This window comes from Carettochelys insculpta, chromosome 27 (assembly GCF_033958435.1).
Source record: "Carettochelys insculpta isolate YL-2023 chromosome 27, ASM3395843v1, whole genome shotgun sequence".
Classification (NCBI taxonomy): domain Eukaryota; kingdom Metazoa; phylum Chordata; order Testudines; family Carettochelyidae; genus Carettochelys; species Carettochelys insculpta.
The window spans coordinates 14,467,819-14,579,115 of NC_134163.1; the positions used below are offsets into that span (position 1 = coordinate 14,467,819).

Sequence of the window (111,297 nt, forward strand, 5' to 3'; positions counted from 1 at the left end):
CTGGGTTTGAGTCCCTGTCCCTGAGGTGGCCAATGACACTGCCAGACAGGACACCTGGCTCGGAGCCCTCCCTGTCATGCCGGGGCTGGACCCAGGGGTCAGAGTTGTGCCATGCAGGGAGCTCAGGCCTGATCCCTCCTGCGCTGGCTGAGCTCGGGGATGCTGCTCCTGGGCTGGGTCTGCCTTCTGGGCACAGCATGGGCCTGGCTGCTCTGCCCTACGGCTCCCCATCAGGGCCTGGAAGCCTGGACAGCCTCAGTGATGGGTACCAGGTTCCATCCCTGCTGGCTTTGTGGGGGGAGCTGCTGTCAGTGCCCCTTGCTGGGTCTCTGGGGCAGCAAAGAGGGGGGCCAGATGCCCTGAGGTGCTGGTGGGGCTCCATGTGCTGATAGCTCCCTGGAGAAAGGGGCTTTTGCCTGGCCTGAAGGCAGAACAGGAGCTGTGGGGGCAGAAATCTGGGGCACTGCCACCTTGACCCCCGCAGGCCCTCCTGCCAGCCCCAGCTGGTGCTGAAGAGCCCCCTCCAAGCAGTGCCCTGGGGGGTTGCTGGGTCTGGGACCCCTCTGGGGCTCCTGGGGGTTATTTTAAGCCACGTTCCAGTCTGCTTCTGCCTCCGGATAAAGTGATGGCCGGTCGTTGTCAATGGATAAGGTGCTGCCCCTCCACACCAGTCCCACCCTGATTTCACCCCCCCTGCCCATCCTGGGGACAGGAGAGCTTTGCCCCTGCTTCACGTAGTGGGGGTTGTCTCTGGCACATAGAGGCCCTGGCTGTTCCCTGGCCAGGGCAGCTCAGCACGGCAGGGGAGGGGGGAACTGCCCCCAACAGCCCACGGCACCCCTCCCCCAGCCCCTGCTGACAACTACAAGTGGGAGATCACATCAGTGTGTCTACCTGCTCCTCCCCAGAGCCAGAGCCCAGCCCCTGCCTCTGGCTCTGAGCACCACTCCCTGGGCAGGCTGCAGCCAGGAGCTGCTTTGGATTGCAGGGGAGCTGGTTCAGCAGGGGAGGTGCCAGGGCCGGGGGTTACTTACTGTGCTGGGGGGAGGGGCACATAAAATCCATTTTCTCTGAACTAGCCAAAACGGGGGCCAAAAGGCTTGGAGCTGCAGGTAAAGCAGCCCCTCTCCCAGCCCTGCCTGGGCCCCCACCTCTCTGACTCCCTCCTCACCACCCCAGCCTGCTTGCCCTGGGCAGCTGCTTCTGCAGAGAAGTGAAACCCGGCCGTTTTCTGCGTGCGCATGTTTGTGAGAAACGACGCTGACGAGCTGCAGTTGGAGCAGCCCATCCTGCCAGGTCGGCCTAGCCCGAAGGCGGGTTTCCCAATTTCATTTGGCTATGGAATCTTTTTAACTCAAAAGAATTTTGTGGAACCCCATTCCCAGGCTCTGCCTTCGTTGGCCCCCAAACCCGCCACCCCATCACCAGGCTTTACCCCCCAACCCCCAGCTTAACCCCTCTCAGCCCCAAAACCTGCCCCCCATCACCAGGATTAACCCACCTCAGTCCCAAACTGTCCCCCCCCCGAGAACTAACCCATCTGTGGCACTGGCTGGGGAGCCTGTGCCAGGCAGCCAAATGCGCCCAGCGGAAGGAAGGCTGGCTTGGAGGTGTTCTGCTGGTGCAGGTGAGCCGAGCCCCTGCCCACCGGAGGGGTGTAGCTGTTCAAGTAGCAGGGTGAGCAAGGGGATCTCTGCGGGTTCCCGACCTGCCACCGCTGGAATTATGGAACTAAATTCAGTTGGTTTAGGGGCTGGCAGTGTGGTGGGAGGGATCCAGCCGTTAAGCAATTAAATTTAGTTCTGCTGTTTCAGCAGCGGCAGGGCAGGGAGCCCCAGAGGAATTTTCTCATGGAACCCTTATTTTCACTTTGTGGAACCCCATTTGGGAAACACTGCCCTACGGAGGCACATTGGCCAGAGAGAAGCTCCTGTACCCATACCTTTATTCGCTGGAATGAGCCGTGCTTTTTTAACCGTGGGGATGATGAACCACTGGGGCTATGGATACTCTATCACAGCCCGGTTTTCTAAAAGATCTTCTCTGGGAATATTTTGGGGGCAGTTCTCCCTCTTCGTCCCACAGCCTCACTTCCCCGACCCCCATCTCCTCTCCTTCTGGACAAAGGGTGGGTAGCTGGGGTCGGGCAGTGGTGGGTACATCCACCTCTCAGTATCAGCTGGTCCAGACCGGCTGCCTTCCTCGCAGATGCTTTAGTCAAACACCACTGGGAGGGAGTCAGGGGAAATGAGCTAAGCAAGTGATCAGACGAGATGATCAAATGTTCCCTTCTGGATTAAAGCTCTAATCGCCTGTGGGTTAAAGTGCCAGGACACCTGGGTTCCACTCCCAGCTTTGGATGTGTGGGGGATTCTGCCAGGCTGAGGACTTTGAGGCAGGAAAGTTCTTGTACAATCACGCATACTCAGCATAGTTCAGCAAGACCACACCAAAGGGGTCAGGAGTAAACCGGCCCATTGTCTTACTGACAAGCAAAAGTAGCTGCAGCCCTAAAACTGAACCATATGTAACCCACACACTTACTGGGTGAGGTTCACAGTCCCATGCAATGGCAGGGACTTCTGTCATCCTGAGCAGCAGGGTGTACCCCAAATAATGACATGCTAGGTGTCTTACACAATAGGTAATCTACCACTGCTATTGTCATAGCGACCAAGTCACATCTAAATATGTAACAAAACAAAAAAGCACTAAAGTAGCACTTTAAAGACTAACAAAATAATTTATTAGGTGATGATCTTTCGTGGGACAGACGCACTTCTTCAGACCATAGCCAGACCAGAACAGCCTCAATATTTAAGGCACAGAGAACCAAAAATAGTAATCAAGGCTGACAAATCAGAAAAAAAATGATCAAGGTGAGCAAATCAGAGAGTAGAGGGGCAGAAGGAGGGGAGAGAGTCAAGAATTAGATTAAGCCATGTATGCAAAAGAGCCCCTATAATGACCCAGAAAATTCCCATCCCAGCTCAAACCATGTGTTAATGTGCTGAATTTGAATATAAAAGAGAGTTCAGCAGCCTCTCTTTCAAGAGTGTTGTGAAAATTCCCCTTCAGTAAAACGCAAACTTTTAAGTCATTAACAGAATGGCCCACTCCATTAAAATGTTGGCTGACCGGTTTGTGCATCAGGAGCGTTTTTATGTCTGTTTTGTGCCCAATATCTAAATACAAGTGTAGAAAGGGTGGTCGGGGGAGGGACTGGACAAGGTATCCCCACATATCTTGCTCACATCAATTAGCAGCAGAACCATTCATTCCAGCCAAGGCATTGTGAGCTGTGGGGAGAGACTGAGGCTACGCCCTCCTGTCAGCAATCATAAGACTGCGTACGGTTAATGGTGTGTGATTAAGGGGGTGTCTACTCTAGGAAATGAAATCGAATTTATTAAAGTCGACTTTTTAGCGCTAGCATTTATGAAGTCAATGGGGAACATCCACACTTGCTCGCAACGTCCGTTTAATGTGTCCCCATTAAATTTGCTAAGTTGGACTGTGTCAGCCGTGCCTTGAATACCTTGTGTGTTGTCCTGGGTGTAGGTGTTCCTGCACTGGCTGTGCTAACTCCCCCCTTGAGGCTGTAGGGTTTCTTTTGGCTGTTTTAGGTAGAGGGAAATTAGAGGCAGAGCTTGTCTTTGGCGTCTTGTGGCTCCTTTTGGATCTGAAATCTCAAACACAGGCCAGCACTGCTGGCCCTTGGGCATGTCCCTTCCCCTGTCTGCTATGCTCTCCCTCCCCATAGGATCAGGCTACAGGCTCTGATTACCCAGGAGGGCAGCAACATTTGGTTCCCTGGAGAAGAGAAAAGTTTGTTCTGCAGAAACCCCAGTTGCAGGGGCAGCTCCCCTGACCCCCAGAGTAACTGCTGCAGGCTCCCAGTATGTGCAGGCTGGGATCATTGCATTGGTCTCAGTCTCCTTAGCTCTGCCCATTCAGACCAATGGACGCAAGCTCTCTGCAGACTCAGACAGTGTCGCTGCACCGGTTACACTTGGGTCAGCTGTACGTGGCATCCTTGAGGATCAGGAACTGACACATATGAAAGCCCTGGGTCTGATGCCATCCTCTGGCTCCCAGAGCAGGGCCCTCAGCCAGGGCCTATAGCACTGTGCCCTAAGAACACCCTGTCCAGAGCATTTCATCCCAGGCCCAGGCAGGAAGAGGGATTTGTCCCCTGCTCCCACCTAGCAGCAATGGTACCAGCTGTCCCATCCCCACTCTCCAAAGGCAGGTCAGGCATGTGACGGCCGTGAGAATGGCTCTGGAGCTGCTCGTGCGCACTCCCTGCCCCGTGTCTCTGATGGCGCAGGATGAGGGAGGACAAATGACACCACAAGCCTTTGGGGTTGGCAAAACCTTATTAGAAAAACAGAAGCCAGCAACTAATACCCCAGTTGGGGCTTGGCCCCACTCAGGACACCCTTCACCTGGGGTGATCTGCGTCAGAGAACCCCCAGGGTGCCTGCTTTGGGGTGAAGTAGCTCTGTCCTCCCTATGCCTTTCACCCACAGCATCGTCTTCACCCATTCCCCAGCATGGGCCAGTGCTGGGCAGGAGTCAAACAGGTCCTTCCTCCAGGGACTGGCAGGCTGGCGCACGCCTCCATGCACAACACAGGCACAGCCAAGGTCGTAGCAAAGTAGTGGTTCAGACCAGCTCTGGTGAGGGTTTCGTGGAGCTTCCAGAGATCTGTGTTCCTCTGGGGAGGTTCCTCTATCCCACCAGCTGGGCAGCCCTGGAACACAAATCTCAAGGGATTGAAAGGGCATTGGGAGGGGACAATGGAAATAAACAGACACCACACCTCAGTCCCGTCACACGTCCCTAGCCCCAGCCTGGTGCCATGAGGAACAAACAGCAGAGGGGGGGAGAACTGGAGAAGCAGCCTGGCCTTAGGGGTACACACAGGTGCTCTAGAGAGCTGAGTTCAAGCCCTGCCTCTGCCATGGGCTCCTGAGGATCACATGCTAATCTCATGCCTCCGTCCCCCACCATAACAAGGAGCTCATGATCTTTTCTTTATTCATACGCTACTGTTTGTCCCGTGCGTGTTTCCGGTTGGGTCTAAGTCTCTGTGCCTGGCACAAGGTGAAGTGCGGGGAGGGCGGAAACTGACTTCAGCTGGGGCCTGCCAGTGCTTCTGGACTTGGAATCTGATGGAAAGTTCACTGAAGCCAGGCTCGACTCCAGGAGCTGCATGGGATCAGGGTCACCCGCCTGCCGCCAGGAGAGAGGTCAGTCAGCAAGCCCAGAGAGGAGTGGCTGGTTGAAGGCTGGAGCTGTCTTTGGTGGAGGTGACGGAGCAAGACCCTCTGCCTGGGAGGGTGGGGGCTCAGACAGAAGGCGAGGGGGGTCTTCTGGACAAGACTGTACGCAGACTCCTCAATACCCGCACAAAGCGGCTGCTCTCAAAGGAGAAGAGTCCCGGAGAGGGAGAGAATCAGCAGCAGGTAGAGAGACACCCTGGAGCTGTGACTCCCCCGGCTTTGGAGCTGCACTTTCAGCCAGTGGATCCTTGCTTGGAGTTGATCTCTGTGGGGACAAGCAAAGGGGAAATGTCCTTTAACTCAGAGATCTGGGGGAGCCCCCCCCCACACCCAGCCCCATGGGGTTAGGACTGGTGGGTCTCACCTTTCCTCCTGGAATTTTTGCTGGGAAGCCCACAGCTTCTGGGACCAGCTGGAGAGCTCCTCTCTGAGCCTGCCTGTTTCCTCTGGAAAAGGAGGGGGAACCGGTCAGGGCCCATGTGTTACCCAGCCTGCGTTTACCCCCCAACCTCTAGCACCAAGCAACCCTCTCTAACTGGACCCCCTAGTCTTTCCCAGCAACTTGTGGATTTTTCCAGCCATGTGCAGAATAATTTTTATGTGCACAAGAGCCTGTGTGAATGTGCACCACCCATAGAAACAAATTTGATAAAATACCCTAGTGGAGGGTACCCTGCTAATCAGCTGGGCGACATTTGAATTTCTCCCGAGGGCCGCACAAGCACATGGCACAGTCCTCTCCCTCTGTCTTCACCCCTAGCTGTCATCCTGTCTGTCTCCATCCCTCTCTGACATAAGGGATCTCTGCCAAGCCTGCAAGCTCCATGGCCATAGCTGGCACCTCACCTTGTAATCGTTGTTCCTTGGCTTCCCACTCAGAGTCTCTGCTTTCCAGCTGGGTGTTTGTGTTCTGGAGGGCAGTGAGGTTGCTTTGCAGGTCATGCTGAGCCAAAAGAGAAAGGAAAGGGGACAAAGGCATCATCATTCCTGACTCTACAAGTCAGCCAGAAAGCCTTTACTTACCCATGTGTGAAATGGACTGTCTCTGGCCACGCACCCTTTAAGAGTTAAGCACTCTTTCCCTTGCATGTCCTTTGCCTGCTTTTTCAACTCCCAGCAGTTTTCTCAACTTGAATGAACTAGTCTCAGGGTCTGTAGCATCACAGAAAAATCCAGGCAGTACTGTAGCACCTTAAAGACTAACAATTTTATTTCTGAGGTAATGAGCTTTTGTGGGTTTTACTCATGATAAATAAAATTGTTAGTCTTTAAGGTGTGATAGGACTGCTTGGGTGTTTTGGAATGAACTAGTCCTTGAACTGAACTAGGGGAACAGGAGAAAATATTTTCTCTGAACGTCCAGAAATGGCTGCTAATTTCAATGGCTGCACCAGCATTTCAGCCAATTCTGGGCCAAGTGACTTCCCCCAGCTCAGTGAGTGGCTTTCGTTCAAATGGGATGGAAAACACACCCTGCTTGCCTTTCTATTATCCAAGTAAAGGATTTGAACTGACTACAGGCTGTCACAATCTCACATGTAATTTGCAATAGCTTCATGTTTGAAAAGAAAACTTCATTCAATGTCCAGCCTAAAAAGACGTGTAAAACAAATATTTTAAAGCTCCACTTTTTAGGCCCCTGGCCGACCACTAAAACCACAGGGTGCACAGAGAAGAGCTAATGGAGATGGATTTCTGGCCTTAGAAAGGGGCCCTGGGTGCATCCGTGTGACCCGAACAGCAGCACAGCAGGTACTAGGACACCAGCTGTATCTGGAGTCCAGGGGAACAGAGCCGTTTCTGAGTTCCCAACCTCAGGGCCATGCAGATATGGAGAATTCATTGACTGATGTTGGTCAATACTGCACAGTCGATGGCAGGACAGAGTTACAAACCTGGAAGTCCTGGACAGAGCAGGAACCAAGAGCATGGAAGCCATGATTCTGAAAGCCCAGCTTCGCTGGACAGGGCACGTCATACGAATGGAGGAGTCAAGAATCCCTAAGCAACTCCTCTACGGTGAACTCTCCCAGGGCAAAAGGAATCAAGGTAGGCCTCGCAAGAGGTATAAACTGCGTGAAGGCCAACATTGCTCATGCTGGTTTAAAACCAGATCAGCTAGAGCAGCGTGCAAAAGAAAGAACAGGCTGGCGTGCTCTCGTACGACACGCGTATAACAGCTTTGAAGAGCAGCGACGCGTACACCTCATTGATGCTTGCGAGAGGAAGAAAGCAACAGCAGCAGCCGCACCAACAGAGCCAGGACAATTCCCTTGCCCCCACTGCGAACACCCAGGCCGTTCAAAGCTTGGACTCCTCAGCCACATGCGAGTCCACAACCAATGAGCCTGTGCAAGCTCAAGGCATCATTGTCGGACACAACGGACTACCTACCATTGGTCACAACAGGCCAGACTGGGTGCTGAAGCCCCCAGGGTCCATGCAACTGCCTTGAACCCCTGCACTGCTGGATGCATATTCCAGTTAGGAGGAAGTGACACAAGCCACTGCCTGGACTGGTGCCCCTGGCTGCAGCCCACCCCTCAGAGCCACTGATTAGGAGAGTCATGAAGGGACCAATGCAAGGTGGAGGTGATGCATGTCTGTGTGTGGGGAGCCCAGGGCTGGAATGGCTGTGGGGGTGAGGGGTAATGACCGAGGGGCAGAGCACCAGTGGCAGAGCCTGAGAAAGAAGCAGTGTGAACCGTGCCGGTGGGGAGGGCACAGGAGGGGGCAAAGGGAGATGGATTGGACAAGTGCTGCCCTCACCCACCAGCAGCCTGGAAAGGTCCCTAGCCTGGGAGCATCCAGGGGCAGGGCTTGGCACCAGGGTTCCTGCTAACTTTTTTCCATGCATGGGTGGAATACATTTTGTTCTGTGCACTGAGGTGTGTGTGGATGCGCACCACCCATATACACACACTGCTGGCTGCGGGCGCTGTGCTAACCAGCTGGGCAGCTCCTGAACCTCTCCTGGGCGGTTGCTCACACACTTAGCTTACAGGGAACCCTGCCTGGTGCTGGTGCCTTTGCACAGCACCCAGCACTGCTCCCCCCAATCCCAGACAGGTCCCCCCCCGGGACATGAGCCTATCCCAATATAACACAGCGACAAGGTTCAAAGCACCCACCGTCAGGCTCCTGCAGGACTCCCAGTGCCCACGCGTCTCCCAGAGGGTCTGATTGGTACCAGCCAGCTCTGCCCACAGCTCCCTGACCTCAGCCCTCGCCCCGTCCCGCTGCTCTTCCAGGGCCTGGTTCTCCTTTTGCAGGCTGGCGAGCTTCTCCTCCACCCCCAAGGTGTCCCCCATCGCCGGCCCCTGGCACTGGACTACGCAGGAGAAGAGGAAGTTCCCTACAGCAGCTGATACGCAGAGGGAGGCACCTGCCAGGCAGATACAAAGCTTCTTCCACTTCTTGCCCATGCGATGGCTCCCTGGACAGATGGTCCTGGGCATGAGCCCACCAGCTCTCGCTGAAGGCTCCCGGGGGAGGGGCTTGGATGGCATATCACACCCCCCTCCACGCACTGGTTTATTGCTCTCCGGACCCTGTGTCTCTGGATACAGCTCAGTGCCAGCCCCTGTCCGGCTGGTCCTCCCTGCGAGAGTTTCTCTGGCCCTCTGGTGTTCAGCACTGGGCGCCGTTAGCTGGGAGCTGCAGTACCAGACTGCCTGGGTCGGAGAGGCTGGACTCCCCCCAGCGTGGCGCTTCCCAGGAAATCACATGCTTCCTGTGGTAGGGGCTGCTGAGGACAGATGCCTTTGGGGGCGCTGCAGAACCGGGGCATGGTGGCTAGTGCTTTGGCTACCTCACAGGACAGCGGGCTCTGTTTCCTGGCCAGGCTCTGGGCTGGGATTGGACCTCCCGTGTGCTGCAAGTCCCGGGGCTGCTCTGTGACCCAGCTGGCCTTTCCCTGCCCTGGCTGAGTCTGGGAGCCAGTCGCCAGCCCCGGTGCTTAGCACCAGATTCCATCCTGCTGCCCACCCCCACGTGGCCACCCTTGGTCCCACTGGGGGCTGTGCCGTGGTCTGTTCGCAGCAGCAGGGCCAGAGGAGGGAGCCCTGCCCAGGGTGGGATGCCCTGAGGGGCTCTGTCTGCTGTGCTCCCCCCGAGGAGGGGGCTGCAGTCAGAGGAGCAGCTGGTGGGACATGGGGCAGAGCCACACTGGGACCTGTGCCAGTCCCAGCTGGTACTGCATGGGCTGGGGTCCCTGTGCCCTGTACTCCCAGGCTGGCTTAGGCAGGCAGCTCCTGCTTTGGGCAGGGGGCTGGACTCAACGACCTCCGGAGGTCCCTTCCGGCCCCGGGATGCTATGATTCTATGGCTGCTGGGGTTTATCGTGAGCCCCACGTTATCTGAACTGGTCACCTCATGGGCTAAGCCCATCCCACCCCTCAGGAAGTGGGACAAGCGAGGTCATCCCCGCTTCACTTGGGAGGTAAACCGAGGCACTGAGCAGCTGTGGCTACCAGCCAGAGCCCTCAAGAAACACACGCTCCCGGCCCCAGCACGGGGTCACTCAGCAGGGCAGGGCTGGTCCCACCAGCCCCATATGCCCCCCCCAGGAGCTGCAGTGCCCTACCCCTGCTTCCATCCGCTGGCAGTGGCCCTGACTCAGCAGTTTCGTTTCCCCCCCCCACCAGCTTAGGTTTCGTTTCTCGGCAGCAGTTGCATTCACTGCTTTGGGTGGCTGAGCCGGGGGCGGGGAGAGACGAGAGCAAGGCAGGGGACACCGGAGACTGATGGAGTCACAGCTCTTTGCTGAGCTCCAGAAAGTTTTCTTCCTGAAGTACAATCTCCACGCCCCACCCCCATATTCCCAGGGCCCCCCACAGCCACAGACAATAGCCCCTGGACCATTCCTCCTCCCCTGCTGCGCCAGACCCTACTCAGGCCCTTTCCCCATCCAAACCACCCCCCAACCCTCCCCCCGGCTGCAGCCTGGCCTGGTGAGGGTGCTCAGAGCCAGAGACAGGGCTGGCCTTGCGGGATGGGCAGGGCAGATACACTAGGCTCCACAGTCCCTAGAAGTGGTCCCCCCGAGTTGTGGAGGGACCAGGGTGTAGTTCCTGGGTCTGCTGGCAGGAGCTGGGAGCAGCAGGGGGTGTTCGGCAGGTAATGGGCTCTGCATTAATGACTATTACTGTGACAAAGGGGGTGGTGATGGGGAGGGTTTTAGTCCCTGGCTGGGTTGCATGTGTTTCTGTCCTATAGTAACACCAGGTGAGTGCCTCAGTTTCCCCAGGCCTAGCGTCGTGGTTAGTTGGTGATTGGAGTTTCAGTGTGATGGATTCTCACACGTAGGCAATGGGCCTCCATGGCCTTTGTAACCCCGGCCATCAGGTGACCCCTTTCACCCCTGGGAAATGGACAAAGGGCGGGAGGAGGGGCCTGGCTGGTTGGAATTGGAACTGGGCAGTTGGGTGGGGCACTCTGGTCTGGCTAGAGAGGGAGGAAGGGGGGCCAGGGCCCAGCTGGGAACCCCTCGGGGCCCCTCTCCCCAGGGTGGATGGTACTGATGGTGTCTGGTTCCTGTGCTGACAGGTCTGTTCTGTGCTGTGTCCCCGTCACCCAGTGACCCATCTGTTCTCCCTGCTGAGCGAGAGTCACATCCGACTGTGGGAGCAGGGCCTGGGGACCCCCACACTCCATGACAATGGTCATGTACAGCTCCTGACACAGTAGGTTCCCAGCTCATTGCTGGGGCTCTTTGGCTCTACCACTAGACAACTAATAAGAGGCCTGTCATGGGGTGTGTCATGATCCTGAGGGATAGCCAGCAGCCTGGGAGTAAAAGGGGATAACCTCCTTAGCCAGGTGGGGTTGGCCTACAGGAATATAGGTAAGAATTGAGTTTTTTGGCTTCTCCCTTTTTCTGTCCTCTGTTGTTTCTTTCTTTTTCCCAGCCATGAGGGAGACAGACACAGAATATCTCCCTCCAAGAGCAGGCCCTCCAATCTTCTGTAAGCAGGGTAAAGTTTAGATAAGTCCCTTAGGCTTTATTGTTTTATGGTTTGGGCAGTGGGATCTGATGTCTGTGCACTTCTTAGAAAAGTTCTTTTACTCTCCTTGTAACTAAGTTCTAGGCCCATGGTGGAGACTCCCCATGTGTTTTACTTTGTGACTCTTCCATCTCGTCATGAGGCTTGCAACATGAATATTGTTGTAATAATAAAAGTTCTCTCTTTTTCTTTTTATTAACCTGGTATTGGTTAATGTTCGTGTCCTGGTTTTTTACTTTTGGGGCTGAGATTTCCCAAGTAGTCTCTCCCTGGTTTCCTTATTATTACTTGGGTGCTGGCAGCCAATTTTAACCCCAAAATCGAAGGTTTTTAGGATTTTGGGGGGGAAGTTTATACCAAAACCTGGCACAGAAGGTTTTGGAGGTACTTTTGCTGGCTCCCGCTTCTGCATTTGTCTTGCTAGAGTGGGGAAGGAGCCATGACAGGGTGGCTGCCCCTTTAAGTGCAGCACCCCACCCAAGGGGGCCAGGTGTGAGAGGAAGGGGTTAATGGGAGCAACTGGGCCCCATTAGATCCACTTTGCTCTACGTGGGGGGAGTTCCAGGCAGGGTGGGGTTGCAAGGGAGAAAGCTCAGAGGTGCTAGGGCAGATGGTTCACTAGGACTGGCCACCTGCTCAGGGAAGCTGGCTGGGGCTGTAGGTGGCCAGGCAGCCCCTGTAGAAGGCACCAGGGAGAGAAGTAGAAAGAGAGACCCGGCAACAAGAACCAGCCGGGGTTTGGAACAGCTGGCCCATGCAGAGAAGTGACAAAGACCGGGACCCCTCAGCTTAGAAAAGAGCAGACGAAGGGGGTTATGATAGAAGTCTGTAACCGTGTTTCTCAACTAGAGGTACAAGCGCCCTGATGGGATACCGTGGTCTTCCGGGGGTACAGCAACTCATTTAGCTATTGGCCTCGTTTTACAACAGGCTACGTAAAAACACGGGTTAAGTCCATACAAGCTAACAGTTCATTCAGACCATGGCTTGTTTCTGCTGCTTCGTGTGCCTTGCGCTGAAGTGTAAGTACAATAGTTCTGTTCCAGCTCCTTTATTTGATTATAAGATGGTAGAAAGGCTGCTGGGATGTTTTTGTAAGTAAGTAGTTTTTCAGTGAGGTGTAACTCAGTGGGACGCAAAACAAATCTGACTCCTGCAAAGGGAAAAGTAATCTGCAAAGGTTGGCTGGCCCTTGTTTCAAGGCCTCAGATTGCTTTGAGACAATGTTTCTCAACAGGTGGTATGTATACCCTTAGGGGTACACCAGAGAAGTCTGGGGGTACTTATAATTTTTGTAAAAATGGGCATTTTATTTAAAAAAAAGTTGAGAAACACTGGCCCATAAAATCATGACTTGTGTGGAGAAACTAAATAAAGAAAAGTTCACTTGATCCCATAACGCAAGAACTAAGGGTCACCAAATGGAATCAACAGGCAGCAGGTTTAAAACCAAGCAAAGGGAAGTGTTTCTTCATGCAGCGCACAGTCGGCCTGTGGAAGTCCTCGCCAGAGGACTTTGTGAGGTCCAGGACTTTAACAGGGTTGAAGAAAGAACTAGATACCCTTCCTGCCCATCCAGATGGACCCGTCCTCCAGGAGGTTGTCCCTAGCCTGTGCTCGTCAGAGGGTGGAGATGGGTGGTGGGAGAGGGATTGCTTGGGGGTTACCTGTTCTGTTCATTCTTTTGGGGAGGAGCAGGGGGGTTGAAATTTTGTTAAGTGGGGGCACAGCACGATCAGCTGCTGGGTCTCAGGCTCATCCATCTCATTACAAGTGTTGAAATCTGTGACTGTTTTTAGGTCTGCGTATTCACGTTCACCCCCACCCGGGTCATAGAGACTTTACATTCTTACAGGTGTCAAAAGGGACCTTTTTTTCATATAAGCATAATGGAAATTTCCGTCGGCTTGGCTGACATTAGACAGGTTGAGGCTGAGGCTGAGGCTGAGGTGGGGGTGGGTAGTTCTAATTTCAGGGACGAAAAGTGGAGCCCGACGTAAGAAGTTTGCTCACCCCCGCTGTAGGGTGGCCTGTTACCTGGCTCACCTTGTGCTGGGGGCACGGTTAGCCCGCTTGCCTGGCCTTCACGTTTCACTGTTGGTAGGTTTGATAACCCACCGGCGTTGGGCACCTTCATGCTCTCATCGGGTTTCTAGAGGGAAGGACGAACTCGGACCCCGACAGCAGATGTGGCGATGAATCTCCTGCCTAGTCAGCGTCATCCCACAGCCCCTGCGGGAGGCGCTGGAGCAGGGCAGCTGTTGTTCTGCTGGTGCCGCAGCTGCGGAGCTTCGGCCCTCGAAGGGCTGGGAACTGGAGCACCAGGGGCCTTTCTCCCTGGAGGTGGCCTTGCTGCACAAGCTGCATGTAGGCTCGAGGAGCAAAACACCACCGCAGGGCTGGGCTGGATCTACCCCTGCACTCCTGCAGGCTTTGGGCAGGGGATGGGGCATCCTCCCACCCCTGCACACGGCTTTGAGAGCAAGGAAGAGCTGGTGTCTCCAAGCCCTGCAGTGCTGCACGAGGCCAGCAGAGGTCCGTGCAGGCCAGCGGTGGGGTGGAAGGAGCAGGGCAGAGCTGCCAGGCAGGTGCAGAGCAAATGCTTCCCTGCCATTTCTTCCCATGCTGGGTCACTGTCCCAGAGCCAGCGCAAGCTGCGTGCAGCAGCCCCAGCCGGGGACGCACAAGGAGGGAGGTTCAGGGTTAAAATCTGTAGCGGCAAGAACACTGGGCTCTGCATGTGCTTCCTCTACCTGGCTCTGGCCTGCAGCACGTCCCTGTTCTGGGACCCCCACTTCCAGTTCTGGTACTGCCCCCCAGTCCTGACCCACAGCTCTCAGTCTGGGCTCCCTCCAGCTCTGCTCATGCATCTGGAGCCTGCTCCTGCAGTCTGGGGCTTTCCAAGAAGCAGGCGTAGCTGTGCTGAGTCATCAGTGTGTCGAATTGAGCCTGTTCTCTCTGTTCCTGTTGGCTGGGCAGTGAGTTGTGGTGACTGGCTGGGTGAAATACAGGGCGCTTTGGCCCCTGTCTTGGTACCCCCAAATCCCACACATTGTCAGTACCCCAGGGCCATTTGCGGATGGAGCTGATGGAGCTGTGTGGCGGAATGGGGAGCCCCTCGCTGCAGCCGTCCAAGAGTTTCATGGGTAGAGGATTCCCCTCTTTGGTCAATGTCTGGCTGCAGCCAGAGCAGTTCACCTGCAGTGGGCACAGGGGAGCCCCAGGCGTACCACAGTCTTGCTGCTACCCCCTCTGGCTGGGCAGGAAGCAGCACATAGGACAGCTCCCCAAGACACCCCATCACACTCCCCTTGTCTCCCAGCTCCATTGCAGGGTGTACCCTGCAAACACCAGCACATCCATGACACACACGTGCACGCACGCCCCCAGACAGGCTGGCACAGACCTGCACGTCCACTCACACAATACATCAGCCCCTGCCTTTGAGACAGGGGTATTTTCTCCTGGCTATTCGGGTGGTAACTGGACACTGGGCTGGACCACGCTGGCCAGCCACCTGGCCTGTGTTTGCTTTGGCAGCTCCGTCAGCCTAGCCGCTGCTGCGTTTCAACAATGCAAGGTGACCATGCAGCTGTCCCTGACCCAGAAAGTGCGTGTGACCCAGGGGGCACTCCAGGCTTTCCCGTGGAGGAGAGAGGCGTGAGGCCCCCACTGTTTTCCACCACTCTGGGAGCTTTGTGACTCCCCACAATGCACCAGGCTGGTACTAGGCTGAGGACAGGGACCAGTGTTCCCTGTGAGCTGAGTGTTTGGGGCGGCCCCCTAGGGGAGTTTCAGCTGCTGCCCAGCTGATTAGCAGAGCGCCCCCAGCTGGCAGCCTGTGGGTCTAGTGGTGGTGCACAGAACAAAATTCATTCTACACATGAATGGAAAAATGTAGAGGCAACCTTGGTGCTGGGACTAGGGTGCTGCTGCCTCCTTGGCTTGAAGAGGATCCCATCAGATATAGGGTTACAAACAACCTGTATTTCCCAGGTATTCGCAGCTCTGAAGCGCCAGTGGGTCATATGTATCCTCTCAGTAGGCCTGTGAGGCAGGGCAGGCTGTTATCCCCATGCCCAGTGGAGAACTGGGTCCCAGAGTAGCTCAGTGGCTCGGCAAAAAGCTCCAAAGGGGTCTGGGACGGGGTAGGGGACTAATAAGATGTCCCCCAAGCCACCACATTGGGAATCTGCTACCAGCCACTCAGTCATCCCCCAAGGGAAACCCCCCCTGCTGCACAAGGCCCCTTTCAGAAAGACTTCCATAAGGAAATATTTAAAGGGGGCTGTGGAGCACAGGCGGAGGTTACTGCAAGGAATGTGCTTTGAGTCCTTCACTGGGGGCTGCCGTAAGCCACATCCCTTCGAAGGGCAAAAAAATTCCACCTCCGCTCGAGGTCCCACAAACCCAGCTGTATAAAACAAACGGTGTTTTCTTTAGCTGGCTATAAATAGCCAACATTCCTGCCCTGTGCCGGTGAGTGACACCGTCCGGAATTTCACTTAATGTTTACTTCAGTTGTGGTGAAATTGAAACACCCCCCACCCCCGCCTTTTCTTTTTTTCATCGTACGTGTGCTGAAGTCCTGTTTTCTGGTCTTAAAATATTTTCCTGCAGACAGTTTTTAATGCACAATGGAGGGGAAGGGGGAGCAGCCTGACCAGAGTCCATAATAATTGTTCCATCCTGCAAAAGATTTCAAAATATTGTGGTTGGAGAAGCTGGAGAGCTCTAATTTCTGAGTCAAATTAAATATATTTTGAAAAGAAGGGAGACTGGCTGGCCTAGAGGAGATCAGGAATGAGATGCTGGCTGGTGGGTGGCGTTAGTTACTGCTGATAGGGCATAAAGGTGATCAGGTCTGAGTTTTGTCCCGACACAAAGCTGCATCAGGTTAATGGAAAGCAAAGTTTTAAGCCCATTTAACTAAACTGCAGGCTTTGTGGATGATCTTGTTTCATTTTAAATCAGGCTCATTTCAGTTCCGCTTTGGGTGGTAAGGAACGGAAATGAGCTGCTTTCATACTGAAATGTGGGTGCCTGCAAAAGGGGGTGAAACCCACTTGACCAAAGTGGAGTAAGTCTGCGTGAACCCAAAGTTTGAATCTGCTCCCTGTTATCTTTATTCAATAGGTTCGGTTCACACGCCACTAATAGAAACCTGGGTTGCCAGGTGTGGATGGCGGCGGGCGCTCTGCTAATCAGCTGTGCGGCACCTGGATTTCTCCTGGTCGACCGCCCAAGGGCTCAGCTCACAGGGAGCACTGCTGGGGCCAGAGTGCTGCAGTGAGAGGGCCTGCTTTACGGTGGAAAAAAGCAAACTAAGTCTGGAGCCCTGACGCTTGCAGGCGTGAGCAGAGAGCATCCCCAGGGAATCAGAAAGATGGAGGCCAGTAAAAGGAGTCCCAGGCTTATGATGGTTGTTTAAAATGTCGTAGGTTTTAAACACTTGAGGTTGCAATAGTGGTCCCACTTTGTTCTGCCAGAAAGAATCTGACCTCCTGTTGCTATGACGATAGTAACCATGGAACCAGATGCCCAGAAGAGCTGTGGGAACCTCAACTCTGAGCTCCAAGGGCTGGTAATCAGCTACTGGGGGCAATGGGAACCAGCCAATCAAACAGGGTCAGACGCACCGTGAGCTCCCTGCTTCTTTGATTAAACTGCAGAGCTCATCCCAGGGGAGACCTAATCAGCATTCAGAGCCCAGCTGCTCAACTCTGCCAGGGCCCTGCCGGCTCACAGCATGCCTCGCACAAAGCAATAACTGACTCGTGGAACTCACTGCTGCAGGATGCTTTAAAGGCAAAACTCAACAAAGGGGGAGGCTGAGCGTGACTGTAATCTCTACAGGGCCACTGGCTGCATTGACTATTACAAGGGCTCTCAGTCTTCAAGTTGCCAGGTCTGTGCCGGCTTAGGAAGAAATGTCTCCATAGTGCATTGCTGTGCGGTGGTCTGGGAGTGTCCCCTTCTGTAACAGGGGTCAGTAACATTTCCGATGCAGCGTTTCAAAATTTGACCTTTTGACCTCTCAGTATGGTCTGAGTGGTGGTGGTACTTTTAAAAGTCTCTATTAGTACTTCTTACAGCAGCTTCATTCATAAATAAATGAAGCAGCCGAGCTTTATCATTTAGGTGGTGGTTAGTAGCATTAGCTGGTCTTTTGTTAATCCGTGGGCAGCCTGGCTTTGAGCAAGCTCCCAGCTGTACGGGGGAGGAGGGATGGGGCAGAGCTTCCGCCTCACAGGCTGATGAAAATCGGCTCACGTGCCACTCTTGGTACTGGGGGATTGCTGACCCCTGTTCTGTAAGGAGGAGGGATGACCAGGTCCCTATCTTTATGAATGAATGAAAAGAGAAGGGGCTGGGGAAGAGCTCAGTGGCTTAGTCTGCACAACAGAGTCTGTTGTCAGCTGGGAGCTTGAAAAACTCTCACACTGACTCCCCACGGCCAACCCTAGGCTGGCAAAAGCCCTGTTTTTGTTGGTGTACTGCCGTGCCATTCAGGGAGGAAGCTTAACTATCCTGGCAAAACAACTCCTGTTTCTGGCATAAGCTGTGGCGTGTAGCAAATCCTTAGGAGTCAGAGTTGGGCTGGGAAAGCCAGAGATGCTCTAACCAAGCCCTGCCCTAGGGCATCTCAGGGTCTGTGCTTCCAGGAATAGCAGCAATGTAGTTCAGCACACTTGAAAGTTACAATGCTGCCATCATTAGGTTTCAGAATTAACGCCCCTGTTGAGTTGACTAATGTTAGCTTACTTCTGCCTCTCAAAGCAATTGTTCCAAGCTGCCTGGTTGGAGACTCATGCTCACAGCCTGCATCTGCAGGAGTTCTTTCCAGCAACTAGAGCTTGAAATTATTTATTTAGATGAAAGTTTCATTTCCACTGGAATGGGTTGAAGTGTCAAAGTAGCCACGCATGAATCCAGGCTCACCTTCACCCTCCTCATAACCACTAGACCAGCCTCTGCTGTGATGATAATAATTAATAACAGGTTGCATTAAATGCCTCAACTGGTGTCTCGCCTGCAGGGCATAATGTTCTGGGGTCGCAATTTCAACAAAAAAATCATGTTACTGTCTGTCATGAATTTTTTTTAAGGCTCCTTAAAAATAGCCGTGTTAGAGTGTTTTTAAGTTCGTTGTTGTGCCATCTTCTGCAATCAAAGGAAGTGTGGCTGTGAAACTGACACCTCCCCATAATATTTACTCAATGGCAAGTTGTGAGCCAGATTTTCAACATCTGGAAAATTTAAGAAACCTCCTGGCAAAACGTCCGGCTTGTCATCATGAGGGTGGTTTTTTCATGTAATTACTGATATTTATTATCTCAATATGGGGGATGATTTAGGGTGGAGGGCTCTCAAAAATAAATTGGCAACTTGGGATGGATTTTTGGTAACCAGTCTCGCATCATCATATCCTTTGGGATGCAAAGATATTAAACCGTAATGTGATTTAACTCCAACTGAAGAGTACATCTAAAAAGCAACTGGGAGAGGAACGTGCTCTGTGAAGTCTTGCACCTAGAGTTAGTCTTAATATTTTGGTGGAGTAAAACATTAGAGAAGCAGCTTTTGGTAAACAGAATCATGTTCCGCTTATGCACTTTACCCCCCAAAACTCATTATTTTCCCTTTCTGCTCTGGTTCAGTGTAGTGGCCAAGAACCAGAGTTTGGAAAGCCTTTAGGTGCCTCAAGATCTGTACTGATCTGGCACTAATCAGCTTCTCAGCACCGTGCAGACAGGAAGTGGGGGGATGGAGCTCTGGATTGGGAGACCTGGGTTTTACTCCTGCCACTGAATTGCTTGGTGGCCTCAGTTCCCCGCAATGCCCCATGCAAGGGCAGTAATGATTCTGACCACCTTTATGAACCCTGTTGAGGTCTAGAGATAAGAGGAGCTGTGTTTTATTGAATGGCTGCTCGAGAGAGTTTAAAGTCTAAGGCTTGGTTTGTGCTAGGAAAAGAATCTGATTTTAGACACGGGGTAGCTAGAATCCACTTAGATGAAATTGACTTACCTGGCCACCCTCACTGAGGAAGGTCAATGGGAGAGTTTCTCCCTTCAACCTCCTTTGCTCCTCGCAGTAGCAAGAAGTACAGGGGTCAACCGCTGGCCCCAGGTAGGTCGATTTTGCACCTCCTTACCAGGTGCATGAAACTGAACCCTAGAAGATCAACCCTGAGCCGGTCGCTATTCCAGGTAATGTAGATATGGCCTAAGGACCCCTATCAAAGCCCATTCTATCCACTAGGTACACTTCATTAAAGGAAACCCCCACGTTGCTTGTTGGACAGCGATTAATAACTTTATTGGAAGAGATTTAATTTAAAAATAATAATGGATTGTCACTTGGCAATTTATTTAAAACTCTTCTGTGATCTCTCTCAAGGAGCCCTTGCAAACTCCCAGAGATCTACAGACCCCAGGTTGGGAACCTCTGCTCTAGGAATTGTTGAATTCGTTGTAAGAATTTGGCCATATATTTAGGTGCTTACAGGGACATGTAAACCAGGCTGAGCACAAACTGGCTACGTATACACGTGCAGCCAACATCGAAATAGCTTATTTCGATGTTGCGACATCGAAATAGGCTATTTCGATGAATAACGTCTACACGTCCTCCAGGGCCGGCAACGTTGATGTTCAACTTCGACGTTGCTCAGCCCAACATCGAAATAGGTGCAGCGAGGGAACGTCTACACGTCAAAGTAGCACACATCGAAATAGGGATGCCAGGCACAGCTGCAGACAGGGTCACAGGGCGGACTCAACAGCAAGCCGCTCCCTTAAAGGGCCCCTCCCAGACACAATTGCACTAAACAACACAAGATACACAGAGCTGACAACTGGTTGCAGACCCTGTGCCTGCAGCATAGATCCCCAGCTGCCGCAGAAGCAGCCAGAAGCCCTGGGCTAAGGGCTGCTGCCCACGGTGACCATACAGCCCCGCAGGGGCTGGAGAGAGAGCATCTCTCAACCCCCCAGCTGATGGCCGCCATGGAGGACCCAGCAATTTCGACGTTGCGGGACGCGGATCGTCTACACTGTCCCTACTTCGACGTTGAACGTCGAAGTAGGGCACTATTCCTATCGCCTCATGAGGTTAGCGGCTTCGACGTCTCGCTGCCTAACGTCGAAGTTAACTTCGAAATAGCGCCCGACGCGTGTAGACGTGACGGGCGCTATTTCGAAGTTGGTGCCGCTACTTCGAAGTAGCGTGCACGTGTAGACGCAGCCACTGTGACCTGTTAGTGGTGGAGAGCTCCCGAGAGCTGTCTCTTCTAACTGTAGCACAGTCTTAGTGCTACACCACTAGTGAGATTTCTAATGGGCAGGATTGCGGGGCAGTGGGGCGGGGGACTGTCCATCTCAGCGCTGCATTCCTTTACCAAGCACAAGGCCTGACAAAAATAGCATCGGTGTGCTCTCTCCTGCAGCTACGAGTGAACATCCGGTTGCAGAATTCCTCTCCGTCTGGCCAAGGGGTATGGCCCGGCTCCCCTCGCTTGATCTGGGCAAAGAGTTAAGGAGGAAAACAAACACTTCCTAGAACATTGTCGAGTTGGGAGACTGGCGACGCCTTAACCTGATCCTCTGGCTTCCTTGGCCAGAAGCAAAGAGCTCTTGGTTTTAGCATTGGTCGACATTTTACGGTCTTAGGCGCCATCCTCCGCCCACCAGCTGTGTCACAGGGTGAGGCTGTCATGGCTTATGAGTCTTGTTGGGGCAAATCTCTAGGGCAAGCTGGACAGAGATAAGACACTGACCATCCATGGCCTCAGCAGAAGATTGGCCTCAGTTTCCCCATTTGTGCAACAGGGCTATTGCTCTGCCCCACAGGTGTGTTGTATGGAATAAAAGCATTACAGGCAGCGTTCCCTGTAAGTTGAGCACTGGGAGGGCTACAGATGCTGCCCAGCCCATTAGCAGAGCGCCCACAGTGAGCACTGTATTTCCACAGGTGGTGCACATTCCTTGGTGCATATAACACTTATTCCACACACAGAGGGAAAAATTAGAGGGAGCCTGCGTGCTGGGGCTGTGAAGATAGTGATGGGTAACAAGAAAGCTCTTGGAAGAGCACCGAGGTGTCTGACAGAGGCAGCAGAAAGTCCAGGCCAGATGCTGCATTGCCAAGTTGTGACAGCTTGGGAAAATCCCTCCGTGCCCTGAGCAGGACTTGATAGAAGCCAAGTAAACACTGCCAGACCTCACACACCCACACCCACCACCCAACTGTCCCTCCCTGGATTCTAGATAGTCAATAAGCTGACCTTGGGCCATTTCCAGCCATGGGCATCACCTTTCAAGAAAGATGTGAAGAAACTGGAGAAGACCCAGAGAAGAGCAACAAGAATGATGAAAAGTGGAGAGAACATGAGCTGTGAGGGAAGACTGAAAGAACTGGGTTTGTTTAGTTTGTAAAAGGGAAGACTGAGAGGGGACGTGACAGCGGTAAATGGTTGTTACAAGGAAGGGGCGGGGGGGAAATTGTTCTTGGTCTCTGGTGCTAGGACAAGGAGCAATGGGCTTAAATTGTAGCAAAGGAGTTTAGGTCTGACATTAGGAAAAACTTTTAAACCATCAGGGTGGTTATGCAGTCGAATAAATTGCTTAGGGAGGTTGTGGAATCTCCAGCACTGGAGATATTTAAGAGCAGGTCAGACAGACTCCTATCGGCGATGGTGGAGAGGGTGCTTGGTCCTGCCGTGATGGCAGGAGGCTGGACTCGATGGCCTCTCGAGGTCCCTTCCAGTTCTAGTGTTCTGGGATTCTAATTCTGGGCTACCAGAAGTTTATGAATGAATCCTGCAACCTTTTTCTTTGTTGGAATGGATTTTTTTTTTTAAATTCTTTTCAGGAGTCTGGATCTTGACTCTACCTTGACCAAGAAATTTGGACCTTGACAAAACGTAATTGACTCCCTGGCATAGGCCATGGCCCAGAGCTACCTGCTTCTGACCAGCCCTGTGCTTGGAGAGCATTGTGACGTCCTGCTCGGTGGCTGTGCTGGGGGTGGCGTATGCACGGCGGCTGTCGTAGCATCTTGCAGGGTGTGTTTGGGTGGAGACGTGTCCAAGGGGGCAAAGAGGGTGGCTGGCACACAGCCCTGGGCCCTTTGGGGGTGAGTCCTGTAGGACGGTAAGAGATTCTGGCACGAGGTGGGCACAGGCGGGAGGAGCAGGTGCTCTGGGATTTTAGGAGACATGGCCACAGGCAGGGCGTGGTGTGTGAGCTCCCAGGGGCAGCAAAAGAAAGGGGGGACCTGGGAGCTTTCTAATGCTCAGGAGTGGGAAAATGCCACAGGGCACAAATGCTGGACGGGTGGGCAGTTGGCAGGCAGCCTGCTCTCCAACCAAGAAACCTCACCTGCCTTTTGTCCATCGCTTGACTCCAGACAGACCCTGCAAAACCCATCAGCACGAGCAGTCTTTGGCCTGGCCACTCGGCTGTCACAGGGCGTGGAGACCCAGCGTGGGTAGGACGCAGTGCCCCCTACTCTATCCACCGGCGCGTGGCACTGGGAGCTCTCGGAGGCGTGAGTAGCTCTCTTCTGGCAGAGACCGGCCTGGTAATAACACAGGTAATGGTTCTGGATCTGCAGCTAACGGCATCCAGGGCAGACCTCCTGCTACAGTGGAGACAGGATCACAGAATGCTAGACATGGAAGGGACTGAGAAAGGTCATTAAGTCCTGGTCCCTGCCCTCCTGGCAGGACCAAGCACCATCTAGATCATCCCAGACAGATATTTAGATAACCTGCTCTTAAATATCTCCATCGATGGAGATTTCACAGCCTCCCCGGGCCATTTATTCCAGCATTTAACTGTCCTGGCAGGTAGGAAGATTTTCCTAATGTCCAACCTAAATCTCCCGGGCTGCAATTTAAGCCCTTTGCTCCTTGTCCTGCTCTCAGGGGTGAAGAAGAACAATTTTTCTTTCTCCTCTTTGTAACACCCTTTTAGGTACTTGAACGCTGTGATTGTGTCCCCTCTCCGTAGGGCGCCCACGTCTCCCTATCCCAAATACGGACAGGGCAGGAGGGGCGGCTTCTCCTGCTCCCCCACTTTCCCGAGGCTCGGGGAAGTGACTCCCACCAGCTGCTGCACCTGCGCAGCTGCTGGTGGAAAAGGTCAGCAGGGGAGGGCTCACGTAGGGCGCAGTTTGTCCCTTTTAAAAAATAAGTTGGGACACCCTTTTGGCATCCCCCGCACAGGACTGTCCTGCCTAACACAGGACGGCTGCTCACCCGACCTCTGTCTCCTCTTTTCCAAACTAAACACACCCAGTTCTTCCAATTCTCCCTCAGAGGTGAAGTTTTCTAGACTCACTTGTTTGGGCTGCTCTTCTCTGGCCCTTCTCCAGCTTCTCACGCCTTTCTTAAAACGCGGGGCCCAGAACTGGACACAATACTGCAGCCAAGGCCTAATCAGTGCACAGGAAAGCAGAAAAATGACTTCTTCTGTCTTGTTCATGAAGCTCCTGCCAGTGCATCCGCATGGTGGAGGTTGGAAGCCCAGAGAGTTGTCTTTGAGGTATTGCCATGGGGTTTGAAAGGGGAACAGACCTGCAATGCACCAGGAGTACCAGAGATCCCCACAGCTTCCCCTAGGTCCTGGGATATCAGCCTGGGTGGAGCAAACAGGAGGGAGTGGGTCTGTGCTGCTGGGTGGGAGGCTGGCCAGCTGGGGCAGGACAGCCTGGTACAGCTATGGGGTGCCCGGCGGGCGAGTGATGCTGCTGTAGGTGATGCCAGGAGTGGAAGGTGACTTCTGGCAAGGTGAATCTGCCCCCTGAGTGACTGGAGAGCATGAGTGTCCCAGGTAAAATGGGCCCCAGTGCCAGAATCATTCCCCCTCCCTCCCAGCTTGTGGGTGCAGAGGGTCTTTGCTTACAGGCCAGCGCGTGCTTGTTGTGGGGGGATGGACAGGTGGCTCAGACTCAGAACTGTAGGACTGGAAGGGACCTCACTAGGGCTCCCTCTAATTTTTAACATCCATGAGCAGAATACATTTTGTTCTGTGCACCCAGGCCTGTGTGGATGTGCACCACCCATAGAAACACAGGCTGCTGGCTGTGGGTGCTCTGCTTATCAGCTGGGCAGCACCTGGTTCTCCCTGGGGGGCCGACCAAGCGCTCAGCTTCCAGGGAACGCTGGATCTCAAGGTTGTCTTGTCCGGCCCCTGCACCCAGGGTAGGACCGAGTATTATCTAAGTCCTGCTGAGCAAGAAGAGATCTTTGGACTGCGTTTGCCCTCACCTGAGTCAGGAGGCTCCTACTGCTTCCGGCGGAGCAGTGCGCCCTTTAGCTCCAGGCGTAGCTGCTTGTGTTATTCTTTACCAGGCCTGGGCTCAAATCCCCCGGCTGCCTGAGACCAGTTGGGCTACAGAAGCGAAAAGATGCTGGCTGGACACAGGGGGCTGTAAACTGCCACAGGAGCCTGCTCTGGTGAGGTTTCCTGGCCGGTGACTCCCTGCAAGCCAGAGCCACAGAAGCTGGGGGGAGTCTGGCGCAAGCCAGCCCTGCTGTGGAAGGGCTGCCAGGAAGCGCTGAGTGATTGAAAGTAGGTGCTCCTGGTCTGAGAGTCTCTGACCAGAAGCAATCACTCTCCGTCCCTGATCACAGAGAGGGCCTGGTGCTGGGGTTAGCCGAGGTGCTGCCAGCCCTGCCGGACTCTGCCATGCGGCCTGGCGGGTGCTGTGTTAAGAGCTGTGCTGTTTGTTCAGGGCCTCTCGGAGGGCTGCAAATGGGGCTCTGTGGCCGTCTCCTCCCCGTTGGTCAGGCGATGAGTTACATGAGGTTTAGCCCCGAGCAAGAAGGAAACCAGGAGGCCGGGGCTGGAGTCGGCAGCGTGGATTTCCATTTCATCTTGTGCCTGGGCCCTGCTCTCGGTCCGCGCTAACCGCCGGGAGCTGCTGTTCTGAGCGGGTTTTAATTTTATTTCAGCTCTGCCATTCTGTTTTCCGTTAGCAACGAAAGAGCAGGCGTTGACGCCTCCTGCGGCCGTTCCAGCTCCATCCTGCCTCTGGGGCCAAGGGGCTCGAAGAGACTGGCCAGAGAGAACGGCGCCTGTGTACTGCGCTTCTCCCCACAGCTACTCCTCTGGCCCCAGCCCCAGCCCCACAGCAGCTGAGCCCCTGTGGTTTTCTGCACCAGCTTTATCCTCCTGGCCCTGTGAGGCCGGGCCGGGCTACTTCCCGCTGTGCCCAGAGGCCTCCAGTGATGCTGGGGCAGAGCTGGGTTTGTGTCATATCTGCCACGCACCAGCCTCTCTCTTGGGCCCAGCGTGGGCTCCGGGAGCTGCCTGTTCGTCTCATGCAGCAGTGCTGGGGAGCTGCCCACAGTCCTTGCAGGGCCAGGGCATGGGTTCCCCTGCCTGGGTCTCTGTTCCTCTCCAAGCAGCTGCATGGCCCTGAGCTCAGCCGTGGGGATGGGGGCACAGGCAGGGGGTGGGGGTGGGCAGCTGAAAGGAAAGCCCAGGAGAAGCAGAGGGGGAGGAGGGGCTCTAGCCCAGCTATAAATCAGACTGGTGGGTGACAGGTCTCTTGGGCACCTCCTGCACCCCTGGGGGCTGTTCTTACCCACCCGGGGCTGGGCCCTGAAAGGCACAAGGCCGGAGCCGGCAGGACCCTCCCAGCTCTGGGTGTTAGCACAGTCCCTCGCTGGCCTGGCCTGTGCATGCGTGACCGGCGCCAGTCTGTGGCATTGTGCCCCAGGCCTGGGTGTTACCCTGCGGGCCGTCGGAGAGCCTCATGGCGCAGGGGAGGGGCAAGGCCTACCGTGGGCTGATTTCCCCCACCTGAGAGCGTGAGCGGGGAGCCTGCAGCCCTGCAGCAGCGGGGGCAGGTGGGGTAACGAAATAAATCAGCTGGGAGAGGAACGCATGTGAGCTGCCAGGCAGGCATCTAGGGTTACAGCCCCATGTGCTGGCGCGGGAGGGGTGAGCAGCTCCTGGCCCAACCCAGCTCTGTGGCTTTCCCACTCCATGCTGGGGACCCGTCTGAACCCCGCGACACCTCCCTGCCCAGGCTGACTTCCTTGCAAACCTGCCTTCCCTGCGGGGGCGGCCAGGTATTTCCTCCGCTTCCTGTCGCAGCAGCAGAGGCTTCATGTCTCTGGAAATGCAGGACGGGGCCTCGGAGGGGAGAAAACAGAGCAGGAGCTGAGCAGGGGGCTGGAGCCAGGAGGGGGGCACTGAGAGCAGGATGGGGCAACAGGTCACCCCCCTTGTGGGGAGGGGACCAGGGCACCAGCTTCTCTGGGGCCCCAGAGAGGCTGCACCGGCAGAGCTAATTTCCCAAGACTGAAGGACCAGGTGGGCCAGGGAAGCCCGACAGCCCTCACTTGGCCCTGTTGCACTCATTCGGATCTGGACCCTGCAGCGGTGGGTTTGAGGCTCACGTCCAGCTTGGCCTCTTCCCCCATCATTTCATCCTACATTAGAGGGGATCAAAGAACTGGAAGGGCTCAAAGCTTCCTTGCTGCAGCGTGTGAGTGGGGGCCTAAGAAGGGGGTGAGGCACAAACTTTGCCTCTGGGCAAGATATTCCAGGGGCTGGTGGCTCTTCAGGGCCCTGCTCAGACAGGAATGGGGGGTGGATCCCATGCTGGGTGGTGCCTGTGGAGCTACCCAGCAGGAGCCTTTCAACAGAGCCAGGTTGTAGTCAGGCAGTTGGGGTGGGGTCCCACTCACCCCTCCTAGGGCGGCTGAGGCTCTGCTGAGCACAGAGCGATTGCTGGGTTGGCAGGTGTCGTTGGTCTGTCTGTCGAGGCTCAGCATCCCGCCACAGGCTCTCGGGTGCCCCCGCACTCGGAACCCTCTTCTCTGCCGTAGGACTGTGAACCAGGCCCCTCTCCCCTGGCTCTCGGGTGCCCCCGTGCTCGGAACTCTCTTCTCCGGCTTGGGACCATGAGCCAGGCTCTTCTCCCCCCAGCTCTCGGGTGCCCCCGTGCTCGAGACCCTCTTCTCCGGCGTGAGACTGTGAGCGAGGCCCTTCTCCCCTGGCTCTCGGGTGCCCCCATGCTCGGAACCCTCTTCTCCGCCATAGGACTGTGAGCCAGGCCCCTCTCCCCCGGCTCTTGGGTGCCCCTGTGCTCGGAACCCTCTTCTCCAGCGTAGGACCATGAGCCAGGCCCCTCTCCCCCAGCTCTCGTGTGCCCCCGTGCTCGGAACCCTCTTCTCTGGCATGGGACCATGAGTCAGGCCCTTCTCCCCCGGCTCTTGGGTGCCCCTGCGCTTGGAAGCCTCTTCTCCGGCGTGGTACTGTGAGCCAGGCCCCTCTCCCCTGGCTCTTGGTGAAAATATATAATGGCGCTTCTTGGGTCCTGCTCTGTGAGGTGGGTTTTGCAGCCCATGAATCATTCTCATTTCTCTTCTCGGGGCTGAGTCCATTCCTGCTCTGTGATGGCAGCTTTTGGGCTGCTGGGGCTTGGCACTGGCCTTGCTCCCAGCCCAGGGGGCAAGGCCAGAATGCACTGGGCTTGCATTCCTGATGCCTGCGAGGAGCCAGGGGACTGGAGTGTACTTAGAGCACCCCTGAGGCTGCTCTAACTCACAGCAGGCACTAGGTAGAATGGGGGAGCCCCCAGGTGACTCAAGGCCCCTTACTGCTCCCCTCCCTCCCACAAGCACAAGAATGGGGTCACTGAGGATTTGTCTACCCTGGGCAGTTAGCGCACAGGAAGCGAGGGTGCGACTGTAACGGGCCGGCCGATACTGCAGTAACTCCGGGTGGACCTTGTACTGTGCTGGATGTGCTCTGGCAGTTTAGCTTTGTGCACTCCCAAAGGCCCGGCTCATGCCCACACTGAGGGGGCAGCAAGAGCATCCACGCGGGCCGTTCACACAGAGTAACCCAGGGCACTGGCTCCTGCTGGCTTTTCCCCAGGCTGAGCACTGAGAACTCAGCACAGCGCTGGTGTGGGCACTGGGTCTGACTCCAAAGGAGCTAAGGGTCGCCACTGGAATGGGCAGCCTGGTAGCCTGAGTTCAAATCTCAGTGGGTCACCAGGCTACTGGTCTGGGTGGCTGGAAAGCTGCGTCACCCTGGGAGCAGGGGGCCTTGTAGCCCAGGGGTTGTGAGTTCAGCCCTGGCTGGGGCCTCCAATGAATTTCATGATGACAGCTTTCAAGTAGGGAGGGGCACATTAGATCAACAGCCACTGGAGCTGCTGCCAAAGGTGAGGGGCTCTGCTGTGAGTTTAGGGGACTGGACTCGAGGTCCCCTCCAGTTCTGTGATTCCATTTGATGAGTCCTGCCCCAGCCCAGAAGGGGAAATGGTACCGGCAGAGCCCTCTGCAGGCGGGAGCAGCCTCAGGGGCCCTGGCTGCACAGATCAGTGCCAGACCCAGGAATCCTGAACCCCTCTCAGGACTGGCCCTGCCCTTTTCGAGCTACAAGCAGGGCACAGGAGAACTAATGGCCAAGCTCCTTTGCAGAGCCAGGCACAGAACCCAGGCGTCCTGAGTCCCGGTGCTGGGGAGGAAGAGGGCAAGTTCCCAGCTGTAACCGCCGCCAGGCAGGATGGAATCTGGGACCACAGGAGTTTAGTGCATGAGCCTCCTAGCCAAGGCTGCAGCGGAGATTGATTCTTTCTCTCTGAGGGGCCTTAGTGCCGCTCCTTGGGACAGTGACCTGCGCCCCGTAAGTGTGGGGGTTACACAGACTCTTGGCCAGGGTGGAGCCGCCTGCAAGCCAGGTCAAGGTAGCCACACGGGGCCGACAAAGTGGCCTCGGTGGCATTCAAGGCCGGGATGGGGGAGTCGCTGCAACAGGCGGCGATCAGCTCCTCAACGTGCCTTGGCTCCAGCCCCTCCCATTGCCGGGGGCCGGGCTGGTTTCTCTCTCGCTCTGCCCCCCCTTTCTCTGCCTTATTGTTCTGGTTTGGACATGCCTGACGGTAACGAGAAGCAGCTGAGCCCGCCCGCGCCCCCCGCTTCCAGACCGGCCTGCGTTTCTCATCAAGGCCTCCCCAGAGCAGCCCTGGCCCGCGATGGGTAAACAGGGCAGGGGCCGCAGCCAGGCCCGCATCACCGCGGCACAGAGAGGCCTCGTAAAGGCCGTCCCTGGCGCTGCCCCGTTGGGCACGTCCCGACCGCAGCAGGCGGGGCCCCTGGCCGGGTTTGGCGAGCGGGCTCCAGCCTTCATTCCTCCCCGGCTGCGTAAGGCTGAGCACCAAACGCCTCCGGGGTTCGGGGGAGGGCGCCTCAGCCTCGGCCACGTGAGGGGGAGCCAGGACGTGGGCAGGCGACTGCAGGTAGCAGCCCGGCCAAGGAGGCAGCAGCCGAGCTCTGCTAGACGTCTGTTCCCCTCGAGCGCAGCTGGGCGACGCGCTGAGCCCGCGTCTGCCGGGGCTCCTGTGCACCCAGCCCCTGGGACGGGGGCCTGGCTGAGCCCCCCCCCAGCAAAAACAGCCCCTGGCTGTACTGGCCACTCAGTGCTTAGCAGGGCCCACCCGGAGGGCAGCCGGGGGCAAGGGCCCTGGTCGCGTTTGGAAAGTCCTCGCTGAATGGTGTACGAGGGGAGCGTCACTGCTGTCGCCAGCGTCCTCTCCCGCACGCGGGGTCCAGAGCGTCCCCCCGGCTCAGTGGCTACGCGCCCTGTGCAAGTCGCTCTCCAAGGGGAGATGTGGTGAAGTGGGCTGGGGCGGGGGGGGCTTATTTCCCAGGTTGGGCTCTGTGTGTTTCCTGCTGTCCTGTAGTAACAGGTGGGGCGGGGGGGCTCAGTTTCTGTAGGTGGTGATGGGCGTTTCGGTGTGGTGACTTCTCCCCCGTACACAACGGCTCCCCCGGCTCTTTGTAACCCCGGCCACCAGGTGCCACCTTCTTCCCCGGGAAACAGGACGAAGGTGGGAGGAGGGGGCCTGGCTGGTTGGAATTGGAACTGGGCAGTGGGCTGGGGCAGTCTGGGCTGGCTGCAGAGGGCGGAAGGGGGCCAGGGCCAGGCTGGGGGACCCCTCTGGGCCCCTCTCCCCAGGACGGATGGTGCTGACAGCTCCTGGTTCCCATGTTGATGAGTCTGTTCTGTGCTGTGTCCCCGTCGCCCGATAACCCGTCTGAGCTCCCTGCGGAATGAGAGTCACATCTGCCTGTGGGGGTTGGGGGGTAGGGCCTGGGGACCCCCCCACCCCTTTGTGCTGGCTGCTGCCTGAGGCTGCTGAAGGGCTCCACTGAGGGCTCCCCAAGGTGGGCGGGGGGGGGGCAGGTCCCTGGGCTGGCCTTGTGGGATGACGGGCAACACCTCCATGGGTTGGGAGAGCCAAGGCAGAGATGGCCAGTGATGAAAGCAGGGGGGGCAAATCCCCCCGACCAGACCCCTCCTGCCGAGGGTGAAGCCGGGTGTCCCCTTGGGCTGGGAGTCGATGTACAGACACAGGAGCCGGTTGGGGGAGGAGTGCGTGTGCTGCAGCACAGAGTGGTGCGCTCTGCCAGCTGAGTGCCTCGCAGGGTGCCTGAGTGCAGAAAGATGGTTAAGAACACTGGAGGGACCTGAGGTTGGTCCCCACTCTGCCACAGCCCTCCTGCATGGCCTTGGGTGTGTCATCCAGCCCCTCTGGACCTCTGTTCTCCTCCATGGAATGCGGCTCATCCCCTGCCCTGTATCCCCAGGAGGAGACACACATTGCAGCGTGGAGGTGCTTAGCTCCCCTGGTAATGGGGGGCCCAAGACTGCACCATCCAGCCCCAAGCGGCACACCCTGCACATCACACTCTGGGTGTACCTAGTCCTGAATCTCTCGTGCAGAGAGGGCCAGCAGCAGCGCTGCAGGGGGAGGGGAGGTGCTTTTCCTTCCTGACCTCCGCAGGGATCCTTCAGGGCCTGAAGCATGAGGGTGGCTTGGCCTTCGCCATGCTCACCTGCCAGCATTGCTACTGAGCTAGTCCGACGCCAGCCCCCTTCTGAATGCAGGCAGACGGTTTGAATCCAGGACCAACCCCCCACTTTGCAGGCGGGGGCTGCTGGATTTCATGGCTGGACCATGTAACTCAGAGACGAACTCAGCTGAGTAGGAGGAAGGAGCTGGTCTGCAGAGACACCCTGCAGGGCTGAGCAGGCTGTTTTCGCTCTGCCGGTGAGAAATTGTCAGCAGCCCCAGCTCCCCTGCATGCCCAGTTCTACGTATCCCCACTCTCCGCGCCTACCGCCTCCTCTCCCTCTGGAGCAAGCGAAGCCAACCACTGTCCCCATCCCCAGCCTTGTCAGCTCCCTCATTAGCTCTTCTCCCTCCTCTAAAGCACTCACGGGCTTTTCCTGAATAGCTGCTTCACCTTCCACCCTTGACACCGCAGCCACCCTGTCCAGCCTGCAGCACCCAGGGCCTGTCCCTGGCTCTGCAGTGTATGGGAGGAAACAGCCTTCTTCAGCAGCATCTCTGGAACAGCCACCAGTTCCGCTCCAGCTGTTTGCGGGGCCTGGCAGCAACTCTGCAGCTTAGAGACAAAGCTGTCCCAGCTGGTGGCTTGGAAGGCCAGCCCTGTAATCAGAGCAGGAGGCCTTGCATCTCCCAGAGAGCTACACCCACGGGTGGGGGAGTTATTTTTGTACCTGATGAGGGTTCCTTAGCATGACACCAGAGCTTCAGCTTGCAGTGGGATGTGTGTCGGGCTGGTTCCAAGCCACAGCGGCTATGAGGCCCAATTGGCGGGCATGGAGGTGGCTTGTGGGCTTGGAACAGCCAAGCGATGGGCAGGCCCATCTCCAGGAGTGTCACTGGGATGCAGGGGAAGGGTAACTAATGCATGAGGACAGAACAGCATTCCCGGTAAACTGTGCACTTGGGCAGCTGCTCAGGAGAGAGTCAAATGCCACCGAGCTGCTTAGCAGCACGCTCATGGGTGGTGCGCATTGGTGCATGACCTGGTGCACGTAAAATTTATTACACACGAGTGGAGAAAATCTATACCTAGATGGAAAAGATAAGAGAGCACACTGAGGATGAGCCAAACACAGCGTGCAGCCCCCCCACCCTCCGACCCTGGGGACGCTGCCCTGGAGCTGCAAGCAGTGACCAGAGAGAGCGTCCCGAGCAAAATCAGATGCACTGTATTGCCCCCCAGACATTACCACAGAAAAGCTTCTCCCACGTTCTGCTCCCTGGGCCTTCGCCCATCCTGGCATGGCGAGATGGGTGCAGCTTCTCTGTGTTACTGACTGCACCCCCCCCCCACCCCCGGCCATGGGCAAACATTGCCCACACCATCACCATAGCCTCTGGTGGAGGCCAGTCTCCAGGTGGGCTCAGCTCAGCCCTTTACCTTGCTCCATGCTAGGGCTTTTCCTCCTGCGCCCCCCCCCAGGCCTGTGCGTCCTACAGCTGTGATGTGTGCGCAGGCTGGTGCATCTGTGTGACGCTCATGGAGTAACATTGCAGCTTTCCTAGAGCAGGGGGGTCTCGAACCTCACTGCACAGTGACCCCCCCCCACCCCCCGAAGGCAAAAAACCACGACGTGATCGGGGGCGGGGGGGGGGGGGGGGGGGGGCTAACCTTGTGCTTACTTGTGCTCCACCTGGAAAAGCCCAAACCCCACCGCCCAGGGCAAGGCAGCCAAAAGGAGAGGCCAAGGCCAACAGCCCCAGGCAAGTGCCTGTAACCTGTCCCCACCACCCCGGCCCTCAGCCCCAGGCAGTGGTTGGAGTGCGGGGGGGGGGGGGGGGGGGGTGTTTCAGCTTTGGCCCCAGACAGGCTTCCCACTAATTATTTTTTTCATCCGTGTGCAGAATAATTTTTTTCTGTGCACCCAGGGATGTGCTGACGTGCACCACCCATAGACAAACACACTGCCACCTCTGGGCGGGGCGGGGGGGGCACGCTGCTAATCACCTGGATGGCACCTTAATTCAGTGGTGGAAAAAGTACTGCAACAGTTACTTGAGTATAAGTCCAGTTGCTTTCACGACTTGTGAACAACAAAGATGTGACCTGTGTGTGTCTTCATGCATTTGTGTGTGCACTTTTACTTAAGTAGTTTTTTTTTTTGGGGGGGGGGGCTGTACTTTTACTCAAATAACTTTTGGGGTACTTTTTCCACCCCTGCCATTACCTTTCCTGGGTGTCCACCCAAGTGCTCAGCTTGCAGGGAACCCTGGCCTTGGGCCATAGAAAATCTAAGCTGCCCCAACCACCCCATTAAAACAGTTTAAGAACTGGGGGTGTAAACACACCCAAGTTAGCTTTCACCCAACTCACTCTGGGCCCAGCATCATCACAGGCTGCATGACTCTGCCAGGAGCATGGGAGCATTCCCATCACAGCCTTTGGTGCATTACTCCTAGGGACCAGATGGCCTTTATGGTTGGCCCTAGCTCACCTAGTGGCAGCCAACCAGCTAATGGCCCCAGTTTGGTGAGAAGTGCTGGGTGGGGTGGGGTGGGGTGGGGTAATGGCATGGCCATGTGATTAGAGCTGGGGCATGGATTCCTCGTACGATCTGGGCCTTCCTTGGCAGGGCAGTGGCCTCTTTTCTGCCACTGAAGGGCAGTGTTGCCTAGTGGGCAGGACAGTGAGCTAATAGTGGGGCAAGCTGGAGTCAGTTCCTGACTTTGCTACTCACCCCTTGGGCAAGTCACTTGCCCTCCGCCTTGTTTCAGCCCTATAAGCTCTTTGGCGGAGGGGCTGGCTCTCACAGCTGAGCTGTACATGGCGTTACTCAGGCACGACGCTGTGTGCGTGCACTCTTATTCCACACCACGTGTGCCTGGTTCCTGGGGTCAGCTGACCCTCCCCCCCTCCCCCCGGTCACAGTGTTTACGCAGGGCCTAACACAAGCAGGCTCCCATCATGGCAGTTGTTAGCGCTGGGCTGGACTCAGGCATTTCTCTTTTTGGATATGTGCACTGCAATTTTTTTAAACATAAAGGAGTTCAGCATAATCGTGGAATGCGTGTGCGTAACAGAGGGTAATGAAAACTGTGAGTGGAAACAATGATTGGCACAGAGATTTTGTTATAACCTACCAAAAACGCGTCCAGTAATAAAGGGTTTTATAGAAATTGCCTTCTGGGAACTTGCTGTACTGTCCTAAGTCAAAAACAGTATTCCCTCCTTCCCCTCCCTTTCCTACTGGTAGCAGCCAAAGGCATGCTGGGAAGCGTAGTCCTTCCCCTGCTCCAGCACCAGCTCTCTAGGCAGGCAGCTAGCTGAGGAACTACAGCTCCCAAGCTGCCTCGGGTTCCCCCATCATGCCCTGCAGGCAGCCTTTGCAGCAAGGAGGAAGGGAGAGAAACCGGCTATGGGCTGGGGGGTGCGTTCGGCCCATCCTGTAACCCTATACGTGGTACTCCCAGCACTGCATACAACCGAGCACACGTGTGTCCTTGGGCCAAGTTCAGCCCTGGACTGCAGGGCTGGGAGTTCAGGACTTTGACTGCTTCTGCCAACCTAACGCAAACACCCTTTGCCCACCGGCCTCACTGCAGCCCAGGGAATAACCAGCCCGCCGAGCCCGTGTGCCTCTGCTGATGGCAACGTGCAGCAGAGACACTGCAGGGAAGGGCTAAATAAATAGCTTTGTTGGCACAAATGGTCCTTGGTGTGATGCTTCCCCTTTAAGGTTTGACTGTCCCCAGCCCCCTCTGGGGAGTCGCCTGGTCTCTGAGCTCCCTGCAGCTCATGCCTTGCTGTCTCTGTCCCCATCCCACTGCCTGGCTCACCCGACCCTCCCTGCCTGTGGTCCCCCCAACCCTTCTGAGCATGGGCCTTTGCTTGTCTCACCAGCCCCACAATCCCTCGATACCCGCCCCTTCCCTCAGCCCCTCCCAGACTGACCCTGCCTTGCTCCTTGGCTCCGAGCTACTGTCCCCTGCAATGTGCTCCGGCGCCAGCACTCATCCGGTACTGCAGAGCCTCTGCCTTGCTGTCACAGGACATGGCAGGGCTGTCACACCCTGGGTGCTGCACTGGGACATGTCCAGTTGGCACCAGTGTCCATCCAGATCCACTCACCCTGGAGCGAGAGGTGGGGAGGGTGGGAACCAACGAGGAAGGCGAAGACTGGGTACAGCTGTGAGGCCAATGGCCTTTGGCTTCCATCTGGAGCAGACCACCAGGAGCAGGGGCGTGGTAGCCAGATTCCTGGGCCCTGCCTATGGCTCTAGGAGGTGGGGTCTAGTGGTTAGAGCAGGGAACATGCAAACCTGAACTGTTGAGTTCTGTCTCTGGCAGAGCAGTGTCGTCCAGGGATGCAGAGCACAGGACTGGGATCCAGGATTCCTGGTGCTCCTGCAGAGCTTTTCTCCCTTTGTTTCTAGTGTGTTAAAGTAAATAGCCCCAAAGCTGCAGCAGCTTCTGCCTCGAGCTGCCCATTTTTGTAAGAGCCTTGGAGAAATGCAGTCCCAAGTGCGAAGCTTCCCAACACCAGCCCTCGCCAGCCCTGCGGGTTCTGAGGTCAGTGATGCAGGCTCCAAACTATTCAGCCACCGTTCTGCAAACACCTCCACCCCTCTGCAGGCAGAGCCGGGTCCAGCCAGGCTGCAGCCCTGCTCACGCTGGCAGGACGTGCCTTTGTGTCTGGGCACTGCTCAGAGGCTTGCCTGGGGTGCCAGACAGCCCCTTACCTGCAGGGCTGCCCCAGGGGACTGGCGGAGAAGGGCAGGTCTCTGCAGAGGTCCCCGGAGAGAACAGCCTGAGTAACACCATGACCAGCATCTCTGCTCAGCACTACTTTGCCCCCAACCCACCCCATCCAGGGAAACAAGCACCCACAGAGCAGCAAAGTCACCGCTCTGAGGTCACACAGCACCACAGCTTCCCAGTCCAGGCATCCCAGGCCTCCTGATGGGAGCACAGACCCACCCACAGCCAGCATAGGACCCAGGAGTCCTGTCTCCCGTGAGCTGGGCATTAACTGCCGCTCGCACTCAGAACCAGGCCAGAGCCTAGGAGTCCTGGCTCCTAATGCCCCAGCTGTTACACTCTCATGACACCAGGCTAACCCAAGGAGTCCTGGGCTCCAGCCCTCAGCTCTGACTGCTGGAGTGAGCACCCTGCCGCTCAAGGAGCAGAGGCGATGCTGCACACCCATCACCCATGTCCCCGAAGAAGGGACCGGCTCCCGGTACCCCAGCACTAGGGAACAGGTCTGCAGCCCATGGCCCGTTCATGGGTCTGTTGCAGCCAGTTCATGGGCACAGGGAGAGCCTCTCCAGCACCCCCAGGCAACTGACCTGTAAAGCGACCCTTGTTCACAGGCCCAGCGCACTCACGCAGAGCGGCTGCTCCTGGGGGCAGAGGCTGGTACCAGTGGCTGGAGTCGGTATGTGCCAGCGAGAGGCTGGGCGAACGCAGCTCCAGGGTGGACAAGAAGGCACCTAGCAGGATTGGAGCTGCCTGGCAGGAAACACCTCATGGGGATGTGCCTGGATACGGACGGGGATGGCTAGACAGCCTGGTGGTGCAAGGGCTCAGTGGGTGAGCAGCTGGATGGGTTACCAGCCAGCCGGGTGGCTTGGGTGTGGCATTGCAGAGCCGGTCTGGGGAGGCCAGGGGACCAGCTGGATGGCTTGATGACTGAACGGCTGGCTCACTAGCTACGTGGTAGGGTCAGTGAATGAACAGGTCTCACCCCTGAGCTGGGTGGGTGACCGGGGTGATTGCTGGGGTAGGTGATGCTTGCAGGAGGTGGGCACTTTGCAAGGCTGAATAAGTTGAGCTGATGTGGTGGAAGGCTCCTGGGCCCAGCCACACAGGTTGAGATGCCCTAGTGTCACTGCTTGCAGCCTACCCGAAGCTGTGGCTAGATGGCCATGGGACCCAGTGTCCTTCACCCTGAGATGCTCCTGCCCATGTTGGTTGCTGGTGACTGCGTGGGAGGTCAGACTGCTGGTGAATGGGTGAACATTTGGTTTGCTGGTGAATGGGTGGGAAGTTGGAGGATTAGCGAATGGGTGAGCAGTTGTTTTGCTGATGAATGGTTGGTTTGCTGGTGAATGGGTAGGAAGCTGGAGTGTTACTGAATGGGTGAGGAGTTGCTTTGCTGGTGAATGAGCGGGAAGTTGCAGTGTTAGTGAATGGGTGAGCAGTTGCTTTGCTGGTGAATAGTGCGTTTGCTGGTGAATGAGCAGGAAGTTGCAGTGTTAGTGAATGGGTGAGCAGTTGCTTTGCTGGTGACTGGTGCGTTTGCTGGTGAATGAGTGGGACGTTGCAGTGTTAGTGAATGGGTGAGCAGCTGGTTTGCTGGTGAATGGGTGAGCAGCTGGTTTGCTGGTGAATGAGTGAGTGGTTGCTTTGCTGGTGGCTCTGTGGAGCCCAAGGGGATGGCTTCTACAGCATAATCAGCCCTCCAACAACCTTACCACAATTGCTGCCTCGAGCCAGCCTAGTTGTGGGGCTTACAGTTTTATGCAACATGGGCACCGGGCTTCCTTCTGTTCAGGCTGGGCAGAACCATGGGCTGGGCCCCGTGAGCAGATAGAGGGAGCCCACACAGTGGCCATGGCCGATACCTGTGTTCCAATCCCAGCCCCAGGCCGGACTGGGCTGATCCCACACACACAAATGGACACCTCAGCCAGCTGATGAAAACACAACCGTGTACTTTAGAATAAATAATGTACAACTCTGCATGATTTATCCACATGCCTTAGCAAACCAGCCTGTCTTGTGCAGACAGTTATTCCTAGCAGAGCCCTGTCTCTGCCTCTCTACACCAGTAGCAGTCAGGCTGATAGACAGGCACGTGTGCTAATTCAGGACAATTTGCTGACATGTTCCAGGGACCAGCTCAGGCCTGGCTCCAGCCAAGCAGAACGGCCAGCACTGCCATGGGCCGGTCACTGGCTGGGGAGCAGCTACGGACGCAAGGCAGGAGATTTGCAAATCACTGTGCACAAAGGTGGTCTGGTGCTGCAGGTATGTGCCGTCTCTGGCTCTGGCCTGGGAACCGGCTCCCCGTCTGGTTGGCAAGTGAGATTTTTCCACCTATGTACATTTTCTTAATTTCCCTGCTTTCCCGGGGAGGGGAAGGAACGTCAGGGCCAAGTGCTGGGAGGACGTATTTTTGCCCAGCTGGACCATACGAAAATAGGAAAGAAAATCATTTTTGTGCCACCCAGCGCAAAAAAGAGGACGAGAAAAACGTGTGTGTGTGTGTGTCTGTGTCTGTGTGTGTGTGAAAAATGACATTTGCTACCCTCCCAATGCCCATTCTCTCTGCCCCCACTCTTGGGGCTGTCACTCCAGCGAGGGTGGGCTCTGCAGGCTGGGCCATGTACAAGTGCTGACTGGTATTCAGAGCACAGACACTCCTGCTGAGCCTGGACAGCATCCCCCCTTTTTCCATGGGCCACCCTTCACTAGCTGGTGCCAGCCCATGCTCCAGTTTGCTCAGGCAGATTGAATCAGCTGAAGCCCTTAAGTTCCCAGGTCAGTTTGCTTCCCTCTAGAATGCTGCTGTTTTTGCTAACTTGGCGGCATGGTGGGGACAACACCATTAACCAAATGCCATAGGCTTCACTCTCCTCCTGGCCCTTTAGCACTGTGCTTCCTAACCGGTGTTCTGCGGTGCATGGGTGCGCCATGAACAACTCGCAGGCGTGCCGCCAGTGTCTGGAAAAATACACAGAGGGTGTCGGTTGTCTGTTATTAAAACCAGGCACAAGGTCACTTTTTCATGGCTGAGAGACCTGATGGAATGCGTTCAGTTTGGTTTTGCTGTGTGTGTGTGTGTGTGTTGCTGTTTTTGTTTGTTTAACAAAAGCTTCGTGTGTTCCACATTAAAAAAAGAAATATTATTGTTTGGTGGGCCGAGGGCTCAAAAAGTTTAAGAAACACCAGACAGGTTCCATTTCCGGCCTGTCTGCACTGGCCCAAATAAAAGCATGTCACTTGCAGAGGTGGTTGCCCTTCCCTTACCTGCAGCACTAACCACCCTTCCGACCGTTCACATTCACCCAGGCAGGATATGACAATAGCTATGTGGCTCCCCCCACCCACCCACACTTTGAAAGCAGGAGCCGGTCAGTTTCACATGCGTCTCTAGTCAGTTTCAGAGGTGGCTCTTGGGGCAGGGAGCAGCCAGGTGTGGGTTTGCCCACATGGAAGGACAATGTGATTCCTGGTGACTTCACTGGTTGCTGTTTAAAAATTACCCCGGGGGCTGTGTCTGCAGGTGGGTCTGATGGCCTTGCTCGGCCAGAAGCAAGTCAGGGCAGGGTCACAGTGGCTAAGAGTAACAAACCCTCTCCTGACTCCCTGCTGGACCAGGTGCTTGGTGCTAACTGGAGGGAGTGGGCGCAGGCATAGTTTGGGGGATCCTTGGGGGGTTGTCCCCCCATGCTGAAAGTCTCAGGCAGGTAAAGAATTTGTCCCTCCCCATGCAGCCCCATTGGCCTGACTGGAGCTGTCCATCCAAATTTAGATGTCAAGCTACTCTCACCTTGGTGCCAGGGGAAAGCCCCGGGTGTGGGAGCTGAGAGAACAGCAAGCGCTCAGCTTGCAGGGAACGCTGGCAGTCGGCAACGCCAAGCCCCAGCCCTCCGCTGCAGACACTAGCTCAGGCCCCAGAGAGAACAGAGCAGGGAGAAGTCAGTTTGGAGAGACCAGTGATGGCTGATCTGGGCTCCCCCCACCTCACTGCCTCACCTCCCTCCCCATGGCAACGAGGAACCTCTCAGGGCTGTCCCCCACCACCCCCAAGAGCTGAGTTTAGGCAGAATGGGGCATGGGGACGGGGGGAGGTGTCAGAGACCCAAGGGAATGTCATGAGCCGGTGGGGGGCGAGGGGAAAGAGTCAGGGCAGCAGCAAGGTCACTGCTCATTGCCGAGCCCGGGTCAGGCCCATCCTTCTCCAGCTGCTGGGGGTCCGTCTGGCCGGGGCGGAGGAGCCATCCCTGAGGCCGGTGGGATAGGCCACCACCCGGGAGGGGGCCCGCAGCTGCTCGTTGCCTCCCATCTCGCGGCGGATCTCCGTCAGGGCGCTGCCAGGTGAGGTGAGCAGGCGTTGGAACAGGCTCTGCCGGGTGACGGGCTTTTCTTGGCAGTGGAAGCTCAGGGCTGTGCCCACGTCGGACTTCATCTCTCGGGAGAAGCCGTCTGAGGTGCCATCGAAACACCGGCCGATGGCGATCTCCTTCGCCAGCCGGGGGTTCTGGTCAGTGACTGTGTAGATGCCATAATTGTGGCCCAACGGGTCGACAGGCGCCAGCATGGTGAAGACCGACGTGTCGTTGTTCTCCAAGCCCGGGGGGTGGCGGCCCAGGTATTCCCGCAGCAGGCTGTTGACGGCCGTACGGCGGCAGCTGCCCTGAGGGACGATGGAGACCAAGGTGCGGTCCATGAGTCTCTGGTCGAAGAGCATCCCGCTGCACTTGAACTCCACGCAGGCAGCCGAGCTGTTGTGGATCTCCGTGTCCCGGACGCTGCGGGTGTCCCGGAGGCCATACAGCTGGCCACGCGTCCGGGGGTGGCTGCCGCCCATGCTGCGGGCCCGCACCATGTACTCCTGGGGTCCATCAATCCTCACCTTGATGTAGCAGGCCCGGAACTCCTGGGGGTTGGGCCACCAGGACAGGTAGTCCCCCGCCCAGGAGGCCAAGTCGCTTTCCTTGAAGGGCACCACGTTGTACTCGTACTTGTCCACTTCTACCCGGTAGAAGCGGAAGTGGTTGGCGGAGACGGGTGCCGCCTCGCATTCCTGCAGGCTGCGGTAGGGGTAGATGGGCCCATTGGCCTCCTCTAGGTTGTTGGGGTTGGGCTTGGCCAGGTTGACCTGGAAGGCCGTTTTCTTGAGGCTGGGGTCGTCATGGTCCGTCCGACGGTAGCCCAGCTTGTTCAGGTAGGGCTGGGACACCCCCACAGCATTGGGGTTTAGCTTGGGGCCAGACGGCACGGCCTCCAGCTCCTCCCCACCCATGGTGGCAGTGATGTAGGCAGTGTAGGCATTGGCCCGCTGTCCGTCGCAGAAGGCAGGCAGGCAGGCCCCGTTGGGACCCGTGATGACACTGTCAAAGCGCCCCCAGGCTCGTGGGTTGGAGGGGTAGCCAGGCTGGGGCTCCAGGTTGATGAGCGTGATCACCACCCCTTCCAACTGCTCGCTGGGGTTGAACTTCTCGTTGACGTAGGCCCGGACCTTGACAAAGCAGCGGCGGCTCTCGGGCACGTCCAGGTTGAAGAGCCGCCTCTCCCGGATCTCCACGTTGCCGATCAGGAAGGCCCTCTCCTCCCGCTTGCCTCGCCTCTCCGTGGCCTGGCGGAAGGCACCTTCCTCCTCCCACAGGCCCGTGTCAGGATTCAGGGACCACAGTTTCATCTTGTGGAGGTGCTCGGGCATCCTGACCTGCTCCGCGTCCACCCGCACCTCCACCCGGCCCGTCCACAGCACCTCGTTGGACTCGCTGGCCCGGAAGTCCACCGAGAACATGCCGTAGGTCCTCAGCGGGGAGAGATCCCCCTCAGCGTTGATGAAGTTGAGGTCGCTGGAGGCAGCGGCTGCCGTGGTGACATCCCGGGGGTCTAGGAAGGTCACACTGGCTTTGACAGTGCCGTTGTACACCTCCCTATTGGGCCGAAGGAAGGAGCCAGCCGGGATAACCATCTCCCCGATCGGCGCCTGGCCCTCCAGCTCTCCCAGCAGGATGGTATTAGCCTGTGTGGGGTCCAGGTCCACCGGCTTTTTCTTCCTCATTACCTTGATGTCCTGATAGACAGCACCACCCCGGGGGTCAAAAGGCAGGACCTTGACCGTGTCCACGAACGCCTGCAGCTGGTCCACGAAGCGGACCACCAGCCTCTGCGCGCCCGGGGGCACCTCGATGGCGAAGGTGCCCTGGTAGCCGGTGAAGCCGATTTTCTCCTTGCCCAGGAAGATCTGGCCGAAGCGCAGGGGCTCCCCGTTGTCGGCTGCCGTCACCCGGCCGTGCACCAGGATCTTGGGCTGGGTGCAGCGCTCACAGCCGCACTCAGCCACCGCCATGACGGGCAGGAGGCCGCCGGCGCAGGGGATCTGCCGCACCTCCAGGCGCCGCACCCGGCAGCAGCGCCCCACCCTGTCCCGGCACTGCAGCTCCTTCCCCGGGCTCCCGGCACAGCGGGCATCAGGGCAGCGGCCCACATTGTAGTAAGGGGAGCGCCCGGCCTCCCGCAAGCACTCGTGGGGCAGCTGGATGAGGTATTCCTCCGGCTCGGCCTTGCAGCCCGTCTGTCCCTTGACTGGGCCGCGGGGAGAAGAGAAGAGCCACATCAGGGGCTGGGAGAGGAAATCTCTCCCCCACACTCACTGTCACCCGAGGTGCCACACGCAGCAGCCTGCCCTTATCGCCAGACGCCGCCTCCCTGGTCCAGGAGCACCCAGCGCCCCCCACCCCTGAGTGAGGGTCCTACAGCCTGCCCCTGCCCCAGCCCAGCCAGGCAGCCCCTCGTGCCCGCTGCATGTCGGACCTGCGACCCAGGGGAGGCAGTGAAGCACCCGACAACAGTAAGCCAGGCCGGGTGGGGGACCTTGGCAGCATCAGGCAGGCGGAAGCAGCCGTGGGGCCAAGTCCCAGTCTCAGAGGCTGGGGAGTGTAGGGACCAGCCCCCCTCCATCCATGCTGACCACCCAGAGGACAGGAGTGTGTCACAGCCCAGCCAGCTCCCGATCCTGCCTCTGCCAGGGCTGGGTTCAGGTCCCAGGGCATCAGCCTGGGGGCTCCCCACAGCTTCTCTCCACTGCCTGGGGGGCAGCAGGGCTCTGATCCTGCCTCCTTTGGCACCACTGGAAAACCTCCAGCCAGAGTCATCGGCCCTTTGGCCTGTGGCATTCGCCTCCTTCCCGTGGCCAGAGCGAGGGCAGGAGATCCTTCCCCGGCTGTCACTGGCCAGCCGGGGTGAGCTGGGGGCAGCGCTCCCCTGTCTCCTGCCCATCTCCCCAGCACTCACCAATCACGCTCAGGAAGGCGGGGGCGGATTTGGCGGAGCCCACGTCCGTGCTGGCTTTGCAGTGATAGAAGCCGGCCTGGGGCAGCTGGAGGTCGCGCAGCACCAAGCTGCTGTTGTACTTGTGGACTTTCCTGTCCAGGAGCGTCCCATTGTGGTACCTGCAGGAGACCAGCAAGCGGAGAGTGTCAGCAATGGGGGGGTGGCGCATCGGGGCCTGCCTGCTGCCTGGCCCACCCATTGGCACAGCTCCTGGAGGTTACACACAGCCCCAGCCCTTCCATGCACACCCCCACACACACCACCGTCAGCGTCCCTGCTAAGCTGAGCGCTTGGGCGGCCAGGAGACAGGCAGGTGCAGCCCAGCTGATCAGCAGAGCTCCCACAGCCACAGCCTGTGTTGCTATGGGTGGTGCACATCCACTCAGGCTTCAGTGCACAGAACAAAATTTATTCTGCAGACAGCTGAGAAAAATTAGAGGAAACACTGTCCCCCACACAACACCCCTCCCCACCCCGGCCCCAATACACAAAAAGCCACTGTAATGGGGTTCAGGGGTCCCCTGCACTGCACCCCCTCCGCAGGCAGGAGCAACTCTCACTCAGCAGGTAGAACAGGAAGTTTATCAGGCGACAGAGGCCCAGCTCAGCACAGAGGTGTTGGTACAGCCGGCAGAGCCAGTCCTTTCAGCCCAGCCTGGGGAGAGGAGCCCGAGGGGGCCCCAGCTGGGGTCTAACCTCCCATTAGCCAGGCCAGCTGCCATCCAGCTCCCTCTCCCCCATTTCTAACTGCCGCCTCCGATTCAAACCCAGCTGGACTCCTCCCTGCTCTGTGTTCAGGTCAGAGGTGTCACCTGCCAGCTCAGGTTACAGCCCCAGGGGTTCATCCCTAGTGCTGGGAGTTGCTCTGCCTGTCACACACACATGCAGCCTGAGTCTCTTACATGCACCCCCCCCACTCCATCACAGCCCCCCCCCCACACACAGAGTTGCTGGTGCTGCTCACCCCCCCCACAACCCACAGCCTCTTCCTCTGCTATTTCCACCCTACAACACACACACACACACACACACACACACACACACACAGAGCCTGGGAGGCCTGACTAACCCCACCCCCCGACCCCGTGGCATTTGCCAAGGGCCAGCCCCTGCCACTCACCAGTAATATTTTGTGGGCATGGGGGAGCCGGAGGCAGTGCAGCAGAGAGTCACACGCTGGCCGGTCACCCGCACCTTGGACTCAGGGTGCTGCAGCATGTAGGGCTTCTCTGCAGGACACAGAGGGAGTAGAAGCAGCAACGAGGCCCCAGTGATAGCCACGGTCCCCGTCCCCCAGCATGGAGCCCCCTCCCCCAGCACGACCCCCCCCACGTGGGTCACCAGCTGGGCTTGACCCCAGAGCCCTGGGCCCTGCAGCACAGGCCTTCATGGGCGGCACCAGCAGGCTGCTCTCTGGGCGGAGCGCCCCCAGAGGTGGTATGGAACCCCCCACCCCCACCAGGCAGGGCCCTCACCCGGCCTCTGGAGCGTGACCTGCACCCACGAGGAGCTGGAGCCGTTGGAGATGATCGGCGCCTCGCCGGGGGCGAAGGGCTCCAGCTGGACGCTGACGCTGGCCCCGCTGCCAGCGCAGACTCCCTGGATGCTGAAGTGGCCCCGGTGGTCGCTCCTGGCCAGCACGGCCTGGGGCTTGGCCTTGAGGGCGACTCGGGCATTGGCGAGGGCGGCCCCATCAGCGCTTAGGATGGTGCCCACCAGGGTGTGGTCTGGGCAGGTGCAGCCGTTGCAGCCCTTGCCAGCGGCACCCGGGGCACAGCTCAGCTGGCAGGCTGGGGTGGGAGGACAGAAAGGCAGGCCATGAGAGAGACACACAGTATTGCACAGGGCAGAACGGGAAGGGGGAACCTCAGGGCTCTGAGACTGGCCACACGGACACCCATGGGGCAGCAAGAGGGCTCCTGCCCCTTCCAAGGGAGGCTCAGCCCCTCCCGGGCACTTCCGCAAAGGCTCCTGCTCTGGGGAATGCACCGGGAGGGGACCAGGGCAGGCCCAGCCCACTGACAGCTCTTGCTTAAAGGAGATCCAGGCCTGGGAGCAGTGGTCCCTGTGAGCTGAGCCCTGGGGCAGCCGCCCAGGAGAGATCCAGGTGTCACCCAGCTGGTTAGCATGGCCGGCAGTGTGTTTCTATAGGTGGTGCACAGCTGCACCTGCCTTGGTGCACAGAACGAAATTTATCCCCCCTGCGGAGGGAAGAAAGTAGCAGGAATCCTGGCCTGGCTGCAGGGGCGTGCGGGGGCACAGTCCCCCCATTGGGCCCTGCTGCTTGGAACTGGCTTCAGAGCCTGTCCCTAAATCCCAGCATGGTGGTGCCCCACCATCAGCCTCACCTGCTGTTCACAAACCCCGCCCAATATGGACCTGGCCTTGGCCAAAGACCCTCATGTCCCCGCCCTCGTTTGGCCACATCCCCCCAATGCAGGCCAGGGGTTACCTGCCCCCCAACCCCGCCCGCTCCGCGGCTGGTCCCTCTGGCAGTGGGTGGCTGAGGGGCGGGCGCTCCGGCCGGCCAGTACCTGGGCAGGGGGTCCGGGCGCATTTCTGCACCTCCAAGGGCCGGCCGACACAGCGGGACCTCTTGGATTTCTTGCAGCTCCGGTGCCGGACTCGCTTCCCGCCGCTCCCGCAGCTCTTGGAGCAGGGGCTCCAGGCGCTCCACTCACCCCAGCTGGCACCTGCGGGCAGAGACCCCAGTGATCCCGTCAGGCAGCGCCAGGTTCCTCCAAGTGCACAGCGCTGCACAGAGAGGCCAGCAGAGCTGCCCTGAAGAAGGCCCCTGTGGAGGAAAGCTCCCACCCGCTGCCCTGGGCCTTGCCCTGAGCCTGGAGACAGGGAGGTTTCCAGGGTGGATCACCACCTGCACCTCACCCCCCCCTCACCCCACTGCTCCCTGTGGAGGGGGCAGACGTGAGCCTTCCAGGGATCTCCTGCCGGGTGTGGCACCATCGCCTTCGGCCTCATTGACACCCGTGCAAAGTGAGTGTGCACAGAAGCCATGTGCAATGGTAGTAAGTTCATGCCTGGATTTGCACTGGTGCAAAGGATGGCCCCAGGCACCCACCCAGCACCAGGCAATGGAGACTCCTTGCTTTGATTTCCATTGGTCCCAGCACTAGGGATGCACCCACGTTTCATTTCACACCAGCTCTCCCACTCCTGGCCTGAGGGCCTGGTCCCCCTGCCTTGGAGGGCCACTCCCAGCCAAGCCCAGCATGCCAGGACAAAGACACCACCCGCTACGGAGCTCACTGTTCCCGGGCTCAGCCCTCTGCCCGCGCCTGCCAAGCGGCTTTCATGCCCAAGGCCTCTGCTCCAGCAGTTACTCGCCTGGCTCTCCAAGGAAAGCTGGCGTGGGAGCTGCCCAGCTGGCCCAGCGCCGGGTGGCGAGATTGGAGAGGAGAAGGGGAGTCCGCTTCAAAAATCCCCCCCAGCTGTGCACAGCTCTGCCAGCTGTTCCCACAGACCAGCTCCAGCGCTCGGCGCTGCCAGGCCCTGGGACTGAACACCGAGCGCCCGGACTCCATTAACAAGCCCTGCCGCTCCAAACCACGGGCAACCCACTCACATTCCTGCCTGCCGGTGCCCCGGCTGTCCGGAGGGAGCTATTGTTTAAAACGGGGGTTTGCCCCTGGAGTCCCGTAATAACGAACGGGTGAAAGAAAACGTCCTTTAAACTACGCCAGCGGGTGGCTGTCATGGCAGCGGCGTGTCCCCTTGTGCTGAGCGGTGCCAGGGCACAAAACAACACACGAAGGGGTCTGGAATAACTCAGCGGGGGGCACTGGAGTTAGGTTAGAGTCATTCCACAGGTGGGGAACGTACCCACAAAGTTACTCGAGTAAAAGTGCAGTTGCTGTGGGGGATGTACCTAAGTACCAGTCCCTGGTGTCCCTCTGGGAAAGCGCTGGAGTGGAAGCACACAGGCCAAGGAGCCGGAGGTGAAAGTAGCTGCTCTTCTACTCAAGTAACTTTGTGGGGAGGTCTGAGCTTTTCCTGTTATTTATGCTGGTTGGCAGGAGCCCGAGGCGCAGCGCCGCCCGGCCCGGCCTGCCGGGCACCCCACAACCAGAGCACCAAACACAGCCCCTGCTCCCAAGGCGCTCCCAGCTGGAGGGTGTGTGTGTGTGTGTGTGTGTGTGCGCGCGCGCAAGGCGCTCCCAGCTGGAGGGTGTGTGCGCGCGCGCAAGGCGCTCCCAGCTGGAGGGTGTGTGTGTGTGTGTGTGTGTGTGCAAGGCGCTCTCAGCTGGAGGGGGTGTGTGGGTATGTGTGTGTGTGTGCGCTGCCCCCCGCTGGCGGGGATGGACTCACAGCCACCCCGCCCAACGCCCCAGGCGCCGGCCCGCCGAGACCTTGGCCTGGCTTCGCGCCGTAGTTCGAGACCCCCGTTCCGTCGCCCTGCAGCGCAAAGGTTCTGCGCGCCCAGGCCGGGGCGGACGAGCACAGCCTGGAGAAACCCCCGCCCGGCTGCGGGCTCCGCTCATCTGCGGGCGGCCCAGGGGCTGCCAGGCGCCCGGCTGACCGGGAACCCGGCTGGGGCCTCGCTGCGTCTGCCGCCGGCAGCGCACCCAGGGAGCCGGGAGGGCCTCGATCTCCCGCGGGGGGCAGGTGGCCCTACGGCCCCGGGGGCCTCCCCCGCCCCGGCGCCCCCCCCCCCCCATATACTGTTACTTGCGCAGGAGCCTCCGGCGCACTCAGCCAGTGGCCGCGGCAGGGCCGGGTCTGCAGCGCGCTGGCGCCGTAGGTGGGTCGGGAACAGGCGCTCCAGGGCGCCCCGGCCTCGTACTGGGGGTGGCTCAGGACTGGGAGAGCTGCCGAAACCTCCAGCCAGGCCCGGGGACTTCGGTGCCCTTGGGGGCCCCGCAACCGAGCGTGGCTGCAACGCCGCGGCCCCAGCCACCCGCCGCAAGCCCCGGGGCCCTCAGCCGCTGGGCCACGAATGGGGAAGCAGAGGGGTGCGCACCCCCTGCAGCGACACACACACTCCGTGCAGCCATGGCCCCGGGGCCGGGCTGGAGCAGGCAATGAAGGAGGGTTGCTGCTCCCCCGAGCCAGGCGGGCGTTGGAGCTGCCGGCGGAGCCCGGGGGGCTCATGCACCTCCGAGGCCGGGGTGCAGGGGGGGCCCTGGCGGTCCCGCAGGGGGCTCAGCCCGTTCCAACCGCTGACACCGGCCCTGGGTCTGCGCCGCGCCCGGGAGTTTTTCGCTCCCGTACACGTGGCGAGGGGCCCTGCGCCCAGACCCGACCTGGCCGAGGCATCCCAGCCCGCGGGCGCTTGTGCGGTCAGTGCCGGGGCTCGGGGCGGGTGCTGGCCTCTCGGGTGTCGCTGGGACGGGCCCGGAACCGGCTGGGTCCCCCGGGCGCGGGCAGGGGCAGGCGGCTCCGCCCCGGGAGGCTGGATCGGCTGGGGCAGGGCCTGGCCGCCCGCCCGGCTCTCACCCGCGGGGCACAGGAAGCGGACGTGGTAGTTGGAGCAGGTCTTGCCCCCGGGCTGCTCGCGGTTAAGGCACCAGAAGCCCTTCTCGGGGCTGTAGTGGACCAGCTCGCCCACGTCCTCGGGCAGCTGCCACTCGGTGGTGCGGGCCTGGATGGAGACGGGCCGGGCGCACACCCGCGCCGGGTAGTAGAAGCGAACGGCCTCCAGGCTCTCGTAGTCTCCCTCGCCGCCGGGGTGGTCCACGTTGAACCAGGAGCTCCACTCGGTGGCACCTGGAGCGCCGGGAGAGGAAGCCTCGGTCAGCGGCCGGCCCAGCCGTCGGCCTCCGCGCGGATTCCGCCGGGCGGGACTCTGCCCCAGGACGCGCAGCGCCACCCCGCCAGGAGCAGCATCCTGGCCGTGCCGGGCCCGTGGGGACGGGCCGCAGGGTGGTGCCCGCCCGGCAGGTCTCCTGCGCCCTTGCGGATACCGGCTGCTCCGGGCGGGCAGGAGGCTCTGGAGGCTGCAGCCGGGCTCGGATCCGGGCTCCTTTTATTGCCAGGGCCAAGCACCCGCCCAGCTGCCACCCGGGCGCAGCGCCCCGCCCCGCAGCCCCCCGCCAGCCCAGCCCTGGGCTCCCCCAGCCCTGCCCGGGCCCCCCGCCTCCCCCGGCCGTGGCACCTGGTTACTCTGTGCCGGGCCGGCGGCGCGGCGGGGACCCGCCGCTGTGAATGACGCTCTCCGCACCTGCCGCGCCCAGCCTCGGGCGGGTTTGATCCGGTCTCTGTTTGCCGCGTTTCCCCAGCGCGTTGGTCTTGCCGGGTCGGGACTCCTCCTTCAGCGGCTCTGGCGGAAGAACCGCGCGGTGTTTGCATCCGCCTTTGCTGCGCCCCGTGGCCCCCCCCCGCTGCGCCCCGCGGACCCCCCCCCCCGCTGCACCTCCGCCGCCCCTCAGGGCACACAGAAGTGTTCCGCCCATGGATGGGAAGGATTAGGGGGAACATTGTTCACAGCCCCCTCGGCTGCACCTCGCAGCGCCCCCCAGATCCCGCCGCCGCCGCTGCCCCCTTTGAGACAGGCGGGCAGGCGCCGGGAGCAGTTGCGGGGACCGGGGGGTGTCTGAGGGATGCGCTACAGCTGGGGGGTCGGGGCGGGGACTGTCTCTGTCGCCCTGGTCCGGTGCCGGACTCCGAGGCGGCGCTCAGCCCGGGAGCGGAGCCGCCTCTGCAAAGCCCCCGCCTAGGGCCGGGCTCCGATTTCAGCTGCCCCCGCGCCCCTAACCCCGGCCTCTGCCCCCGGGCTGGGAGCCTGCGGTGACCGAGCTCCCGGGCCCACGCTGGGGACTCGCCCTCGGCGCTGGGGTGGGAGGGGACGGGACGGGACGGGACGGGCTGTTTCTGCCTGCGGGGGCGGTGATCCTGCGCTCAGGTGCCGGCCTCCCCCTTCCCCGCCGGACTCACCTGCGGCAGGAGGTCCCAGCGCCCTGCCGGACGACCCTGGGCCCCTTGCCTAGGGGACTACCCCCCCCGCCGGTTTTGCGGGACTCTAGGACCCGGCGAGGCTCCGCGCCAGGCGCGCAGGAAGGGGGAGCTCGGAGGGTGCGCGCCGGGCGGTAAGGGCGGCAGAGACGGGGCGGGAGTCTGTCCCTCTCGGACAAACCGGCCCCAAGCTCTGACCGCAGCCTCGAGGAGCCCTGGCCTCAGTTTCCCCTGTGCTGGGCTCTGTCCTACCAGCCCATGACCAGGATCCTGCCAAGCGACGGAGGATCCGCCCGTCCCGCCAGGCTTCCCCCACACCGGGCGTTTCGCCCCCACTCCGGCGGCTGAGCAGCGGGCGGGGCTCTGGGCACAGGCGCACTCCTGGCCACACTACCCTTAAGTCGAGCGGCCAGACTCCGGCGTCCTCACCCCAGCAACTCGCGGGCGCCACCGACCCAGCCACTCCGCCCCCGGGACAGGCGTCAGGGCTCGGTCGGGCTCTCGAGATGAGGGGTCTGTGCGGACGCTGCCTGATCTGGGCGCCAGGACAGAGGGAGGAGCCGTGAAACTGACCAGCGCGTCAGTTTCATTGTGGGCAGGATGCTGAGGGCGTTCCGGCCGGGAGCCCCGGCCGTGCGGGCAGCTGGAGCCTGCGTGCCTGGGCTGGGGGCTCCCTGCAGGGGGTGCCCCATTCTGCCGGGAGCGGAGCAGTGGAGATGCTGAAGGGACAGGAGGGAGTCAGGGACGCGACGCCCCCAGGAACTGCGGCGCTGGCGGGTCCTGCCTCTGCCCGGGGTATGGAGGCGGTGGGGGACTGCCTGGGTCCGAGTCTGGGGCGGTAGCAGCAGCTGGGGCTCGAGGCCCCAAGGGCGCATTCAGGGCGTGGGCTGTGGCCTGTTCCCCGGCCAAGGAAGGGGCAGCCGGGCGCAGCTCCCCCCGCCAGTCCCCAGGGCCAGGGGGCTCCAGCCATGGACCGGGGGGATTCAAACTCTGAGCATGGGGCGCTCCCGAGCCGCCCCCGCTCCGCCTGTGCCGGCAGAGCCTCCAACGCCCGGGGAGCGGCGCCCTGGCGGAGTAGGGGGCGGGCGGGGGGTTCCCCGCAGCGCGTCAGCGGCAGAGCCAGCCGCGGAACCCAGGCGTCCGGGAGGTGGGAGCAGCGAGGCGGGAGGGGTCTCTCCGGCTGCCCCCGGCCCGGCCAGGTCCGGACTTTCCCCGGGCGCCTTCCCCCCGCCCGCGCCTGCACCTGCACCTGCGCTCGGCTGGGACCGGCGCGGGCAGCCAGAGCCCTTTGCGGGCACCAGCCGCGGCTCATCCCCGCCGGCTCCCGCCTTACCTCGGGCCAGCGCCAGGCTGGCTGCGGCGAAGAGCAGCAGGGCCGGCGTGGCCAGCCCCATAGCGCGGCGCTGCGGGGAGCCCCGGGAGGCTGGGCTGCGCGGGGCCGGGCGCTCCTGCAGCCGGCGCGGGGCAGCCTGCGGGCTATATAGGCGGCCCGGCGCGCTGTGCGCTGGGCTCCTGCTCTGGCAGGACGCGGGGGCTGGAAAGGTGTCAAGAGGAAAGGGGAGGAGAGAACCGCGGGGGTGGGGCGGGCGCAGGGCTGCGGTCCCGGGACTTGGCACAGCCCGGAGGGGCTCGGGGACTGGAACCGCAGGGCCCCGGGAGGCCCCGGACAGGCAAAAGCTGCAGGTGGGACCCGCCCGGCTGCAGGGCGCAGCTTGGGCCCCCTTGGGCCCTGCACGGGCCTGGCGGGGCGCCCGGGGGGAGACGCCACAACCCCCGCTCCCCGTGAAGCCGCAGGGGCCAGTGGCAAGAGCCAGGAGCTGCCGGGCCCCCAGAAGGACCAACTGCTTTGCCAGCAAACCCTGCAGCAAAGGGCCAAAGCCGCCCGCCCGATGGCACCAGTTCAACCAGCCCGGGGTCCCACTGGGACGCGGCGTGGGGACACCCTGGACGTGAAGAGCTTCTCCAGCCCTGGGCATCTCCGGCCCAGCACGGGGGCTTTCCCCACAAGCGCCAGGCCCCTGGGGGGCGCAGGAAGCCCCGGGTAGGAGCCGCCGGCCTGCGGGCTGCAGATGGTAGGAGAAGGGGACCCTAAGGGTCCCCCAAGGCCTGTGACTCTCTGATGCCCCCAGGAGCCTTTCAGCTGCACTTAACCCCCCGGCCCCGGGCCCTGCACCCGGCCGCAGGCAGGACTGACTCCCACTCAGCAGGAGAACAGCGGCGGCTTAGCCGACAGGACACAGTGTCATACAGAGCAGTCAGTGCAGCCGGCAGGGACAGCCAGTCCAACCCACGCTGGGGAGAGGAGGCCCTGAGAGGCCCCCGGAGCCCGGGCTTGGCCCCTCCTTTGTCTCTGTCTCTCCCCCAGCCCAGACTCACTGCTTCCAACTCCCAGTCCCAATTCAAACCCCTCAGGCTCCACGTCCCCTTTGTCTGCAGCACAGAGGCGTCACCTGGGCGCCTGGTTACCCTCAGCAGGAGCCCCCCACCCTCTGTGAGCCACTCACGTATCCCCCACTCCAACACACAGGGCAACAAGACAGACTGGCCCCACTCTGAAGCTGCGCACTCAGGAGAGGTCACATTGCAGAGGTCGGACAGGCTGGCTAACAACCCGCCCCAGGATCACTCGGCCTCCTGGAAAGACCCGGGACAGGGCTGTTTCAGGGTCTAAGTGCTGACCTGCAAGCGTAGAGCAGCCCTGGGGTTGCTCTGACCTACACCTCTGCTGATGGCCCTTACAGGTGTCAGGCTGGCCCACCTGAGGAGAACTCTGCACCTCATGCCCAACGTCCCCTTTCCCCTGCAGCGCAAAGAGGCTGGATCGCTCTTAAGGTGCTGTCCTTGTGGGTGTGTCATTCCCTGGAGTGCCACCTCCTGGGAGCAGGACCTGCAGCGCACTTCCCAGGGGGAACGTTAGACCTCTCCCTCCACGAATGGTGACACCCACCAAGGCGTTCAGGGCCAGTCGTGGGGTCTGTGCAGTGCCCGGCCCAGCGAGTGCCTCAGGGATACCCCGAAGTGCCTCTCCAGCGAGCACAGCCGCAGATGGACAGGCCTGTGCAGTGTCAACGGTGCTGCTTCTGGTCCCCTGGTGGCTTCCTTCTACGCCCGGCTCACTCTGGCATTGCCGAATGAGCTGCCAATTGCTCTCGTCACACGCGAGCCGTGGCGCACTGACCCGCCCCAGAGCCAGGGGTGTGTGGATGGTAGGGTGGGGGGGGGTGCCCTTGGCAGGGCTGCAAAAGGCCATCTGTGTCTTCATGCAGCTTGAGCAGTGCTGGGGCCCGACCGTCCCCCCATGTGCTGCCCGGTTGGGTAACAGGTCCATCACAGTCCAAGGGGAACCGGACCGGGGGAGTGGGGTGCCGGGCACTGTCTGAGGGTCCCAGGTGGCTCTGGCGCTGCTGACGTTCTTACTGCCCCAGACACCCCAATAAAGAGGCCACAGGCCCAAGGTCATTTCCAGTCCCATCTTTATTAGCAGCGCCTTCCCCTGGCTCTGTGTTTGCTTCGGGGCGGGCGCAGCCAGCAAGAACGTGTGGCCCATGCAGCGGCAAATCCCCAGGGACCCGCGTCGCTTTCCCCGCCGGTTCGGTTCCCGCACGCCCGTTGCCAGGAGAAGCATTATGCTGGGACACGGTGAGCTGAGCCCAGCAGGCCAGGTGCTGCCCGCCCTGCCCCGGTGTGGTGTGGCGTGTTCAGGGCAGCGGGGGGTAAAGGCAGGGTTGGGAAATCAGTGTCAGGACAGCACAACAGGGTCTCGATAGAGTCTGGGGCTGGGGGGGGCAAAGCATATGGGGAAGGCGCCAGTATAGGCAGGTCAGAGTGTGGCCCAGTGTCACAGTGTGGGGGGGCCCCAGGCGCTGCCCCCCACCCACAGGCGGACGTGACCCTCACTCAGCAGGGAGAACAGAGGGCTTATCAGGCGACAGGGGCACAGAGTGGAACAGACTTGTCAGCACAGGCACCAGATGCTGTCGTACCATCCATCCTGGGGCGAGGGGCCCAGAGGGGTCCCCAGCCGGGCCCTGGTCCCTCTCCCCCATCGCCAGCCAGACGTGAGTGTCCCACTCAACTGCCCAGCTCCAATTCCAACCAGCCAGGCCCCTCCTCCCACCTTTGTCCTCTTTGCCGAGAAGAAAGGGGTCACCTGGTTTTCTAGGTTACAAACAGCAGGGAGGCCCACTGCCCACGTATGAGATGTCATCACTCTGTAAAGCCCCTCATCCCCATTGCCCAGCTGGGGAAACTGAGGCACACACCTGGTGTTACCACAGGACAGTAGGAAGCTCATGGAACCCATGCAGGGGAAACAACCCCTCACACCCACCCGCTCCATCACACCAAGCAGAGTCCCTGGGGCCACTGAAGCTAGTAACTTGCCCTATGTGCCTGGGGAGAGCTCTGTGGGTTTGATCCCCAACTTGTTTCCTTTGAGGTGAAGGCCACAGCTGCCCTGGGGCTGAACCAGGCCCTGCATGTCTCACCCCAGCCCCTGTTTTAAACCTTACAGGTGGGGGGGAGGGCACTGCTGGCACCGAGGGGGTTCCAGAGGCCACCTCTGGGGCTGGCTTTGGGGAGGCCATTCAGCTCCACCCCCCCAGCTCATGCAGCAAACTGGGGGACTTCCCGCATCCTATCCATGCCCTTGCTCAGCCGCAGTGCTACAGCGCCATGCAGAGCCCAGCTCCCCACACGAACGCCCGTGGGAACTGCTCATCTGGGCTGTGCCAAGAGCCGCCCCCCTCCCTCACTGGGGCTGGCGACAGTCAGCGAGGGGCCGGAGCTGCTGGCAGGTGCTGCCTACTTCTGGGCAGCTCCTTTCCTGGCTGGGTCCCAGGGGGTCACGCAGGAAAGGGAGCGCGACCCCCAAGCGCCACTCAGAGAACAGCAGCTGCTGCCAAAGGGGTGCGGCAAAGCGCCTTTGCCAGCACAGGTGGGAGCTGAGGCCGTGGGGAGGCGTTTGGCCCCTGCAGAGGTCACTGGCCTGCAGAGAAATGCAGGTTACTCCTCCCTGCAAGGCCGAGCAGCGGGGCTGGAATAGCACCGGCCAGGAGCCACCCACCCCACGCTCACCTGAAGCCATGAGCCGGGTCGCGCTTACCTAGGGGAAGCCCGGTAGTGCCACACACTGGACCTCCCTGCCCACCCCTGTGCTGAGCCACTGCAGGGGCGTCCTGCCTCCCTGCTCACTCCCCACAGACCCCCGGCCTCAGCTCCCGCTTGGCGAAGGCTGCCCCAGCCACGCCAACAGCTCCCAGGCCTGCCAGGCTGGCAACCTGCAGGGAGTGGCCCAGAGGCCTTCCAGGGCCACAGCTGCAGCACCGCAGAAAGCAACAGCCCGCAGCCCAGGGCCAGCCCTGCTCTTTGGCCGAGGGGCTGCTGGCTGGGTCCAAGCAGGGGCCAGCGAAGGCAAAGGGAGCAAGTTTCCTTCCCTGTCCACCTGCAGACAGGTCCCTGAGCAGAGCAGCTGAGTTCGTCTGCCCCCGCTGGGCCCAGCAGCCCCGGGCCCACACAGCCCAGCCGGGAGCTAACTGTGGCTGGAGGAAATCGCTCCCTGATCCTTCCCCTGGTGCTGCTCTGGTCTCTCTGCTGGCAGCGGCTGCAGAGCCAGCTCCTGTGAAAGGGGCATTGATTGATCCCGGCAGCCAGCGCTGGAGGCAGCCTGGGGAGTCAGATGGGCCCATCCCGCCAGGGGCTGAGGAGCTTCTCCCTGCTCTAGATCCTCCCCCTGCCTTTGGGGCACAATCCAGGCAGGCCCATGGGTACTCAGCTGGGGCACTGGAGCGCCTCGCATGAGCCCTCCAGCCTTCCTCACCGAGACGACCGCCTGTGACTCCACCATTCCCCCCGTGCCCTACGCAGAGACCCCGAGGCAGGGGAGGGGAGGGGAGGGGGTCAGGTCAGCTTTGCCTGTGATCCCAGGAGCATCTCCCTGCCCAGGATCACAGTGGTCTGAGCTGCCCCAGGAGGTTCCATCGGTGCCCCCCCAGCCCCAGGAGCCACACGCGGTCCGGGTGGGCCACCAGGCCCCGCTGCCCAGCCCAGCATCCCAGCAGGGCATCACCCGGGGGCTCAGAAACAGCCGAGACGCTAGCGAGCCTTTTTATTAGGCGGGAGCTGGGTGGCTTGTCCTCTCCCACCCCCCGCCCTGCCCCCCGCCCGCCCTTGCCCCCCCCAGAGCCTTACAGCGACACCACACACTCTGTGCCAGGGTATTCGGGCAGGTTGAGCTCAAACTTCTTCTGCACGTCGTAGGGCAGGAAGCGGCCGGCGAGGAGGTGGTGCCGGCCCAGGAAGCGGGTGGCGCACAGCTTGGGGGCGGCCAAGGAGACCAGGACGTCGGGGCTGATGCCGTCACTGGTGCCTGTCTCCACGTCCCACCCTGCCAAGGCAAAGAGAAGGGGAAGGTCAGACGGAAGCGGGAGCCAGGCTGCTCAGCAGTCGGGTGGGGGAGGGGGCTGCCCCAGCTGTGTGCGAGGGGAGGGCTCCTGGAGGGGGGGATCAGTGTTCCAGGGAGCTGAGCTGGTAACAGTCTCACCTGCCCCCCCCCATGCCCAAGAGCAGGGCTCCCTCTCGTTTTTTTCCATCCATGTGCAGAATAAAATTTATTACGTGCACTGAGGCCTGCGAGGGTGTGCACCAGCACAAACACAGGCTGCCATCTGCAGGCGCTCAGCTAGTCAGCCAGGTGGCATTTGACTCCCTCCTGGGAGGCCGCCCAAGCGCTCAGCTTCCAGGGAACACTGCTTGCTTCCCTCTGTCCCAAGGCAGCATCCACCCGAGGGGACGCAGGGCTAGTGAGAGCCAGAGCAACCTCTCCCCCCGCCAGCCTTGGCACTAGGCAGCTTTCTTCTGCGTGGGGATCGGTCTATTTCCGTCTCGCAGCCGGCTCCTGTTTGTTCTGCCCCTGGCCAGGACCTGTGGAGCTTCTGATGGGAATCCCAGGCCTGGCCACCAGACACGCCTGTGTTTTGAAATGACATCATGTCTCACTTTGGGGAGCGTCTTATTTATTACAAATGCCCGGCGTGTGTGGCGAGGCAGCTCCCTTTCAGCTGCCCGGCCAGAGGCGCTGGCAAGCACAGGGGAAGCTGGCGTGCAGGAGACGGGGTTCAAATGCTCCACGAAGTCAGAGCCCTTGAGGAGACGCTCGATCATTTCTGCGGGGCAGAGCAGGGACAATTTAACAGGCTCCATGCTGTGCTGGAGCTGAGCATCAACACTGCCTCTGTCTTCATGTCCCACAGGCTGGGCAAGCACCCCTTGGCACTGGGCAGCCCGTACCATAACCTCCAGCTCATCACAGAGCTGGGCGTGCCCCTGTCCCGATCAGCTGCACCCCCAGAAGATGCCAGAGGTTGGCTTGGTCACAGGAAAGGATCCCCCAGGGGCTGGATCCCGTGTGGACTTGCTTCTCACTAGCTGCCTGAGCCAGGATTCGAAGTCAGGCCTGCAGCTGGCAGCTCCGCTCCTGGGGCCACTCATGCGGCTGCTGGCTGGAAGGGGTTGGCCACAGGGTCAAGGGCCCGCAAACCCCACGGGCGTCTCTTGCGAGCCCTGCGGGGACCAAGCAGGCCTGCGTGCCGCTTCTGCTCTGCCTCTGCCCTCTGCCCTCTGCGCTCCAGTCCAGGGGCTCCCCAGGGCATGGCCCTGTGCAAGGGGCCCCAGCAAGGTCCCACTTCAAGGGGAGGCTCCGGAAAGGACACAGCTGAGAATCACTGCCCGAGTTCTGCTGTGTCTTTCAGTTGGCCACCCAAGGCCCTTTGCCAACATGGGCACATTTAGCCTCACCAGGACTCAGGAGGATCCATACAGGATCCCTCAATGACACACAGTAGGAAACTAAGACACTAACCACTAAACCTCACATTCCCCAGCCCTGCGACCGGGACCCAGGAGTCCTGACGCCTCCCCAGCTCTCACCACTAAACCTCACCTCCCTCCCAGCCCTGAGACCCAGGACCCAGGAGTCCTGACGCCTCCCCAGCTCTCACCACTAAACCTCACCTCCCTCCCAGCCCTGAGACCAGGACCCAGGAGTCCTGACGCCTCCCCAGCTCTCACCACTAAACCTCACCTCCCTCCCAGCCCTGAGACCAGGACCCAGGAGTCCTGACGCCTCCCCAGCTCTCACCACTAAACCTCACCTCCCTCCCAGCCCTGAGACCAGGACCCAGGAGTCCTGACGCCTCCCCAGCTCTCACCACTAAACCTCACCTCCCTCCCAGCCCTGAGACCCAGGAGTCCTGGCAATAAAGTTTCTGCTCTTCTGCGCGCAGCATGGCTGATCTGACCTAGGGTTCGCTCTCCCCAAAGCTGTTCTTGGCAGTAATGCACCAACCACAGGCGGCCCTGGCCACAGGGGCTTGGAGGGAGAGGTGAAGGGTTGGGGGGTCCTTACTGGGTTGGCTGCTGATCAGCCCCTCTTGAGGAAATACAATTACTAGAGCTGTGGCTGTGCCCCCCCTTTGCTATCCAGATCAAAGGCCTGGTCCCATGCTGGAGGAGAGGGAGGGACTCCCCAGTGGGTCACGGAGTGTGGGGGCTCCCCAGGCCCTGCCCCCCACCTGCAGCTGGATGTGACTCTCACTCAGCAGGAGAACAGACGGTTTATTAGTCGAGGGGGACACAGCATAGAACAGACTTGTCAGCACTGGAACCAGGAGCTGTCAGGACCATCCATCCTGGGGAGAGGAGCCCAGAGGGGGTCCCGGAGGTGGGCCCTGGCTCCTCTTTCTCCTTCTGCAGCCAGCCCAGACTGCCCCGCTCAACAGCCCAGTTCCTATTCCAACCAGCCAGGCCCCTCCTCCAGCCTTTGTTCTGTTTCCCGGGGGAAGAAATGTGGCAGCTGGTGGGCCGGGTTACAAAGGGCCTGGAGGGCCATTGTGTACCTGTGAGAAGTCCTCACAGGGAAACGCCCCTCACCACCGTGCACTGAAATCAAGGCACCCACCTGGCGTTACTACAGGAGAGCAGGAAAGACACCACCTAATCAGGGGAATAAAACCCTCACACATCCCACTCAGCCACATCAGGCTGCCTGGGGGACCAGCCCCTGGGTGGCTATTCCATGGGCAAAGCAGGGCACGCCGGAAGGGGTGGGACCACGGAGAGGGGGCTGGGAGGAGCACAGGGGGCTGGGGCTGGTGGGGTGAGACCCTGCAGCCCCTGGGGGGAGGGCTGCGGATTCCTGAGCGCAGGCCGAGGAGAGCGTGTGCCCAGAGGAGAGGGTGAGCCGAGCGGCCAGGCCCCGCGGGAGGGCTCTGGGCTTCCCACCTGAGGGCACGTCCAGGCTGACGATGGGGATCCGGATCTGTTTCAGGGTGGCTAAGATGCTGGCGTACGGCTCCTTCACCTCCCCCGGCTCGGCGTCAGCTCCCAGGATGGCATCGATCACCATGTTGTAGGCGTCGTTGATCAGCTGGACCTGGATGGGGCGGGGAGGGTACAGTCAGAAACTCCCCTCGGCCAGCACGAGTCTCCCAGCACCTGGCGGGGGCGTCCAGCTGCCCACAATCCCTCCGGGACTCAGGCACACTGGCCGGGGGGGCCAGTTCTCCGGGCTGCTGAGGGCTGGCCTCTGCCCCCATTTTCTCCTTATAGGGCTCTCAGACTGGAGCACGGTCCTGTCCCCTCTGCCAGCCAGGCTCTCCACAGCCCCTCCCCCTTGTCACGGGGTGGGGGGGTCCCCAGGCGCTGCCCCCATCCACAGTCAGATGCGACTCTCGCTCAGTGGGGGGAACAGCCGGGTTATGGGGTGACGGGGACACAGCGCAGAACAGACTTGTCAGCACCGGAACCAGAGGCCATCAGTACCAGCCATCCTGGGGAGAGGGGCCCAGAGGGGGTCCCCAAGCCAGGCCCTGGCCCCCTTCCCCCCTCTCCAGCCAGCCCAGACTGCCCCACTCCACAGCCCAGTTCCCATGCAAACCAGCCAGGCCGCTCCTCCCACACTTTGTCCTGTTTCCCAGGGAAGAAAGGGGTCACCAGGTTGCCTAGGGTATAAAAAGCAGGGAAGCCCTGGCCTATGGGTCACCACACTGGAACGCCTCTCACCACTAGGCACTGCTGCTGTGCCTAGGGAAACTGAGGCACTCAGCTGGCGTTACTACAGGGCATCAGGAAACACATGCAACTTAACCAGGGGACTCAAATCCCCACTTTGCCGCACCCCTCTGCTGGCCAGGCTCTCCGAACGGGAGCGCATCTCCCGGCGCTGGCAACGTGGCCTCCTGCACCAGGCGCAGCTTGGACCTGCTGGCTCCCAGCTTCTACTGGTGCACTGCAGAGGGCGTTTGAGGAGCATCTCACGGGGCCGGCTCCAGCCATTGAAGTCCCCCCCAGCCCCTGGCCAGCGTGCAGGGTGAAGAACCAGCCACTGCCCCGGTGAGCTGGGAACCTCTGCCTAAGCCAGCTCTGAAAAGAGCAGCCCCGAGGGCTGCCGCCGCCCAGGGAGAGAGCAGCGCAGGGGCAGTTGGTGCCTATTGCCGGGGGGGAGTCGGGAAGGGGATCAGCTGGAGACGTACGTGCACACGGCTCGTAGCAAGTGCTGGTGGGGGGGAGCGGAGGAGGGGGTAGGCAGGGGCATGAGAACATTTGTACACGTGAGGCTGCTGAGCCCCCTTCCCCCATCCACGCCCGTCCCCAGCTGAGGCCCCCCGGCACACGGGGCTCAGACTGGGACCCCAGCGCGCAGGGCTGGCAGCAGAGCCTCCGGCGCATGGGGCAGGCAGCCGAAACCTGACAGGCAGGGCAGCAGCAGAGCCTCCAGCACATGGGGCCAGCAGCTGGCTGCAAAGGCCCCCCCAGTTCAGGGGGCTCAAACCGGGACCCTAGCATGCAGCTGAGCCCCGAGGCCAGGGGCCAGCAGCTGGGACCCAGGCACTGGGCTGGGAGCCTGGAGGTGCTGCAGCAGGGAGGGGTAACTCCCGCCCCACCTTTGTATTGGTGGGTGATAGCTGTAGCTGCAGGGTTCAGGCAGAAACGGTGGCCCTGAGCCACTGCCCGGGTTGGTCAGACAGCTGTGCGCTGAGGGCCGATGGCCATGAGGAAAGGCCCCCAGGAGCCAGCTGCCCAAGCAGACACAACCACGAGGCTGCTGCGGTTTGGGCCAGGCAGCAAAGACGAATCCCAGGCACAAAGCGAAGCGAGGGAGGCCATAGGGAGACTGTCACACCTGGCGTTTGGGCAGCGCCCTCCGGGTAGTACAGGAACTGCCCGAGGCTCACTCGTAGGTGAGGCCTGCGCTAGCAGACGTACATTCCCCTGGGAACATGTCCGGGGAGGAGGCACAGCACGAGCGAGCACTCTGGCTTGGGAACGATTCCTTGGTGTCATGGCCTATTGCTCTCCCGGGGGGGGTTCCCCTGGACGGCTGGCCCCGGCCTCGGGGTGACAGGTGGCTTCCTGGGAGGAAGAAATGGCTGGAGCTCAGCTAGCCGGCCTGCTCTCTGCCCTCTGGGGGAAGCTGTGCAGGTCCGGGAAGTCACAGCAAAACCGAAGCAGTCTTAAAAAACCCCCGCGAGTCACAGGCCTTTTTTGGCCTGATGCTGAACTTCCACAGCACAGCTGGAGAAACCCACTGCCCCAGTGGAGCCAGGCTGGAACCTGCGTGATGCAGAGCACATTTGCTCTCATTGCGGTAGTAACTAGAACCGTCGCCGGCGCATTTTGAGAGCCTGCAGCAGACCCTGGGACCCACACCCAATGGGTTTTCAAGCCACTGTGCTCTTGGCCGCTCAGCGCAGACAAGCGGGGCAGAGATTTGAGGTCACATTCCTTCAGCAGCCTCCAGCGTTTAAAAAAGACACTAGCTGGCGTGTTTGCTCGGGGCGGTAGGAAGACAGCGGCAGTAATTCCTTTTCCAGCCGCAGGCGGCTTGCGCTTCCCTTTGGCATTTCTGGAAGTATGGGGCTCAGCTCAGGTGTCTGGACCAAAGCGCTGCAAGGAGTGCACCTCGGGTCTGCTCTACATAGCCCTTTCCTCCAACATTAACTGTACCCCGTAATCTCAGCTTCTAGGTTCCTTGCACCCCCAGATTAGGCAGCAGGAGGTTTCATTCAGGGGCCCCTGCGCCTTCCTTCTTGCCAGTACTGAACGAACAGCATGTGATTACAATGATTACTTAGTGGCACGGCCCCAGCTGCCCAAATCACAGACTGGCCCACTTTGTGCCAGGCGCTGTCCGAGCACAGAGCAAAGAGGCCATCCCTTCCCCACAGAGGCCCTGCCCAGACGCATGTGATCAGCACGGCCAAAATACGACCCCCCCTCCCTCCACCCTCTCTGTGGCTGGAGTCCAAGCACAGGCTGTCACGAAGGAGCCCACGCCACTAGGGGGCCCTGTTCCCCCTATTTCTTTATCCAGGTGTGGAATAAATTTTGTCGCTGAGGCGTGTGCGGATATGAACCACCAGAAGAAAGCCAGGCTGACGGCTGTGGGCACTCTGCTAATCAGTTGGGCGGCACCTGCCTCTCTCTGGGGCAGCCACCCCAGGGCTCAGGTAGCAGGGAGCCCTGCTAGGGAAAATCTTTAAACAGTAAGAAACCTGGCATTATTTAAGCTCTTGCACACACCTGGCGCCTTGCAGCCCCAGGCGAAACTGGGGGCTGGTCAGGGAAGCCCAGTGAGCTGTCTCCAGGGTTCCCTGTAAGCTGAGCACTTGGGCGGCTGCCCAGGAGAGATTCAAGTGCTGCTTAGCTCATTAGCAGACCACCCGCAGCCGGCAGCCTGTGTGTCTATGGGTGGTGCCCATCCGCACATGCCTCGGTGCACAGAACAAAATGTATTCCACCCCCGGAGGGAAAAAATTAGAGGGCCCCTGGTGCCAGAAGCGCTTGGTGCAGCCCAGCTGGCATAATCCAAAGTTGTTTCCGGTGACTCCTGAACTGAAGATGCCCCTTACCACGGGTAGCCTCCCGCACTGGCCGCATGGATGTCTCCCAAGGCCCCCAGTGCCTCCAGTGACCCAGCTGGAAACCCCCAAGGCGCTCTGGCTGTTTGGGGTGGGTTTGCAATGGGACGTGTGGCTGAGGGCGCACTCTCCAGACCTGAATGGGGAACCCCACAGGGCTGGCTCGGCTGGCGGGGTGGGCAGAGTAAAGGGCAGGGGAACCCCGTGTGCGCGGACCTGCACGTCCCCCCGGCATTGCTCACCTCTGTCGGCAGGTACGAGAGGAAGGGGATGTCCATCTTCTCGCACTGGGTGGTGAAATCCCGGTACAGGGAATTTGGGGAGCGTTTGGGGTAAAAGATGGTCGGCTCGTACTCCTGAGGGCAGGGAAGAGGAGAGGAAGCTTTAAACGCCGCCCAACACACCTCTGCCCACCTCAGCCCCTGCCTCCCTCTGCCCCGCCTTGACCCACAGCCACATGCACCCCATGGACAGCTGCGGCCCCTTTTCTCCAGCATCGGAAAGGGCCAGGGGCCCAGCTTAGCACTTGGGGTAATCGCCAGAGAGACTCCCCCGGAGCCCAGTGGGTGCTGGATCAGGAACCACCAGGGCACTAAGAAACGGCGACAGCAGAGACACTGGCACAGCGGATGGCCCCCCAGGGGGTGAGAAGGGTGGTCCAGGGCCTACGGGCTCAGGACTCCTGAGTTCCACTGGGAAGAGGTAGTTCCCCGGGCAGCCTCAGGCAGGTCGCTCTGCTGTCTCAGTGCTGCGGTCACCCCACTAGGAGAGCAGGGAGGGTCTGCGCGCCCCACTGCACCCCAGAGGAACTGGGTTTAAAGCACCTGAAGGGGTGGGGCACAATGCAGCACTAAAGCCTGTAACAGTGTAGACAAAGATATTCATCTCCCTGGAGCAGGCTGCGATGCCTCTACACACTAGGCACCAGTCCTAGGGATAGCCTGGCGCACTAAGGTTATCCTCCCATTTCCAGGAGCCGCAGGGCGCAATGCATACATTACAGCAGCCCAGAGGCTGCTCTGCTTTGCTCTGGGGAGTGGGGGGTGCTCAGAACATGGTCAGCACAATCGTGGCTACAACCTTTCAGCAGCCCCAAAGCGCCACTCCCTTCCCTCTTGTCCTGGGGGGAACGAAGCAGCAGAGACGCCGCCCTTTGAATGTGCAGGCTGCTGTCTGCCCACCGCCCTCTAGCAGCTAGGGTGTCAGAGCTGCTCCGGATCTCGTTGCAAGAGCAGCTCTGGTTTGCTGCCCCAGACCTCCCTGGGCTGCCCCTGTAACAAAAGAGAGCTGTTGCAGGGGGTTAGTCCTGGTGAAAGGTGCCTCTGTCCCCGTAAGTGGTGGCTCTTAGATAGTGAAAGGGGTGGGGTCCCCATCCTTCAGCTCTGAATGAAGAGATACAGGGAGGGATTTAGTCTCTGAGGTCCGCTGCGTCCCAGGCCTCTCTGCAAGGGCTGCCGCAGAGGGGCCAGGTCCTGCCCGGGTTGAGTTTGCATGGCAGAGAGTGGGATGCAGTGGGAGGTGGGGATTTTCTGCCCCCAGGGTTAGCGGGCAGGCATTGCCTGATGCCCTGTAGTGCCCTGCAGCTGCCCTAAGTCACACTAGGCAGCAGAAGAGCACAGCCGTGACATGAGCTCAGGTGGATTTGGGAGTGTGAACTGAACAGGAAGCTGGAAGGCAGTTTGCCCGGGCTGGGGGAGAGAGATGGTGGGGGGGACAAGGCCCTGGCCTGGAGGATCCCCTTGGGCCTCCCCTCCCCAGGATGGATTGAACTGACTGTCTCCGGCTGCTGTAGTGACACCTCTCTGCTGCGCTGCGTCTCTGGCAACTAATAAACCTCTTGTTCTACCTGCTGCGGGAGCATCACTCCTGGCTGCGAATGGGCGCAGGGCCTGGGGACCCCCAAACCCCATCACAGAGAGTCATTCCCAGAGGAGAGGTCTCAGGGTCTCCCGGGCTCCCAAGAAGTCCCTGTGTTCATCACCCTGGGCCCAGCAGAGCTGTCAGGAGCCAATGCAGAACAGGGACCCCACATCCCTGTCTCTGCATCTCCTGGAACAGGCGAGGGCTGATGGAATTGACAGGAGCTGCTGCCCGGAGGAACCCAAGACACCCCACTGCCGTGGCCACTAGCGGGAGCCAAGAGGCCATGGGGTCCAGTCTCCTCTTGCTCCCTTCCGGGGGAATCAGGAGTGTCTCGCGGATGCCCGTGGGGTGGGAAGAGAGGCCGGGCACACGCCTGACTCACGTGGGGGATCAGGCAGAGGTGGGAAAAGTGCCCAAAAGTTAAGTGAGTAAAAGTACAGCTGCTGGGGGGGATGTACTTAAGTACAAGTCACCAGTGTCGCTCTGGAGAAGTGCACACGTCACAGCCGGCTTCTTCCCCAGTACCCAGCAATGAAAGCAGCTGCACTTCTACTCAAGTAACTTGTGGGGTCCTTTTCCCACCTCTGAAATCAGAGCACCAGGAGGCCTGGAGGAGGGTCACAGATCACAGCGAGGGCCCCCCCCCCGCCCCCGGCAGGTGCTGGGGAGAGAAGTGAGTGATTCCTCACGGATACTTACAAACACCCGCAAATGCCGCGCGCACACCAAGCCAATGGCGCCGTTCTGGTCGGGGCCACACACCACCAGCACCGTGGGCTGCTTCCGTGGGAGGGAAGGCAGCGGGAACACCTGCAGCGCAGAGAGAGGCAACGGGATGGACACCCTGCAGCGCCCCTGGCCCTGATCTCCAGCCTGGTCCCCTTGGCAGGAATAACCTCCCCCCTGTCTCTGCCCTTTCTCCCTAAAGCCAAGCAAAAGCGCATCCGTTGCTGAAGTGCAGCCACCTCTGGGCTGGAGCACAGCGGCTGTTTAACAGGACGTCAGAGTGCTGCCCCAGTTGGTCTGAGGGGTGCGCCGAGGCATGCTGTATCTCCACAGAGCTGCAAAGGAGGGGGAAGGCGGACGAATTCAGCCAGGACTGGGATTCATTCACACCTGAACAGTTGCACATGTGATCCCAGAGGGGCCAGACTGGGCTGAGATACAGGGATCCCACAGGCCCTGCTAGCCCCATGCTGCAGCACTGAAGCTGCTGGAAGCAGCTCCCGGCAGCTCTCACTCGCCCTGCGAGACATGACGTCATCACAGCCCCAGCCATCTAGCAAGTGTGTCTTGCGGGCAGCCTACAAACAAAGCGGCTTTCTCGTTGCGAGCGGCTGGTGTGCAGTGCCTGGGAGCGGGGGGCTTGGCAGGCTCCCCCCGTGCTCCTCACCGTCTCACTCCCTGCTGCCTTGGTGCAAGAGGCAAAGGAAGTCTGAACACACCAAGCGGCGTAGCAGTGCCGGGAGAACCTCCTATTTACCCGCCGGTCTGTCCTGAGCTTGGAGTCTGGCCTTGAGTTCCAGTCACGCCTCAGACACAAGCTGTTTCCCCTCCCTGGCGTCCTGAACATCCTTTTCAGTACCTGTGCCCTGGCCGGCTCTGCACACACTGGCTGGGATTCTAGACTTTGGGCACACTCTTATTTCCGACATCTCATGGCTCCAGGCGCAATGGAAAGTCGCTCCGGTTAGGGATTGTCCACACATTTGTTTTCTTTTACTTGGGGTTTTTTTCCATTTAAAAAAAACCCTTTTTTCCGGAGAAAAACAAACAAACAAAAAAATAAAAACTCCACTTTCCATCCGCTCTGCACAGCCTGTTGTTCCGGACTACCAGGGCATTTCACTCAAGCTAATCATGCCACCAAAACGAAGGATTTTCCCTGAGCCCCACCTTCAATTTGGAAACCGACTCCGTGTGCACTCACCAGAGGGCATTACGACTTAACGGGCCTCCAGGGAGGCGGCCCGTCGTTGGTCTGACTTGGGAATTGGGCTCGCTGGTGTGAACGCTCCATTTGGAGAGGCTCTTGTGGCAAGGACGCGCTTTTCAGAAAGAACTTATTTCAACTGTACGGTGTCAAAGTCCGTTATTTCTGAAAAGCCCGGCTGGGTAGTCACAGAGGCGGAGGGAAGATAGGACTCCAATGCCTTCCTCCTTGAGAGCAGAGACTGCATGCTTCAGACACGAGGCTGCTCTCACCACGAGTTGCGTTCAGAAGTAGACCTGGGTGATCAATGGACTTCTCAGACCACTAGTGCATCTGAACTCGCTAAAACCTTGGTTTGGGGCAAACCAAAAGCATAAATTTTGGTAAATCAAAACGCTGGGGGAAAAACAGGGCTGGAAAAGTATTTGCGGAAAAGCATGTACTCTCCCCCTCTTTATTGTACTCAAGTACCCAGAAGTGGCAGCAGCTGCACTTTTACTCAAGTAACTCTGCGGGTACATTTCCCACCTCTGGTGCCACTCACAAGAAATTGGTGGGTTGCATCCGAGTGTAGAGGAAATGCACAAAGCGCCATCTTGCAATACACCGCCCAGTGCAGGGGCAGCTGGCCAGGGTGGCATGGGGCTCCCCTGAGAGCCACAGTTAGAGCAACTGGCACAGTCCTGGCTGCAGCTGGTGGCTGGGGCCATGCTGGGGTGGGCAGCAGGGAGCGGGGCACCAGCGGCTGAAGCTGATAGACTCTCAGACCTCTGGGTTTTACTGAAATGTGGAACCAAGTCCGGGGAGGGGGGCAGGGCAGGAGGGAACCAGCCATGGGCAGGAAAGCAGAGACCTGCTTCCAGCCATAACCTCCTTGGCGGCTGCCCTGGGATGACCCCGCCTGCTCCCAGGCGGTCTCCTCTGCGCGGCTCCCCTGGGGACCGGCTGAGCACCAGCCGCAGGTGCTCGGTGGGATTTCAACTGAGGCCTAGAAATAGAAGGGGCCAGCATTAAAAACACCCTTCAGCTGCAGGGTGTCTGTCTAAACACACAGCCCACTGCCAGGGCCGGAACTAACCCGGTGGCTCGAAGTTAGCAGCGGGAGGTGATGAAAAAGCCCTGGCTGGACTGGAAGAAACATTTGTCTGATCCTCCCATGAACCCCTGTCCACCAGCGCTGCCCCTTTGCGCAGGTGGGGCTGGGGAGAGACACTCCAGGCTCCTGGGGAGAGGCCTCTGGCTGCATGCCCCCCCTCCCATGCAAATCTGGTCTCTCCTGCCCCCATCCTTCCACGGTTCTCACGGCGGCACGTAAGACATGCAGCCAGCCCACGGACCCTGCATATCATGGCTGGGACCCTCTCCCGCTTGGTGTGCGCTGCTTGTCCCGGCACATCCTGCCTCTAATTAGATTGTACGATCCTCGGGTTCGGGGTGGCACATTTCTCCCTACGTGTGCAGCTGCCAGTGCCCCCATCTTAAAGCCCAGATGTGGGGCTCTGGGGTCTTCCATAGGAGAGAGCAGGCGGGCTGCTTCACACAGGGTCAGAGCAAAGGCCCATCTGGCCCAGGGGTCCTGTCTGCCACCAGTGCCCGGTGCCCCAGAGGGAAGAACAGAAGAGGGAATCCTAGAATCCAAATCCCGGGGCTGGAAGGGACTTTGGGAAATCCTCTGGTCCACCCGCCCAGTGACCATCCCCTGACCCCTCTTCTGTCGTCCGGAGCCTGGGGACACCAGTCCTACCCATCCTGGCCAGTCGCCCTCCATGGCCCGGCCCCCCATGAATGTATCTAGCTCAAGTCCTGGCCCGGAGGGGGAGGGATGGTTGCCAGAGGCTGGGGCAGGTAGCAGGGGATGGCTCACTTGACGATTCCCTGTTCTGTTCTGTTGCACCTTGGGGTGGTCACTGCGGCCAGGTGGGTCAGATCTTACCTGGTGCGGCATTGTCCCTGCTGGGGGCCCGATGGTGGGTTCGGGGCAGGGGCTGGTGGGGGAGAGAGGCAGCAGACGCTCCTGTCCTCTCGGGGGGTCCCACGAAGCACCCAGAACTTTAGACAGCTGCGAGGTGGCAGGGCCCAGGTGCTAGAGGGAGGCAGGCTCACCTTTGCCCTGCCCTGGCGTCCTCTCGCAAGGCCCGGGAGGGAACGAAGCTCCCCATGGTAACGGCCTCCTTTCCTGGGACAGCAGCCAGGGCTGGCTTGTTCTCTGAGCCAGCGATTGGCAAGGCGTGCGTGGCTCTTTGGGCAGCACATGGCCCCTCCCTGCAGCGCTTGCTCTGCAATTCGTCCCGCCTAATAGACCCAGCTGGGTTTCGGAACTCACAGAGGGACTCTTGTTAACAACGCATCCCCCACCCCCAGCAACCAGCCAGGGCCAGATGGGGATGAAAAGCCAGGATGCCCTCCCCTTGGCTTCTGGGGGGCTCTGGCCTTCATCCCTCTCCATGCAGCCTGCAGGAGGGAGCCTGGTTTGCACAGACATAATGGGCTTCCATCCCTCTCCCTAGGGTGCTGCATACCAGGGTTCCTGCTAACATTTTCCATCCATGGGGGGAATAAATGTCCTGTGCACTGAGGCCTAGGTGGATGCGCACCACCCGCAGACACACACAGGCTGCCGGCTGGGGGCACTCTGCTTATCAGCTGGGCAGCACCTGAATCTCTCCTGGGCGGCCCACCAAGCGCTCAGCTTGCGGGGAGGACTGCTGGGAGCCCCCAGTTCTGCCACAGGCACTGCAGCTTCTTCCCCAGGAGCTGGAAACCTCCGATCACGTGGCGGTTTCTTTTTAAAGCAAAAGCAAAGCTGAGCTCCCGTGCAAGCAGGTCAGCCCAGAGGAATCCAAAAACAACAGCGGGAGGAAGAATGGGCCGGGGGTGGAAAGCTTTGCTCCCACCGCCATCTGCTTAACGTCCCAGCAAGCAGCCAGCTGCCGACAGAACCTGCCCCGGCCGAATCAAATCTCTGCAGCGTGACACGTTGCACCGACTGCTGGGCACTGGGGACAGCCAGGGGCAGCCGGATGCCCGTCCTAGCTCTGGCTCAGGGGGACCCTCTCCCCGGCTCAGCTTCCGCATCTGTGCAGGGAGGAGACGCTGCGCGATCTCTGCAGAGTGGGTGCTGTTGAAGACTGAAGCCCAATGATGGTTTGTGTGTGCTGGCCTGGCAGGGGCCATCTTCATGGGGGTGGGGCTCTTGCAGCTCCGAAGGCCCATTGAACCCACACTGAGCTGAGGATGAACCCAGGAATTCTGCTGTGCAGGGCCACTCCGAGGGTTCATGGAGCCCTGGGCCCCAGTGCTATTAAACTGGCGCCCCCATGCCCGACACCAGTGCAAGGTGGAGTGGGGTGGGATGGCAAAGTTTTGGAGATGCGATTTTTATACGATGCAGCAACACACCAGTGAAATATTTTTAAAACAGATTTTAAACTAAAGTCCTGTCGACTTAAGGCTTGTCTCCCCGCCCCGCCCTGCAGCGTTCACGCAGCCCACCAGGGTAATTTGAGCTGAGGCTTTTCCCTCGACATAATTACTCCAGCTCTGCAAACCACTTTTGCTGACCCCACTCCACTGTCAAGGTGGAAAAGGAAGGTGTGTGACCGACGCACGGCTGTTATCGGCCCGTCGAAAGACTCCTCCGGCCAGGCTGTGGCTGTGGGATGCAATTTTCCGACATTACTCATTTAGCCATTAGAACGTCGAAATCAATAACGCTGAAAATCACCTGCAGCGTAGACCTAACCAGTGTCCTATTCACACACCCCCCACACCTCCCCGAAGCTGAACGCTTGGGCAGTCACCCATGAGAGAGCCAAATACCACTCAGCTGATCAGCAGAGCGCCCAGAGCCTGCAGAAACCCACGTGCTACTATGAAGGTGAGTCCATCAGATGTGTCCTGGCCTCTGACCAGTAGCAAAGCCGCAGCACAGCATCTTTGGTGTGAGACAGAAAATCAAGATCCAGATTTTGCAAAAGCAGATAGGGAGTCCGGATCTAACCCAGGCAACCATCAGCTCACCTGAGAGCCTCAACAGGACACAGAATTCAAATTCAAAGCCACATCCTGCTCTAATGGTTGCAAAACCGTCCTTTGCACCAGACTCCCACCCCAGGAGTGGCTAAAGGGATCAGCCGTCTTCCTACCTACCTCACCGGGGCACTAAGTGATAAATACAAGATCGAAGCCAGGAAAGCAGAAATGACACAAACCAGACACTGCGCCTGTCTGCAGCATCCAGGCCAATGCCCTGGTGCTTCCTCCTCTGCTTTATCAGCTGCAAATCAGATCTCCGTCTAAGCCCGTTAGGATGGGATTTCTTATACAGTGACTTCCTCTCCTCCAACGTAGAGCCATAAAATGGCCTTCACAGCAAAGCAGAGATAAGCCTCTGAACTGGCCTCTCACCGAAATCAATGTGACACTCGGTCACTTACAGTTTGTCCGGAACAGACAATAACCTGGCCTGCGCCTCTGAAAGGGTTTGACATTTTACCACCTAAGTCTGCAGAATTCAGAGCTGCTCATTCGACCAGGCTGACTCCAGGTCAATATTTACTTACTTTGTGCTAGTTAATAAGCAAAGTGTTTGCCAGATGAGCTAAAGGTTGGAGGAAATCTTGTGTTAGCAGATGTATGTTAGTGTTACAAAGGCACAAAAGTGAGCCCCCCCCCACACACCTGGAATTTTGATGGACCACCCAGGCAAGAATATCCTATTCCAGGTCACATGTGGGGTAAACTCTGCGGGTGACAGGTTAAAGCCAGGTGAGGCTGAGTTCGGAAAAGCCACCCAAGAGTCTGGCTACTTCTAGCTGGAGATGAGCAAAAAAGTGAAATTAGGTTTTAAACTTTCCCCAAATTTCACGGGCTCTGGATCTGGGGCCTGGGAGTGTCTCATTGATTTGTTTCTTGTAGCCCTGGGACTGGAGCGCAGGGAAGAACTGATTTTTCTCCTGGGTGGCCAATCGGAAAAGAAATTCAGTCCCCATCAAACCCAAACAGCAGCTTTCCGCACTGCGCACAGCCGAAACATTCAAAAATGAAGCACCGCTTCTGGCCGATGTTTTCCAAATGAAACCATTGGTTTGTATCTGCTGGCAGCCCCGTGACCGACTGCCCTGTCCTGCCCATGCAGCTTTAAGCACTGCAAAGGGTGCTTGTTACCAGTGTTCCCTGTAAGCTGAGCACTTGGGTGGCCCCCCAGGAGAGATTCAGCTGATTAGCAAGGAGCCCCAGCCGGCAATGTGTGTGTCTATGGGTGGTGCATGTCACATATGCCTCGGTGCAAAGAACAAAATTTATTCTGCCCATGGATGTAAAAAGTTAGAGGGAATGCTGTTTGTTACCCTGCTTTGCCATGATCAGGTGCTTTCTGGGAAGCTTACACCCTTGTGGAATGTCTCCCACTGCTTACGTCACCGTCAAACCTGGGCCCATCTTTGCTAGGGAAATATGGACCTTATTCTATTTCCACTAAGGCCCCTTGCACCACACCACCCTGGTGAAGGGGCTTTCAATGCCACGGGCAGTGGCAGAGCTGCGTGAAAGGGGCTGGGTATGAATGAGAATCAGGTCCCCCACCCTTGTTACCCAGCCGCTCCTGACCCTGGCTCAGCCCCTGCTGAGCAAATTTGCTGTGGAAATACCTTGAGCTAAATATTTATGAGCTGACATTTAGCTTTTGCATTCAGATCTGTTCCTGCAAAGGGCACCTGTGCACAGACTGGGGGCTTGCGCCCTTCAGCTGTGAGCAGAAATCAAAGGCAGAACAGGCTGCGACCTGGGGGTGCTTGTGGCAGTCCTGCTGAGGCTCCCAGGTGAGAAGCAACAGGGCCTCATGGCGCAGAAGTTTCTGCGGCCACAGGTAGGAGTGGTGCTGGCTCTCCCCCCACCCGCCCACGTACCTTTCAGTAGCTTTGCACTTTGCATCTCTCAGGGAACTGGAGACCCAGCAGCAAAACACAGTTGTTGGTTTGTTCCCCTAATGAGCCATCAGCCACTGAATCAAACCCTTACAGGTGCGGGGGCGCTGGGGCCATCACTCCCTGTGTCCTGGTAGATTTCCAGTTTGGATCATTACACGTGGCATCTCCTTATGCCTCACACCTCCCTGCCCCACCCACTCTTCCAATGGAAAAATGGTCATTTCCTTCACTTCCAGCCAGATCCCCAGGGCGCGTGACTCAACCTAGCTCCATTGATATCCAAAGGATTTATACCAGCTGAGGAACTGGCCCTTTGGATCTGGGGTAGTGATGCTGTGTGGCTATTCTACAGCGGCCATGCTCCACCCCAGAGGTGGGTGCATTTCAGTGGCTGGAAAAGCAATACTTTCGTAATGTGCTCTGGTGGCCTTCAGGCTGAATAGTGTGACACAGCTATAATCATTCTTAAGCATGCAAAGGCAAGGCTGCCTCTTCTTGATGCAGGTCACAGTGCCGGATGCTCTGGTAGACTGACAGATTTTGCACTCCATTAACAGAAGTGGCCTCTATAAATCCCCTACCCCAGTAACAGCCCGGACGAGTGCCAAGGTGCAGGAGGTTTCACATGCTGTTTAATGACCTCATCCAGGTAGGCCTGACCCGTCTGTTAGTTTTGTCCTTTCGCTTAGTAGGTAGCAGGTGTGCATGAGAGAAATTGCCAGACCATGGTACTGGCCTCTCATGGCCCATGGTCCTGTGTCAGGAGGTCCTGCCATTTTAGAAGCCATGAGACAAAGAAGAACAGAGCTAAAGCCACTGTTTGGCCAGAGGGCTGTACAGCTACACCAAATCCAGTCCCCCAAAGGGGCTCACAGTGACTCCCCCAAAACCTCTTGGAAAGAGCCAGTAAGTAGATCTTCAGTGTCTCTTGCCCTGCTCATTGCTCATGACTCAGCCTGGGCAGCGGGCAGGGCTATTATAAGACCTCTGACTCCTCCCATTCCCAGCATGCTTTGGTGAAAGGAAACCGGTAGCCAGTTCCCATCAGCGGGAAAAGGCTGTGCCTCACAAGGCCCAGAGAGTGTCTCTGACAGAGACGGGTGAACAACAGGTTTTTGGCTGGCCCCCAAACCTGTAAAAATCAGGGTGAAAAAAATCCATTTGCAGTTGAATCAAAAATAGATTTTTTTAAAGAAAAGCTCCAAAAGCAAAACCCACAGCAGCTCCTTCCATCTGAGTGTAAACCCGCAGTTTGGCTACGGGGCATATTTCATTTTTTCCAACCATCCAGCTGAGGGCGCTTCCAATTTCAAACACAGAAACAGGAACAAAGGTTACAAGGAAACAGTGGGATTGGGGAGTTTTTTTAAAGGAGGAACTGGACACCCATTCGCCAGCATTGTCAACTTTCTTGCTGGAAAGAAGTTTGGTCCGCAGAATTTTGCCTGGCTCCAGGGCTTGAAGCTCACCGGCTGGTCCTGGGAAGCCTAGACACCCTTCAAAGGCTGGAGCTGGGCAACTTTTTGTGGGTCAAACTATGACCAGAAACTCCAAACTGGAACTGGCCAAGATTTGTGCTTTTGGTTGTGGAAGTGTCTGGTTCAAAGCCCAGTGTGCTGGCGGAGGTGAGGCTGTCACAGCAATGGAGGAGGAAGGAAATTAGCCAGGGATTTCTGTGCCACTTGCAAACTGCACATGGAGTTTGGTTGGGAACAATGCGATGTCCTCCAGCACCTTCTAGACGCACAGATCTTTTGGAGCGAAAGCTTTCGTGCGTCTTTGAAGTGGCTCTTTGCCCACAAAAGTTTCTGGTCCAAAATACCTGTGAGTGTATATGGTGCCACAGGAATTCTCGTTGTTTTTTGTGGATACTGACTGGTTGGGAACAGACATGCTAACAGGAAAGCCAGGCTGGGAGAGGGAAGGAGACCCCCCAGGAAAAGAAACCCCTTTTGGTAACAGCACAGTCGCCTGCCAGCCAAGCCCATGTCTGCACCCCTGGCCACTCAGAGGAAAGGGCTCTGGGGACTCCTTGCTCTAAACCCTGGCGTGCCCCTCTGGGCCCGGCGCTGCCCTTACCTTGGTCACAGCCATGGCACAGGCATGTCCCCAGATCTCAATCAACTGCTGCCGACCAAATCTGTAATCTTCCAGCAGCTCCTTCTCGATGGCTTCAGCCTCCAGGCGGCTGCAAGGCAAGAGGAGATGGGCTGTCACGACGACGGTGGTAGCCACCCAGCAACTCGTTATTGCCCCTGCACACTCAGGAGGAGACGTTGCAACGCAGCTGCCTGCTGCAGGCTCCTCCGTCCACGTTTGGAACTTGCAAACCAGCCAGCAGCTCCTGCTGGAGTCCAAACCAGCCACCAGGCACCTGCCACCTGCACGCTGGGCCTGGGTGGTGACCGGGGCCCTCAGACCACCCCAGTCTGGCTCAAAGGAAACCCTCTTCTAACTCATCTACGGCCCTGCTGGCTTGCCCTTCAGTGGGTAACGTTGCAGCCTGCCTCCCAGCCAGGCACTGGGGAGCCACGCAGGAGTTTGCGGAGGGCAGAACTAAGTAATTACTAAGTGGCCACATATCCGTAACGCTGCTGGCATTGTCCCCCGCTCGCCCTTCCACACAGCCGCGGCTCTCTCAGACCTCAGCCCTTCCGCTCGGTGCTGCTGGGAGAGCGGCTCACCCTAGCTCCTTTCACAGACTCAGGCAGTTAAATAGGCTCCTGGAAAAACAGGCCCAAGGGGGACGTGGCTGCAGTGTGAAATGTCTTTGCTTCCAGACCTGCTATTTAAATGTAGCCCTGAGTTGCTCGTTTACCTCTGACGCCAGCCAGCCAGGAGGCCTCCATTCTGCATAATCTACCCTGAGTGTCACCGGTGGTATCAGCCCCACCCGACACAAGGCCCAGCTGGTTCTGCTGGTTGGAAACCGAAATATTTAGAGCAAGGAAGAGGCCCAGGGTCCCTACTGTGACACCCAGGGGCGGTCTCTGAGACAAGCCAGCTCCTGCAGGCTGGGTTATTGGTGATATTCACAGGACATGAGCACCCAGGGGCACAGTCTGAGGTCAGAGGGCTATTGCACCAGGCCCTGCAGAGTGAGGTTTCAGGATTCCACCAGTCTGACCAAGAAAAGGTCATTATCCCAAATGAGCAACTGACCCAAGACCATGCCTGGAGCCAGAGGTACAGCTGGAATTTGCACCCAGGGCTCTAGCATCCCAGCCCAGGACACAGGTCCTAACTGCACATAGACACCCCGCCCCCCCCCAAGCTGAAGCTGGAATATTCTCACAAAGGTCAACACCAGGGGTCCTTCTAATTTTTGCCATCCATGGGTGGAATAACTTTTGTTCTGTGCACCAAGGCCTGTTTGGATGTGCACCACCCATAGCAACACAGGCTGCCCGCCGCGTGCACCCTGCTAATCAGCTGGGTGGCACCTGACTCTTTCCTGAGCGTCCCCGCCAAGCACTTAGCTTGCAGGGAACCTGGTCAGTGCACTCTGGACGACTGGGCCAGATGACTGAGAAGTGAAGGAGGCTCACAGAACAGTGCTGAAAACCCACAGGAAGCCGGAAGTTGCCATTTCACACCACAGCCTGAAGATCAGTGCTCTAGAAAGCACATCCTGCGAATGAAACCTGGCCATGCAGCAGGCTGGAAGCTAGTTACCACCCACAGGAGCCTCACTGACCTGCTGCGCGCCTCGCAAAGTTTATGCCTAAAATGAGTGGCTTTTGCCGCAGCTCGTCCCTGGATACAGATTTGTTTGCTGAATTTGGTACAGTCAAGTTGAAATGAGTTTCTTAAATCCCTCCCCAGTGTGTCTTCATATGGTTCTGTACAGGGCAGTCTAAATGCATTGACTGGGCCAGACCCTCAGCTGGTATAAAGTGGTGTGGCTCAGTGATTTCACCTGGCTTCCTGGCCCATGGGATGCCATGGCAAAGGCAGAATCACAATGAAAGAACAAAGGGTAGAGGCATCAATTCAGCTGCACTTTGCTCAGTCTTCCTTCTAATTTTTTTCCATCCATGGGTGGAATGAGTTTTGTTCTGTACACCAAGGCACGTGGGATGTGCACCACCCATAGAAACACAATCTGCCCCCTGTGGGCGCTCTGCTAATCAGCTGGGCAGCTCCTGAGTCTCTCCTGGTCGGCCACCAAAGCACCCAGCTTACAAGGAACATTGCCCACTACAATATGCCGAGACAATTTGCGACCAAACATGACTCATTGCTTAAACCCGAATTCTGAAGTTCAGTCCCCGCTGTGCATAGCACTGAGAGACCACGGGAGCTGCTGCAGGAAGATGCCAGGAGTAACAGGACATCTTGTTGTTTGACTTTCTTTATAACAGCACCGTGCCACAGGCAGCGCGTTTTTAGCCGCTGAGATATTGTGCATCCCTGGACTACTCACATCTCTCCGCACCTTAGTTTTCCAGCTGTAAAATGGGACCAAGCTGCACTTGAGAGCCCAGGAACGTGGCGCTGTGCTGCATAGGCCAGGGGTTTTCAACCAGTGCTGCGCCCTCAGACCCGTCCAAGTGAGCCCTGACACCTGCTCAGTTTCCCCTCCCTGCAGCTCTCTACAGAACCATCCCAGGGAGCGGAGGGGGAATCTGAGGAGCCCACGCCCGCTGGGGGGTCACACCACAAGTGGGGCTGAGTCCCAGCTGGGGACAATTTGCTGCTAAAAACCTGGTGCTTAAAAGCAGCTCAGGCGTTTCTTGAGTCTCAACTGCGCACTTCTAAGGCAAAGCAAGAGATGGGCACGAGGCTCCCTCGGCCGCTGGCGTTCCAGGGCTTCCCCGAGCTCAGCTGGAATAGGACCCGGTGGGCGTTGCCTCGCCGGGGAGAGAAAAGCAGGTGGTGCCCAGGTTCGGTGCCGCTCCAGGGTAGCGCTGCTGGAGAGAGTGGCATGAGCGCAGCGTAGGCAGGAGTGGAGGGTTATTACCGCCGCTTGCTCCTGCTATCAAGTGCCATACGCCTGCTCGGGCAGAACAGCTGGAACTGGGCTGCTCCCTGACCAATGGGAAGTCTGTGGTCCCAAATCTTCCCAATCGCGCGTGTTATAGCGGGACCTGGAGGTTCCCACTGCTCAGGGCCCGGTGCTGGAGGGTATCCCACACCGCCCCACTCAGCCCTGGCCCCGAGGACACGTGAAGTGGGAGAGCGAACGACAGCACAGAGGGAGGCTAGAGCACTTACCCCCAACGGGCCTGGCGTGGGCTGCCTCAGCCTGTGGTTCCCACCCTTCTCGGGAAGGCGGCACAGGTCGGCGGGACAACCAGTTCCACGGCCCAGCCGCTTTTCCCGGCTCACGGCTCTCACATTGACTTGCCTTTACCAGGGCTGTGGTCTTACCGAGAGGTCTGCAGCCCAGCAGTGCACGCAAGGAGGATCCCAGGCTTTGTGTCTCCAGCCCGCCACAGAAGGCCCCGTCTTAGACAGCCAGCGCAGGCACAGCCCCAAACCTGCTCAGCGCCGCGCCGGGGAGGTCGAGGAGACAAGTAACCGCTGAAGATGTCCCCAGCTGTTGGGTTATTCATGGCCGGGGGACGTGGCTGCAAAGAGCAGGTTCCCCTCCCCCCAGCCCGCTGCAGCTGGGACGGAGCATTTAAAACCCATTCCAGGCCCAACAGGCTGCTGCCCTCCCTGTCGCTGCTCTGCAAAGTCCCCCCACACCGGGGGTGGGAGGAGGGACTTGATAAATCCCTCCCCAGCTGGGACTCACCCCCACTTGTTGCGTGGGCCCCTCAAAGTCCCCCTCCGCTCCCTGGGATGGCTCCGTAAAGAGCTGCAGGGAGGGGAACCTGAGCACGTGCCCGGGCTCCCTTGGACGGGTCTGAGGGCGCAGCACAGCCTCACCTTCCTGGGCTCTCAAGTGCAGCTTGGTCCCATTTTACAGCTGGACAACTAAGGTGTGACTCGCCCAGGGATGCCCAATATCTCCGTGGCAGAGCCAGGACTGGAACCCAGCTCAGCCCGGCCCATGGCCCCCCGTCCTGGTGAGCTGCCCCCAGCCCGCCCTGCTGCCTCCCTTCCGCGAGCTGCTCCTCCAGCTCCTGCCGCTGGAGAAACATTTTCCTAGTCCTTTGGTGCCCTCTAGTGATTCTAGCCCAGGGCCCGATGGCCACACCTCGGCCCTTGGCGCCCCTGCAACCCTGCCCCGCACTGGTGCGCCCGCTGAAGCGGGGCTCTGCTCCGAAACACCCGTCAGCCTCTAAGGCGCCCCAGGACTTCTTGTTGTTCTCGAAGCTACAGGCCAAGGCGGCCCCTCTCCGACCCTCGTCCCCAGGCGGGGCGCTGCAGGGAGCCGCACTGAGCGCAAACCCGTCAGCCTCAGGAGGAAACGTGCACAGACCCGGGCGGACATCGGCTGCCCCTCCCCGTGCAAACAGGCGAAAGCGCCGCGGGTGCAACGCCCGCTGCGAGCAACGCCCCGCTCCGAGGCCGGCGGGTATCGCGCCGCGCGGTCTCCGGGAAAGCGAGGCGCGACCCGCTCCGCGGCGCGTGCAGCAAAGGGGCAAACACCGAACAGAGCTGAGACCCGGGGACTCGTTAAACAACCAGCCCCCGCCTGCTCCGGCGCTCGGGCTCCTACATGTCTGTGCGGCGCCCCCGGGGGCGCTGCTGCTGTTGAAGACACGGACTGACTTGGCGCCACCGGGGCGTTCCGCTAAAGCCCCGGCTCGCGGAGCCCTTCCGCAGGGTCCTTCCCCAAGCCCCGGCCGGCCGGAGCGCAGCCCGCTGGGGGGCAGCGGCGCGTGGGTCCAGGCTGAGCAGAGAGGGGCCATCGGCCGCAGCCGCCCGAGCTCCACTCCCCAAACTCGGCGCCCCTGCGCTCTCCCGGGGGGCAGAATGACCAGGGGCTCACAGCTGAGGAGCTACCTGGGAGTGGCCAACCCGAGGGGCCAGTTCTTACCCATGTACCTCACCCAAGAGCCCCCCAGCCCCCGGCCCATCACCTGCGCCTCCCGCCTGCCAGTCGCGCCCTCCTGCCCCTCCCACTCTGCGAGGTGCTGGGCGCGGGGGAGGAGAGGGACGGGGGCAACTCCTGGGATGTGGCACAGAAGGGGCAGACCCTGGGCGCGTTGAAAAGCTGCTGCCTGGAGCTCTGGCCCCGGGGTCGGCGCCTTGGCAAGGAGACCCGCAGTGACTCTGAGCAGCCGCTTGTAGCGTCGGAGCCTTGGTCTTAATTTCCACCCCTGCCACCGACTCCCTGGGCGACCTGGGACAGTCACTGGGTTGGGGGTTATTCTGAGAGCTCCGCATGGGGGCTGCGGAGCCCTTTGGGAAACCAGAGTCCTGGAGAAGCTCCGCTCCCCACCTGCAAAGCAGGTACAATGGTCCCGCCTTCCTCCCACTCCTGTGCCCACCGGGCCCGTGGAACTTGGAAGAGCTTCTGGGCTGGGATTGTCTCTGCAATGGACGTGCAGCACCTCGCACCATAAGCGCCAGATACAGCTGAGGCCTCTAGATCCGGGGTGTGCAAAGCGGGCGCGTGGCCTCTTGCCAGTGGGGCGCAGCACGACTGGCCGCCCACTCTCCAGGCTCGTGCAAATGCTGGTCTGGTCCGGCTGCACGTCTGTGTGTTCCGGTCTACACCGCTCAGCAAAGCTCTGCCGTGCGACAGACGCGCTCCCTGACAGGTGCCCGCAGCGGTTTTTCCCCCCATATGAAAGACGCTTCGCAGGCTCGGGTGACTTTGTGGGGGAGCTAATTGCAGGGAAGAAAAGTGGGGCCTCGGGTGAAAAGTTTCCTCGCCCCTGAGACAGATGGTCCCTTAATCCAAATTCTAATCGGCCTAACTAGCGAGAGAACGTGGGTCAGGCCGCTGAGCTCTGGGCCTCAGCTCCGCCGTGCGCAAAGTCGGCTCACACAGGGGCTGAGTCGAAGGCGCTGGGTGCGCCCAAGGCATTGGAAAAGCAAGGCCAGGCTAAAAATAGCTGGATTAGATAGAAGCTCATTATCCCTCCCTCCTCCTCCTCCTCACCCGACTCTTAAATACATTTCCCCGTTTCCTCTCCCAGCACCAGGCTCTCCAGAGAGATTCAGCTCCTTCCATTTCATGCGCACAGCGAATTCAAGAGTGGCAGGACCCAGAGGCGCCGATGAGCCAGCGGAGATGAGCGAATGTTTAATGGCAGGGTATCTGGGGAGGCTGCCCATCAGAAGCTGCGGGGAGATAGTTATGTACACGGAACATTGCAGTAATACAGTACATGCGAAAGTCAATTTTCAATTAGTGGAAGAGCAGCCAGGGGAGTGGAGGGGGAGGTACATCTGGATTCGAAAAGCTGCAGAATGCGTCTCCCTCTCTTCAAAGACAGGCAGAGAGAGGCAATTATTCTGGTCATTAATGCTCAGTACCCCTGTCATTAGGGGTATTGTTAGCAGCTGTGTTTGCACTCATGTGTAACAAAAGCCCCTTATTCCAGCCCTGCATGTCTTTTTAAAAAACAGATTTTCTCCCTTCTCAGCCAGGGGAACCATCTTTTTTAAGTTCCGCTGGGAGGGAATCAGGCTGTGGAAAATGCCCCCAGGTATCCCACTGCTTCCACCACAATGAAACGATGCCACATTCAGCTCACTCCTGATTTGTGTGCACTGGCAAACAGTGAAAAAGTTAACAATAAGAACACTGAATAGCCAGTGTTAGGTTTCAGGGAGTGAGGGGATTTTCATCACAGTGCTTCATGGACTTTTTTATCCCCTTTTCTATTGAACTCCAAGGCCTAATTAATCAGGGGGAGAAAAGGCTGTTAGCAAAAATTCAACAGATATCCACCCTTCCTGTTCCAAGTGCAGAACTCATCCCACCTGTCTTTGGAGACCACCAAGAACACACACACACACACACACCTTTTCACAAGCGATACGGGGAAATGAGGTGAAAAAATGGCGGGTGTGATAATGTCATGCCTCTGCCAAGCTCTAGCAGTCATGGAGGCTTTGCAGGTCAGTCTGGACAGGAGAAATCAGTGTCCAAGACTCTGGATCTTGCCCTGGTGCAATCAATTTGCACCCTGCATCCCAGCCCTGGAACAGAGAGAGCCACCAACAGCATGCAGGCAAGGCCCTCTTCCAGAGCTCATGCCCCCAAGACCCATGCCTGGCTTCCAGGGGGCAATTGTACACCAGGGACTGACTCTAGAGAGAGACTGAGGCAGAAAGCAAACTCCCTAGCTGGGGGCACCAGCTCTTCCTAGATCAGGGGTGTGCAAAGTGGGGGGAAGGCCTCCGCGGGGTGGGGGGCAGCATGATCAGCTGCTGGGTCTCAGGCTCAGCCACCTCATTCAAAATGCTGAAATCTGTTACTGTTTTCATGTCTGAGTATTCACATTTACTTCCCAAGTCATAAAGATTTTACATTCTACAGACTTATTTTCTCACACATGCCGGACGGGATTTCTTTCCCCTATGAACGTAACTGAAATTTCCATCAATTTGGATGACATTAGACGGGTTGGAGGCGGAGCCCTGGTGCCGGCAGGGATGAGAAGTGGGGCTCCATATCATCAAACCAGGCATGCAGCACTCAGAAGGGAAACACTGCTACCACAGGTCTTGTCTACACTGGTTTTGGTTCTGGGTTCCCTTTTGTGGGGGAAAACCCCCACGTGTCCACCCTGCAAAGGTTGGTCTCCTGGAATAACGGCGCTGAACGCAAAATAGTCACTCCACCAAAAGGAACGACTTTTGCTGACTCCTCCCCATCTTCAGTTTTGAAATGGACTCCGTGTGCACTCAGCAGAGGTCATTACGACTTAACTGGCCTCCAGGGAGGCGGCCCGTCATTGCTCTGACTTGGGAATTGGGCTCTGTGGTGTGAGCGCTCCATTTCGAAAGGCTCTTGTTTTTCAAGAGAACTTATTTCACTGTTAGAACGTCGACAGAAGTTATATCTGAAAAACCTGCAGTGCAGATGTCGCCTAAGGAAAAGAACTTGTGGGACCACGTCTAACAGCCCATTTGTGGGCTCCTACCATAACAATGTTGGCCTCTCAATGCTTTTCTTTATCAGTGTCTGCTTCTTAGCCACAAAAGCAAATGCTTCCAGTTACTGGCTATTCAGCCAGGTAACAAACGGCGCGTTTGGTTGATTTCACTCCTGAGCATTAGGCGGAGCTTTGACCAGGCAGAATTCTTGTTCCAGCCCAGACAGTTTTATGTGTACTTGAGATTACAGTGTAAAGTGTTTTGCTTAGATCGGTGGGGCCTGATCCTGGGAGACACGGGGGGTGGGGTGGTCTCAGTTCCCATTGGCGTCTGATGCCAGTGGGGGATACAAACCCCACATGTGACTCGTGCGGTGTGGCCAGATCACAAGTGCCAAGCACCTTGGGAAGGCTGCAATCAGACCCTTTGCTTTGCCTTGTTTTGGTTTTGCCCAGAAGATCACAGTGGAATTCCCTTCTCTGTCTAAGGGGATGGATTCAGCTTACACTTCTCTGCTGGCACTGAGCTGCTGGGGATGAGAATTCCTCGAGTGTAGACACAAGATAGGGCCTCCACAAGCAACTCCGCGCTGGCTCTGCATTGCAAGCCCTAGTGTTGGGAGTCTGGGAAAACTTGGAATGATGGTCTGGATTGGGAACAGGAGCTTGTACAGCACAGACTGATGGGAAGATTGCAGCTGGTTCCACAATACAGAGTAGCCCAACCACCCTCTGGAGAGGACTGTAATGTAGAACACTCTTGGTGCTGCTCTCGCTTACGCAGAGGTGCTTTCAGCCCCGAGAGCTGTCTATGGGCCAGCTTGTTATGGTATGAATCGTCCTCAGTAAGTCTGGAACCACACGTCTGAAGGACAATGAAGCTGCATCCATTTTCACTGGAAAAACCAGTCAGAAGATCTTCTTAACCGTAGCTCCAGGGAGCAAATCTGAAGCAACTGTGCCAGAGTCTCAGCGCGGTTTCCGACCACGTCACGGAAGGGTGGATAAAACCTTCATGGCACGGCAGCTGCAAGAAAAGCCATGGGAGCAAAACTAGGGGTCACCCCATGAAATTAATGGGCAGCAGGTTTTAAACTACCCAAAGGAAGCTTTTCACGCAGCGCGAGGTCGGCCTGTGGGCCTGCTCAGCGGAGGTCCTGAAGAACAGGACTTCAACAGGGTTAAAAAAAGAACTAGACAAATTCATGGAGGCCAGGCTCATTGATGGCTATTAGTGTCCCTGGGCTTTGTCTGCCAGAGGCTGAGAATGCAGGAGAGGGGAGGGATCACCCGAGGATTCCCAGTGCTGTTCACTCCCTCTGGGACACCGGGCATTGGCCTCTGTTGGCAGAGAGGACACTGGGCTCAATGGACCTCGGGTCTGACCCAGTACGGCCGTTCTTAGGTTCTAAAACCAACCGCTGTGTACAGGTTTCATTGCTCTATCTAAAGCCTTCGATTCAGTGACTTTCGCAGGTTTGGGGAAGAGGAAGAAAAAGGCTGGGGGAGGGGCAGGGCCTAGCCCCTGGTTTGGGGTCCTTCAGCTGCGCCCAGTCCCCTGACCACACTACTGAGTGCTGGAGAACAGGGTGTTAAAAAAAAAAAAAGTCACTCGATGAAACGCAGGCTGAGCCAAGGAGCCGTCACTGCTGCTGCTGCCCGAGCAGACTCAGTGCTGGGCAAGTTCCCTTCAGCTCCAGCCCCTTCTGTGGCGCCATGGGAGAGGAGCGAGTGAGTCCTGGTGGCCTGCGAGGGGCGAGAGCCGCTTCCTTTGGGCTAACGCTACGGCCTGGCCTGCAGACTGGGGGAGCCTTGTGCCGCTGGGGATCAGACAGGTCCTCACAAGAGCTCCACTTTCTTCTTTGTCCAGGCTGGCTGAGACTAGCAGTGCCCCGGCCAGATTCGCTGTCTGGGGTGCTCAGCCCTGAAAGGCACAGACCCCAGACCCGGCTGGCCGCGCTCCCTGGGCGGTGTGCATTCCACCTGAGCATGCTGCATGGTCGCTCCCTTCTCTCGGGTCATGCTGACAGGAGCCACCAACATCTTTGAACCCACGCTGGTGTGAGCTGGCAATTGGCTAAGCCTGCTCCAAGGGGCAGGCACGCTCCGGCCCATGCACTCCCCAGCCAGCCTGCCTGCAGGGAGCACAGTGCAGGACCCCTGGCTGCCAAGCATCAGCATGGTCAGCAGAAAGCAAAGCCGTTTCTCTGGTTGCACTGGAACAGGCAGCGCGCCTCCTGGTTCACTGCAGGTGCCACCTGGCTACGAGCTGGGTGGTGGCAACTGGTGGAAAAGGCTGGGACGGGTGGAAAACATCCACGTATTGGCTCCAGTTCATAAAGCAGCTTAGCCCCACAAACTTCTGTGAACTGCTCCCCACGGACCAGAAGCAAAGGCGTTCACGTGCCCGGGCGAGAACCGAGCTAACGGTCCCACGTGCGCTCCAGCCACGGCGTCGTTGGTCGCACTGGGTTTATGCAGTGGTGTGTTTGTGTTTGGTTTGCTAGGCTGCAAAGAAACGCAGCCCCTTAGCACCGCCGTCTGCAGCAAGACCTTCCAATCTGGGTCCAACCACGGGCACAGGTTACCGAGGAAACAATTTCAGCTCATTTATTAGTGACGATGTTCTCAGCACCATGTCTCCTCTGGCACCAGACAGCAAGCGTCTCCAAGGAGGCACCTGCCGCGGCTCCAACCAACATGCCCAGCTGATTTTTTTGCTGCGAGCAAAGTGCAGAGAGGGTCGTGATGCACCGGGCTGCAGGCGGAATGCTCAGTGGTTCTGAGGCCAAGCTGGGGAAACCGCACCAATTGCCCTGCGGCAGTGAAGGCGGTGCCAAAGGCGGGAGCAGGAGGGCACATTTGTGCCCCACCGTCGCCCTCCCTCCTCACTCTCGCCTGCTCTGCTAGATCTGCACCACAAAACGGCCAGCCCCGTGGACTGCCTTTTGCACACAGCAATGCCAAGAGGACCCAGGGCGAGGGCCCCACTGTGCTGCACGACGCGGAGAGGAAACGAACCCTCCTGCTCCATGGAGCCTGCTCTGTCAATGGTCAAAACGGCTAAAAGAAGGCTCGTTATCCCCATTTTACAGGAGGAATGACGTGGAGGGAATTGCCCAAGGCCATGCTAGGAATCAGTGGCGGAGCGGCGACTCAAAAGCGGGGCTCACAAGTCTTGCCCTTTCTCCAGCCAGCCCGCTCTCAGCGGGGATTCAGAGCACTGACAGAGCAGTGTCCGAGCTGGCCGGCCCAGGTAGGGACGCTCATGCCTCCAAATGAGCATCCGCGGAGCAGGAATTCTGCTGAGCTGCCAAGACCTCCTTGAAGGGCCGCGTGCAGCACAGGGCCCAAGGGTTTAGCATCCTGCTCTTCCATGACTTTAGACGCAGCTTGGACAGCCAGTCCAACCCCGACCAGCCTGGTCGCCCTGTGCATGAATCTGGCAGCCAGGGGGATGCAGAATGACACCAACCGGAACTTCAGATCTTCTCTCAGAGGCCCCCTTCGGCAGCTCTGTCCGTCCCCTTCCCCAACCACCCCACGCAGGGACTCTGCATTCCCCTGTAGCACCCGCCTCGCTGCTGCTGCTGCGGGGAGCGACAGAGCTGGAGTTAGAGGTGCCAGTGCAGGCACCGTGCCGCTAATGTCATTGCATTGTTTTCTGGAAGGCTGTCAGTTTAAGAACGCCCACTAAGAGTTGCTGTGGTAACTGGCACAAAGGATATGGTAATGGTGGAGCTGCACTTTCGGGTCACTCTTTGTACCAAGGGGGTGGGCGAGTGAGACTTCTGGGGGAATTCATTAGCACAAGGAAAAAAAAAATCCTCACTAAATAATTTATGCTCCAGATTTACTCCCCATGAGTCCCATTTCTTCCCTGAGTGTAAGTAACGTCTCCTAGCACAAGGCCAGGCCAGGCCTGGCGCAGCCGAATGCTGTGCTGCAGCCCAGGCGAAGGAGGGCTGGCAGGAGGTTTGAGCCTCCAGGCCTGCCCCGGAAAAGGTTTTGAGACGCTCAGTGACAACAGCGACGGTTCTTGAAAAGTCAGAGACAGTTGTTTCCAAGCAGCCGACTCACACAGTTCTCACATCACCACTTGTTGCTGTTTTTCCCTAAACGCGGGTGAACGCCTCAGATTCTGAGTTTCTGTTTCCAAACCAGACGGCTTCTGGCCAGAAAACACGACGGTTAAAGGCAGAAAGGAGACGAGTCAAATATATGGAACCCGCCCCGGGCGCCTTATAAAAAAAATCTAGTGATTCTTACATCAAATCTCATAAACTTATGACTGTTACCTACATTCAAAGCCCACCCCGGAGCCAGGGGTGGGGGGCTGGCTGCTGGAAATGCAGAGCAGCTGCAGCTCAAAAAAGAACGGAAAGGAAAATAATTCACCCTACCCTGAAATGTTCTCTCTAATTTTTTCCATCTGGGGTAGAATAAATTTTATTATGTGTCCCATGTGCAGATGTGAACCACCAGTAGAAACACAGGCTGCCAGCAGCTGTGGGCACCCTGTTAATCAGCTGGGTGGCACCTGACTCTCACTTGGGCAGCCAGCCACGCACTCCGCTTACAGAGAACACTGCTAGCCTAGGTGTGCGAACTCCAGAGAACCAGTGGGGCAATATGGTATTAAACTGGGCCCAGCTAAGTAAAAGACTCCCCAAAAGACAGCGTTTAATTGGTGCCAGGACTTGCCAGGCCTGAACCCCGGCACCTCCGGGCTCAGCGGGTCACAGCCCCGGCAACTCCAGGCTTGGCGGGTCACTTATGAAAGTAAAACAATTGCTGGCGCTCTGATATCTCTACAAATTAAGCACTGAACTGCAGCCTGTTCTGCCCTCTTGACTGCAGCCAGTCTGGCTGCCCACATGCAAAGCCCTAAGGCAGACACAGCTGATGACAGTGGCCCATGACTGGCACAGATGCTGCACACTCTGGGTTCAAGCCACCGTGCCAGCCTCCATCCCCAGAGCTGACAGGACACATGGGTCAGCCCCAGCAAGAGCCGCCAGCTGGAGGGGCTGTCTGCCAGCCAAGCCGCTTTGCAGGGACCGCCGCAGCTGCCTGCCCAGCTGCAATCATCTTCCAGGGAGATGCAGAGCCAGGCGTGCTCGGGAAGCAGAGCACAGGTCTGAGGGCCGAGCTCCCACCAGGGGCATATGAATGATTCATCAGCTCCCAGAAGAGATTTCCAAGGGCCCTGAAGACGGAGGCTCCCAAGGGACCAGAGCAGTTTAACAGAGAATTACATGCAAGCATGGTGGCCAGCTAAACAGCCCCTCCCTGCTGGCCTAGACCGCAGCCAGGCTGGGCGATGGCCGGCCGGCCCAACAGCCCTGCAGGATGCTGGGAGAGAGGGTCATGTGCTGACCGAAGCACACACGCAAAGGGCAGAGCGGGGTCCCTCTCCCACCTCTGCCTCCCCAGGGCGGATTCAGAAGCAGCCAAGCGGGCCTGGGAGCTACCTTACTGTACTCCAAGTTTGTTAAAAAAATCCCTATTTTAGGCTTCAGCCCCTGACAACAGGGGGATCCCCAGCCCAGCACGAGGGGAACTGGGGGAACCCCAGTCCAGGTCCTGTGCCCCACGGCGTTCCAGTCTGCCTCCACCCGGTCCTCCACCACAGGTGCTGTGTCCCCCATCCCTCATGGTGCTCCCCCTCAGACAGGCTCTGACCCCAGTCGCTGGGCGGGGAGCAGCCAGGGTGTTGTTGAGGTGAGACCTGGTGGGGGTTGTTGTTTCAGCCCTTCATGGCTCAATCCCCTGGCCAGTCCATCTTGGCAGCCTCCCTGACAATGGGCTCCGGGTGAGCGCCCACCAGCCAACGAGCCAGCTGAATCCATGGATCCCCGGGAAACAGTTTCCGTAGCAACAGCAGCTGCTCCAGCTCTGAGCCCCTCTTCCACCCACAGCACGTTGCGGGCAGGCGGGGCAGGTTTTGGAGCAGACCAGCTTTGAGTGCGGTGGGCACTGGGCCTTGCATGGCCCCTCAGAGGCAGAAGGGTGGAATGGCATTTCCCCCGGCACAGGGGAGCCCCATGACTCATCACGAGGCTACGAGGGGTGGGGGGGGGGGGGTCAGGGCCAGAGCAAGGGCTGGAGCTCCAGGATTTCTGCCTGCCAACAGGCCCTTTCTCCCAGGCTAATCCCTTCTCCCTGCACAGGGAGGGGACGGGGGAGACCAGCCCCAGGAAAGTCCTTTGCGGGGGCGGAGCAGCCACAGCCCCTTCGCACCACGCCCTGGGCCACATCTGCAGACACCTCAGAGGCCAGCAGGGTCCATCTTCCCAGCCTCCCGGCCTGTGCCCAGGCAGCGCTGGCCATGCCCAGCATCCATGGGAGCCGGGGATGCTCCGAGCTGTGCCCAGGAGCAGCCAGTGGGCTGAGAAAAGGCCTCAGAGTTGCAAGCAGCTCCCTGGATGGTGGCCAGAGGCAGCTGACAAGTGACACCATGGGGAACAGGGGCCCCTGCTTCCAGTTCAGCCTCCACCAAGCAATGGCTGGGATGGCTCCAGCCGGCTCAGCAATGTCTTGCCCATCCCAGCCCCTCTTGGGTGACTCCCGGGCTCGGAGCATTGAGCAGGTGGTGGTAATGCCAAGGCAGGATCCTGGGGGCAGGCACCAGAGCTGTGGGTGAGGCAAACACCCTCCAACCCCAGGCCACACCCCTGGCTCTCCGACCCCCACAGCACAACTGGGGGCAGGGTTTCTCTTTGAGCTATGCCAGGGGCCCGCCCCCTGCAGCCAACTCCCCTTCCACCCATGTTTCCTCCATCGCCTTCGCACTTTGTAATCACAGCAAAACATGTTGCAGATCCCCAGGAAGCTTCACCGCCTCTGGCAGCTGCAGCAGCGAACTGCCAGGGAGCTCCCACATAGAGCCAACACGGGCCCTGATCCCTGGCACTGATGAGAGGGACCTGCCTCAGATGCTTCCCAGCCTCAGGGCTCAGGTCCAGCCTGGCCTGGACTTGGCCACACAGGCAGGGGGTGCAGTGCAGACGCTGGCCAAGCCACAACCTCCCACGTCCAAGTCCCATGTGGTCACCCAGACTGGGAATTCCCAGCTCAGCGGGCAGCATCTCCACAAGCCCCCTAGGAATCCAGGCCCCCAAGCCTTGGGACGGCCCAACAGGAGACACTTTTGCAGGGACAGCAGGGTTGGCTGGGTGCCGATTGGTGCCCTTTCTAACCCGTCATGAGCAGGGGTCCCTCTATTTTTTTTCCATCCATGGGCAGAATAAATTTTGTTACATGCACCAAGGCCTGTGCGGATGTGCACCACTACAAAACCCAGGCTGCCGGCTGCGGGGCGCTCTGCTAACATTCTGGGCAGCACCGGAATCTTTCCTGGACAGCCACCCGAGCACTCAGCTTGCAGGGAACGCTGGGCATGAACTCCAGTGTAAGCATGGCTAGACCCACCCCGAAGGGCTTGTTTGGTCCCTTTTTTCTGTCAGCAGAAACTGCACTGACACCCAGTAAACTGGCTTCTGTAGCTGAAATAGTTGCTCTGGACAAACCTCCCTGGTACAGACCTGGGTTCAGTGCCCCTCAACCCTGACCTGCGAGCCCTGCTAACTCCACCCTGGGGCCCCCCATTCCCCACCTGGGCCTGTTGACTCAATCGAGCCTGATCAATCACACAGCTCTACTGCGCCAAGGTCCTGGTGCCAGGGGCCTCAGGAGAACAGAGCAGCAAGGAGCAGCTGCTGAAGAGGCTCATTGTATCATTGCTCCAGGCTGTTCACCCTGTGCTCAGCTGGCAAGGAGGAGTAAGCCCATGGGTGGGAGGAGAGATTCCCCCCAGCACTGTGCCTGCTGGGGCCTGCTCTGCCCCACTGGGCCACAGCCAGGAGCCAGGCCCTGCCAGGGGCCACACCCAGCCTGGCACTACAAAACAGACCATTGCATCTTAAACTGCAGCAAGGGAGGTTGAGGTTGGACATTAGGAAAAAGTTCCTAACAGTCGGGGTGGTTAAACACTGGAATAAACTGCCTGGGGAGGTTGTGGAATCTCCAACTCTGTTGATATTTAAGAACAGGTTAGAGAAATGTCTATCAGGGATGGCCTAGACAGTACTTGGCCCTGCCATGAGGGCAGGGGGCTGGACTCGATGGCCTCTCAAGGTCCCTGCCAGTCCTAGTGTTCTATGATTTTATGATCACGCCCAGAGCAGAAGCAGAGCCTTGACAAACAGCCTCTGCACTGGCCCTGGCTCCCCCCAGCACCGTCCGTACCTTGGACAGTTCCTGCAGCCACTAGCAAAGGGACACTTGTTCCTTAGCTCAAGTGGAAGAGGGGCGGGGAAGGCCCAGAGGAGAGGAGGTACCACCAGCACGCCTGACACCGGGACGCGCGTGCAGTTCACAGCCCATCGCTGGCCGCAGCTCTGAGCAGGCTGAGACCCAGCACCGGGGAGGGAGGCTGGGAGAGCTACGCTCTTCGGAAGCACCAGTCACGGCTGACGGAGCAGGCAGATGCCAGGCCAGATGGAGCAGGTGGCTGCTGGGAAGGCCTGCGTGCCGTGAGCCGCGGCTGTTACGGAACCCCTGTCTTACAGTTGCACCTGTTGAGACAAGGGCCCTGCTGTGCCGGATGCTGCACAGACAACGGGTGCCCGTCTCTGCCCCAGAGGTCACCAGCGGACTAGGCAAAGGGGGAGGGGAAACTGAGGCACCAAGCGGGAAAAGGGTGTGCTGGGGGTCACTCGGCGCAGGAGCAGCAAAGCTGGGAATGGAACCCTGGGCGCCCCAGCCAGCAGCCCTAACCCCTAGCTCAGACTGGCCCCCGCTTTCTTTCCACACACCCCATAGCTTGTTCTGTGGCTTGTGCCATGGAGGTGGCAGCCCTGTTCACTGGGGGCAGGCACCAGCACCTCCTTCCATTGCAGGCAGCCAGGAAGCTGCCGCAGGCCCAGAGCCTTCCTAAGGGCTGAGCCACACTGCCAAGGGTCCCTAGTCCCCGTAGCCCCACACACCAGGGCTCAGACGTTTAACCCTCCCCTGCCCGGAGACGGCGCAACCTGATCTCTCCTCAACCCCAGTCTGCTGCAGGGTTCTGCTCTCCGGGCTGTAGCCTCTGTAATGGGGGGGGAGCAGCCAGCCAGGGGCTGCGTAGAAGCCAGCAGGCTGGGCGGATGGTGCAGCATTTGGGGCTCCTCTGCGAAAGTGGCTGCCCACCCCAGCAGGAGCAGGAGCTGACCTAGAGCAGGGCCAGCGCTGGGTGTCAGCCCCCAGCCGCCGCAGGACCCCCAACCTGGGCCAGACCACAGGAGTCCTCCAGGAGGGGCACAGCAGGACTCAGAGCAGAGCCTCCGGGACTCTGGCTGCCGGGAGCAGCTCTCTCCCTGGGTGCGGGGTGGGGGAGAGCGCAGGGCTCCCATTTCAGGGGTGCCTGGTGGAGGGCGGGGGCCGCATGGAAGGTTAAGGCCAACTGGCCCCTCCCGGGGAACACATCCTTTGGGGGTCACTGAGCTACGCCTCCCTCCCCCATTGCAGGAGGTCAGCTGGGGAGCAGGTGGTGGTGGCCAGGTGGTGTCCACACAGGTAAGGCAGCTGCACTGCTGTTCCCCCCAGCCAATGGCCACCGTCTCTCTCCCTGCCGGGAGGTGTCCCCAGACGGGCTGGGGGCCTGGAGAGCTGACAGCCCCTCTGTGCCTGGGGGAGGGCCAGGGGACACCCCAGAGGCCATGGGGCAGAGCTCTCATGTCCTCTACGCCTCCTCTTCCCCGCGTACAGGACAGACCCAGCAGGGCAGATCCTGGGGCAGGCTGGAGCTCAGCCCACGGCCCCTCCAGGAGCAGAGAGGGGAAGCCCAGTGAGATCACAGCGCCGGCACTGGGCCCGTCCCGCAGCCCTGCGGAGCCACCGCACCAGTGCCAAGGGGTTAAACACCAGTGCCAAAGGGGGCAGCCCGAGCACCCCAGCATGTGCAGCCCACGGAGATTCTGTGCCAGTCCCAGGACCCGTCAGCTGTGGGACTCGCTCGTTCCAGCGAGCAAAGAACCCCTGGGGCTCAGTGGGACCGGGAATAGGCTGGAGCCACCGGGGGAGCACTCAGTCCTGGTGCTGGCTGCCCCCCAGCTCAGGCTGGAGCTAGCGCCCCAGAACAGTACAGCTCGCCAGCTGGCCGGCTCATCGCGGGAGCGGTGACGAGGGAACAGGCGAGATCAGAAGCAGCCACCAGCGGCAGCTGTCGTGCTCCAGCCTGGGGTGGTGCCCTCTACCATGGACCGAGCCAGCCCTACCTTCCCAGGGCAGCCCGAAATAATTCAGCATGCCTATGGCTCTCTCCAGCCACAGCCCAGTGCCCCTCTGCTGCCCAAGGCCAAGGGCAGGGATGCAGAGGGGGTGGCTCGGGCAGAGCTTCGTTCAGCACTTCCGAATGGAAGATGCAATAGGAGGATACCCAAAGCTGATGTCAGAAGGCAGCGCGGCAAGCGAACAGCCAGGGGCGGAGATCAGGGCAGCTGGGGGCACATTCACTTCTCCGTCCGGGAACAAACCCTCCAGCATCCCGAGGGCTCCCACCCCTCTCTACGGGCAGCGATTGAGCTGGGTGCTGCCCGCTCCCTCGTGGGGCTAGCCCAGGCTGCGCCCCTTCCACCCATTCCCATGGCCCCCTCCAGCCCATGCCCTGCAAAACCAAAGAGGAACCCAGGTTCCTGAGCCACGCTCAGTGCACGCGAGACAGGGGCATGGGTGCCCCTTCCAGCTCCCTGGAAACTTTCCCTGCCCACTCTAAGCCGCTGGCATCGGCCGTAGAGCTGCAGGCTCCTGCCTGCCCAGGGGCCTGGCCACTCGTGGGCTCACACAGGGCTCCCCAGCGCCCAGAGCGAGCCAGAGCCCTGCCCTGGCAGCCCCGCTGCTCCCCCACCTGCCGCCCTGCTCACCTGAGGTACCTGAGTGGCTCAATCCGCTCCCCGCTCAGGGTGGCTGGGCAGCTCATGGTCAGCAGCGGGCAGGGGGTACGGCGGCCCCCACTCTGCCTCGGCTCCCAGCTGCTGGAGCTCCCCGGGCTGCTGCTGCTTCTACGCTCGTCTTTCTGGCTTGGGGAGCAGAGCCACCTTCCAGGAGTCAGAGCCAGTCAGGAGCCAGCTGCAGCTGCGGGGAAGGGGGGGGCGATTGGTCGGAGGAACAAGCGAAATCCCCTTCGCCCAATGGGAAGCGGGGAATTGCTTAACCCCTTCCAGCCCAGGTGGCCATCCAGCAGCCTCAACAAGTCCTGCGGCAGGAGTTTGCGCCTCAGACGGCGAGTGGCCCAGGACGAGCGGTGCCCACCCGAGGGAACTGGGGGGGACGCTCTGGGGTGGGACGAGCTGGCAGGTCTCAGCCCAGTCCGGCCATCCCAAGTGGCACAGATCAGGGTGGGTAAAGGGGCGGAGCACCCGCTAAGGCACTAACGCTCCCCATCCATCCACATTAGACGCGTCTCGTCCCCCACGGGCAGAGTGCAGGGACAGCTGGAGTGCACAGCCCCAGCGAGCTGCAGCCAGAGGGCAGCCAGGGTCAGGGGCATTAACCACCCTGGCTCTGGCAAAGTCCCTCGTGCGGGGCCACTGAGGTCCCCAGGGTGCTGGACCAGGGAGGTACAACCTGTACCCTGCAAAGAGCCGCTCCCAGGTGCCAGGGAGCTGCCCGTCCTTCTACCTGCATCACCCCTTTGGCTGCAGGGGAGTCTCTCCTCACAGGCACACCAGCATGACAAAGAGCCGTCAGCCCAAGGCCGCAGGGGAAGCTGGGACAGGGCAGCCAGGAGAGACCGCCGGGGTCAGCCAAACCTGTGAAGGAAGGAGCCGCTCTCCCTCGCTACTCAGACCCCCTCTGGAGGCCTGGGCACCGAGTGCAGTTAGGAGACCCCTGGCCATTGCTCTAGCTTGCTAGGGAACCCGCTGGGCCTGAGAGAAGCCCCCAGGACAGGCCTTTGCTCATCAGCCTGCATAGGATCCAGAGGAGCACATGCCAGCCCACAGCGGCTCAGCTCGTGGACGCAGGCACCACCCACCATGCACCCCAGTGTGGGGCCCCTCTCCTGAGCCACACGGCCACCCTGAAGCACAAACGCCCCCCTTATCCAGCCAGGCCACTCACCCAGCTGCTTGTGCAACACAGCTCCAGGCTGCCTTCCCTCCCCTTCTGCCGCTGCTCCCCCATGGCCTCTGGGGGCCGGCCCTGTCTGCGGGAAGGAGCCGCTGTGGACCGGATGGGCTTCTGGCTCTGCAGGGCAGACAGCTCCTACCCTAGCAGGCCCTTGGTGGTGGGAGGACCCTGGCCCAAGCCCCTCCCCACACAAGCACTGACCCTGGGGCCCAGCCAGATCACTTCCACCTGCAATAACCCTCCCCCCTGACGGGGGTGGATCATTTAGGTTAGAACTAGGCAAAGCCCTAGCTACCAGACTGAGGAACCAGGCAGCCCCCCGGGGCAGAGGTGTAGATTGGGATCCACTCCCTGTACAGGGGCAAATCCCCAAACCCCCGACACAGAGCAGCTCGCTAGGTCTCTTGTGCAGAGGGGAGGGGAATGGACACCGAGGAAGCTGCTGCCTGCACAGCAGAGACTGGACAACCTCCCGGCGTGGGTGCGAGCAGTCACCGGAGCACCTTGCCCGGGCTGTGAATTTCACAGTGCTCAGATGCAGTGTCATGTCAGCCGGGGGAGCGACACCAAGGCTATCATTCCCAGGCTTGAAGTTAAGGACTTCAACTCATCTCCTATGCACTTGAGCCAGGCTCTTCCCACCACCCCTGTCCTGGTCTGCAACAGAAGCAGCTGCATTCGAAGCCTTCTGAATTAGCACAGCCACCTCATCAGCCAGGCTACGGGCTGGACAGGGTCAGACGTCTGCTCTCTCAGGCCCTAAAGCTGGGATGCTGAAATTAACCGCATGCATAGGCGCTTGTGGAATCCAGATTTCACCAAGCACTCAAAGAGCAAGCTTCCTTTACTGCAGCTAAAAGGTAGCCTTGCATCAGCCCAGGACAGTAAAACAGCAGCTCCCACTAGAAGCCCAGGACAATATCCATGCTAAGAATAGGTCTACACAGCAAAGTTACTTCAAAAACAATCTGGGAGGATCTACACAGCGCTAGCGCTATTTTGAAACCCTTCAAAACAGTGACTGGCTTATCTCGCACTCGGTGAGCCTCACTCTATGAGGAACAGCGCTGATTTCCAACTAGCCATTTCGAAATGGGGGCTGTTCAGAATGGGAATAGAACCTACTTTGAAGTCAGCCACAGCATGCCCAATGGCTCAGTTTGCAAATAGGCTCCATGTGCAGAGATCCTGTATTTCGAAATAGCCAAGTGCAATTTCAAAATGCAGGTGTGTGTAGCAGCAGTATTTCAAAATAGACTGTTCCAGATCAGCTCTTCCAGAGTAGCTGAGTGCAAAATACAGCTGCTGGGTGGACTTCCCCTGAAAGAGCAACAAGACCCGGGGTGGTTCAAATAAATCTTAAACTGGCCATTTTTCAAAATGCGTTTCAACCAAGCCCTCTCCTGGGCAGAAGATGACTGTAGGTAGCTACAAAGGAACTGGGCCCAAGCACTGGAGTGCCACAGGCACTGCTACAACGCACTTCCCGGGGGTCAGGGCTTGAATGGCTCTTTCCAGGGTTTGCATAAAACAAGCCTCCCCTTCCAGCTCCCACCCTGTGCCTTGCGCTACAATAGCGAGCAGCTCAACGGCCGGCCAAGCCTTGTTATTTCCATCCAAGCCGGCTGTTATGGGGGGGACCATGAATTCAGTCTGCCAGCTTGACTCTTTCCTGCCCTTTCATTAGCGTCTGGCCCTGTTACCTTAAAGTGAGGCGTTAGACGGCCGCTAGGGAGAGACTTTCGTCATGGGCCTGGTCTAGGTGTCATTTTAGAGCCCCCGGAGCGAGGTTTGTGGGCCTGGAGGCAGGGCTTCTTTTGGTTTTTTCCCCCTAAGGATAGAGGTTCTCTCTGCCCACTACTTCTTTCCGTTTAATCAACTGCCCACTTGTTCCATTTGATTCTGCACAATGGCGGGGGAGGGGGAAGCATAGGGTTGCACTGGCTGGGAGGGGGAACCCATCTTTCATGTTTCACCCCCTGCTGTGGTACAAGGCCAGCTGCTCTCAACGAAATTCAGTTGCATTCAATTTCTGGCTCTGAAACAGACACTCCAAGGGACCAAGGCAGCATCAGGGTTCCACGTGAGACATTAAGTTAACCATTGCTCCTGCCGCAAGTTTGCCAGATTCCACGAGTTTGCAGCTGCAGAGGTTTTTCTTGCTTTACCCATATTACTAAAACAGGCGCATGACACAAAGGTACGTGAAGCGAGGCATGTGCTGATCGCACACAGCTTTGACTGGGAGAGCCAGGTGCTCCCTCTGCAGCCAATCGGCTCACCCTGCAAATTCTAGGTGCTCCAGTGCAGATCACAAAACTACCGCACCTTGGGAAACCATCTAGGTTACGAAACACCACTGAGATGAAGGAGGCCCCTCCTGCAGCCCGCTCACTAGCCTGGGTTGCCCATCATTGGCTTACAGCATTCAAATCTCTCTGCCCAGATCCTGAAGAGGTACTTCGGTGCACAACTCCCATTGATTTCAGTGGGAGTTAGGCACATAAATGCCTTGGAGAACACAGGTCTCTGTACCTAGGCAAAATGAAGACAACACTTCTTCCCTCCCACACCTTCTCAAATGTTTAAATCTTCCAGGCAGGATCTCTCTCTCGGCTGGCATCTCTAATACAAACACCCAGTACCATTATTTGGCTTCCAGGATACCTCTTCAAAGCACTTGTGAGCATTAGTCAATGAAACCACTGGTAGTAGCCGCCTTGAAGATTTCCTTACCTGCCTTCCACTGCCAGCCCAATTTTGTCCAGGAAAGACTGGACACACGATCACGGCTGTGGCAGAGAAGTGCCCCTCACCCATGGCCAGTTAGGAACAGTTGAAAACTAAACCCAAACCCTGAAAGGAGCTGAGGGTGACAGGCCCTGATCTGTACAGAAACTAGGAGGATTTTTTCTCCCTTGAACATCAGCGAAAAGTGACAAGGTGGGGGAGGAAAGAGCTTTTCTTAGATCCGCTCCTGTAGGTGAAAGTGACAAGCTTCCAAGGTTACACTGAGTGTGCCTACCTGAAGAGCTCTGGGGAGCTTGAAAGCATGTCTCTCCCCCCAACAGAAATCGGTCCATTAAAGCAACTGCCTCCCCCACCTCGTCTCTCTCATACCCTGGGACCAATGCAGCAAACAACTCAGGACAGGCAGTTTAGCTAAAGAATTGCCTGTACAGCGTTTGCAGCTCAAGCATCAGAACAGCCGCTGGAGCGGGAGCATCTGGGACGGAAATCCCCTAGATAATGAACCAGGCCAGACGCTTTCAACACTCAGGCCTGAGTGTCGCTGAAGTCGCCTTTTTATGGCATGTTATGCTGCTGCGGGGGTCTGATGAGCCGCTCCTGCCTATGTGCCTCCTCTAGCCACGCTCCAGCTACGGCGTTTGCTAAAAATAGCAAGCAGGCAGAGGCAGCATGGGCTGGCTAAACAAGAAGGTGGGCGGGGAGGTGGGCTTGTACAGCCCGCGGTGCAGCACCAGTGCGCCCTCCCTGCTATTTTTAGTGGGCTAGACCAATCAAAGGTAGCACCGGCACGTCTCCATGCGCTGCAGGCCACACCGCCAGCTGCAGGACGTCCCCTTACCGCCATGGCTACATCAGTCAGGACTGGGCAGAACAGCACTATCCAAACTGCTGTTTGACCAGCAGAAGCCCTGGGCTTGCTGAAGCTACGCCAGCTGCACAGCTCCCGGGGACCTAGACAAGCAAAAGAACGCTGGTGCAGCTCCCCGGCCAGCGCGTTTCCTGGGACCGTGTAAAGCAGCTCCAGTAAGCCAGGGTAGCTCTCCTGGCCAACCACTTCCAGGGCAGGCGCAGACCGGCAAGTCTGAAAACAGGATACCTGGACAGGGTCAGATTAACTCTTTGGGGGTGCAAGGCTAGTAGATTTTGTGGGGTGCCCTAGGCTCTGGGGTGGGGGTAAAATTGAGGGGTTCCATGTGTGGGAGGGGGCTGCAGGGAAAGTGCATGAGCAGGCTGAGGGTGTGGTATCTGGGAGGGAGGGTGCAGGAGACTGGGCACTTACCTGACACAGTTCATGGAACAGAACAGGCAGCTCGTTGCAGCCCAGCACTGGCACCTCCCCTGCCCATTGGCTGCGATTTCTGGCCAATGGGCGCAGCCGGGGTGGAGTCTGCAGGCCAGCTCAACTGCTTGGGTGGAGGGGGAACAGCAGCAGGTAGAGCCACTCCCCCCCCCCCCACGGCACGGTCTTTCCTGGCTGCATCCCAAGGCCCCCTTAGCCCAGGCCAGCAGCCCCTAAGAAGCCTTTTGTAATCCAGCCCTGCCTCGGTGACCCAGATAGTTTTTCAACTCTCCCCCAAGCTGAGTTGTTAACAAGTAAAATACAACTGCTAATTGCTCCTGGAGCCACATTCCGAAGCGATGGTGGTGACACAGTCAAGGAGGTTTAACAGCCTCTGCGGCTTTTAATACCACCATAAGGCCACTCCCCTGGGTGTTAATCCATTTCACAGGAATGTGAACATTAACCAGGGTAACAGTGTGGATACCAGGGTCCCCTCTACCACCCTGGGCACAAAAGGGGCCTGTCCAATCCTGGTCAACAGGTCCATCCACTTCCATGGGCTGCCAGGCCAGTCCTTTGTCCTTTTCTAAATGGCCTATTCCTGGCTCACCTTTACGAGTGCTTTTTATTTAATCAGTAGCTCATAGTATCTCAGCTGCTAGCCTTCACTGCAGAGCAACCAGACAGCGGAGTGAGTGCACATGCTTGGGGGGAGAGGCATGAAACACCTCCTCAGTGGCTGGCCAAGGTGCATTAAAATGAGCACATTGCCCAGTAGATCCAGTACAAATCAAGGCAAAAGATCCGACTGATGAAAACATCTGCGGGTTAAGCAAATGACACTGTTCCTGTCATGTGCCACAGAAACCAGGGCTTAAATTCAGTCAGAGCTGACGGGAGCTCTGCTCCGGACCAATGTGTTCACCCCCGCAGAGCTCTCAGCATGTTGAGTGCATGTTTTGAGAGAACTATCCACAGTGACTCCAAGATCCCTCGAGTGGTTGTAGCTGGATTAATCCCCAGCATTTTGTATGCAGAGTTGGGAATAGAGACTGGGCTCGTGTCCCCCAACAGGAAGTTTTCCAGCTCTTCCATAGCTGTAGCTACTGAGATCCCAAGTCTATGTCCAATCGACATTAATCTCTTGGGTTCCAGCTTGTAGCAGAGTTCCACAGGCTAACGCCAGCGCCTGAGAAGTCTTCCCTTGTCCACATGTTAAAATTGCTTTCAAAAGGCTTTAAAGCCTCTGAAGACAAGGGATAGAGACAACTACTTAATTCACAGGCGTATTGTCCCTTCAGTATCAGCTAATGTATCTCTTCTCCATTCCATCAGCAGGATCCAGACCCATTGCAAAATCTGCACCCCAGCCTCAGACATGGGTTCCTGGCATCAGCTCCCAAGAGAATCACCCCTTTTGGGGCCCGTGTTGAACTCTGTCGAGATTATTTCAGCTAAAGAAAACTACCCTAATGCTGGAGGCGGCCTGCAGCAGAAAGACATGCAGCAGCACAGCAAATCTCGTTATCCCCTCCAGGAAGGGGACCCAGACTGGCTGCATTGAGCCCCAGGACAGAAGAGAGCTGGGTTTTAGGCGTATGGAAGAAATGAACATAACCTGGGATTTTACTGATCTTTTCTGACCCAGAGAAGTGACCTCCTGTAGGAGCCGGGGGCTGGGGGGGGGAAGAGACGACAAGAATTCTCACATTAAATCGCTCTTAGCAAGCAAGTTGAGACAGCCCCACTTGGGGTGGGGGCCCAATATGCTGGGCCTTAGTTAGAGATTGTGGCCCCACAGACACTACGCTCCGAACAGCCAACATGGAAAAGGAAGAATTGCCAGCGTCCCCTCCCCGCGCCTCACTGCAGTTCACCATTGTATAAGCAGGGACAGAGGAGTGGGCAGATTCAGGAGATGGCCACAGCATCACTGGGGAAATTACCACAGCTCCCCTGCGTCCCAGCCCAGGGGCTCACTCACACCCTCTGTCGCCTTTCCTCATCTCCTGCGTCTCAAGGTCAAGGGGCTGGAAGCGTGGCGCCAGGACAGCCTGGTACAGCGGGGGCCATGCACAAGCATGAAGAGCAGAGGGCTGTTTGAAAAACAAACACGCACACACAGACACTTCCACCAAACTGTTTAATGTCCCACACTTCGAACGCGTGGCCGCTGAGCGCTGCGTCTGGCAGAACACGAGCCAGCAGGCTGGGGCGAGTCCCGGCCGAGCTTCAGACATACCACTGCATGCCAAGTTTCTCATTTTCCAGCTCGCTCTGCGGCCTGAGGTAATAGACCTCATCTATTGTTGGAGTAACCCAGCGGTCGGTGTGCCACACTGACTCCCCCACCTAGAAGAAAAGATCGAGTTACTGCAGCTCCACGCTGCGCCATTCCATCCCGATGAGCACTCCTGGGCCCTCGCGCGCCAGCACAAAGCAGCGGCAGGGGCCTGTGCCCACAGGGGTGCCTTGGGCTTCCCGGGGGGTGGGGGAAATAAGGCAGTGTGAACTCGCTGCCACCTTGAGCACAAAGCAAAGCCTCCACTGTGGCAGGGAGAAGGGGTGCAACGGCCACGGGGACAAGGCACCTCCGAGAACTCAAGTAACTCTCCTTCAAGCACACGCCCCTCTCGGGGGGCTCCACCCGATGAGATGTCTGAGAGGCAACTCAACGAGGGGGCAAATGCAAGACCTTTTGTAGTACTGCATCCTCCCTGGCAGCTGCTAAGATGTCCTACTGCCTGGCAAAGGCATGGAGGGAGGAACACGCTGCAGACTTCTGTTATGGGAACGCCTTTCAGGAGAGCTGCAGTGGGGACTGAGCTGTTATTACAGGAAGTGGCTGCACCTTGGACTCAAACGCCGCCCAGAACCCATCTGGGCAGCCTTTGGGTAGAAATGTATTATCCCTGCAGCCAAAAGGGTCCTGTCAAGACAGAAGGCAAAAGCCCTGATGGCATTTAGGGCAGGCAGCCCAGCTCGCCCTCCGGAGGCACGAGGCACCACGTGGGTAGGCGGATCGCTGAATTAACGTGGCATTCCGAAGAGCCCTCCAGAAGGAAGCGAGGATGGGGATCCAGTGTGGCCTTATCTCTACAGAAGGAAGCAAGCAAAGATCTGCCTGGACAGCACCAAGCTCTCGCATTCGTCAGGCTGAAGGAATGATGATGATGAACTAAGTCTTGAGGGTGCAGTAAAGGACAGAGAAGGTTGCCATTGTCCAGGGACCTCTAGAATTGAGGGACCCCTGAAGTGACAGTGTGGCGGGAAACACTGTCTCATCTCGGGATGAAGAGGTCTTTGGTGTTGGGAGCGAGCTTCCTCCACCTATGGGTCCTCTTGTCCTTAGCTGCTTCCCAGAGCTGAAGGTGGGAGGAGGCGGAGGGGTGCAAAGTGCTGCAGTGATTGAGGCATGTGGGTATTGGAGTCATTCTGGTCAGTACCCTGTGCAGTTGCTCACCAGGGTTACCCGTGAATTCCAATAAGCCCACAGATTGATGGGGAAGGGTCCACATGGATACGCATGGCTGTCAGTGTACATCAGAGCCCCGAGTCCAAAAAGTACCATCCCCGCATCAGACAGAGGTTCCCGTACTGAAGGTTGGAGATCTGACTGGGGTTCATTCCAGAAGGATTGCAGCTGCAGCAGCCTCAGCATCATTAGGCAAGGGGCCCTCAACATAAATCCACAGCAGGAGACTCAGTGAACCCCAGTATGTGCAGACCCTCCCCAGAAAGAAATGCGGGGGGGTGTGCTGGAGGCCTGTGGTATCTGGTAGGCTGAAGAGGTCAGTGCTGAGCCAGGTAATGGAGAGATCTGGGGATGAATTTCTGATGTTAGAGCTCTGGGGCAGGGAAGGAGATGGTACCAGAGCACAAATAAGCCTGTGCACATCTTGATGGCAAGAGATGTCAGTTGCTACAAGGTAGATGGCTCCCTGGCTGTCTGTTCTCCACAGGCTGCTTCTTTGGCATCACTGGTGGTTTAGAGCTGGCACAAGACGCCACCTCAGCTCTATCCTTTGAGGAATGTCTCCTTCGAGTGGGATTTATAGGGTGACCTACCCCTTATCCTAGTTCCCTGGTAGAGAAAAGAAATTTCTTCTTCTTAGAAGTTCTAGCCTCCAAAGGTGTTGCCACAGCCACCAGAACAGAAGCAGACCTCACTGGAGCAAGCCAGAGCTGCTTTGGTAGGAGGTTCAGTCTACCTCCTATCTTTCCAAGTTATGCCTTTAAATCCCACATTGGCCTTCCACTTTGAGGAGACACGAGCATCTCTGAGGCAGCTCAAACCCCCATCATTACAGCAAAAGGCACCCTGGCTGGGTTTAAACCTGGGGCCTTTGGTATAATCCAGAGAGATGATGGACTGAAAACCCGACGTGCTGACGTTAAAAAGAGAAACAAGAGAGACTCGCCACGTGAAGAGAGGCGGGAAGCCGAGACTCGGAAGACGTGCAATGGCTCCCTCTGGAGGAGCAGGCAATCAGGAGGGAGCTGAGTGGCAGGGGGCCTGTAGCTTCGGGTATGCCGTGGCCTGGAGGCACAAGGCGTGGGCCCAAAGACACTGCTTTGCATTCTCCAGAAAGGAGCGCGTGGGCACACCCGCATCCGACTGTGGAGCACTCAGAGGGACACACATCACAGAAGAATTGGCTGCTGCAGGGATAAATCGGATTGAGTTTGTGCTCCCCTGAGGGAACTGTAGCTGGGTCCTCAGTGACCACAACAAGGCTGAGCCCTGCAAGTCCTACAAACATCCCTTGAGGCATTCATGGTTTAGGGTTGCAATCGAGAAGCCCTCCATTGCCAACCTCTCCCTGCACAGACACTACTTCTCCTCCAGTCACCTTCACGCCTGTCATAAGCACCAGGGCTACAGTGCAACCCGGCATGACTAGGATCGAGTGTTGATTGCACTTTGCTCAGTATCAGCTGAACATGCTCTCATGCACACCCTGCCTGGAGGAATGCACAGGGCACCAACAGCCCGCTGAGAAAATGCGTTACCCGGGCCTGCTGAGAAAAGCAGAAGGGGGACTGAATCGGCCTCCTGAATGATTGATTTCCACCACAGGTGATAAGAGGCCTTTGGGATACTCACTACACGTCACCCCCTCATGCACTATTGCCAGGAATGATTTAGCAGCAGTAACTTCCACCAGTTTTCCTCCCACCCCACTCTCCACCCCGAGACTGTACATCACCCTGCTTTGTTACGAGCACAGCAAGGCACAAACCTTCCACCCAGGTACATCTTTCATGATCTTGGCTTCCTCCTCGAGGTTCTCCCGTAACAGCCGCAGGACCCTTGAACAGAAAAAAAAAGCCCATGTCTGGATCAGACATTGCTGGATGAGTCTCTTCCCTGTACCATGCAGGAGTCAGACAAGCCAATCTTTACAGGCTCTGCTGGCCCCCAGGTTTGTTTTGGGCACTATCAGGCTGGCATGGGCCAAGCTTTAAAGAGGCAAGGTATGCGACAAACACCCACAGAAGCTGGCACTGGTAACTAGAGGAGATTTAACTAACAGCTCTACAGATGATAACCACTGCCACCTTGCAAGGGGCACAGAATCGTATCACAGCAGGTCTCAGAGGCAGGAGGCGGCACAGCTTTTGCAGCCATAGGTTTTGCTCCCTCAGCAACTTCCACATGGGGTCTGCAGCAATCTCAGGCCTTGCAAAGCAAGGGACCTGCCAACAAGTCTGTGAAGGGAAATCAGAGCCTGGTGTCAGTTAATCATTCCTTCAATGCTGGAAGGAACCTTGAAGGGCTCAAACAAATTCACATGCAGACGCCCACTAGCATAAGAGGTTGGTATGGATCTTCAGTCAGCATCCAAAGTCCTTGGGGCCTTACAGAGACTGAACCCTGCCTTGAAGAGCTGCCAGTACAACAAAACAGAATATTGGGGGTGTGGGAGAATGAACACAAGTACAAGCAAAATTAATGAGCTCGTGTTATGCACAAACTTCAGGGACGCCCAGTCAGCTCCAACCAGCATGCTCACCCCTCGGCACCCCACGCCCCTCAGACACATGCCACTCCTGGCCAGCACTGAGAGGCAGGCGATGGCAGGCAGACAAGACATCTGCAGAGTCTTCTGGGGACATAACTCGCAGCTGTCAAATCCACAGCTCCAGACCCACCATACCAAGTGAGACAGCGCCAGCTCTGCATGGTTCTCCGAGTACAAGAAAAAGGACAGCATTGCCCTCTATAGGGGGCCTGAGCCTGCAGCCCATACAGATACGGGGACATCAGCAACAGCTATTCAGGATAAACACGGTGGCACATGGAGACAGGTATCCTGTACCTAACGGATCAGCCTCGGGGTCAGGTGAGGAGGGGAGGAACTCACCTTCGGTCTGACTCTGCTTGCAGAAGGGGTAACAAAGCGATCCGAGCTTCCAAGTCCTCAATTAGCAGACGCCTGGTACCAAAGATAAGGTTTGGAGAGTGGATTTCTTATCTGAGAATCCAAAGGACCAGGTCTGTATATTTGTGTCAGACAAGTGTGTACCGAGAACACCACGCAGTTCAGCAGTCACAAGCCCATCAGCAAGAACTCCCAGACTTCTACAAAACACAGCAATCATCTTACTATGTGTAATGCCAACAGACCCGGGTTGCCGGCACCAGGGATTGACCCTGAGATCCTGGGGCTAAAGCCCTGTGCTGTACTGCATGGGCTAAAGGCCGGATGGCTCTCAGCCCAGGCTGTAGAGCAGAGACTTTGTTCACGCTAGTCTGAGCTCTCAGTGCCTCTGAGTGCTGCCTGGGCAAAGAGGGGAGACCCAGGCCTGCCCGAGGAGAGGTGCTTTCTCCAGCCAGGGGAAGGAAGGACGCGCAGCTGGGAAGACGCATTTACCTCCTCTCCCGGTTCCACTTGAACAGGGTGTAGTACCCCATGACCATGCTGCCAATGCCGATGGCAAACAAGCTGTACCCTGCCAGCAGAAAGAGAGAGATGAACAGGGCAGCCCGGGCCGGAAGTGCCCTTTGGCCCCTGAGGCCCCCCCTCCAAGCTGTGTAATGGCCCCACAGGGTAGGTGACAAGTATCAGAGAGGAGCTGTGTTAGTCTGTAGCTTTGAGAACAACAAGAAGTCTTGTGGCACCTTAGAGACTAGCAGATATTTTGGAGCATGAGCTTTTGTGGGCAAAGACCCGCTTAGTCAGCTGCATGAGTGGGGGGTGGTGGTTCCAGAGGCGTATTTAAAGAGGGGGTCCCAGGAAGAGGGAGGACCAGAGCTGACCAGGTCTATTCAGCAAGGTGCAAATGGCCCAGTACCAACAACACTTACCAGAAGAGTTAAAAACAAGTCAGATCAGACAGAGGAACGTGACTCTTCCTCAGAGTCTAACTGCTCTTTCCTCTTGTGGTAAGTGCTGTTGGTACTGGGCCATTTCCACCCTGGCTGCATAGACCTGGTCAGCTCTGCCCCTGCCCCCCTTACTGGGACCCCCGCCTTTAAACAGCCCTCTGAGCCCCCCCCCCCGCGCATCTGACGAAGTGGGTCTTTGCCCACGGGAGCGCAGGCTCCACGATATCTGCTCGTCTATAAGGTGCCGCAGGACCGCTCGTAGCTCACAGGGCGGGCGGGGCAGGGTGAAGAGAGGCAGTGGGGGTGTCCGGGTGTCAGGGAGATAACAGCCCAGGGGGCGGAGCTGACAGCCCCGGGGGGGGGGGGGGGGGCGGAGAGCGGGGGGGCCCGGGGGCGGGCGGAGAGCGGGGGGGGGCCCGGGGGCGGAGCTGACAGCCCCGGGGGGGGGGGGCGGAGAGCGGGGGGGCCCGGGGGCGGAGCTGACAGCCCCGGGGGGGGGGGGCGGAGAGCGGGGGGGCCCGGGGGCGGAGCTGACAGCCCCGGGGGGGGGCGGAGAGCCGGGGGGGGCCGGGGGCGGAGCTGACAGCCCCGGGGGGGGGGCGGAGAGCCGGGGGGGGCCGGGGGCGGAGCTGACAGCCCCGGGGGGGGGGCGGAGAGCGGGCGCCACGATAAGAGCCCCGGGGCGGGGCACTGACCCGAGAGGCCCCGGCGGGGCAGGTGCCGCTTGTAGTCGATGGGCCCGTAGCCGCTCGGCGGGGGCATGTCCTGCTTCACCTTCGCCAACCTCGCCCCTGCCGCCGCCATCCTCCCGCCCGTCCCCCCGCCGCGCACGCCCGGAAGTGACGAACACACGTCACGTTACGCTGCGTCGCCACCGCCTCGGGGGAAGCCGGCCCGCTTGTCACGTGACAGGACCGCCTTCCTCGCGCGTCCACGGGGCCCTTCGAGCCCCGCCCCCCCGCTAACCGCTAGGCCCCGCCCCCAGCCAGGGGGGAACCCAGGAGTCCGCCCCCCCCCGCTAGGCCCCGCCCCCAGCCAGGGGGGAACCCAGGAGTCCGGCCCCCCCCGCGCTAACCGCTAGGCCCCGCCCCCAGCCAGATTGAGATCCCCTGAATCTGGCCTCACTGCGGTCGGACCTACCAGACCCCCCCCCTCCCCCCCAGGGCCAGGATGAGGACCCAGGAGTCCGACCCCCCCCCCCCATCCAACCACTAGACTCCACTCCCCGCCCGAGCTCCTTGGGCTGTGTTCCCACACGAGCGGTCCTGGGCAGGCAGAGCTGGGAACATGCGCCCATTGCTGGGCAGGAAAAGTCGTGGAGCTCAGTAACCCCCTAGAGACGGGAATGAAACAGTCTCACCTCACAGGGCTTTTACTTCAGCCGCTGACACGCGAGGGAGGTCACGTCCCCGGGGTGGGCTGTCCTGCAAACCCAACCGCAAGTGCAGGACAACGCCTTCCGCAGGTTCTGCTGGATGGCTAAGTCACCCTGTGCCCAGACTGGGGTCAGCACCCCCTCCAGCACGGAGCCGAGATTGGCACGTGAGGCAGGAGCTCAGCCCCACCCCTCCGACCGCCGTGCAGAAAGGACACGGTGCTCCAAGCCAGGCTACCCGTGGATCAACAAAAGACCAGCCAATGCTGCCAACCACCACCTCAACGGTAAAGCTCTGCAGCTTAATTCAGTTTTAATGAAGCTGTTGTAAGTGGGACTATGAGTGACTTTAAAAAGTATCACTGGCACTCAGACCGTACACAGCTCAAAAGGTCTAATTTCAGCCCTTCGTCTTGGAAAGGTTGCTGACCGCCGGCCTACCTGCTCATTCTCCGCTTACCTCCGAGAGTCAGTGCTGATACAGCCCTGGGCAAATTTGTGGTTTCCCCCTTGAAGCCCAGAATGCCAGTTTGATAAATCAGATGCACAGTGGCCTGGATGGGGCCCACCTGTGCTTAGCCAGGGAGTTTTGGGCTCTACAGTGCATAGAAATAAGAAAAAGAAGCAGAGCCCAAAGCTGTGGTCTCACTCAATCACCAGTGGTGCCGCTGACAGTTCTATTCTGTTCCCTGCACTAGGTGGCACCCTCTTCTCACCGTGGGTATGGGGGACCCTTGGAATTGCAATGCCCCTGGATTTTAAAAGGAGCCTCTGAGCCGGCTCCTTCCTAGGCTGAGGGTGATTCAATTAGTTACAGATAAGGGTGATTACTGTTCCCTGTAAGCTGAGTACTTGGGTGACCACGCAGGAGAGATTCAGGTGCATCCAGCTGACTCAGAGTACCCACAGCTGGCAGCATGTTTCTACTGGTGGTGCGCATCCATCCATCCATACCTCAGTGCCCATGGATGGAAAAAGAAATAGAGGAAATATTGCAAGTGAGGTGTCTCATTTTTCAGCCCTCGGTTACACACTGATCCGGAAGCTTGGCTGAGTAAATCAGCGTCTACCCTTGTCTCATGGCCCATCCTCAGCACAGGAGGTAAATGCTGAGCACACCAGAGCTGAGGGTGCGAAGGAGAGGCTTGGGATTTAATACTGCTTGCAAGCTTGGAGGCATTATCGAGTGCTCCTAGTAGCTGTTAAAACCCTGGTCTTCCCAAGGGAGGTGTAGGAGTGCCGCAGCAACTCACCAGGGAGAGGGAGGGAATTAAGCAGGCGCAGAGGGGCCAGGGCTTCTCCATTGAGAACGGCAAGAAAGAATTAAAAAGACGGGAAGGACCAGCCTGCCTTTTAGGATGCGGAAATGGACAATGCAGGACCCTCACCCTGCACAGCTCCTAATGTCCACCCTCTCTGTGGGCTGTGTGGGGAGGATGCAGATGTGGTTCGTCCTTGACCCTCCCTCCCCCACACCCACTCACCCACCCCTGGGGCCCGTCTGCACCAGGATCGATTGGGCACCCCTGGGTGTAAGGAGCTGCTGCATTCAGCACCAGAGATGGCTGCATTTCAGCAGCAGGCAAAGGGGTAGATTTCTGTGAGGAGTCCGAGCTGGTGGCGACGTTTACGTGTAAACTGATTTGGAAGCCTGCGATTTTAATGTCATAAAGGGGGTGAAGCCCTAGGGCCCAGCAGAGCCTGGCTGTCACCTTGCTGGGAGAAGGGGAGCTGCTGTGTCCTCGTGGAATGTAACAATGGCCCAGAGCCGGCTGCTGCAGCAGGTTTTGTTTGGCACAGCTCCCGAGCCCCACAGCGAGGCAGGAGGCCCTCTGAGGTGGATGTTTTGCAAGGGCTGATATTCGGAGCCAGCCGTAGGGCTCTGGCTGCTCCTGGCAGGGAGGAGGTGATGGGTGCGCAGGTGCTGTGTAGCTAATTTGACAAGTGTGGGGTAAAGCTTCAGCCAGGCTTAGCAGTCTGGGTGTGAATCTAAGGTCCTGCCCCAGGTGAGAAACGGGCAGAGCAGGGGAGTCCCTACCCCAAGAATCCAGCCACGCCAGGAGCGATGGCCGCCTCACACCAAGGCTTCCCGCTGCTTCGGGGGTTAAGTTTAGCCGCCACTGGGGCCTGATCTGTTCTTGACATTTTGCATCCTGCTATTTCCAGCACCACTTTCCACCTGACGCAGTGGAACCATAGCCTGGGCAGAGCACACCGGGCGCAGGGGAGGGAGGGCAGCAGTGGGAAGGGTGGAGGAGAGGGGAAGAGGGGGAAACCAAAGGGGAGCAAGTGGCTGCCAAATATATTGGCCCGCCAAGTGGTTAGGGCCCATGGCGCTTGGCATTTCCCAGGGCACGGAGCCCGACCGCTCCCTGGTGCCCCCTCTGAACCTTTCCGCCCGTGTGCAGAACGGGTTGTGTGTGCGCTGCCTAGAAACAACAAATGGTGCTGCGGGTGCTCTGCTAGCAGCCACCGGCACTGGACTCTCACCCAAGCGGGGACCTGGCACACAGGTGGTGCCGCTGCTGACCTGGGCTGTTTTGATCAGCAGCCTCCAGAGGAAACTCCCTGAGCCGTCAGGCCTCCCGGGGGGGCAGCACTGCTGTGGGACCCCCGAGGGGAGCGGTGCAAGGAGACAACAGGCCTTTTACTGCCCTGTGCCCAGAGCAGCTGAGGCCCCTCGCAGACCTGCAGCCTGACAGGAAACCTAGAGACCCCAGCTGGAGGCTCCCGTGCCTGGGGCAGGGGTCAGAGCAATGACCAGGGCTGGCAGGAGGGGTGGGGGCAGGGATTCCTTAAAGCAATTACTGGCTCTGCTTCGATTATATCAAAGTTCCTTCCTAGGCCCCCGAGCTCCCCCGGCTTCCTAAGCTGGGAACAGTTTCGGGGTTAGCACTCAGCAGGACTCAGTGTGCAGCAGCCATGGACTTCACCCCCTTGCAGATGCTCAGCCAAAGATCTCACGCAGCACCTGGGACCAGAGATCCCAAAGCCGTAACTGGTGACTCCTTCCCTGCCGGCTGAAGCCAGAGGCCCCAGCCCCTGGAAGGAGCGGAAGGGAGCCAGGGTCCCTCCGTAGCCAGTGCCCTCTGTAACTGGCTGCCTTGGCGTGAATGGAGACACACACACGTGCTGGGTCAGGCATGGGCCTGCAAGAGCGTCTGGCTCCCTGCCCGTTTGCGTCTCTCCCTGCAGCGTCAGGGGGCATCGCTTCCTCGGAGCTGCCCCCGGGCTTTGGCGTCACGAGCTGGAGGAGACGGGGAGGGGCTGGCCCCACGCGGCAGTCACCGCGCACACAACACAGAACTTGGCTCTGCCAAGGGGCAGGGCTGGGAGATGCCCTGCGTCGGACGGCTGTACCACCCCCCGCCCCCGGCGTGGGCCTCTGGGCGCAGGGCCAGAGCTGGGCTGCTGCTGCGTTGGGAGCCAGCCTCCGCTAGGCGGTAGCTTGAGCTCACGGGTGAGCTCTGCCGGGTTGCAACCCCCGGCTCCGGAGGTCTCCTGTTACGCCCTGTCCCAGCTGGGACCCCAACGGCTCAGCCGCCTGCCTGCCCTGCTGCGGCCCAGCCCTGGCTGAGATTTTATAGACTCCCCTTCTCCCCTCCCCTCTGCCCCCATTTCACAGGTGACAGCTAATCTGTGTCCCTGCAGCGCTGGCGTGCCCCACGTTAACCCTTGCAGGGCTGGCGTTTTCCACGCTACCAGTGGGAGGAGGGGTTCCAAAGAGCTCTGCAACTCTCAGCGGCC

General features: G+C 58.8%; 4 protein-coding genes across 7 annotated transcripts; all 4 read right to left on the reverse strand.

The window, feature by feature from the left end:
• Positions 1–4,376: 4,376 nt before the first annotated feature.
• On the reverse strand, positions 4,377–8,890 carry LOC142002481 (uncharacterized). Its single transcript, XM_074978627.1, has 4 exons — positions 8,420–8,890; positions 6,135–6,231; positions 5,653–5,734; positions 4,377–5,553 (listed from the first exon to the last, which is right to left on the reverse strand). Exons 1-4 carry the CDS (start codon positions 8,795–8,797, stop codon positions 5,430–5,432), a joined length of 681 nt encoding a protein of 226 aa, XP_074834728.1. The 5' UTR covers positions 8,798–8,890; the 3' UTR covers positions 4,377–5,429.
• Positions 8,891–37,820: 28,930 nt separating this feature from the next.
• CILP2 (cartilage intermediate layer protein 2) lies at positions 37,821–51,535 on the reverse strand. The gene is made up of 8 exons (XM_074978291.1): positions 51,442–51,535; positions 49,378–49,476; positions 48,654–48,923; positions 45,734–45,892; positions 44,675–44,989; positions 44,320–44,428; positions 43,161–43,318; positions 37,821–42,452 (listed from the first exon to the last, which is right to left on the reverse strand). The coding sequence occupies exons 1-8, from the start codon at positions 51,500–51,502 to the stop codon at positions 40,060–40,062; spliced, it is 3,564 nt and encodes a 1,187-aa protein (XP_074834392.1). The 5' UTR covers positions 51,503–51,535; the 3' UTR covers positions 37,821–40,059.
• A 4,756-nt stretch (positions 51,536–56,291) lies between these two features.
• On the reverse strand, positions 56,292–98,966 carry YJEFN3 (YjeF N-terminal domain containing 3). Of its 4 annotated transcripts, none has more exons than XM_074978446.1 (7): positions 98,840–98,949; positions 93,603–93,813; positions 74,828–74,936; positions 65,588–65,698; positions 63,268–63,381; positions 59,388–59,538; positions 56,292–56,493 (listed from the first exon to the last, which is right to left on the reverse strand). In XM_074978446.1, exons 2-7 carry the CDS (start codon positions 93,656–93,658, stop codon positions 56,294–56,296), a joined length of 741 nt encoding a protein of 246 aa, XP_074834547.1. In that variant the 5' UTR covers positions 93,659–93,813; positions 98,840–98,949; the 3' UTR covers positions 56,292–56,293. The 4 variants fall into 4 exon arrangements, with proteins under 4 accessions (XP_074834547.1, XP_074834548.1, XP_074834546.1 ...); XM_074978447.1 differs by lacking the exon at positions 98,840–98,949 and adding an exon at positions 94,360–94,493 and having other exon boundaries at positions 93,612–93,813; XM_074978445.1 differs by lacking the exon at positions 98,840–98,949 and adding an exon at positions 94,360–94,493.
• A 2,005-nt stretch (positions 98,967–100,971) lies between these two features.
• NDUFA13 (NADH:ubiquinone oxidoreductase subunit A13) lies at positions 100,972–107,026 on the reverse strand. Its single transcript, XM_074978450.1, has 5 exons — positions 106,871–107,026; positions 105,721–105,799; positions 105,211–105,282; positions 104,086–104,155; positions 100,972–101,194 (listed from the first exon to the last, which is right to left on the reverse strand). The coding sequence occupies exons 1-5, from the start codon at positions 106,977–106,979 to the stop codon at positions 101,075–101,077; spliced, it is 450 nt and encodes a 149-aa protein (XP_074834551.1). The 5' UTR covers positions 106,980–107,026; the 3' UTR covers positions 100,972–101,074.
• Positions 107,027–111,297: the final 4,271 nt, after the last annotated feature.

Bases quoted from the DNA above. Each gene is read 5' to 3' on its own strand.
- LOC142002481 (XM_074978627.1), bottom strand. From the start codon at position 8,797: ATGCCATCCAAGCCCCTCCCCCGGGAGCCTTCAGCGAGAGCTGGTGGG. The intron at 6,232-8,419 runs GTGGGTGCTTTG...CTTTTGGCTCAG, and splicing joins AGTCCTGCAGGAGCCTGACG to CATGACCTGCAAAGCAACCT. The intron at 5,554-5,652 runs GTGAGACCCACC...TTGTCCCCACAG, and splicing joins CAAAAATTCCAGGAGGAAAG to AGATCAACTCCAAGCAAGGA.
- CILP2 (XM_074978291.1), bottom strand. From the start codon at position 51,502: ATGGGGCTGGCCACGCCGGCCCTGCTGCTCTTCGCCGCAGCCAGCCTG. The intron at 44,990-45,733 runs GTACTGGCCGGC...CTCCCACCCCAG, and splicing joins CGCCCGGACCCCCTGCCCAG to CCTGCCAGCTGAGCTGTGCC. The intron at 44,429-44,674 runs GTGAGGGCCCTG...TGTGTCCTGCAG, and splicing joins GGTCACGCTCCAGAGGCCGG to AGAAGCCCTACATGCTGCAG.
- YJEFN3 (XM_074978446.1), bottom strand. From the start codon at position 93,658: ATGAGCTGCCCAGCCACCCTGAGCGGGGAGCGGATTGAGCCACTCAGG. The intron at 63,382-65,587 runs GTAAGTATCCGT...CCCTGCCCTCAG, and splicing joins CGCGGCATTTGCGGGTGTTT to GAGTACGAGCCGACCATCTT. The intron at 59,539-63,267 runs GTGAGCAATGCC...CGCCCCATCCAG, and splicing joins TCTCGTACCTGCCGACAGAG to GTCCAGCTGATCAACGACGC.
- NDUFA13 (XM_074978450.1), bottom strand. From the start codon at position 106,979: ATGGCGGCGGCAGGGGCGAGGTTGGCGAAGGTGAAGCAGGACATGCCC. The intron at 105,800-106,870 runs GTCAGTGCCCCG...TTCTGCTGGCAG, and splicing joins GCCCCGCCGGGGCCTCTCGG to GGTACAGCTTGTTTGCCATC. The intron at 105,283-105,720 runs GTAAATGCGTCT...CTTTGGTACCAG, and splicing joins AAGTGGAACCGGGAGAGGAG to GCGTCTGCTAATTGAGGACT.